Source organism: Pinus tabuliformis, chromosome X (assembly GCF_031772625.1).
Source record: "Pinus tabuliformis cultivar Carrire ecotype Pingquan chromosome X, CPIR1, whole genome shotgun sequence".
Classification (NCBI taxonomy): Eukaryota; Viridiplantae; Streptophyta; class Pinopsida; order Pinales; family Pinaceae; genus Pinus; species Pinus tabuliformis.
Window position 1 is genome coordinate 1,119,811,452 of NC_142308.1, and position 144,179 is coordinate 1,119,955,630.

Here is a 144,179-nt window from a genome sequence, read left to right on the forward strand (position 1 = left end):
GTGCTTATAAAAGCAATCCTAAACAACCTCCCCATCTATCAGTTTGTTGTGATGCTGGCTCCAGTTGGAATAATGAAGAAAATGGAGGATCATATAAGAAAATTATTTTGGAAAGGTGGGAAAGCTAATGAAAAGAAAATCCCTTTAGTAAGATGGTCTAAAATCTCACTGCCCAGATTGGAAGGTGGTCTGAATTTTAAGAATATTTGCATGCAGAACATCGCGTTGGGAGCAAAGCTGATCTGGAGGATTATTGCCCCAAATCCAGGGTGGGCTCAGATCACCTTGTGGAAAAAATACTTTCGTGGGCAGAGGAAAAGGTGTCTGGACCATCCCATATCAAACTCTGGCTCGTTAATTCAAAAGCTCTGTGCAAATCTTCCTCCTTAATTAGCCAACATGCACATTGGATCCTCGGTAATGGCAAACAAATCAGAGTTTGGGAGGATCGTATAATGGGCTGCGACCCTTTGGCTGATGATCGTTCCTTGACATTGTTGAAAGATTGGATGTACAGTGCAGGTTATATTACTCTGTGGGATATTTCCAACTCGGAGAATGGGAACTGGCACAGTTGGATCAACATTGAGGTGCCCCAGGTTTTGTCAAATGAATATGCAACCTTCATAGAACTCTTAAATGGCAAGGCTCCTTTGAACAACAAGAAGTTGGATACCCGAGGCTCGGGTTCGATCCCTGGGCGATACTCTGTCTCTTAGGGATACAGGCAGATCCTTACACATCCTCACGTTCCCCTAGACCCGAAACCATGGAAAGGGGTTTGGTCACAGTACTCGCTTCCTAAAATCGATTATTTCTGCTGGCTCCTATGCCATCAGAGAATCCTAACTGATGATAGATTACAGAAAAGAGGCTATCTTGGCCCCTCTCGATGCGCGCTGTGCGGAGATAATGCAGAAACTGCTGCTCACCTGATGCTCAATTGCAAATTCGTATCAAATCTCTGGAATGAGGCCTTAGGCCCTTGGAGTTTAGATTTCGTCCTCCCCAACAGCATCCCCGAACTGTTCTCGAACTGGTTGCGTTCGTATCCAGGAGGCCCTCCTCAGAACGCACATGTCAAAGCGGCCTGGTGCATCCTTCCTAAATTAATATGCTGGCACACCTGGCTGGAAAGAAACCAGAGGATTTTTAGAGATAAGAAGAGAGACTGCAAGTTTGTCTGGGTCAAAATCAAAAGTCAGTTAAAGGAGTGTGTCAGCGATCAGCTGGACGGGGCAGGCCTGAGAGACCACGATGTAGCCTGGAGCGACACTTTAGACCTCCGTTTCATTGAAATTGCCAGGTCTCCCGTGCCTCTAAAAGATGGGCAAATTAGACTTAATGCCTCAGATTTCTTGGCTCTTTGCACAAAGCAGGTTCACAACATTCTCTTCTTTGATGGGGCAGCTAAGGGTAATTCTGGCACTTCCGGCACTGGTGGAGTTGTTAAAAGAGCTGATGGCAGAACTGTCCTTAGATATGCCTGGGGAGTGGGCTTCAATACCAGCATCCAAGCTGAAGCCCTGGCCCTTCTCCAAGGTCTGAAGCAACTTAAATCTCTCAGTATAAATGATGCAATAGTGATGGGAGACTCTCAGTCTATCATAAAAACCATTGTAGACAGCACTTCCCCTTCAGATTTAAGACTGTCCAAATTGATCATCAGAATAAGAACCCTGTCAAATTCCTTTCAGAGCTTGAAATTCTACCATGTCAAGAGAGACAATAACAAAGACGCTGACGCTGAAGCAAATAAAGTTGTGCTCCTCCCCCTCGGAGTCATTCTCAGAGATGGAGAAGAAGGCTGGGATCCCATTCCTTAACAGGCTGGTGAACTATGTTTTACTGTCTTATACTGGAGCAGTTTGTCTGTATGTTTAAAGTGGGAAAGATAGAGGCGGTTGCCCGAAAAATAGCTTGTAGAAACCTCTGGCGTAGTAAAGAAAAAGTCACTCCAATCCTGGCCAAGGAGTTCTCTGGAATATGGTCAGCATTTTGTAATCAGTTTTGCGGCATTTTGGCCAGAAATTAATATAGCACTCTAACCGTTTCTGTTAAAAAACAAAAAAAACAAAAACAATTTATTTTTTTAATTATTTTAATTCTATATATTTTTTTTTTTTTAATTCTCATTGGTTAAAGGAGTTTAGTTCTTATTTGGTAATGACTGCTACCTAATCTTTGTAGTACAATTTGCAATCTAGTGTACCGTCATACCTGTATTAAGGGAAGCCTTATCCACTGTTATAGAGCATTTGATGTGATGGCCGTCGCATGAAAGCCATTTGATTTAAATTCATTAATCCAAACTTCTCTATAACGTCAACCATTTCAAATCTGACAGCTGCAACATTAAATGCTGCATAACATCACTGATATTAGCTGCCATGCCATGAATGTCCATGTTGGAACATCTCACTACTCCCCGAGCATAACAAACGGTGCCTTGGTTGATATTTTTCTGGTTCTTGATATCCTGTTACTTGTACGTGTAACCTTCAAAGTTTGGCTTCTTTTCTCGCTTTTGGTACATCTAATGCATTCATCCCTTCGGTCCTTTATCATGGTACTGATTAGGCTATTATGTTCGTAGAGGATTAATTATATTAAAACCTGAAATGTTTCCCATGGATAAAGTTTACGTCATACCTTCATAAACGTGAAGACGAAATAATTCTAAATCATATTTTAATTTATCTTTATTTTTTTAAATCATGTTTTTAAAAAAGTTTAAAAAGTATTTTGACTTTTTTACAATTTTATTTTTTATGTTTAAACATTATCATAAACATTTCAAGATAAGTATAATTTTGTTGATTCTTCAAAATGTATTAAAAATATTTTAGTTTTGTTAATGGTCTAAAAAATATTCAAAAATTTCCATAAACACTATAGTTTTGTTGAATTAAAAAATTAAGAAAGTTGGTAGCATGACACATATTTTAAAATTTAGATTTAATTTAACTCTAACTTGGATATTATAAGAGAAAATGTTTTTGATCTTCCATCTTTTGAGATTTACAAAAGTGACAAACATATTTTTCTCAACATGTTTTGGGAATTAATTCATACTTTAGCATGTTTAATTTCTTTTTTTTCCTCTTCAAACTAATTAAAACAAGGAGTTACTTTTGATTTTAAAAATTTGTATTGATCCCATCATTATAATATCTTAATTTTATTTTTCTTCATGGTTTTAAATCACCCTACAACTTTTCATTAAATATTTGATGTCATCTTAGCTTGAGAAAAAAAAAGCTTTGAATAAAATGAAAAACAATTTTAAGAAACCTCTTACTTTCATAATGTTTAACCTATTCATATATATAATATACATAATCATATCTATAATTTCAATCACAAAAAAAACGTGTCCAATTATATAATAAAATAAAATAAAATTTATTAAATAAAAATATTTTAAATATTAACTTTGTATATTAATTAAAAATAATTATTATATATTTTCCAACGTATGGCTTAAATATAATTTACAAAATTTGTAAATAAGTATTTTATAAAAAATTATAACTTTTATAAATATATTTTAAATTGGTAAATAGACATTTTATAGAAATTTATAACTTTTATAAATTTATTTTATTGATTAAAAAAGCACGAAATATATCTCAGGTAATAACAACATCTTTTTATTGTAATTCTTATATTTTAGTTTTTGTTATTTCAATTCTTATATTTTCGTATTTAATGTTATTAATCATTATTTATAAGTGTGATATGGCATATTTTCGAGTTTATTTATATTATACGATTGAGAAAAACCTCTCGAAGGAGCGTGGAGACCTGGAACGATGGTGCGCCCATGAAGACCTAGTCTTCTGCTTGCGCTTCGGTGCCTCTGTTCTGCGCTCTTAGTCCCCCTGTCGTGCAGCCCCGCGGCCCTAGGCCCTTTGTCTTGCTATGTTTGTTATTGAGCTTCTTAGTTGAGAGCCTGCGCTTCTGTGTGGCTCGTCTGCTGCTGGGAGGGGTTTGAGCTAGGGTTCGCCCACATGGAGGTCTCGGGCTCACCCCAAGCAAGCCCCCTCCCCGCCTTCATCTGCCAAAGCCTTCTCTCGGCTCTTGGTCAGTTTGACGCAGAAGAAAAAGAGTGAAGCAGCCAAGTTTGTCAAGAGGCTCGAGGATATTCTTGAAATCTCCCTGTCGCCAGAGACCCCAATCCAAGTCGCCTTGTCCTTGGCTGAGCGGGCAGTCTTTGGCCAGTTCACCGAACTATGGCCTTCTCCTAAGTCCACTGAGAATTGGGTCAACAAGAACTGGGCCCCATTGATCAAGAATAGCGTCACTTATTATTTCTTAGGACGAGGGTTTTTCCTCCTCGAATTCACCTCTAAGGATGTTAAGGATCTGATCTTCCAGAATGGCCCCTATTTCATGGGCCCCCAGGGCCTTTATCTCAACAAATGGACACCGCATTTCGACCCTGCAGTCAACGTTCCCACGGCCGTCCCGGTGTGGGTCAGGCTTCCAAATCTTCCAGTGCATTGCTGGAACTAGGACTCGCTGAAACACATCGGCAACACCCTCGGGAAATTCATAGATACGACAAACAACAAAGATCAATATGGCTGTGCCCGAATCTGCGTAGAAGTAGATCTAGAGGTGGGATTTCCAAAAGCCATCAAAATCAAAGTAGGAAGCTGGACCCATTTGCAGAAGCTAGATTATGAGCAGTTGCCTTTCAAATGTCGAAAATGCCATGCATACGGTCACTTCGCCAGAGGATGCCCATCCAGTGCTGAATTAGATAAGGGTAAAGAAGAAGGTTGGAACCAGGTCAAGCGAGCCAAGAAAACCCAAAAGAATGTCGGTCCAAATGGAAGAGGCCCCCAGCAGGCCCCTCCTCAGCGACCCCTGACATACTCCTCATCCAGGAGACCAAACTGGAGGACTCCGTCTTCCTTCAGGTAAGTAAGAAACTTTGGAATAAATGTGAGGCAAAAGCAATCTCAACCTAAGGGGCTTCCGGTGGGTTGGGCACTCTCTCGAATGCAAGCAAATTCTCAGTCATTTCTGAGACCCTCAATACTCACTGGTCGTTCTTAAAATTGTAGCACTTAGACTCAAAAGAGATTTTTAGTCTCTTTAATGTGTATGTCCCTGTGAATGCTGAGGAAAAGAAGGCTTGCTGGGAATTCATAAGAAATCAAGCAAACCTCGTTAATCTTAAGAATACCATCATTGCCGGAGATCTTAATCTCACTCTCCTGTCAGCTGACAAGAGAGGAGGCAGCATTGTTCGCGATCCGGCAAGGGAATGGGCAGAGGACCTTATGTAGGATTGGGATCTGCTGGACATTAAGCCAATTTCTGGCAAGTTCACTTGGACTAATAAAAGAATTGGACATGATCACATCGCTGCCAGGTTGGATAGATTCTTTCTTGAAAGCTCTTTTCTTCTGCTCGGATTAGAGGCCAGAGTCCACATTCTCCCATGCAGCACTTCTGATCATAAACCCATCAAGCTGGAACTCGTGTCTCAGCTTGATCTCAGTCCTATTCCCTTCAGATTTAGCCCGCTCTGGGCTAAGGAATCTGACTTCATGCAATTAGTTAAGGGCATCTGGTTGCAGCAGGTCAAAGGCTCCCCCTTTTTCGTCTAGGAGGAGAAGCTCAGAAGAGTGAAAAGGGCTTTGAAAAGCTGGGCCAAATCTCTGCCCAATCCAGCCAACGAAAGGAAAAAAATTCAACGCACACTGGAAATTCACCATCTCCAGGCTGAAAAAGCTGACATAACAAAAGAGATTCTAGATAAAGAAGCCCAACTCCAACAAAACTATCACAAGGCTTGTCTAGCTGAGGAAGAATACTGGAGGCTTAAGTCACGTAGCCTCTAGCTTAAAGCAGGGGACAAGAACTCTTCCTTCTTTCACAAACAAGCTCAGGCAAGGAAATGTACCAACTCCATCTCCGAAATCAAAGATGGCACTACCATCCACAAGGATAATACAAACATCAAAAAAGCAGCCTCCTTTCATTTTAAAAGTCTGTATAGTGAAGATATAAATCTGGACCAAAACTCTGATATGATGGATGTGGTCCCCTCCTTGATTACTGCTGAAATGAACCATCTCCTCGAAGCTAAAGTCACCAAGAATGAAGTCAAGGATGCCCTCTTTGCCATGGACCCAGACAAAGCCCCTGGGCCGGATGGATTCTCAGCCAGATTCCTCCAAATTTGCTGGTCGATTGTGGAAAAAGATCTTTACAAAATGGTTCTAAAGTCCCAAGTTTGCCAGAAAATCGGAGGCAGCATGAACTCCACTTTTCTTGCTCTCATCCCCAAAGAGAAAGGAGCCAACTCCTTCAACAGGTTTCGCCCAATTTCTCTTTGTAATATTGGTTACAAATTGATTACCAAAGTTATCGCTAATAGATTGAAGCTCATCCTCCCCAAAATCATTCCGGAAAGCCAAGGAGGCTTCATTCAAGGTAGACAGATTGTGGACAATTTCATTCTGGTCCAAGAGGCAATCCACTCAAGTCTGAGCCGCAATGAAAAAGGTATGGTTGTCAAACTTGATTTAGCAAATGCATTTGATCGAGTTAGGCATAGTTTTTTGCTGAAAGTCTTACATAAGCTTGGATTTGGTGAGAAATTTATAAATTGGATTTAGGCTTGCATTTCGGAGCCTTGGATTGCCCCGTTAGTAAATGGCAGAGTTGTTGATTTTTTCAAAGCCACGAGAGGGCTCAGGTAGGGGTGCCCTCTCTCACCACTTCTATTTGTTCTTCAAGCCTCAGTCCTCAGTTTTTATTTAGACAAAAAAATGATGGATCAGGAAATCGTTGGGCTCTGCATAGCAAGAGGCGTTAAAAACATAAATCATGCCCTCTTTGCGGATGACACCTTGTTATTGGGAGCTGCTTCTGTGCTCATGGCCTCCAGATTTAAAGGAGTTCTGGATGAGTTTTGTATGGTCTTGGGAAGCAGTCTAAACTATGGCAAATGTCATATCTATTGTTGGAACACCACTCCCAGCTTGCTCAACTCCATTTCTAGAACCTTTGGCTTCGCAGCTTCCTCAAATTGGACTTCCTTCAAGTACTTGGGCCTCCCTGTTTTTCTCAAAAGAGCCTACAGCAGAGATTGGCTCCCCCAATTGGAGAAATTCAAGATCAAATTGCTTGCCTGGGGCTTTTCCTGGCTTAACATTGTTGGTAAGTCTATTCTCATAAAATTTGTTCTTAACAGCCTTCCCTTATTTCAATTTTTTGTCCTTCTTGCTCCCATTGGCATTCTCAGACAAATGGAGGTGATCACTCGAAAGTTTTTTTGGAAGGTGGGTAAGCAAAATGAGAAAAAGATTCTACTAATCAACTGGGAATCCATCTCCAAACCTCTATTGGAAGGAGGCTTGAGTTTCAAAAATATTGGCATCCATAATATTGCAATGGGAGCTAAATTAATCTGGAGAATTATTGCTCCTAACGTTGGCTGGGAACAATTAGCTCTTTGGAAAAAATATTTCAAAGGCCAGCGCTCCCGCTGCTTAGATCACCCTCAGACACATCCAAATACCCCCTTTCTAAAGCTCTGTATCAAAACCTGCCCTCTCATCAATGCTCATGCCTACTGGATTCCCAGTAATGGAAAAAGGATCAACCTCTGGACAGTCAGGATAATGAATAATGAGTCACAGGGAGACTGTAGCTCACTCCAAGCGCTACGTAGATAGATGAACGAGACATGAATGCGTTCCCTGTGGGACATTTCCATCTGGTAGGATTCATGCTGGGCTAGCTGGAATCTTCAAACGCACCTAGAATTGTTTATGGAGTGTGAGATCCTATTATCCAAGCTCCACGGCTTGGCTCCAACGCTAGCACGAAATCGTGACTCAAGAGGATGGGGTGCACAGGCTGGTGGATACACAGTAGCTCATGGTTACGCCAAGCTGTGTGAGCACCCTCATGTGGCCACGAACCCAGAACTGTGGAAAGGGATATGGCATAATCCCTCCTTGCCAAAAATCGACTTCTTCAACTGGCTGCTATGCCACTCCAAAATTTTGACTGATGATAATCTTCAGAAGCGAGGTTTCCACGGCCCTTCAAGGTGCAGCCTTTGTAAGGAAAACCAGGAAAGTGTAACTCACCTGATGCTTGAATGCACTTTCACAATGCATATTTGGACCGAGCTGCTGGGATCTTTGAGCTCCAGCTTCGCTTTGCCTTCCTCCATTCCTGATCTTTTTGCTAAATGGCTGCAAAGGTATCCTGGTCCCCCTCCAAAAAATAAAACTATCAGAGCTGCTTGGTCTATTCTCCCTAAAATTATCTGTTGGCAGGTTTGGCTTGAGTGAAATAAAAGGATCTTCAGAAACCACGAACAGGATGCCAAGCTCGTGGTAGTTAAGATTAAATGCCAGTTAAAAGAGTGCCTGAGAGAGTATAAAGACGATTTAAGCCTAAGCCAACAAGATATAAATTGGGGCTCATCTCTTGATCTTCAGTTCCAAAAAATTGCAAATAGTATCTCCCTTCCCAAAGATTGGCAAATAAGAGTTACAGTAAAAGAGTTTCAGGGATGGATTACAAATCAGCCGAGACACTCTCTATTTTTTGATGGGGCTGCAAAGGGCAATCCTGGAAGAGCTGGTGTTGGAGGTGTCATATTGAATCCAGATGGCATAAGGATCTGTTATACTCCTATAGTTATAGGTGTCATATTTCATGATTGACTGGTTGAGCTCTGTAATATGTTCTTCCTTTCCTTGCTGTAAAGGTTTCCATATTATCAAAAAATCAAAAAAATTAAAAAATGTAAAGAGGGTATACCCTAAAAGAAAAATCAAAGGGTGAAAAAAATAAATGGTCAAAAGAAAAAATGAAAAGAAATGAACCCCAAATAAAAATAGACCAGGAAAGTGTGCAAGTCCAAATGCCACTACTATTTCATTTTCTGTAAATAAAGCATCATGTACAGCTTGTTGAACTTTTTGCCACAATTGATGAATGACCAAACAGCTTAATCTTGGCCAGTTCATGTTTGAATTTCTTGTTTTAGAGATAGAGAATAAAAATCTGACCAAACTGTTTAAATCTTGGCAGATAAGTAGATAGGTAGAGAAGCAAAGGAGCTCAACTGTTTAATTTGAGCCCTTGGAAGAAATAAGTGCAGACTTAGATAGGCTTATCATGCAAAGAAAAGAAAATTGATGAGGGTTTGCCAGTCTAAGTGCACCCAAGTGAAAGAAGGAAAAAAATGTTAGGCAAAGTAGGTAGGGTAGGTAGATGAAGTTGCAGAATGAGACTTGTGATAGGTTTTGTCTCTTAAAAAATGTGTTAACTTACACTTCTATCACAAACTACTATGGCAGACATTACTCTTGGAGCAGCTCAAGCGAGGCAAATTGCAAGACTAATTCCCCTTCACACTTCTCCCCAATCACTTACTAATCTCCCCCAAAAGATATTAAGATCTGCTTAATATCCCTCTTAAAACTCATTTCATTTCATAAACATCACCTAAGTAAAACCCTTTTTGCTTAGGAAATTGGCAAAAGTTCCTCATAAGAATCCTATCTTATCCAAAGCCTAAGTTTAACTGCAAAAAGACAAATTGTTTTCAAAACTTAGCGCTTGAGCTTTCTATTTTTTCAAAACCCATATTAACAATTAACATGTTATTATTTAAATCCCATATAATTGATTCCCATTCCGTATTCTACATAAATATGTTAAAAATCCCCAAAACATTATTATTCCCGCCCCTGGTTAACTATAACCGTATCACTGTTTGAAAAAGGGATTAATAAGTTCATTCGGAGCTTATTAATAACCTCCCCACGCGCGTAAATAGGATTAATTATCCCCTGGTTAATTAATAACTAAGCTCACCCTGTGAACCAATAGAAACGCTCTCGATATGATTTATTAACGTTAAATATGCATCGGGCCCGCAGCGTTAACCTCCCACCATCTCCGCTAAGCACCCACCGTCGGATCTCGACCCATCCATCCAACGGTCCGCATCCATTTCTCTAGCCCTCCGCCTCTGAACGTTAAGTCCCGGGGAAATGACAGTATTTCTCCTGTACAGGTGCCACGCGTTGCGCTCCTGGCCTGTTTGCTGCCCCTTTGCCCAAAACCGCCCAAGCACGAAAGCGGTGCGAGCAAAACCATTTACCGCCCTCCCCCCGCTGACGTCAACTGTCCTTTGTTGACGTCACTTGCCATGTCACCTGTTGACATCACTGCCACGTCACTGCCACATCATCTGTCCCATACGTCATGCTGATGTCATCTGTCCTTCGAACCAAAATTTCCCGCCAAAAATCATTTTGTCGAATAAAAAGGGAAAAGAGGTCATTTTGTCATGTTTTTGCATATAACACTCCAAGCTTAAAACCGATGCAGTTCCAGTCTCTCAACCGCCGATCGACCAGAAAGATTACAGTACAAGCTCTGCAAGACTACCATTCAACCCGCCATTTTACAGTAACACAGTTGAAGGCAAAAAGAAGGATTTCTAAGCTCGCAGAAGAGGGAAGCAGAGATAAACGGGGGTACTTGCTGCCCCAGCCAATGTGTACCGTCAGAGACATGAAAACCAGCAGAGAAAGGCAGTGTGAAGACACGTTACAGTTCTATTTTGCCAGAAAAGCGGTGAGCGGGGGTTAGATCAGCGATAAAGAGTATCAGTTCAAGCATTAAAGTGTATCAGATCACAAGTCAAAGTGTATCAGTGCAAAATTAAAGGCAAATCAAATCAGAATTAATGAATATCAAAGCTAACTAAGAGAAGCAGAATAGAAGTTAAAGAACATTTAATACAAATAGTCGACACAGAGCTACAAAGGACACCTGCAAGCCGAACCCTAAAGAGCCAGCCTCCAGCACAACATAAGTTAGTTGTTTCTACTTTGCTTGTAAATTACTTTAGGTTCAGATATAGATATTATCTCACAGCTGTGATGAGATATTCTGTTGTGCATATTTTTGTTGTATAAATACCCCCTTCATCAGAGTTTTGAAGAGGTTGGGTATGTGTAGACTTCTTAGACTTTGTTGTAAATACTGAACTTTGGAATAAAAAAGTTGTTGGTAACAAACTGTTGTCTGGTCTACTAGATGAAGAATTGATGCAGAGGACTTATCACATAATTCTTGAATCAAACTCCGGTTCAATAAGTCCCCTATATCTTATGTTTTACAGTTTTCTGAGTTTATTATGTCATCTATGTTTCATGATCTAAATGATAAAGAAAAAGATTGATTCAGAATTTGCTTGACTGCACTCTGTTTTTAGTCTTTATTATTCTCTGTGTTTTCTTTAGAATTAGTATAAACAGTGAATTCTTAATTGCTCCTGTTTCCTGATTCTCTCATATTGATTATTTGATAAAGAATTCTTAACTGCTCCTTATCACTAATCATTCACTTTCCCTCTTTCAATATGTTGAAGGATTCTTAACTGCCCTTCACCCATTTGAGCCCATTCCATCTGTTTTCAGCTCTTTAATTTGTTCCCTGTTTGACTACCTTGCTTTGTGATGCCATCTTCTGTTAGAAACAAAATCCAGAAATCCATCTTCTTTGACTCCATCATGCCCAATGGACTGAACTCTTCAGGTTTACCTCTCTGTTTTATTGAATCTCACCACCCAAACTCAAAACAAAACCCTTGAACTTCATAACTAACATAATACCTTTCAAAACAAAGCTAAATCATAAAGAGAGATCCCTCTCTGGATGTAGATTGGCTAGAATCTGTATTTAAAATATTGGTCTGTGGTTACCTTGGTCGTATTCCATTTCTTACAACTTTTGGGAACAACCTAAGTGATAACATCATTGGCGACTCCACTAGGGACCTGAATAATTGTTTGTTGCTACTGTTTTCTGTATAAGCTACAGATGGAGCCTAAAGTTAGCCAGGTAGCCTTTGTAACTGCTTTTGCTTTGCAATTGCAGAAGTAAATAAATGCTACTTCAGTCTATCTTCGATCTAGCTTATGGTTTGAATAGTTGGTTTCAAATACTTGATCACTTCCTCTTTTCAAATAAATCTTTAGGAAAGTTTCAAAACTCCCACACCTAAAACTTCCTAGAAGAGACTGTTAAAGTTGTATTGTCAAAACTATTTCAAGAAAAAACTAAAAACATATATAGAAACTGGCTTCAAAAAAGATTCGTTACACCAGATCAAATCTTGATCCTAATCCCCCACCTGTGTTTGAAAATCCTAATCTGATTCCTAGGATCCTTAGAAGATAGGAGAGCCAAGAAAATTCTGCTAATTCAGACCTTGAGAGACATTTGCAGAACTCCAATCAATCTGAGCTTACCTCTAAAAAAACACCAAACCTTTCTGTGATTACTACAGCTTCTCCAAGTTCACCATCAGCACCTCAACCTATCCTTTCCACTCCTCCATCTGCAACTCTCATTCCCACTGTTATCCCTGCTCTTCCAGCTGTCACATTTATCTCTGCAATCATGGCAAACCGATATACTCCCCTAAACTTACCTGCCAATCCAGGGGCTATGCCTCAAGATTATCAAAGTAAAATCACCTATTTTGACAGTACTGGCACTTACACAGCTCAACAACATGCCAAGAAAATGACTGACTATTTTGAAAACTAAGAGATTGATGATGATGATGTCAGAATGAAAGTATTTATTCAAAGTTTAACTGGAGATGTTAGAACCTGGTTTAGAGCCCTCCCTGCAAACAATATCAATGACCCACAAGCTCTTTACCAGACCTTCTTGAACAGATGGGAAAAGAAGAAAGATCCTCTGCACATTCTATCAGAGTATGAGAACCTAAGAAGAGGCACACAAGAAACTGTCCAAGATTACTGTACTAGATTCAACAATGTTTACAATTCTATTCCTCAGAATCTCAGACCTCCTCCAGATTTGGCCTTGATCAAATTCCCTTATGCATTTGATTTTGACATGGCATACCAACTTAGGGAAAGAGCTCCTCGAAACTTAGAAGAAATGCAGAGTATAGCTGTCAGCGTTGAAGCCAATATAATATCTAAACTGTCTAGAGCCAGAGCTGAAAGAAGGATACCTTTCAAAGAAGAACCATCTGCCTTTAAACAAAAATTAGATACAATTATCAAAGGAATGGACAGACTTGGAGATAGAGTGGAAACAATTGAGAGAAAATCCCCTTGGGATGGTCAACCAAGTAACACTGGGAGAAATCCAAATTTCAGGAAGAATCAAAATCCTAACACTGGAAAGACAGGGCCTGACCAAAATATCAGGCCCCCATTTCAAGAAAATTATGCCGAAGCCTCAATTTCCGATGAACCAGAAGAAGACACTCAAATTAATCTGATGGGACTCAACAATGAACAACAAGTTTTCTTGACCCAAGAGGATCAAGAAGCTAACATTCTTGAACAATTCCAAACTCAGTCAGGTGAATCATTTGACTTTAGGGAGGGATATGATACATCCATTTATGAAGTCCACAGACAATACAATCTGAAGAGAAGAAGAATAGATGTCCCTGAAATCAACAAACAGAAAGATACCAAACAACCTAACAAAGGTAAGATCAATAACACCCCTGTACATATTCTTTCTAAAACAGGCCCTAACCCAACTAATCCAATTGTTGAAGATATATCAGACAATCAACCACCTAACAAATGGTCTTCCACTGCTATTCCTTCTGAAGAAAAAGAAGAAAAGCCTCTAGAACATGATTTGGAAACAATTGCAGCTCATAATCCCAGTCCTGAAGAAGAGAAAAACGCAGAAAATTCAGCTGTCCGAAATACAAAGACTCAGACCGAGAAACCTTTTAATCTTGAGACAGAAGTAGGAAAACTAAAGATAGTTGTTCCATTATCAGAATTAGCTAAACATGATGTCTACAGAAGTCAAATCAGTAGATCACTCAAAATTTCTGTGAACAAGGATTCAAAAGATTCAGTAAATGTTTTTGATGACCAGCCTGAACTGATATTTGGTCCTGAAGCAAATGGAAAAACAGCAGAAGGACAAATTCCTCCTTTCTATGTGGGTTTAAATATACATGATAAGATACTCCATAACGCCATGTTTGATTCTGGTGCTTCCCATAACTTAATGCCTAAATCTGTAATGGAGAAACTTGACCTTGACATCACCAGGCCATATAAAGATCTTTTCTCTTTTGATTCAAGTCAGGTCAAGTGTTTGGGTTTAATCAAAGATTTATGTGTGTCATTTGTCCAATATCCTGCCAAAACTATCTTAATGGACATAGTAGTAGCTGATATTCCACTAAAGTATGGTATGTTATTGTCTAGATCTTGGGGTGCAAAGCTTCAAGGATCTCTACAGTTAGACATGTCTTATGCTACTATTTCAGTGTTTGGTCAACCAAAGAGACTATACAGAGAAACCTTAATGAAGTATGTAGTAAGTAGTCAAGAGAAACCTCAAAATTTACCTATCTACTCAGTACATTCAGACATGGATTCTTTTATCCTATACAATGCTGAAATTGATCCCTCGCATGAAATAAAACTCCCAGTAGATAAAATAGAATAAACAGCAAATGAAAAGTCTAGTGCCCGAATCCAAGAGATCTCTGAAAATCATGAAATGTTGGGTAAACCAGAACAAGCTGAAAAACCAAATTTCCCTGCTAAACAGATCCTTGAAACTCCAGATGCTAATCATAAACACGAAATCCTTTAGTACTTAGAATTTGATGGTTCTGTGAACAAATTAGGAGCTGGAGCAGGGGTCTAGGTGCACAACCTTGAAAACAATCATGCTGAAGGTCATGCCTATAGGTTAAACTTTAGATGCACTAATAATATGGCTGAATATGAAGCTCTACTGCTAGGTCTTAAACTGCTCAAGAAATTGGGAGCAACTAGAGTGTCAGTCCTAGGAGATTCTGATTTAATCATTCAACAGATAAAAGGGAAGTTCTTGACAAATGATCCCAGATTAAAAGAATACAGAGGAACAACCATAGAAATCCTCAACACATTTTTGGAAACTCAGCTTGCCAAAATTCCAAGAAAACACAACTTGCAAGCTCATAGCCTAGCAATGTTTGCCAGCACCTGTAAATTGCCATTTGAACCAAATCATCGATTCACAGCGGAGATTAGGCATAAGCCAGCCATACTTGATAATGTAAAAAACTGGCAGGTGTTTGAAAATGATAAACAGATCAACAATTTTTTGACCTTAGAAGAGGAATTTTCCAGCACTAACGCAGATGAAGACACAGTTAGTGAGTTTGATCCAGCCAATCAGATACAAATAAACATTTCAGCAGAAAAAAACAAGTCAAATGCTTCATCCAACAAAATTCACCAAAGAGGAAATACAAGAGCTCAAACAAACAGATGTTGATGAGATTATTGAAGGAGAAATTGAAATTATCAATCTGAAAGACACTCACTTGCCCAAAGGATTAGCTCCTTTGGAAGATCTTTTTGATTTCAACGACATTCCAAAGAAACCTCAGATGGAACCTCTAAAAATAGACATTGAAGACTACAACATAGGAACTAAACACAACCCAAAAATGATAAAACTGTCCAAATCTTTGCCCCCTGATCAAAAGCTGAAGTATGTTGAACTGATCAAAGAATTCCAAGATGTTTTTGCCTAGAGCTATGAAGACCTGAAGTCTTATGACTCCTCTGTGATTCAGCATACAATATCCCTCAAAGAAAATCAAAAACCATTCAAACAAAAGCTCAGAAGAATCAACCCTGTACTGTTTCCTTTAATTGAAAAAGAAATCAGACGAATGCATGATGCAGGGATAATTGCTCCAATCAGGTTTTCAGAGTGGGTATCTAATTTAGTGCCTACCAGGAAGAAAACAAGGGAAATCAGATTATGTGTTGACTTAAGAAATTTAAACAAGGTTTCTTTGAAGGACAACTACCCTTTACCTAAGATGGATCATATTTTACAAAGGGTAGTAGGTGCTTCTAGGATTTCACTTTTGGATGGGTTTTCAGGTTTTAATCAGATTCTAGTTCATCCTGATGACCAAGAAAAAACTGCATTTACAACACCATGGGGTACATTTAAATATGTTAAAATGCCATTTGCACTTAAGAACACAGGGGCGACCTTTCAATGAGCCATGGACATAACTTTTGCAAAAGAGATACATGATTTTCTGGTTGTATATCTAGATGACCTCACTGTGTTTTCCAAATCAAATCAGCAACATTTAGACCATTTGAGACAAGTGTTTTTAAAATGCAGAGAATATGGTATTTCATTGAATCCTAAAAAATCTTTGTTTGGTCTAGAAGAAGGCAAACTGTTAGGCCATATCATCTCCAAAGATGGCATCATAATTGATCCTGCTAGAATTGAAGCTATTCTGCAAATACCTCACCCCAGAAATGTCAAAGAGCTTCAAGCTTTCTTAGGGAAGATTAACTTTTTTAGAAGATTCATACCTAATTTGGCTGAATTAATTAGATTGCTGAACAATATGTTGAGAAAAGATTCAAAGGTTAAATGGACAGTAGAAGCCAAACAAGCATTTGAAGAAATTAAAATGGCTTTAACCAGAACACCAGTCCTTACAAGTCCAAAGTTTGACAAAGACTTCATAATTTTCTCATTTGCATCAGAACACACTATAGCAGCTGTTTTACTACAAAAAGATGACCAAGGATGTGAAAAACCCATAGCCTTTTTCAGTAAAGCACTTAGAGATGCACCTCTGAAATACAAAATCATGGAAAAACAGGCTTATGCACTTGTGAAAGCCATTCAAAGCTTCAGAGTTTACATACTGTACTCACATGTAATAGCTTATGTACCAAATGCTGTTGTAAAAGACATCTTGACTCAGGACGAAATTGAAGGCAAATGAGGTAAATGGATTGCTAAAATATTGGAGTATGACATTGAGATAAAACCTACAAAGATAATAAAAGGACAAGGATTAGCTAAACTCATGACTGAAACAAACTTTCAAGCCCTAGATATTAATGAACTGGATAACGAACAGGGGATGGCGACTCCACAAATCAGCCAGACCTTCTTAGAATCACCTTGGTATGCTGATATAATTCATATATTATTAAACCTGCAGGCTCCTATAGGGTTATCCAGAACAAAGAAAAGGTTTTTAAAAATGAAATCTTCAAAATTCTGTATTTTAGATAATGTTATTTTTTGGAAAAATCATGAATGTATTTTATTGAATTGTTTGATAAAAGAAGAAGCTGACAAAGTTCTCAAAGAATTTCATGCAGGGGACTGTGGTGGACACCTGTACTGGAAATCAACTACAGACAAAATCCTAAGGGCTAGATTTTACTGGCCAACCTTGTTCGCTGATGTAAAGAAGTTTTTCACTGCTTGCCACAATTGCCAAATTTTTGAGGGCAAGAGAAAACTACTACCCTTACCCTTGAGACCAATTTCCACTAAAAAACCATTTCAACAATGGGGTTTGGACTTCATTGGAGAAATCCATCCTTCTTCTTCTGGCCAACACAAATGGATTCTTATTGCCATAGACTATTTCACCAAGTGGATAGAAGCCATCCCTACTAGACAAGCCAATGATACAGTGATTATAGGATTCTTAGAGACCAACATCTTGTCTAGATTTGGTTGTCCTGAAAAGATCATAACCGACAATGCTGCTACCTTCAAATCCAAGAAACTGATAAATTTCTGCAGCAAATACCATATCACGTTAGGCCATTCCACAACCTATTACCCTCAAGGTAATGGTCTAGCTGAGTCCTCCAATAAAAACCTGATCAATATTATCAAGAAACTGCTGGAAGAAAACAAGAAGAACTGGCACAAGAAGCTTACAAATGCACTATGGGAAGACAGATTTACTACAAATAAGTCTATTGGAACCAGCCATTATGAGCTAGTTTATGGCATGGAGGCTGTATTTCCTTCATTTGTAGGAGTTCCTGTGATGAAATTGCTATAAGAAGCTCAGGTGGAACCAAATGAAATTCAAAGAAGAATAAATCAGACCGTCCATTTGCAGCAGACCAGAGAAGAAGTGCATCGAAGATCCCAAGTGTTACAAGAAAAAATTAAAAAGATATTTGATAAAAGGACCAAAGCAGAAGACTTCTACATTGGAGACAAAGTTCTAAAGTGGGATTCCAGGAGAGAAGACAAAGGAAAACATGGGAAGTTTGACTTCCTATGGAAAGGGCCATTCATCATCCATGCATTGCAAGGGAACAATACTTACTTTCTAAAGAGCCTGGATGGTACAGAAACAGAAGAAGGACCAGTGAATGGTCGAATGCTGAAACATTACTTTGATCCAGTTTGTTGATATATTCTGACTCTAACATGTACATAAGAAAATTCAGGTTCAAACAGCTTGAAATAAGTGATCAACTTATTCATTTCATCAGTGAGAATGAGGAGGAAAGTGCAGAAAATTCAGAAATCAATGAAGGAACTTTACCATTTTGTTTTGCCTCATTTCAGTTTATCAGAGATTGCAGAAGAAGATTTGGAAGCAGGAAACATAAGATCAAATAATCCAAGTGAAAGCTATCCAAAATAGATGTACAATTGTTTGAATCAGCTCTAGAATAGTGTATATATTTTACAACATCCTTTTGTACAGTTTCTACATTCAGCAAAGGAAGATTTCAGAGCACAGTAAAAGGTATTCATAAGGCCATCTGACCTGTTGTTCTTGACTTTCCACCAGGGAAAGCCATCCCCAAGTGGAGCCAGTGTTATACTCCTATAGTTATAGGTGTCATATTTCATGATTGACTGGTTGAGCTCTGTAATATGTTATTCCTTTCCTTGCTGTAAAGGTTTCCATATTATCAAAAAATCAAAAAATTAAAAAATGTAAAGAGGGTATACCCTAAAAGAAAAATCAAAGGGTGAAAAAAATAAATGGTCAAAAGAAAAAATGAAAAGAAATGAACCCCAAATAAAAATCGACCAGGAAAGTGTGCAAGTCCAAATGCCACTACTATTTCATTTTCTGTAAATAAAGCATCATGTACAGCTTGTTGAACTTTTTGTCACAATTGATGAATGGCCAAACAACTTAATCTTGGCCAGTTCATGTTTGAATTTCTTGTTTTAGAGATAGAGAATAAAAATCTGAACAAACTGTTTAAATCTTGGCAGATAAGTAGATAGGTAGAGAAGCAAAGGAGCTCAACTGTTTAATCTGAGCCCTTGGAAGAAATAAGTGCAGACTTAGATAGGCTTATCATACAAAGAAAATAAAATTGATGAGGGTTTGCCAGCCTAAGTGCACCCAAGTGAAAGGAGGAAAAAAATGTTAGGCAAAGTAGGCAGGATAGGTAGATGAAGTTGCAGAATGAGACTTGTGATAGGTTTTGTCTCTTAAAAAATGTGTTAACTTACACTTCTATCACAAAGTACTATGGCAGACATTACTCTTGGAGCAGCTCAAGCGAGGCAAATTGCATTACCAATTCCCCTTCACACTTCTCCCCAATCACTTACTAATCTCCCCCAAAAGATATTAAGATCTGCTTAATATCCCTCTTAAAACTCATTTCATTTCATAAACATCACCTAAGTAAAACCCTTTTTTCTTAGGAAATTGACAAAAGTTCCTCATAAGAATCCTATCTTATCCATAGCCTAAGTTTAACTGCAAAAAGGCAAATTGTTTTCAAAACTTAGCGCTTGAGCTTTCTATTTTTTCAAAACCCATATTAACAATTAACATGTTATTATTTAAATCCCATATAATTGATTCCCATCCCGTATTGTACATAAATATGTTAAAAATCCCCAAAACATTATTATTCCCGCCCCTGGTTAACTATAACCGTATCACTGTTTGAAAAAGGGATTAATAAGTTCATTCGGAGCTTATTAATAACCTCCCCGCGCGCGTAAATAGGATTAATTAACCCCTAGTTAATTAATAACTAAGCTCACCCCGCGAACCAATAGAAACGCTTCCGATATGATTTATTAACGTTAAATATGCATCGGGCCTGCAACGTTAACCTCCCACCATCTCCGCTAAGCGCCCACCGTCGGATCTCGGCCCATCCATCCAACGGTACGCATCGATTTCGCTAGCCCTCCGCCGCCGAGCGTTAAGTCCTGGGGAAACGACGGTATTTCTCCCGTACAGGTGCCACGCGTCACGCTCTCGGCGTGTTCGTTGCCCCTCTGCCCAAAACCGCCCAAGCCCGAAAGCAATGCGGGCAAAACCATTTACCGCCCTCCCCCCGCTGACGTCAGCTGTCCTTTGCTGACATCACTTGCTGACATCACTACCACGTCATAGCCACGTCATGCTGACGTCATCCGTCCTTCGAAACCAAAATTTCCTGCCAAAAATCATTCTGTCTAATAAAAAGGGAAAAGAGGTCATTTTGTTATGTTTTTGCATATAGCGCTCTGCGCGCTCCAAGCTTAAAACCGATGTAGTTCCAGTCTCTCAACCGCCGATCGACCAGAAAGATTACAGTACAAGCTTCGCAAGACTACCATTCAACCCGCCATTTTACAGTAACACAGTTGAAGGCAAAAAGAAGGATTTCTAAGCTCGCAGAAGAGGGAAACAGAGATAAACGGGGGTACTTGCTGCCCCAGCCAATGTGTACTGCCAGAGACATGAAAACCAGCAGAGAAAGGCAGTGTGAAGACACATTACAATTCTATTTTGCTAGAAATGCGGTGAGCGGGGGTCAGATCAGCGATAAAGAGTATCAGTTCAAGCATTAAAGTGTATCAGATCACAAGTCAAAGTGTATCAATGCAGAATTAAAGGCAAATGAAATCAGAATTAATGAATATCGGAGCCGACTAAGAGAAGCATATCAGAAGTTAAAGAACAGTTAATACAAACAGTCGGCACAGAGCTACAAAGGACACTTGCAAGCCGAACCCTAAAGAGCCAGCCTCCAGCACAGCATAAGTTAGCTGTTTCTACTTTGCTTGTAAATTACTTTAGGTTAAGATCTAGATATTATCTCACAGCTGTGATGAGATATTTTGTTGTACATATTTTTGTTGTATAAATACCCCCTTCATCAGAGTTTTGAAGAGGTTGGGTATGTGTAGACTTCTTAGACTTTGCTGTAAATACTGAACTTTGGAATAAAAAAGATGTTGGAAACAAACTGTTGTCTGGTCTACTGGATGAAGAATTGATGCAGAGGACTTATCACAGAATTCTTGAATCAAACTCCGGATCAGTAAGTCCCCTATATCTTATGTTTTATAGTTTTATGAGTTTATTATGTCATCTATGTTTCATGATTTGAATGATAAAGAAAAAGATTAATTCATAATTTGCTTGACTGCACTCTTTATTATTCTCTGTGTTTTCTTCAGAATTAGTATAAACAGTGAATTCTTAATTGCTCATGTTTCTTGATTCTCTCATATTGATTATTTGATAAAGAATTCTTAACTGCTCCTTATCAGTAATCATTCACTTTCCCTCTTTCAATATGTTGAAGGATTCTTAACTGCCCTTCACCCATTTGAGCCCATTCCATCTGTTTTCAACTCTTTAATTTGTTCCCTGTTTGACTACCCTGGTCTATGATGCCATCTTCTGTTAGAAACCAAATCCAGAAATCCATCTTCTTTGACTCCATCATGCCCAATGGACTGAACTCTTCAGGTTTACCTCTCTGTTCTATTGAATCTCACCACCCAAACTCAAAACAAAACCCTTGAACTTCATAACTAGCCTAATACCTTTCAAAACAAAGCTAAATCATAAAGAGAGAGCCCTCTCTGGATGCAGATTGGCTAGAATCTGTATCTAAAAGATTGTTCTGTGGTTACCTCGGCCGTATTCCCTTTCTTACAACTTTTGGGAACAACCTGAGTGACAACAGGATCCACAATTTCGCCTAGGGTCTGGGCATTGCTTCTAGCATTCAAGCTGAGGCTTTGGCTCTTTTCCAAGGGCTCAAGCTTTTGAAAGTGTTGAACATCAGGGAGGCTAATGTAATTGGGGATTCTCAGGTTATCATTAACACTATGGTGACACATGCTAAGCCAACGGACCTAAGGCTTGCAAGGCTGATTTTCAGAATAACAGATCTCGGAGACTCATTTCAGAAATTGAATTTCTATCACGTGTTGAGAGCTAATAACAAGGAGGCAGACATTGAAGCCAACAAAGCAACCCTTCTTACGGCTGGAGCTTTGCTTAGAGGTAGACAGGAAACATGGGAACCAATTCCTTAATTTAGAGAGTTGTTATGTTTTACTGCCTATTGTTAAATCAATATGTATGTATCCACAAACTTGGGAAAATCTCTGAAATAGACCACATAGTAGCAACTAAAAAGAGATATGAGCCAAGCATAAATAACATGGCCTTGCAAGGTTGTACAGTATTCGTGGAATTAGGCTCTCCTTTTGTAATCGGCTTTTTGGCATTAAGGCCAAGTATCTAATATATCCGCTATCTGTTTCTGTAAAAAAAGAGAGTGTGATATGGTATATTTTCAGTCTTATCAAATATTATGGATTTTAAATAATTCAAGTTATTTGTAACGATGATGCCAAGATTAAAGTTATTTGGATCAATTTTTCCGCTATAACCTTGGACATTGATATTCTTAGTTTTTATGTTCAAGATAAGAGATATTTTTGGAACAAAATTCCCATTATAACCTTGGGACATTAATACTATTAAATGCAATGAGAGTAAAAATAAGGTTGAGATAATTTTCATTATATATATATATATATATATATATATATTATATATTTTTTTTTTTTTTAATTTATAGTATGTTAAAGCGGTAACTAAAATTAAATGATGGTAAAACACAAAATTAAATTAGTTATTACCATTCGACATCAATAGCCTAGTGTGATTGTTGTAAAAGTTCATCTCCATCCATTCATAACCTTCCATTCACATGCATGGATGAGGCTCTTGATGAAAACCTTGAATTCTATGAAACAATTATGAGTTGCAATCTTTCTTTTATTTTATTTTAATCATGTATATAGTGCAAATTAATAATAAAAATAACATATTTAACAATAACATATATTTTAATTTAACTAGATTTAAACTAAGTTAGCGTTTTCTAGAAGACAATTATACCTTTTGTTGAAAAAAATATAAATTTTCCATACAAATCTATACAAACAATAGATTAAAATAAACAAATATGATATTAAAGTTTATAAAAAAATGTTAGAGATAATGCAATCATGAATTAGCTAGAGATAATGTAATCACGAATTATCTTGTTATTTTAATTGTAATTTTTATTAATATAAAGTTGTATGTTTTTCTTTTTATTATTATTCTAATTTAACTATATTTAAACTAAGCAAGAGTAGCTACTTTGTAGTCCTTGCTCAAATGTGGGAGCTAGTTCATACCTTTCGAAGCTTAATAATCAAACTAAGCTGCGGAATGCCAGCTACGCGGCCTTGTTATGTATATGTCATAATATATGTACATTATGAAATGTCATGAAGAAACTAAAACAAGCCAAAACTAAACAATTTGAAGGGAGTTCATCAAGCCATATTGCTAAAATGACAAAACTAATGGAATACTTTAAAAGATCTCAAGGTTTACTTTAGAGGATGAAGCCATGTAAACTGAATATTGGAAGGTTGTTGGAGAGCTCACGATAATGGATGTGATCGCAATGAGTAAAAAAAATGTCCAAGCAATGAAAACCAAGAACGTCCTTAGCAAAATTTAGAATAAGGATCCCCATTATTATGAGAAAAGAAAACCAAAATGGGGGGTTGTTATTCCAATTATCACACTCTAAATTGATAGACAGGTTATGCCAAAGCAAAGCAAAAACTACAAAATATGAATCCCCCCACGAAATTCCCAAAGCTACTGCATGTAAAAGCACACTCGGACAAGTGACTCGCCCCGTTAGCACCTCTACTAGCTACATAATGCTGGAGGGGAGAGAGAAGAGCTCGACCACTTACCTAGTACCCAGGAGGTTGAGAACCAAACCAAAATTCTTCCAACACAAGGCCATGCCACATCCTCCTACTCCACACCACACCAAACCGCTCTCTCGCACCAATTTCCTAGATCCAACAACTCCTCTGCCTAGCCGTGACCAGGCCACCTTCCCACCTTGTAGCATACACAATTCTGCTTTCAATGTACCAAAGAATATACATGCACAAGTAAACCCTCTGTGCATACTCGTCGATCATTTGACCAACTTCTATTCCTCCCATAAACAGGGAAAATATTTGTCGTATGAAATTACTTGTTCCTAATTTATGTAACACTCTCCTCCCATATCTACCCAAGTAACCGACCAACCAGGGTAAACATGTGACAAGAGGCTACTATGATATGATTCAACCTCCTAGGTATCCTTAAGGAAGTGGAATTGATGGAAACCCATCAAACATACCTTCCACATCAACAACAACACTCCCAGGAGCCATCCAAACCACACAGGGATCATGCCCGTGGGTCCCACTTCTGGACGCTCCCATGCTATGGGCATGCCAGTGTCCATAAAGCTTTGGACTCTCCCACAAGCCTGCATGCCTGCATTCAGTGACTATTTCCAGCAAACCTGTGCTAGAGTCCACGAGATTTAAGGCACTTTTCAAGCCTAGAATTCCGGCCACTGTTCAGAACTTGCTGTAACTTTCGGAATCCATTAAACACGTGATGACAAGACTAATAAACCAAAAAATAACTCTAGGACTAGGGTTGACCATCCCCAACCGACACTAACATTCTGTATTGCACAAACACTAGACCTTTGTCCACCTTTCCCTGGGATAACTCGAGGTCTGCAAGGTGTTGTTAATTAATGATTCATATTAATAATTAATATTACTAAAGTGATGTATTATTTGCTATCAATTTATGCTATTAATTGTGATTTTTTTTTTTGTATGTAAGTAGGGGACTTTATATTAGCAAAAATGATTTACATATGTTATAGGCATGAGATCGCTTGAGAACCTAGGGCCACAGTAATGCTTGTAATAGCATATTTGGGACCATCTACCCACCAAGGGGAAACTAGATGGTCCTTGCATGAAAGAATTTGTTTGAAAATACTTGGTCCATACATAGTACAAGAGAAAATAACATAAAAAATTGTTAACAAAGTTACAAAAATGCCTGTGATTATTTGCTTAATTGGTCTATAACACATGGTTGCCTTTGGAGTTTGAGGAGACTTCATGTTCCTTGTTAATTGTCGTATGAGGAACTGCATCTTCTAGATTCTCCTCCACATTGAGGCAGCCATACGAGCTTCATTCTTGCTTATCCTATTCCATCTATGCTTCCTAGCCCACCTGGCTTTGGAGTTTCACATCATCTACCATGAGAGAATAAGAATGAAATGTTAGAGAGAAGGAATGAGAGCCGGAGCCATCCCGAGAGCAGGAGGAAGAAGGCGAAAATGGGGCAGGAGGGATGGAAATGCCAAAGCATCTAGAAATCTGGTGCAAAGATTGACGAATGTTGCTCACTTGGGCATTGGCCTTCACCATCTTTTCTTTCGTCCCCTCTCTGGCTTGCTCCTGTTTCCACAGATGCCGAGCCAACATGTTTCTAACAACCAATGCCCATTGCTTATGCACCTTCTCTCATCGGCTTCCAATGAGGCTACTGTGCGACAAATATGCATAAGAATGTCGGGGTCAAAGAGCTTGACGTTTTCATTAATCCATGTATTGCGAGGGGGACGCCCTTAGCTCGACCACCAACACCATGCCTAACTCTTCCTCGCTCGCAGGCCATTGTTGCACGCTGGAGGATGAAGAGAAGGAATCCAAGGAAATATAGAACAATGTTGGAGGGACGAGAGAATGACAACATTGCTTCAAGAAAGTGTAGGGCATGGAATGAGGTAGGGGAGGGTTGTATATCCAGAGAATTCGCTAGCGCTGAGGTAGAGGCAAACGAATTGAATGGAGCATGAGAGCGAGGTATAGGGAAATCACCAGGCGGATATAGAATGAGGAATCTAGACATATCAAGAATGTTGTCTTGGCTTTTGAGCTGAGGGCATTGAAGGTGCATGGGCGCCACTTGTAACGAGCTTTCATGACGACAATTAGTGTTGACAAGATGTCGCCTCTAGAATGCCACCTGGATCTGATGTTGCCTCTAGAATGCCACTTGGATGCCAAGATGTCACATCTATAAACATTTTTATTGCACAATAAATTTATAGATATCTTAAAACATTTTGATTGCACAATAAATTTATAAATATCTTCAAACATTAACATAATTTAAGCATTTTTATATTCTAAATTATTTGAGAGAGACTAACTACAGTGCATGCAACCCTTGTTTAAAATAATTGTGGAATCATAAACGTAAGAAATAAAAAGACTAAAATAACATTCAATTTATTCAACTAAATCTCATTTGGGTTAAGTTCGTTAGGCAAGTGACAACTTTAAAAACAAAAAATATAAATGAATTTAAAAAACATATCACACTTTAAAATATAAATAAATTTAAAAGTATTTAAAAATATAAATAAATTTAAAAATATAAATAAATTTTAAAATATGATTGCACACATTGTTTTTGTTTGGTTAAGATTTATCTTTGTTTGGTTATTATCTATGTTTGGTTAAGATTTATCTTTGTTGGGTTATTATCTATGTAGGGTAAGAATAAAACCTTATCTCTTATGGATTACCAACATTATAATTTTCCTTATAAACCACTGACATATAATTAAAAATAACATAATTTTCTTTTCAAAACAATAATAAATCAACCTATATTAACGTAGCGGTAAATAATTTCTCACTATTAATTTCACAGATGCGTTAAAGAATTTCTCACTATTAATTTCACGTATGAATTATCCTGAAACCATTGTGAATCGGATACGTATGAAATAGAAATACTAAAATAATATTCAAACTGTTCCACTGAATCTCACCATTCGGAAGGCAAAACAATATTGACAACGAAAAACGACATGAAATTCATTGATAGATAGTGTCACTAACGGCCAAAAGGCTGCCATTATAGATTATAGATTAGTTCAGCTATGTGGGTAAGCAGAAAGCTGGGAGACATTAAGGTGTGGGCTGTCGCACAACAGACTGTTCTTTCTACAGAGACTGATGATGCTGGACAGGTGGAGTATATATTTGAATGACACAGCAGATGAGATGAGATTTCGCCCTTCCAGTAAAATCCTTTTTTTCAATTGATATCGGAGATCGAGGTTGATTAATGGATTCCAGAATTCTCAGTAGGTATCTGCGTCGATTCCCCGATCGAAATTGATTAATTGATATGCACATGGAAACTGAGGGTTAAGGATTGGTTTGATTGCTTGCTTCGTGCTACGTCAGGAGGTCGAAACCCAAAGGACAAGGGTTAGGGCGAGTTTATATATTGCAGGAGAACATGGTTGTGGGGGCGATTGCAGAGATTGAGGAGGAGAGGAGGAAGATGGATGAGTGGAATTGGCTGGTGATAGTGCCGCCATTCGAGTGCCAATGGCTGGTGGAGGAGGAGCTAAGGTTCAGGGAAGCAGGGCGGGGGTGTATAGCCTTCGAGGCGTACGCGGACAACGATGTGACCGTGGTGCTGAAGGAGGAGGCGGGGAGCAAGCACTGCCACTACAGGAGGGACAACGCGCCTAACTACACGATTGTGCTTGGGAGCCACCGGAACAGTCGCCTGAAGATCGAGGTGGACGGGGAAAGCGTGGTGGACGTGGCGGGGCTCGGGCTCTGCTCCTCGTCGGACTTCCAGAGCTTCTGGATCAGCATTTACGATGGCCTCATAAGCATTGGTAAGGGCGGGGACCCGGGGCACAACGTGGTGTTTCAGTGGCTTGATTCGGAGCCCAAGTGCAAGGTCCAGTACGTGGGTCTCAGCAGTTGGGATAAGCACGTGTGCTATCGGAATATAAGGGTTTTGCCCTCGCCCGCCTGCAGGCCTTCTTGTCAGGAGGGCGGCGGTGGTCTGAGTAGTTTTCTGGAGAATTGGGATTTGGCCGATTTGACTATCCTCGTGGGCTCGGAGGGCCGGGTTGTGCCTGCTCATCGGGTTGTTCTGGGTTTGTGCTGCAGTGGGGTGGTGTTGAGTGAGGAAGTGATCAGGCTTCCGTCTGTGGAGTATCCGATTCTTCGTGCTCTGCTTCAGTATTTGTACACCGGGCGAACCCAGGTATGTAGTTCTTTTGTTTTTTCTGTTTCTGCCTATGTGGTTCTCTGAATTCTTGTCCTGTGACTTCCTTCGCATCTCCCCTAAGAACCAGCGGATAACCTGTGAGATCGAAAAATCACGAGGACATACCATGATCAAGGAATTAGTAAATTGATTGGTTGTAATGGTTGCCTGAGGCAGGACAAGCCCTTCTCACGGGGCCAAGGATCATAAAGCCAGCATAGGAATGACCCGTGCAAGATCGGTTAAAGCCAGCGTTGGGTCTTGTATTAGATCCTTAAGTGAGCAGACAATGATCATGACCTTAGTGGATTGACCAGTACAAGCTCAGATAAAACATAGGATCTTGTCTTAAATCACTAGGCAGACAGTTCATGATCATGACTTTAGTTGATTGATCATTTCGCAGTGGATTTATAGGAAGACAACCTTATTTCAGAGGGTTGACTGGCGCAGGACCAGCGCTTATCATGGAGCCAGGGCTGAACAGAACCTTACTGCATTGACCGACGAAAGACCAGATAAAGCCAACTCAGGAACTTATTCCTTCCATTATCAGGAAACTGGAGAAAGCTTCCTATGGTGTAGTTTGTCGGTGCTTTCATATACTCCATTTTGGCCATGTACCACCCGGCCTAACGAAACAGCCATGGTGATGTCTTTTGCTATTCAACATGCTGTCTTTTGCTATTCAACGGCCTCCTTGTGAGAGCGTGCCTGGTGGGCCATAACACAACCCCGCTTTCATCAACATTGTTGTCCTTATGGCTAGGTGGCTAAGCCTTCCATTCTAATTGATTGATCGGATACTATTCTTTTGTTTTTGTTCTCTGCTAATCCATTTTTTAAATGTGTTTTGAATATATGCCCCCGATGGGTATGTGTCTCAAGAACGGACTTCCTCGTGGCAAGGCATAGCTGTTCCCCCAAACTTACTAGGGAGTGGCACCCGTTACCTAATCTCTTTCAGATTCATGTCACTTGGGTGGGGCAAAGGACAGCGAGAACATAACAATGGTGAATGGCTTCCGGTGACCTCACCTGCGAGCAATGGGCCCATTGACAATTATTTTAAATTTTGTCTTATACGTCACTGGGCTTCTTCACTTTCTCAACCATGGAGAAGTCCCAACTTCGTCTTTTGTATTCATGCAATTTTCTGAATGGGGATTTAATTTTTGATGTCGATATAGCTGTGGTTTTTTCCCCATCTATTTTTCTTTCATATTTGTTGCAAATGCTTTGGAAAACATGCTTCAGAAGGGCTGTGTTTCGATGATCGGACTTCCCTGGGCTTAGGTGCCAGATCTGAGGTTAGCTATTTCGCCAAAATGACGTGTGACTCGCATCCTGCCTCACATTTTTGAGGTCTATGTCATGTGATTAGTGCAACACCAGCAAGAATGGAACAGTGGTGGGCACTTAGCACTTCATATCGACCTCAGCAGTGAACTATTCATTTAATTTTTGTTTATCACATTACTGGGCTCTTCCCCCTTTACATGCCCAACAACATGGGGAACTCTCAACTTAATTCTCTGTATTCGCTGGAATCTCCCAAATTGGTATTTAGCTTTATGTTGATATGGCGTTGTGATGAACATAAAATTTGGCATGGGCTTTGAGTTTTGCTATGGACCAGTGAATCAGTGCTCCCTGGCAATTATTTTCATATTTTTCACATCATTGGGCTTCTACCCTTCCCTGCCCAACAGCATAGAAAAGTTCCAACCTTGTAATTTTGTATCCATTGTACATACTTAAATAAGAATGGCCTATTTGTTATGCAATTAAATTTCTTTGCTCTGATCTGTAAAATCTTGTTGTTTTGACTATATGAATCTTAGAGATCCATATTAATTGCCAGAAATAATAAGCTCACTGAAGGCACAGAGTAGAGGGTAAGTTGGGATTTGTCATATGATGCAACCAAAAAAATATATGTTACAAGAAATTATTATAATACCAAATGCAAATTGGTATTTAGTCCTTTTGTGTTGGTATAGCCTTGTGATGATGATAAGAATTTGTGTGGGCTTATGGGTAATAGAATAATTTTGCCCTGTTACAGTATTGTCTTTAGTGATGAAATATTGTTTTTGGTCCTCAAGGTTTCAGAGTTCCAATTGGAGGCATTGAGTAAACTGAGTGAAGAGTTTGGTGTTCAGTCCTTGGTGGGCCAGTGTGAGCAAATGAAGGATGCACTCAAGGACACGTCTCTGAGGAAGGATCATAAACTGGAATTATTGCATTCCAGTCCTGTTACCTTCTTGCGGAACTGTCCAGCTTTCTCATCCGACATGCCGATTGATGTGCAAAAGCTGGAAAAATTGCTTAAAACTGGTGAATACAGTGACATTGATATTTACATTGAGGGGCATGGTCTGGTCGTCCAAGCACACAAACTCGTTTTGAGTGTCTGGAGTGCTCCTTTTGCCAAGGTTGTATTCTTAAAATTTGCTTGCCTTGGATCCTATTTTCATTTTCCATTAGCGTATTATAAATATGAGTTTTCTCAAGTGCGTTCCTTTATGGTCGTACCAAAGTTTTGGAACATATAAGCTTGCTTTTAAATATATCATCGTTTTTGAATAATATATATGTTTGCAAATAATTTCTTTTCATATCAGGTTTGGATATTAAACTGTACGCATGTACTGTACTTGTGTCATACTTATTAGCCTAAATTTTCCTTTAGATTCAGAGACTATTAAATGAGAATGAGAAAGTAAGAAGTTGTTCCTTGGCAGATGTTTACAAATGGGATGAGTGAAAGCAATGCCTCAGAAGTCTGCTTGAGGGATGTTTCCCCTGAAGCATTTTTAGCTATGGTGCACTTCATGTACAGTGGGAAGTTGGATATGGATGAAAAACAGAACTTGGGTTCCTTGCTGCTCCCCCTTATTGTCCTAGCTGATCAGTTTGGAATTCACCTGCTTCAACAAGAATGCTGTGAATGCTTATTTGATTGTATCTCAAAGGTGTTGTACTTTCCCAACCTGTAAATTTCTTCATGTTGTAGGAGGGGTAGTTTAATTGTGTAAAAGTAGGAGTGTTATGATTGTTGCTTTTGAATATTGCATCATAAAACTCTGGCTTGGACTTTGAGGTAGTGAAAAGGTTGCAACTTGCAAGCATTGAGGAAATCTTCTATAGCCAAAACTTGCCACAGAGGATGAGGATTTTACAAGGCATACCTACCTTGAGCTTCCAAGGGTTACCTGGTGGTTGGGCATCACGAACAACAAAAAGAAAAAAGAGTTTTCCTACTTAGGTAGTTATAATTTGGACTTAGTAATTGACATAAGTTGCTCTATACATATATGCAGGGTTGGTGTGCTACTTACTGGAAGCAGCTTCTTCATCAGCCATTGTTTGCATAACACAAAACTGAGTCCAGAGATTGTGGGCACTTTCGGCAACCATTCAGATGAGCTGCTGCAAATTCATTTTGGATTTGAAGCTGACCTTTTGAGTTTTTTGCTTTGCAGGATTCAGTAGGTCCAATCCTGCAGGTGGTCACCTCAATGCCTGCATGCAGGCCGCTTGAAGAAGCTTGTGAAGAAATGTTTTCTAAGCATTTTGATTACTGCACTACGGCCAGTGCAGAATTCAAAATGTTAGAAAGGGCCTCATTCATGAAAATACTTCAGGTAGGTTATTGTTTCCCACTTATGGCAATGTCCTAGAGTGTTCTGGTATCACAGGATAGTATTTCTGACAATGCCTCTTTGCATGCTCAATATCCACCCTGATTTTGTAGCAGGCGTCCGTGAATACAGCAAGGGTGACTTGTCTGCCTTTGACAGTCTGGAATGTGGAGAGATGGATAAATGTAGTAAACATTTTGAGTTGTGATTATTATGACTTTTGCAGCACCCCCATTTGGTAGTGACCTCTGAGGAAAGAGTTCTGGATGCTATTCTAACTTGGGGAACACAAGGAGATGGCCTTCATGGTTGGGAAGCAGTAAGTCAGCAGCTAGAGGAGTGCAGTCCCGAGACACTCTTTGCAGAAAGGCTAGAACCTTTAAATGAATTGCTTGTTCTTGTTCGTTTTCCTCTAATGCCACTTCCTTCACTTCAAAAGGTATGACATATAAGTTGTTGATGTTCGTGAAAATTAATTTCAAACAGTTCTTTCTTTACTGATCCTCATACAGACATACGCATGATTATATGGAACTAGTGGCATGTACTAGCACTTGACACTTTTCAACTCTGCTGCAGCTGGAGCAGAGCAACCTAAGCAAGCAAATTCCAGTCTTTCGACAGCTGGTTTGTGAGAACACATTATTTATGTAGCTTGCCTTTTGATATAACTTCTTTGTAATCTTGCTTCATGAAATGAAAAATAGGAAGTGATGGGCAGTTTGCCATGTAAACAGATAATGGAGGTACTTCAGTATCTCGGGACAGATGCAAGCAATGCAGCAAATGAACAGAAGTAAGCCGCTATATTAAGATTCGTGTTATTCTCTGACCCTGTATTTTTGTACAAGTGAACGGTTCCTATTTATGTATTGTTTTTCAGGATTGCTGGCCTTTTTTTCTACTTAATAATACTTATCTCAAAATATATGGGTACAGGCACCTTTCGAAGTCATTTGGCATAAACACTCAAGGGCAGCTAGGTCATTGTATCAGGTTCCATCCAAGACCATCGAGCTTTAAGAAACTCTTGTACATATGTGATGGTGATCATAATGGAGTAATTCATTATGCTGGCACTTCATATGGTGAACACCCATGGATGAATCCTGTGCTGGCAAAGGTATTATGAGGAAGTCTCTCATATATGTTTATTGAATTATTCACACCATAAAGCTGTCAGCAATGCAAATGTTTAATTAATCCATCCCTAGCAACAAGAAAATGTGTGCAGTAAAAGTTTAGCAGAGGTCACATTCCTTATTTATATCTGAGTTTCCTTTCATTAAAATATATACAAGGGAGGGATGAATATGGGTGGTAAGTGAACTGTGTTTTCAAATAGTTTAAAGATGGAGAATTGACAAAAGAGATATACCTTTGTTTTTGCAGAACATTTCTGTGACTGCAAGTAGCCCACTTTCACGATACACTGATGTTAAAGCACTGGTCTCTAGGAGATACCAGGTTTGTAAACAGCTTCAATTCCAAATCAAAATATTACTTCTCTTATTGGATATTCTATTTAATATTTTGATACTTCCCTTTTGTAGGCTACCTCTTTTGCTGGACCTTGTATTGAGGATGGGAAGATATCTGCATGGTGGAAAGTTGACTTAGGGGAAGACCACCAGGTAACCGATTTACTTCTAAGTTTTCAACCACACCGCCAAACCCCATCCCCTCTGTGTCTCTCTCTAATTTTCAGTAGGCATTTAAGACAACTATCTGCTCCTATTTGTCTCTTTTACATTTTATTTAAGTTTTACACTGTATTGGTCTGAGAACTTGTGTTCTTTAATATGATCATATTATAATATTCATACTTTGTACAAGTTTGAAGCATTAGTGTATTGTCTCTTCTATTTGTGATGGGTTAAGGGTTTGTTGATAGAGAATTGTTATGCATTTTTGGATATAGTGCTTTATTTTCAGTTGGAAAGCCTGTGCTAATGAGGTAATTGGACATGGCAGAAGAGGTATTATAGTGGCAATCAACCTCTTATAGGTGTGTCTGGGATCTCTGATACCATGTTAAACTTCATCAGTGACAATCAGAATCTTTGTCTGCGGGAGTTTCATGATTACTGGATTACCATGGGTTGACGGTTTGTTGGAAAGATATTGCCCATTTGTATCTATAATGCTTTCTTTCTAGTTGGAAGCCTTTGTAAGTTTGTTGTGAGATAAATGCACATGACAAAGGTATTAGAGTGGCAATCAGGCTCTTGTATGCATGACTAGGATCTCTGATCTCATGCGAAACTTTATCAGTTTTTGGCTGTGGGATTTTCTTGATTATTGGATTATTATGGGTTGAGGGATTTATTTTTTTTGTTTTGTTTTTGTTTTATATCTTTTATTTTTTCTATGTGGTTCAGTCCCTAGAGATTGATGACTGCTATGTCCACAGAGTATTTGTACCAGGTAGATCTACCCGAAAGGATCACTTCCTGCTGGCTCAACCACGGACCTTGACCCCGAGAGCGTTGAGACAATTGAACTCATGAACTTTCAATAGCGGAGGTGCTTTAACGACGGGGACTCGACCAATTGATATAGATATTGGATATTTTTGGATAGAATAATTCATTTTTAGGGTTCCATTTATATTATTTATACAGTTTGTTTGAACCTTTTTTGTTTAATGGGAACCCATCTTTCTAAGGAGAGTAAAACCTAGAAATAAGCGCAACTCATCTTCACACATTTAATTGAAGAATAGGTTTCGCTTGCACCTTGCCAGGTTCATACAATAGTTGGCATGAAGGCCAAATTAACAATATTCACTATAATCAATAGCCAATTCCGACAAACATCGCACAAGAGAGGAGCATTGTTGCTAATGTTTGAACTTGCGACATTATCACAACAATTGCTCTCTAGCCAGATGGACTGCTCCAACTCATTTTCTCAATTACATTTACAATATAAAATGGATTAACTACTATGGCTCTATTTCTTTTGGTGTTTTCCTTGGTTGATGCTAAGATATCACAATCTTGTAGTTTGTTCATGGATTCCTCCATATTGTTTCTCTTTGTTATTATGTGAGCTATCATGTGTACTCAATTTCATCCCAACATTTTTCAATTTAATCATGTTTGTTCTTTACAAAGTGCATTTAATCTTTGTACTGATTAGGCATGATAGTTTTCATTTGGTGGCATTGGCAAGTTTGATTGTTGCATTTCCTAAGGGAAAGGACTATAGCCAAAGCCGTTCCAAACAATCTATAAAAAATACATCACATTCTTACTATTCATAAAGGGTTCAACGGTAAAATTGATGTAAAATACATCTACTCGTAAGGCTATCATTCACCTTGACAATCCTAGATCATTAAAGATGAAGATGAGGTTATGTGGGAAGTTGGAGCGATGTGACAATGCCCTAGGAGACCAAATTCTTATACTACTACTATCAATATGCATTTAAACAAAGTGATCCTTGATTTGGGGGCCTTGCTTGAATAGTGCTTATTGTTAGTGGAAATTTGTTCTAGTTTTTCTTAGGACTATTTGTTGTTTTGGTGTGTTGGGAATCTGGGATTGTTGATTATTATTGTTTGATCTTCTTCACTCATTTTGTTTTTTGAGTTGCAAGTACTTGAGCTTCCCCAATTTTCTTTATGGCATTGCTTATCAGAATAGCTCCTCATCTAGGATTTTAGAGTTAGTGGTTGCTACGAAAATGCCCATGTAACTAAATTCAACAATCACCATAACTTGACTCGAAGTGTCCTTGTGATGCCACACCTTCTAATGAATTGTTTTGGTAACAAAAAGTTGCAACAATTAGGAGTATATATAGGTCACAACATTTGATACAAGGTTCACAATGACTCAAGTGCTTATATACAAGTTGCATTTGTTAACCTCTAACCTCAAAATTCCCTACGAGGTGTGACTCTCTTGATCTCTTTCCTTGGGTTCTATCTTGACTCATCTCTGTCAAAGGGTTTTTCATGTTTAACCCCCAACCAACTCTCAAGATTCCCCAACCAACTCTCAAGATTTTTTTGGCTTACATCCAACAAATGGGTTCACTATTGTTTTTAAGGCTTATGCAAAATTGCAACTCCAAACTTCTCTCCACTTTAGGACTTTTTACTTTAAACCATTTGTTTTCACTACTAAAGGTTTACATTGGTTAATTTTAGGCAACAATGATTTGTTCTATGCTATGCTTTAGAGCAATTTTACTTCAATTTCTTTATTAGCCCAATATCGATATCCAGTTTAGCAATCACATCAACATAATAGTAAAATGCAGATAAAACATATACATAAACAGTGGAAGACAAGCCAAGACAAGAGGACATGAGATGTGGCGCCAGCCAGGGACAAACCCCAATGTGGGGAAACCCTTGATCAATTCTTCTTATAGTCTTCAATAGTTCAACAGAGAGAGATGGTACAATTTACAAATTCTGATAATTTATAACAGCAACAAAAGAGCCCTAACCAGAAAAGTCAACGCCAGTCAACATGGCAGTTTTGACCCTCAAAGATTCAGTGAACTTTAGTCAACTTCGGCCTCCAAACAACAAGATGCAACAACCCTCAAAACAGTCGAAATCAGCCCAGTCAAAGTTTGGTCAAACAATCAACTTGCAGTAAGCCCTAACCACAGTCAACGCTGGCCAAACATTCAGTGATTTGCCTCGATTTCTGTGCCCAGAAATGCGGCCTATTAGGACAAAATTCCTCCACCCAAAATCACAGCAAAACAGGTCAATGCTTGGTCAACACAGCCTAAAAAAAGCCTCTGAAAATTCAGTCAAACCTGGTCAACGCAGAAACATAAAATGCCCTTCCTTTCCTTCGCACGTGTGGAGAGAGTTGCTGCCTAGAAATCTGTACCCAACCAATGAGAGAGAGAGAAAGATGAATGTGTGTGATGTCCAAATGAGGATGAGGCATCATGTATTTATAGGCTAACGTGGAGGATGAATAGACGTGACTGTTGGGCTTCTGAGCCTAGATGACTTTGCTGGCCGACCTTGACAATTTGTCCATAACATAAATAAATTCATATCTTCATTTGTACATGTCAGAATTGGATGATCTTTAGATCAATCCTACACCTCTCGGAGAGAGGAATCCAGGAAAAATATCAACTTTCATAAATAAGATGACCCATGTGGAGTTTGGCCCTAGTTGCCAATTTTAACACTACCTCTCAACTAGGGAGAACTTCGTCTGCCAATCTGTACTATCTCTGCCATCAATGCATTGCTCTGCTGAACTATGAAGAAGAAGTGATCGAGAATGTATCATACCATTCTCTATTGACCCGAAGTCAGTCCCATTCAAAAGAGTGTTTCATGCTACTCTTACTAACCCAAAGTCAATTCCAATCAAAAGAGAGTGTCTCATACCACTCTTATTAACCCGAAGTTAGTTCCAATTGATCCCAGATCAATGTTGGTCATCTTAGCATAGGGAGTACGGTAGTACATGATGCGTCCATCGGTAGTACTATGGTCCCTATCCTTATTTCCCTACTTCGCGTGAGTCCCACACTGCATGGGTAGGATGTCTCGGCAGGAGAAGGATGCACCACTTGTCTTGATTACATGTCGCCAAGGGGTATCACAGGGGAAGGATGAACCACACACCCTGTACACAACGAACCACTAGGGAAAGGCTGAACCACTCACCCTATGGTTGCTCATCGCTCCAAGAAGTACCCCAAGCCCCCCAGAGCTCCCAGAGCTCAATGTCCATCTCATACAGGACCCTCATAAGAGGGTCTCTCCACGACTCCAAGTTGTTCTTGGAAGGCCAAGAATTTGACCTTCCCTAGGGGCTTTGTCAAAATATCGATGACCCACTCATCAGTCCCAATTTGATGGAGCCTTATTGCTCCTCGTTGTACCATATCCCAGATAAAGTGGTACTTGATATCTATATGCTTGGAGCGATCATGAAACACGAGACTCTGATAATCAGGTCCCACTTTGGTTGTCGCAGAGGATCATAGTGGTATCCAGCACATGTCCAGACAACGCACTGAGGAGCTTCCTCAACCAGACAGCTTCACAGGAGGCCATACTAGCAACTATGTATTCGGCCTCGGCGATGCTTAAGGCAACCAATTTCTGCTTCTTGCTCATCCAGGACATTGAAGCAAAACCCAAAGAAAAGCAGCATCCAGAAGTGCTCTTGCGATCCACCACACTGCCAGCCCAATCAGCATCCTGCCTGCGGACCCGTTTGTGCGCCCAATAAGTAATGAATTGACTGTCTCATGTGCTACGCCTTCCCACTCCCAAAGAAGGAAGTAAGTAGAACTACGCCTTCCCACTCCCAAAGATATCTTAGAAGATTCTTGGCGGCAATCCAATGTATATGATGAGGCTCAACCATGTATTGGATCAATGTGTTAACTGCAAAACATATGTTCGGACAAAAGTTCACCAAGAACGTAGTGCTCTTATGAGTTGATGATACTCAGAAGCATTTCCCAATTCTGGTCTAGCAACACTACCACATAACTTCTTAAAATTAAGTTTCGTCGGAGTAGTCACAGGCTTGCACAGTCCACCATCCCAAATCTTTCCAATATATTCACAACATATTTTCCTTGAGAGAGGAAAATTTCACTGGCTTTTGCTAGATCTCCAACCCTAGGAAATAGTGCATTAGTCCTAGGTCCTTCATCTCAAATTCAGAAGCCAACTTCCACTTACATTTGTGAATGAGAGGGTCTGCACCTGTCAGAAATAGGTCGTCCACAAAAAGTACTAGAATGAGAGGTTTATCATTTTCTACCTTAAAGTAAAGGTTTGGATCGGCTTCACTTCTAGTGAATCCCAACTTCATCAGATAGCTATCGATCCTGTCATATCAAGCCCATGGTACTTGCTTCAATCCATAGAGAGCTTTCTTCAACCTGCATACATGATATTCCCGATCATGAACTTCAAACCCCTTGGGTTGTTCCACATAGACTCCCTCTTTGATTGAACCATGCAAGAAGGCGGTCTTGACATCCATTTGATGTAGGTTCCATCCTTGCGAGGCAACAAGGGCTATGATTGAGCAGATGGTGGTGTATTGGGCAACATATGCATATATCTCATCGTAATCTACACCTTCATTTTGAGAGAAGCCTCGAGCAACAAAGCGAGCCTTGAATTTTTCTGCACTTCCATCAACCCCATGCTTGGTTTCGTAGAGCCACTTAGAGGTGACAACTGATTTGTCCTGGGGTCTAGGGACCACATCCCAGACATCATTCTTCATAATTGACTTGTATTCTTCACTCATAGCATCCTTCCATACTTGTTGCTTCACAACATCTTCAAAGGATGAAGGCTCATTTTGAATGATAGTGCTCATAGCGGTCAAATATCCTTGATAGTTGTTTGGCTTCTTGCTTTCATGGAAAATCCCCCTTGGTGCAATGTGCCTCTCAGCATCTTCGAGAGTTTCCCTAAGCCATGAGGGTCTCCTTTTGGAGGAGTAGTGCTCATGAGGAGGAGGATCCATAGGTTCATTAACATCAGGCATCGTTTCGTCTTATTTTTCACCTTGATTTCCTGTGTCAGCTTCTTTGTCCTTCCTTAGGATAGGAAGGTTGTTGATCTTCCTAAGGGCCATATCTTCGTCGAAGGTGACATCATGACTTATCTCAACTTCTTTTTGACCAGCCACATAAATTCTATATCCCTTAGATTTTTCACGGTAGCCCACAAAGATTCCTTTCTTCCCAAATGCACCCAATTTGCTTCTTTTCTCTTCCAGCACATGAAAATATACGAGGCTTCCAAAAGTTCTAAAATGAGAGACATCGGGTTTCTTACCAGTGAACATTTCTTCGGGAGTCTTAGAGTTCAATGGTTGATGAGGGCATCGGTTTTGAACATACACGACAATATTTGCAGCTTCAGCCCATAGAAACTTCGGAAGGCCTTGATCATGAAGCATGGCACAGACAACTTCTACAATAGAGCGATTCTTCCTTTCAGCGACACCATTCTGCTCGGGAGTGTATGGCGTTGTAGTCTCCCTCTTAATGCCAACTTCTTTGCAATAATCTTGGAATTCATTGGATTCGTACTCGGTTCCATTATGAGTCCTCAATATCTTGATTTTCTTCTCGAATTGGTTTTCGATCAAGGCTTTGAAATGTTGGAACCAGGTGAACACTTCATCCTTATTCTTCAAGAAGTAGATCCAGGTCTTGCGAGAATAGTCATCCACAAAGGTGAGATAATATAAGTATCCTCCCAAGGAGTTTACTGGCATCATACCAGATATGTCAGAGTGGATCAATTGCAATATGTCTGTGGTCTTGCTATTACATGAAGGGTATGGTCCCCTTGTAAGTTTTCCTTTGACACATCTTGGACATACACCTTCATGCTCTACTTTGAACTCGGGCATACTTGTCACCATTTGTCTCACATCGGGTAGGGCCTTATAATGAAGATGGGCAAACCTCCGGTGCCATAGTTCAGATTGTAGAGATGTGTCGCAAGACATGGCTCCCAATGGACTTCCTCCAACTTGTTGCAAAGTGTCAACCCTGAACCCAAGAGTAAAAGCATCTTTAAATTTATTTTCCAAACACGTACCTTTCCATCGATAAAAGCCACCTTGAATTCTTTATCTTCCATTACCGAAATGGACAACAGGTTCTTCTTGAGATCGGGTACATACAGTACTTCTTGCAAATGAATAATGTTACCTTGATTCAATTGAAGGGTAACATTCACTACTCCCTTCACGGGATAGGTGGCATCGTATCCAAGGATGATCTCCAAGTTTGTCTCCTTTTCTATCATATTAGGGAGGGCTTCCTTGTATCCGGTGAAGTGCCTTGAGGCACCACTATCAATCAGCCAATTTCCCAAAGTGTCCAGAGGAGAGGCAGTGGAGAGGAGGGCCGATATAAGATAGTACTCTTTTTGCTTATTGTTAACAACATTGGATTCTTCATACCTGGACTTCCTTGATTTCTTGGAGGGTCTACTATTTCCTTGATGTCCCACATTCCTTTTTCCTTTGCCATTGGACCTGCCATTCCTTTGATAGTTGTTGTTGAAGTTGCCCTTGGAGTTGTTATGATAGTCATCATCTCGAGGTGTATCCCTCAAAGATAAGTCAACGCTGGTTAACAGGGCAGATTTGACCCTCAAAGATTCGGTCAACTTCAGTCAACTTCGGCCTCTAAATAGCAAGATGAAACAACCCTTAAAACAGTCAAAATCAACCCAGTCAAAGTTTGGTCAAACACTAAACCTGCGGTCATCCCTAACCACAATCAATGTTGGCCAAACAATCAACAAATTGCCTCGATTTCTATGCCCAAAAATGCTGCCTGCTAGGACAAAATTCCTCCACCCAAAATTGCAACAAAACAGGTCAACACAGCCCAAAAACAACCTCTGAAAATTCGGTCAAACCTGGTCAACGCAGAAACATAAAATGGCCTTCCTTTCCTTCACACGCGTGGAGAGAGTTGCTGCCCAGAAATCCGTACCCAACCAATGAGAGAGAGAGAAAGATGAATGTGTGTGATGTCCAAATGAGGACGAGGCATCATGTATTTATAGGCTAATGTGGAGGATGAATAGACATGACTGTTGGGCTTCTGAGCCTACATGAGTTTGTTGGCCGACCTTGACAATTTGTCCATAACATAAATAAATTCATATCTTCATTTGTACATGTCAGAATTAGATGATCTTTAGATCAATCCTTCACCTCTCGGAGATAGGAATCTAAGAAAAATATCAGCTGTCATAAATAAGATGACCCATGTTGAGTTTGGCCCTAGTTTCCAATTTTAACAACATTACATCCATTGTTTTATATGATGAATGCTATCATTATTACATTATCTTGCTCAGACACTTTTACAAGGAAATATCTTAGTAGAGGGTAAGATAAAAGAACTTCTAGTATGAGAGAGATGGAGAGAGATGTAAGGATAATGTCTCCATCCCCTGAAATAAGTCTCCATTGTCTTTGGCATCCCTAATAGATGTTCACTAGTTGTCAAACTCATGTGTTACAAGATTCTTCTACAATCTTTGGCGAGGGCTTTGTCAATTTTCCTCAAGTTATAATTATCTTTAAGTCACACAACATTATATATAATAACACAACCGCAATAAAACATAGACAAACATTTACATAATGACTTTATGACACAAACATCAATATTACATGTGATATGGATAAGTCTTTAACTTGATCAACAAACTTTACTTCCTTGAAATGAAAGATGTGGTCTTCCTTTAATGATGATAAATTCTTGATATATGAAGACCTTGTTCTATTTTATGTTTTACAAAAAGTAATACATTTGGCTTAATTATAATCAATATTATATTTATCATTATTAGGAATTTATCACTGAAGTTTGAAATATGAATCATTGACAGTGTTAGGGAAAATATTGAAAATTATTAGGAAACTTAAAAAAATAATAAAATAGTCATTTTTTCAATTTTTGAGATTTCTATAGAAGCATCAACATCAAACAAACACATTGTCACATAAGTGTGAAAGTAAAACTACAATATAAGATGTATAAGATGCCAAGTATTATATCAGATATCGATACTAAAATATGATATATGTCTTGCATGATAAGTCCTGAGAGGATAATACAAAATCTCACCAAAACGAAATAAGTGCATCTCATTTGATGATCATCATGACGCATCCAGAGACTACAAGGATAATAATAATGCACTAAGATATCAATGATTCCCTCCATCCTTTTTATGGGGAAGGGTCACCATTGGTGCTTTTTCTCTAGAAGTGGTAGGTGGATGTGTTGATTCTAAGTTTGAGGTGGAAGGTGCAACTCCTAGAGATAAGGTGGAAGCTAAAGTGGGTTGTCGTTGGCCCGTTAGCCTCTTCCTCTAGTTGTTTGTCTTTGTGGAGGTGGCAGGATTGGTTACAAGACACTTTCAGGGACCTCCTTTGCTTTGAATTTGTCTCACCTGGAAGTGGAACATCCTTTGGTATCTCCTCTTCCTCCACCAACTCATGGAAGTGGAATGTCTTTTCGTACCTCCTCTTCCTCCACCAACTCATTAACATTATGTTGCAACCACTTAAGTGCCTCCTCCATGACAAGCCTTTTGTTCTCCATCCTTTACAAACTTGTGGTGTCAATCTCATCCAATGAAATGGCATCCATGTGGGATAGTTTGTTTATCTATCTCCCCCACAATGTAAGGTTGTAGTAGACATAGATCATGTCATTGACACAGTGGACATGTAACTTGCATTAGGGCCATTTTATAGTTTGGGAATAGATTAAAATTAATGAAATTATAAAAAATTAAATTTTAATTTGAACATTTCTAACCTATTACACTTCTTGGAGTGTATTGTTTCAAAGACACTCTAGCTGCGGTCACACCCTGAAGAGTTACAAATTTAACTAAACACCCAAATGGTAAGTATTTGCAATTTTGGAACTCTTCTGTCATAGTTTTCCCAACAAACATTTACAACAAATTAACTTAAAGGAAAGACAGTGAAATTTGAAAGTTTGAAACAAATTTTGACATCCTGGTGGTCTTGTCTTGGATAGTCATATGACATATCTAAACGATGTCCCAACACTTAGTTTATATATATATATATATATATATATTTAATGTGTTCAATGGATGGTGTTGACTCTCGTTGAATGCTTAGTGGTTGGAGATAGATTATATATATATAATCTATCTCCAACCACTAAGCATTCAACGAGAGTCAACACCATCCATTGAACACATTGGAAAAATCCATCCATAACCTCTGCATCAAATCTAAATCCACATGCATAAAGTATGTGGGGTCGAGGTAGAGCCTTGTTGCATGAATTGGATGATGGAGAGTGTTATTCCATCGCTCATCAATCATACTCCATATCTCGTCTCGTCTAGTGAATCCCTTCTCTTCCTTATCCATCATAGTACCGAGGGATGGCTTCCTTGGCCCTAACCAAGGGCTCTTACAAGTATCCCATTGTGGGCTTGTCGCCATCAACCAAGCAAATAACCTTTACCAAAGATTCACCAATAGCACACAACTCTTGCACTCCCGTCCAAAAACTCTTATTGTGTCTTACAAGTTGGGATATGACTTATCTATCCATTTTAATACTACAGACACAAGCATTCCACTCTTTACAAAGAAACATCCATTGCAACTTCAATGCAACATGCCAACAACAACATAATTAGCAACATTGTTTGTAATGACTTGGACAACACATTACCAACCTATCTCTTAGACTAAGCCATCCAACAACTCACATAGTAACTACATATCTTTAACAGATGTAGGTGCATCAATAGATATGATAAACATTGACCCCCTAGGGCAATTAACTAAGAAATTGAGAACGGACCTGCCCTTCCCATCTATCCAATTATCTAACATAATGGTGCATCTTGTGATCTCCCATGAGCTCGCACAATCTCTTTGTGCAATCAACCATTTCCTCTTGATGAGGCGATCCTCTCAAGTCATTAGAGGAAGTGTCCTGTTACCCCAAACCAACAAGAGCAATGATTTCAAACATGGAATGGCAGAATGGGTTGTTCTTGGCACTGTTGAATGGTATGTCATCATTCCATAGAAAACATCTTGCCACATTCTTGTTGGTCTCCTCCTTTGTTTTAACTATCGACTAAATAGAAAGTTGTCCTCTAGGCACTGGCCTCGACACAAAGAAAGGTGAGGATGCTAAGGGGTCGAGCATTGTGGAATGTGAGCCTAAGGATTGGCTTCTCACCACTCGTAAGATGCTTGTAGTTTTATTTGCGAGTTTAATCTTCATTTCTTCCTTTTGATCTCTCTTCATATTCATATAAAAAATTAATTGATTTGCAATGTGGACAATTCTTGGGGTAGATGTTGGGTAAATCGCCATTTCATTCCTTGAGATTTTGTCAAGGTGGTATTTCAAGTAGTTGTGGAATGCGAGCCCAAGGATTGGCTTCTCGCCACTCATAAGATGCTTGCAGTTTTATTTGCAAGTTCAATCATCATATCTTCCCTTTGATCTCTCTTCATATTCACATAAAAAATTAATTGATTTGCAATGTGGACAATTGTTGGGGTAGATGCTAGGTAAATCCCCACTTCATTCCTTGAGATTTTGGCAAGGTGGTATTTCAAGTGGTTGATTTCGCCAAACATTTACGTTGTGCATAGCTTGTAATTCAAAGTCATTCTGTTATGACTATCAGATGGTAGAGCGTACTCCCACATTGGGTCCGATGTTTTTGGCATTTTGAAATGTGTAGAGCACAAATTGTTTGTAAACCTATGGGACAAAACAATTGGGGAAATTAGAATCCAAATTCACAAAACATTTCAAGAATGTCACAATTGAAATATCATAGCTAAAGTGTTAAATGCCCAATTAAAAAGCGATAATAAGAGATATATTTAATGAACATTGCAAACCCTATTTTAAATCTTGTAAAACAAAGAAAATGAAGGCATAATATATATATATATATATATGGCAGATTGGAGCAATTTCTCTCTCCACAAATGCTTAGTTGATGGCAATGAAAACTATAGATTTCCCCTTGTTTGCTTGACATAAAGTGGTCACAATATTCTTAGAGCTCAATCCCTATTCGCAACTTTTGCGAAATGAGGTTTGAAATCCCAAAATTGTGTCTTAATGCACGTGGAGATGAGTGAGGTGATAATTTCATTTATCTCGCGATAATTAAGTAAAGTTTCATAATAAATACAATTAATCATGATAATTTCAAAATGTGAATTTGTTGTGATAAATACTAGCATTATGATTGTCGAGTATGGTTTTGGTGATAATATCGCGATAATTTTGATATTATCGTAGTAAGTGTAACAATGATTAACAAATTAAAGCCTTCGTATCCATGAAGATTGATAGCTTGATATGTAACAAGTATATTTTTAAACGACAATTTTGTTAGCAAAATTTTAAACCATTGTTACCTCAAGGATGCATCCTCTAGTGTTTTCTTCTCCTCATCGAACAAAGATATGAAAGGGGACATTCCCTTTTTCTTGGTGGATGCAACTATGCTTGTGCAAGTGGGGGTTTGTTAACTCAATCCATAAATCGTTTCTTGGGAAAATAGGGAGGTTGGAGGATGTCTCCACCATCAGACATCCCTCAATTGCCTTGGGGAAATTTTGATACCCTTGTCCGACACCCATTTAAAAGTACAAAGATAGGTCAAGATAGAGGTTTTCACATATGGTTGAGTAGGTTGAGTGCTGGAGAGAGAGAGAGAGAGAGGCGAATATGGGAAGCAAACTGTAGTTTTGTATAATTTTTTATAGATGTATTAGATAGTTTTGTACAACCATATGAAAGTCAATATAGTTGTATGAAGAGGTTCGTACAATTGTATTGATATGCGATACAACTTACAAGCTATTCAATAAGATCTACAACAATTTTTTGGTTTTTTCAACACTCATCTCACAAGGTGGTTTTGATAATTGTGTCGTGTTATTTTTTTTGCAGCTTGTGGAGGTTTTCTTCTAGGTTTTTCAAAGGTTTTAGTTTTTAAAACCCAACAACTAATTTAATGAAATTTCAGAAATGAAAGAGTTGAACCTGAACTTTCAAAAGCATTCATCAAATACACTGAATTTCCTAACTGAATATTGCACTGGGAAAACAAACTTGAAGACATGAGCACACCATAAAAACAATACACCATAAATTTTTCTAGGAAACCCCAATTGGGGAAAACCTGCCAACTTGTGTGTTCTTATTATGCTTCAGTGAAATCTTCAGAAAAATGATTACAAAGAGGAGGGAAAAATTCTTTTCACTTAGCAAATCCCTCAACATACACTGATCTGTGCCCTTCTCTTCTACTTGGCTTGCTTGCCTGCGTACTGTACGGAATTGTACAAGTATGTATGGCTCAAGTACAACCCCTCTGCGCAACTGAATTCGGCCTAACTGAAGATGAATGTTGGTTGGAAAATTCTGAGGTTGTTTGACCTCTCTTTCTTGCCCTAGAAGCGCTGATTTGAAAACTCTAGGCACTGAACTGAACACCCTTTTCTCTGTTAAGTTGAACACATAGGTCGTCAGGTCCTATTTCCTAGCACACTTTAGGTCCTATTTTCTAGCGCGCTTGTGCCGTATTTCTTAGCACACTTTCTTAGGACCCAACTCTTATTCACTGCGCACAACCGACCTCCTAAGTTCTAGCGCACTTGTGATCTCCTAAAACTTAAGAAACAAACTCTGTGCTCTCCACAATTAAGGCTCCTCTCACAAACTCGTGCGCTGTCTTGTCACAGAAACCTTGTGCATAAAACTTATTAATTCCTTGTGCCTTTGTCCTCCTCTTTAGAGGCCCAATCTGAACATGCAAGGAGGCCTAGTTCAAATTTAGAACTCGAGTTCTAATTGACAAGTTAACTGAGAGTGTCAATCTTGCTCTCACTAATCAACACTTGGAGTCTTAACTTGTCCTTCCTTCAATCAAGACTGAAGTCTAACTAGCTCTAACTGAACTTGTAAATGCCACCTCGTTCTGTAGTCAAACTGATGAAGGCTTCACTTATAGAAGCTCCAACTCTACGCATGCTAACTCGATGATTATTCTAGTAAACTGGAAATAACTCATCCTAACTTAAGTCTAACTCATTAGGATAATTTGAGGTCTTCACTGGCTAAGGCACAAGCCATAAGACCTTTACTCGCTACATTTTCAACACTCTTCATCGTTGTTTGATCTTAGCACCTTGATCTTTTTACTTGTCTGGTTCTCCACTAAGGCTTTAAATTCCACGAGCTTCGACAAGACTTCATTTTTCTTCTTCATGAAGAAAATCCGTCTTTCTCGAGTGGTCATCAATGAAGGTGGCATAATATTTATATCCCATAAGGGATGGGGAGGGGAATGGTCCATAGACATCCGAATGCACCAAATCCAAGATGCTCTTGGCCTTGTTATCTCTGTTGGGGAAGGATGTCTTGGCATACTTGCCAAGTGTGCAACCCTTGCACACGTTATGCTGCTCAACACTGCACTGTGGCAGTCCTGTAGCAATCTATCTGATAATCTTCGACACTCCATGGTGTAAGTGATCCATATGCCTATGCCAAAGCTCCCCAAGGTCTCAAATTTGCTCACTAACTCCTCTGCAGCTCAAGGTTGTGACTTTCTCAAACTAAAGTTTGTAGAAGTTCTTCACTCTAACTCCAATTTGCTTAGCTTCTCCGGAGTTTAAAGGATTGATAAAGGCCTTTCCTTTGCTGAAGATAACCTCATAACCCTGTTCTCCAAAGTTGAGATTGAACCGAGGTTTTTCTTTAACCTAAGGACGTAGAGAACATATCTGAGGTAGAGAGGATTCATAGACTCCCTCTCAAACTTGACAGTACCCACGCCCTTGGCTAGGTACCTTCCATCATCTCCCACATTTGTGTGAAACTGCATGCCCTTTTTAGTCAACTTGCTGAAATACTCCTTGTTCTCGGTCATGTGACAGGAAGCTCCATTGTCAACATACCACACGCTGCTAGCCAATGAGCTTGCTGTGCAAGCTATGAGCGTGAACTCCCTCTCAAAGTAAGAAGTGAATTCCACCTCTGTTGATGCTGCCACTTGATCTTTCTTGGACCCTTTCTTCCTGTTTGGACACCTGGTAGAATAGTGCCCAAACTGATGGTAAGAGAAGCATTTTATCTTGTTGCTGAGATCCTTCTTCATCTCGCCTCTAGAGCTGGACTTGGCCCCTCCTGCACCTTTCTTGCCCTTGGCCTTGCCCCCTTTGCCAACTAGGGAAAATTCTCTTCTTCCTCGGTCTTCACGTGAGACCCAACATTGGCCTGCTTCCCAATCTCCTCTCGGATGCAATTGCTCCACAACCTCTCCCATCCTGGTAGGTTTTCTCTGCCACTGATAACATCAATAATGTTTTCCCATGACTTGGGAAAACCCAATAACACAAAACTGGCTAGGTCTCTATCCGAGACTGTTTTCCCAACTTCACAAGCTCGTCCCTCACTTGGTTGAACTTGGTGAGATTTGAGACCACAAACTCAAACTTCACCATCTTGATGTTTATGAGTTTGTCTCTGAGTACCAACTTCCTGGGCTCACTGGAATGCTGGTACAACCCTATAATGATTGACCACATATCCTTAGCTGTATTTTTTTTGGGTAGGTGAGTTTTGATGTGATCCTTGAGTCCTTTAAAGATAATTCTTCTGGCCTTTGCATCCTTATTGTGCTGGGCCAACTACTAAGGGTTCACAGGTTGGGCTGGTGGACTGTCCACAAACTCCCAAACTCCTTGCTCCTCCAGCATTACACCAATCCTCTCCCTCCAAGAACAAAAGTTTGAGGCCCCATCAAGACAGTCCTCAAATCTCAGCCCCAAATACGCCATATTGTAGTTCGATCTACTTAGAAACCCTTGCGCAGATCAGCTTCAAGAGAACCCTAGTGCATCCCCTGAACTGAATTACACCTTTTTCTGCACCTTCTAACTTGCTCACGGAGAAGTAAACACGCTGTTTGGTCTTCAATCAGAGGTTGAGCTCTGATACCATGTTAGTTTTTAGAACCCAACAACTAATTTAATGAAATTTGAGAAATGAAAGAGTTGAACTTGAACTTTCAAAAGCATTCATCAAATATACTGAGTTTCCTAACTTAATATTGCAGCAGAAAAACAATATTGAAGACACATGCACACTATAAAAACAATACACCAGAAATTTACCCAGGAAACACCCATTGGGGAAAACCTACCAACTTGTGTGTTCTTATTATGCTTCAGTGAAATCTTAAGAAAAATGATTACAAAGAGGAGGGGAAACTTCCCTTTACTCAATAAATCCCTCAGCACAAACTGATCTACACCCTTCTCTTCTACTCGGCCTGCCTGCCTGCACACTGTAAGGAATACGACTTGAGTACGACCCCTCTGCGCAACTAAAATTGGCCTCGTTGAATATGAATGTTCGCTGGAAAATTTTTAGGCTGTTTGACCTCTCTTTTTTGCCCTAGAGGCGTTGATATGAAAACCCTAGGCATTGAACCGAACACCCTTTTCTCTGCTGAGCTCAACACTCAAGTCGTCTGGTGCATAATGAGCCTAGTCTGCACCCTTTTTCCTCCTTTGGAATCAACTTGGGCCCACCATCTCCACAAATGGCTGAGATTAGATCTTAATAGATGGCTGAGAACACTTCATTTTTTTGACTATAGGAAAGTTAAAATTTTCCTAAGTGAAAACAATGAGATAAAGTGTAAACTGCGCCTTTGGCCCACCTGTGGGCCCCCCTGCTAAATTTAGTGTACCCCTAACTCCATTTAACAAAAGGAACGAAATGCTGATTTTGAAGGAGTAATTGCTTGCAGATGTGTGAAATTGATTTTATGCTTATGCTATTTAATATCTAGCTATTGTGGGATTGATGCTACGGTTTGAATTTAATTTTAGCATTAATTGAATTCAGCAACTTACTTGTTTCATTGAGATCATAAGGACATCAATGATTGAGGATTGGGAATTTTCACATGGTATCAGAGCTAACTTCTTTCTTTGAGATTCTCAAGGATTTTTAGTAGTAAATCAATTGTTAAAAAGGACCAGCAATTATAGGATTTCAAAGTTCTATTTTCAGATTTGGGAGTTTGTGCATAGATGGCAACAACTAGTCTTAGGTTTGAGGATAGATTGGATGGTGCCTCAATTTTTTTTTCATGGAAGATGAGGGTTACACTCTTACTAGAAGAGAATGATCTCTGGGATATTGTTTAAGGATGTGGTGACTTTGCATATAGATTCACAACAATTGGCAGCTCATAACAAGAGGAAAGTGAAGGCCAAGCGAATAATCTTTGACACTATAAAGGAGATTCTAACCCCTCACCCTCATACATTTGAGAAGAAAATAGTGAAGGAGATGTTTAACGGCTTGGTTAGTCTTTTATTGGAGTGAGAACATAAACAAGAAGATGATTTTGTAGAACAATCAAAGATCAATAGATATGAGTGAATCAACACAATCATCAATTTCCTTATGAAGGTCACACGAAATTGTGATCAACTTGTAGTAGTTGGGGAGAAGGTTGCAGATGGAGAGGTAGTGAACATGGCATTTGAATGGATTCCCTGCTTCACGGGAACCATTTGTCAAAGTTCAAAGGTCGACAAGAAGAGAGGTTTTCTTGTAGCTTTTCCATAGGAATGAAAAACTGATTTTGAAGGAGTGATTATTTGTGTATGTGTGAAATTGATTTTTATGCTTCCGCTATTTAATTTCGACTATTGTGGGATTGATGCCATAGTTTGAATTTAATTTTAGCATTAATTAAATTCAACGTTTTACATGTTTCATTGAGATCCTAAGGATGTTAGTCATCTAGGGTTGGAAAATGTCACTTGACATCAAAGAAAATTTCTCTGATGGAGATTCTCAAGGATTTGTAGCAATAAATCAACCATTAAAAAGGACTAGTAGTTAGAGGCTTTTAAAGTTTTATTTTTAGATTTGGGGGTTTGTGTGGTAGATGGTAGCAGCTAGCCTCAAGGTTGAGGACATATTGGATGGTGCCTCATTATTTTTTAATATGAAAGGTGAGTGTTACACTCTTACTAGAAGAGAATGATCTTTGGGATATTGTTAAGGATGTTGTGACTTCACTTGTAGATTTGCAATTGTTGGAAAATCATAAATAGAACAAAGTGGAGGCGAAGCAAACAATATTGGATGCTATAAAGAATCATTTGATCCATCATTTGTTTGAGAAAATGGCAAAGGAGATCTTTAATGTCTTGTTTTTTTTTTACGACAGTGAGAACTTAAACAAGAAGATGATATTGTGGAACAAACATAGATCCATATAAATGATCAAATTAGACACAACAACTAGTTTTTTTATGAAGGTCACATAGATTCGTGATCAACTGGTAGTATGTTGGAGAAGGTTGTAGATGCAAAGCTAGTGAACATGATATTGAATGGTTTCCTAACTTCATAGGAACCATTTTTCAAAGGTATTCGTTGAGAGAACCTTCATAACTTTGAGAGGCTTGGGGTTGACTGTATGCAACTTTGCAGGAGGAGGCTCAGATGGAGTCAAAGGTCAAGAAGAAGGGAGGTGATGAAAACATAACTTTACTGGGTCATTCAAATAAGGGTAAAGGTAAGGGACTCAACAAGGGTAAAGGAAAGAGTAAGGAGTCAATCTCACAGCTACGAAAGGAGGACTATAGCAAAATCAAGTACTTCATTTGTCATTAGCATGATCATTATGAATCACAATGTCTAGATAAGAAGGGGGGTAAAGGGAAGCAACAACATAAGTAGGTAGCACTCCCGACAAAAACTCAGATAAATGAGTTTGTTCCCAAGTTTGAGAAGGATTTCTCGATAGTATATTGCTTTTCTACCAACATGATTTCTATAGATGTGTGGTATGTGGATAGTGTGGCATCTCGACAAATGGCATTAGTCAGAAAATTATTTTCTAGTTTGAAGAAGCGAGACTTAGGAGTGTAGGTTGAGCTTGGTGATGGTGCCAATTACCCAATAGTAGGGAGTTGGTCCTCCCTTTTGTTGAAATTTGGTACCGGAAGACAGGTGGTTCCCTTAAGCTTTGATCTTTGGCCTAGGGAAAAATGTCCAAAAGAATTTAATTTTTCTCCTAAAGTGACTTTATAATTTTATAAAGTTAAATCTAATTTAAAAGTGACTTTAAGTGATAAAGTTATTAAGTCTAATTTTAAAGTGACTTTTATAAAGTCAATGAAAAATTAGAAAGGAAAAGTGACTTTGGAAATAAATGACTAAGTGGGTCTTTATTAAAGTGGGGTGAATTAAAAAATAGAAAGTGAGATTTAAATGAGCATTTAATCTCAACCATTGATCTAAATCTATTTCAGCCATTGGATTTAGAGATCACCCAAAAGTCACTTGGATCACCCAAAAGTCACTTGGAGTTATATTAAAGGAGGAAAAGGAGGAAAAGGTCATTCATTCTTTTCATGAGCAGATTGGGAGAAGGAGAGCAAGAGAGCAAGAGAGATTTCTGAGCAGGAAGGAGAAGGAGACAGCAGCTTGGCACACATTCCAAGGCAGCAGTTGAGCAGATTTGTACAGCTGATTCAGCACATAGTGAAAGGCAGATTTTTGCACAAAAATCGAGGAGCAGTTTGCTGATTTTTCTGCACACAAAACGGAGGTCGTACAGCATTTATTGCTGTCCTGTTTGCTGTAATTTCCAGATTGCTGTGAGGCACGGGAAATGAGATAAGTTGTAAATTTGCTTGCTGATTTTTTGCTGAATAATTCTCACTGTAAAAAGACAATTTTCAGAAATAAAGAAGAGCTCTCAAACTGGTTTTCCCCAAGAGTTGTAGGGGGTTTTTCCAGGGTCAAGTTGACCAAAAATATCAGTGTTTTAATGGCTGTTTTTAATTGCTGATTTTTAATTCTGCAATTTCCAGCATTCTGAAAAATTTCCAGAATTTGTGTTTTCAGCAATATTTATTTTTTTCAGTCTGTTAAATGTATGGTTATGGGAATGGGCATTTAACTACATGGGAGAAATAAGGAGAAACTGAAAACCGGGGTGGGAAAACAGAAATTTTTACATGGTATCAGAGCTTGAGTGCTGAAGGGCAGTTTGGGATAGCAAAAGGAAAAATTACAGTTGCTGATTTTTCACTCAGAAAATTCCAGCAAGCTGATTTTTTCATAAACAGCAGTTTTATCTTTACTACAGCAGTGCTATTTTTCAGTTTTAGGACAGCAGGATGTCATTGGGATTGAGGGTGGAGGATAGGCTGGATGGGCATATAAATTACAGCGTTTGGAAGGAGAGAATGCAGAGTATCTTTGAGGAGGCAGAAGTCTGGGATATCATGGTGCATACCGCACAGAACCCTGTTGTTGTGCCCACTGATGTTACTCAGTTGGCTGAGTATAAAAAGAAGAACAATAAGGGTAAGATGCTGATTCTAGATGGAATCAAAGACCATTGCATTCCTCATGTGAGAGGAAAGAGCAATGCCCATGAGATGTGGACAGCATTGTCCAATCTCTACCAGAGTACCAATGAGAACCGGAAGATGGTCCTGAAGGAGAAGCTGAAGAACATTAAGATGGGTAATGATAGTGCAGCTGGATATCTCACAAAGATTACCAATGTGAGAGATGAGTTGGCAGCGATTGGAGAGGCCATTCCATCCACTGAGTTGGTGCGTATTGCAGTGAATGGCCTCCCCCGTTCATGGTTGAACTTTGCTGATGGGGTTTGTGCACGTGAGACCCTTCCCACATGGGAGAGGTTTTGGGATGATTGCATTCAGACAGAGATCAGGAAAGGACAGCTTGGGGCAGCCAAGCCAGTTGAGCAGGATGAGGATGTAGCACTGGTGGCAGGAGGCAAGAAAGGCAAAGGGAAGAAGCAGGCTTCCACAAGCAGTGGTGGGGGCAAAGGCAAAGGTAAAGGTAAACCGGGGAACACACAGAAGGACTATTCCAAGGTGAAGTGTTGGAATTGTCAAAAGATGGGACACTATGCAGTTGTGTGTCCGGAGAAGAAGAAGAAGAAGGGAAAGAACCAGGACGTGGCAGCTTCAGCTGAGATTGAGGACTTTGCAGGTCGTTTTGATCGGGAGTTTGCGTTCACTACATGTGAGTCCTCTAGTGCAGGATCACCTGCCACACAGGTTCAGAAGGAGCATGCTTTTCCCTCGATTAGCGGAGCATCTACAGGTATTTGGTATGTGGACAGTGGGGCTTCACGTCACATGACAGGAGTCCGTGAGTACTTCTCAGAGCTTTCAGAGAGTGGCACTGATATTGAGGTAGTACTCGGTGATGACAGAGTTGTTAGAGCAGTCGGGGTGGGGACAGTGACATTTCAGAGGGAGTCCAAACCTCCCTTGAAGGTGTCAGAGGTTCTTTATGTGCCAGGGATGAGGAAGAACCTCATATCCGTCTCAGCTTTGGAGGACAGAGGATATGACGTACTGTTCAGGGGAGGACAGGTGTTGATGTATCCCAGGGACACTCCAGCTGATTCAGCTAGAGTGATAGGTGTACGCCATGCAAAGGTGTACAAGTTTGCATTTCAGCCCCTTTTGGCATTGAGCAGTAGTACCGACAGCAGAGCTAGCAGTTCTGAACTGTGTGAGATTTGGCACCGCAGGATGGGACATATGTATCATGGAGCCTTGAGGACATTGCGGGAGATCACTATAGGTGTGCCAGATTTCAGTACTGATCACTTTGATACTTGCAGAGGTTGTGCGATGGGCAAATTTGCCAAATCCCCTTTTCCCAGCAGTGACAGCAGAGCGACGGGGATACTTGATTTGATTCATTCCGATGTGAGCGGTCGGATGTCTCATGTTTCCTTGAGTGGGTATAAGTACTATGTTTTATTCATTGATGATCACTCCAGGAGGACCTGGATTTATTTCTTGAAGACCAAGAGTGAGGTCTTCAAGCGGTTTCAGGAGTTTAGAGCTCTTGTGGAGACACAGACAGGCCGAAAGATCAAGTCCTTGAGGTCGGACAATGGAGGAGAGTACACCCTTGGAGAGTTTGTTGACTATTGTGCGGAGGCAGGCATTAGGAGGGAGTTCACTGTTCCTTACAACCCCCAGCAGAACGGGGTTGCGGAGAGGAAGAACAGATCCATCATAGAGGCTGCCAAAGCTATGTTACATGATCAGGGGTTGCCATTGTTCTTGTGGGCAGAGGCCTGCAATACAGCTGTTTACTTGCAGAACAGGAGTCCGCATCGTGCCTTGGGGCACATGACTCCGGAGGAGGCTTTCTCTGGGAAGAAGCCTGATCTTGGTCATCTTCATATCTTTGGATGCATTACATACTCCTATATACCCAAGGAGAAGAGGACCAAACTAGAGCCCACCGCAGAGAAGGGTATCTTTGTGGGCTACAGTGAGACCTCAAAGGCCTTTCGGATTTACATTCCTGCACAGAGGAGAGTTGTTGTCAGACGGGATGTGAAGTTCGAGGAGGACAGGGCCTTTAGGAGGTCACGGGAGTTAGAGTATCTGGATCAGCCAGACCCTCAGCAACAGTTGAGTCAGTCGCAGGGATCCAGTGGGCAGGGATCAGGAGGATCCGGAGGTACATCTATGAGGATGTCAGGTCCGTCAGTGAGCAGTGGCTCATCGAGCCAGAGGGGTGGTGCTCCGGGCAGCATGCAGAGCAGTTCACAGAGCAGTTCACTAGGGAGTCCACTGATGGACAGTTCACACGGTACCTCAGCTTCTACAGGTTCAGGTGCAGGCAGGAGGACAGCAGACAGACAGTCAGGAGTTCAGGCTACTGATGATGATGAGGAGGAGGAGTTTCATTCTCCGGTGGAAGAAGTGCGCTCAGGGAAGAGGAAGCCCAAGTGGCTTCAGGACACCTTGAGAGATGCCACATCTGTTGCTGAGCCGAAGAGGCCGGTCAGAGAGAGTAGACCACCTGAGAGGTTTTGTAGTTATATGGCGATGGTTACCAGCATCCTTGACTCTGAGCCTTCTAGCTATGAGGAGGCAGCTAGCCAGCAGGTCTGGAGAGAGGCCATGCAGGAGGAGTATTCTTCTATCATGAAGAATGATGTTTGGGAGGTGGTGCCGAGGCCTGAGGGCAAATCCGTGGTTACTTCCAGATGGCTTTACAAGGTAAAGCATGCTGCAGATGGCAGCATTGAGAAATTCAAAGCGAGGTTTGTGGCTAGAGGGTTCTCCCAGGTAGAGGGAGTTGATTATGAGGAGACCTTCGCTCCCGTGGCTCGATATACTTCGATCCGCTCCATTATATCGATAACAGCAGAGATGGATTGGAAGATCCACCAGATGGATGTGAAGACCGCATTTCTCAATGGCTTCATACAGGAGGAGGTGTACATTGAGCAGCCACAGGGCTTTGAGGTGCATGGGAAGGAGTCCCATGTGTGCAGATTGAAGAAGGCCCTTTATGGCCTGAAGCAAGCTCCCAGAGCTTGGTACTCCAGGATAGATGCATACTTGCAGGGGATGGGTTTCACAAAGAGTGAGGCAGATCCGAACCTTTACTTTATTGTGATTGGTGAGGAGCCTCTCATTCTGGTGCTGTATGTGGATGACTTGATCATTACAGGTGCAGAGAGACTCATAGAGCACTGCAAGAGAGATCTTGCGGCGGAGTTTGAGATGAAGGACATCGGCTTGATGCATTACTTTTTGGGTTTGGAGGTGTGGCAGGAGGAGGGGCATTTCTTCCTGGGGCAGGGGAAGTATATTGTGGACATCCTTAGCAGATTCCACATGGAGGATTGTAGACCCATGTCGACACCGATGATCACCAACTGGAAGAAGCTTCATGCTTCGGATTCCGAGTTGGTGGATCCCACATTGTACAGGCAGCTGATTGGTTCCTTGATGTATTTGGTCAACACTAGACCAGATATTTGTTTTGCAGTCAACACGATGAGTCAGTTTATGTGTGAGCCTAGGAAGGTTCACTGGGTGGCTGCAAAACACATTTTGCGGTACTTGCAGGGGACAATGGATTATGGTCTGGACTACAGGCAGGGAGATGGAGTGAGATTGGCAGGATACACTGATTCTGATTGGGCAGGTTGTGCTTCTGATAGGAAGAGCACTTCAGGGTGTTGTTTTGGGTTGGGTTCAGCAGTAGTGTCATGGTTCAGCCGGAAGCAGCAGTCAGTAGCACTGAGTTCAGCGGAAGCAGAGTATATGGCAGCCAGTCTAGCTAGTTGTGAGGCCATCTGGCTTCGCAAGATGTTGTTTGGCTTATTTGGTCAGCCGTTGAGACCTTCAGTGATTTACTGTGATAATCAGAGTTGCATTAAACTCAGGGAGAATCCAGTATTTCATGACAGGTCAAAGCATATCGGGATCAGATATCATTTCATCAGAGACTATGTTCAGAAGGGAGCTGTGAAGCTTGAGTATATTTCCACTGATGAGCAGGTTGCAGATATCCTTACCAAAGCCTTACCACGGGGCAAGCATGTCTACTTCAGAGACAAGATGGGTGTGGTGAGGAACACCTTCCTCGGTAAGAGGGAGTGTTGAAATTTGGTACCGGAAGACAGGTGGTTCCCTTAAGCTTTGATCTTTGGCCTAGGGAAAAGTGTCCAAAAGAATTTAATTTTTCTCCTAAAGTGACTTTATAATTTTATAAAGTTAAATCTAATTTAAAAGTGACTTTAAGTGATAAAGTTATTAAGTCTAATTTTAAAGTGACTTTTATAAAGTCAATGAAAAATTAGAAAGGAAAAGTGACTTTGGAAATAAATGACTAAGTGGGTCTTTATTAAAGTGGGGTGAATTAAAAAATAGAAAGTGAGATTTAAATGAGCATTTAATCTCAACCATTGATCTAAATCTATTTCAGCCATTGGATTTAGAGATCACCCAAAAGTCACTTGGATCACCCAAAAGTCACTTGGAGTTATATTAAAGGAGGAAAATGAGGAAAAGGTCATTCATTCTTTTCATGAGCAGATTGGGAGAAGGAGAGCAAGAGAGCAAGAGAGATTTCTGAGCAGGAAGGAGAAGGAGACAGCAGCTTGGCACACATTCCAAGGCAGCAGTTGAGCAGATTTGTACAGCTGATTCAGCACATAGTGAAAGGCAGATTTTTGCACAAAAATCGAGGAGCAGTTTGCTGATTTTTCTGCACACAAAACGGAGGTCGTACAACATTTATTGTTGTCCTGTTTGCTGTAATTTCCAGATTGCTGTGAGGCACGGGAAAGGAGATAAGTTGTAAATTTGCTTGCTGATTTTTTGCTGAATAATTCTCACTGTAAAAAGACAATTTTCAGAAATAAAGAAGAGCTCTCAAACTGGTTTTCCCCAAGAGTTGTAGGGGGTTTTTCCAGGGTCAAGTTGACCAAAAATATCAGTGTTTTAATGTGTTTTAATGGCTGTTTTTAATTGCTGATTTTTAATTCTGCAATTTCCAGCATTCTGAAAAATTTCCAGAATTTGTGTTTTCAGCAATATTTATTTTTTTCAGTCTGTTAAATGTATGGTTATGGGAATGGGCATTTAACTACATGAGAGAAATAAGGAGAAACTGAAAACCGGGGTGGGAAAACAGAAATTTTTACACCTTCTAGCTCAAGTTAGATAATTCTTTAGATTTTGATGATGTTCTGTTTGTTCTGGGTCTTGCTTTTAGTCTCGGTCATGAAGGATAAGGGCTTTGTAGTTGAATTAAAGAACCAACATGTCCTCACTAGGTTGAAGGATTTTAGCCCAGGTACAACTAAGGTAATATTGGGTAGAGAAGGTAATTTATACAAGTTTTAGGGTGAACCTATTTGAGCCTTAGTGTATAATAATGACAACTTGTGAGAGTTGCGACACAACAGGATGGGGACTTGCATCATAGGCATCACCTATTATGAGGGAGATAGTCATAGGTCTTCTAGAGTTCTGTATTGAGAGACATGGTGTATGCATAGGGTGCATGCTTAGCAAACATGCCAATGCTGCTTTCTTATGTAATGAGCATAGGTCTAAAGGGATTCTAAGCCCACTACCTAGTATGTTTGAATGTTTATGGCTCGATGTTAATGGCATCAATAACAAGAGCATGTACTATGTTTTCTTTATTGATGATTTCTCTCGCAAGACTTGGATCTACTGCTTAAAAGACTAAGGTTGAGGTCTTTAGTAGGTTTTAAGAATTCAAAGCTCTAGTTTAAAACTAGATAGGAAAGAAGCTCAAAGTCGTTAGATTGGGTGACAGGGCAGTGTATACCTTGAATGTCAAGGGTTTCTACAATGAGGCAGGAATTAAGAGGGAGTTGATAGTTCTGTATAACCTACAACATAATGGGGTTGCAAAGGGGAAGAATCAATCCTTCATAGGGGTTGCTAAGGCTGTGATACATGACTAGGACTTGTTGATGTTTCTTTGGGTATAGGCATGTAACACAACAATATACATCCAAAATTGATGTCCTCACAATATCTTAGAGGACAAGACAATAAACAAGGCATTCATTAGTGTGAGGCCAATGGTGAGTCATTTTTGCATCTTTCGCTATCCAAACTATATCCATTTATCGGTAGAGAAGAGAACCAAGTTGGAGCCTTCTAGTAGGAAGGGCTTATTTGTGGGCTATAGTGAGACTTCAAAGGCTAACAAGGTCCACATTCCAAAGGAGAGGAAGATAGTAGTAAGCAGGGATGCACAATTTGGGGAAGAGTTTGCAACCAAGTAGTTCCATGAGCCTATTCCAATGATAAAGGATGAAGAGTAGGAAGCTTCGAAGGTTGAGCCAAGTTCATTAGTGATTTTCAGAGCGATACAACAACTTTTAGGTCAAGAGGGGGAGACATTAGTCCCTTTTACTTTTGTTGGGAGACCTCAATGATTCAATTGGACATTTCGGGATGCTCAAGAACATGTTGAGGTTCCTAGGATCACATTTAGAGAGAGTAGGCCTCTAAAGGACTTTGTATGCTATATGCCATTGCTGAGCAACATTATAGATTTTGAATGTTCCAACCTTCCGGGTGTAACAAGAATGGTGGGATGGCATGGTGGAGTTCACCTCCATCATGAAGAATGATGTTTGGGACATATTGCTAAGACTCGAGGGGAAGTTAGTTGTGAGTTCTAGGTGGCTTTACAAGATCAAGCATTCTACAAATGTAAATATTAAGTAGTTCAAAGCGAGGTTTGTGGTGAGAGGGTTCTCTTAGAGAAAGGGAGTGGACTACGAGGAGGCATTTGATCTAGTTGCCAGGTATACTTCCATTGGAGCAATTTGTCCTTCATTTCATTTATGGGGTGGAAAGGATACATTAGATGGATGTGAAGACAACTTTCCTTATTCAGATCATTGACAAAACTATATATAGAGTAGCCTCAGGACTTTGAGGTAAGTAGGAAGGAGTCCTATGTATTTAGGCACAAGACAACCTTGTATGGAATCAAGTAGGAATTGACATCATGATATTCCAAGATCGATGGATATCTTTTGATTATGGGATTCAACAAAATTGGAGCAAATTCTAGCTTATATTACATATATTTTGATATTGATCTACTCATTTTGGTGTAGAGAAGCTCAATGCAGGGCATAAAGTAGACATGGCAGTTGAGTTCAAGATGAAGTACATCTGTAAGATGCATTACTTGGGGTTGGGGGCTTGGCAGAGACTAGGGATCTTGAAGAGGTTTCAGACGGAATATTGCCAACCTATGGCCACATCCATGATCATTAATATGAAAAAGGTGTCAACTTCATGTTCAAAGTTAGTGGGTCGCTGATATTTTAAGTAAGCTCTTGGCAAAAAGGAAGTTTAGGCATTTGGAGACAAACTTCTTGTATTGGGGCAAAAATTAAAATTCCTTCCTTGCTAAGAGAGTGTTGATAATCATAGCTCTAATAGGAACTTCGTCAAGGTTCATTGTGTATGCGTGAGTAGTAATTAGATATTTTTGAAAAGTCATTCTATTTTGTAATTCACTTTAGTAGAAAAAAGTGAGTGTCTTGTATTTAGGTGTTAAGTCTAAAAGGTGTATCTGATGCATACATGACTTAGACTAGGAGTCAACTCAAAAATAATTTAGGGTTGTGGTCTTAGAATCTTAACTAAAAGTATTAATACAGGTCGATATAGAGGTTTTCACAAATAGATGAGTAGTTGAGTAGGTTGATGGGGGGGGGGGATTTAGATAGAGATGGATTCAAATAGTAGGTAACAGTGCCAAAAAAATCATATGTATATATTTGTATTGTTGTATAGACAGACCATGCAATTTGTGAAATAGGTGTACAACAATAAGTTTTTGGTTTTTCAGTAGGCTATACCTCTCAAGCAAATTGTAGAAGCCTAGTTCATGGTGTTTCGGTAACCATACAGTGTTGGTTTTCTTTAGTAGCTGTGGAGGTTTCCTTGTAATTTTTTCAAAGAAATGAAAAACTGATTTTGAAGGAGTAATTACATCTATATGTGAGAAATTGATTTTATTCTTCTGTTATTTAATTTCCAGCTATCATGTGATTGATGCTATGATTTGAATTTAATTTTAACATTAATTAAATTCAACAATTTACTTGTTTAATTGAGATCATAAGGACATCACTATAGTCTCGGGAATTTTCACATTATTGCATGCATATTTTATAGCATAAGTATCAACTGCCCTAGTGTAATGCTTCGAGCTGGAAAGCATTGTGGACATTAGATTCATCATAATGGGCCCCTAGCTAGTCATATGGATGTCTTGTTAGTAGAAGTTAATGGCTACTTGTTTATATGCTTAACGCTTCCACTATGATTGGATAAGTCTATGATTGTCTTTCTTGTTAGATTACCAGGCTTGCTACATAGAGTAACACAATATTCCTACCACATTGGGGAAGGAATCATATATTAGTCCACAACCCTACTTGCTTTTATTATATATTATGGTAATAGGCTATGAGGTGCTTATGATAGCCATAATGTGGCTATGGCTATATGGTGGGGGTGGTGGTATTACAAAAATGAAACTCAAGAATAATTTGGTGAGGGTCAAAAAATTAGACTAGAGGAAAAATATAAGAAAATTTTGAATGACTTGAAAAAATAACCAAACATCAAATAATGCAAAATAATATTCTTGCATTTAAATTAAACTACAAACGCACATGCAATTTGTTTTTTTTGGTTTTATAAGAGAAATTCCATGTTGCAGATTTATCTTTTCACAATTGCATTTTCTTAGAATAAGCCACAATATTTTCAATTTTTTGTTTCTTATATTTCAATTGGGGATTAAGTTTGGGAAAAATTTAAAAACTTCACAATAATTAAGTGTTTCTTGCAATGGTGTGATATTAGCACAAAGCAACATAGATGGTATTCACACATAAGGGAACACAAGAAAGCAATAATGCACCAATGTTACCAGAACCGAACTAGTCAACCCCAAAATCGGGAACTAGAAAAATACCGAACAAAAAATGGGTCGACCAAAGAATACATAAAATATTCGAATTTAAAAGAAACACGCACACACACACACACACATTCCAGTGCATCCATATGTGTTAAAATTGGCAACTAGGGCCAAACTCCATGTGGGCCATCTTATTTATGGCAGCTGATATTTTTCGTGGATTCCTCTCTTCGAGAGGTGTAGGATTGATCTAAAGATCATCCGATTCCGACACGTATTTATGGAGATATGAATTTATTTGTATTGTTTGACAATTTGTCAAGGTTGGCCAACCACCAAATTACCCCAACTTATTGTCAACGTTGCATTATAAATAGAAGAGGTCTTCAAGTCATTTTTGACACACACACTTCTCCTAAGATCTCTCTCCACTCGTTTGGGTTTGGTGGCTAGAGAGATCAAGAGGGAGAAGCCCTAGACGCAGTGAAGAAAGGGTTCTATACGCAGCAAGTCAAGGTGCCCTAGATGCAGTTGAAGGGAGAGACACCTAGCCACAGTTGAAGGGGATCTAGCCATGCCCTAGCCGCAGCAAAAGAAGGTCTAATGCAGCCCTATATTTGCAGTTGAAGGAGGCTCCTATACGCTGTATAGAGGAGGCCTATCTGAGATCTTAAGAAGCCCTAGCCGCAGACAAGAGGGAGGCTCCTATACACAGTAAGCCGCAGTCAAGGGGAGGCTACATACGCTGTATAAAGGAGTCCCAACCAAGATCTAGAAGAAGGCCCTAATCCGCAGTTAGGAAAGGTCCTAATCTGCTGTCCAAGAGGCACTTATACGCAGTCCAGAAGGAGCCTTAATATGCTGTTAATGAAGGCCCTAATACGCTGCCTAAAGTAGCCCTTATCCGCAGTCCTAAAGGAGCACTCATCCACTTTCAATGAAGTCCTAATTCATAGCTAAGTAAAGACCCTAAATCACAGCAAAGGTAGCCTTATAGCGCAACAAGGAAATGTCTTATCACAACATTAAGATGCATGGATAGGCAGCGTGTTTCCTGTAGGTGACTGTGTAATAAAGGAAGCTGATATAGGCACGACTTAAGGACTGTTTGCTAGGTTGATAAGCCACAATTATACCTTGAAGGAATGCGTTGAAGTCTGCTCCTTAGATCAACATATGTACACAGTTAGATGCTTGAAAGTGGTGCTGCGTTGATGATGTTTATGTAACTGTTTTGAGAAAATTTACTTCAGTGTTGTTATGTGCTAGGCCATAGGCCATAGCATCATAGCAAGGGTTTCTTTGTGCTGCTCTCCTAGGGCTGTTTGGAGATTATGAAGGAAGTTTACGTCTGCCTCAGGTGCCCTCATCATATCAGCAATTTTTCACAGTTAAGGGAGTTTAGGGCTGCATATTGTGCCCTAACCAGAATTGCTGGAGCAACTAGCAATTGGAGGAATGTTGCACCAGGACATGCTACAACATTCTTCATGATTGAAGACTGTCATAATAATGTACTTTCTACCGTTGTCATAAAATCCTCAGATTTCTGTATTTGTACTATATCTCTGTCTGCTGAACTATTGAAGAATATAAGAAGAATTGATCGAGGGTTTCCCAACATTGGGGTTTGTCCCTGGCTGGTGCCACATCTTGTGTCCTCTTGTCTTGGCTTGTCTTCTGCTGTTTATGTTTAATGTTTATGTTCTGTCTGCATTTTACTATCATGCTAATGTGATTGCTAATTTGGATATTGATGTTGAGCTAATAAGAAAATTGAAGTAAATTGCTCTAAGCATAGAACACACTTAAAATTAACAATATGAATCCAAACCATTTATACAAAAATATGCAAAAGTTCTCCTTTATATAACAAGAGTGCATATAACCAAAATAACACTTATGCAATGCATTTCTGAACCAAAAATACATTAACAAAGAGGCTCTAGATGGCCTTTAGTGTAAAAAAATTCATGCTACAACAAATATCTACATATTATCAAAATCATTGCCTATATTGGGATCCTCATAATCAATATCTCCCTCTAGGCATTAAATAAGATAGAAAAAGCTTGACATGTCAAATCGAGGTTTTGTTTGAGTGATGGGTACATTTTTACGATGGCCATGATAGAAGAGTTGAACAATCAATGGTACTAACATCAAAGTACATAGAAGGCTTGGTGCTCTTGGTTAAACATTGTTTCCATGCCTTGGTATACGATAGAATCCAATGGAAATGTCGCAATCCCTCCAATCTTGAAATCATAAATATTGTTAAAGTTTGCTAGATTTTGAATGGGATCTAAAGTTCTGCTTTCTCCATATGAAATCCAATGAGGTCAGAACCCAATGTTGCACGAAGCAAGGATGTTTTTTGGAAGTGAAGCGTTAGAAGTGTCATTTTCCAAAAATCTAGGAAGTGAAGCATCTATCATATATATATATATCATATTTTTTTGCATTTATATTAAAAAACATCCAAAATACCAAATTACCCTTAGAAGATATGAAAACATGCATATTTGTACATAAATCAAGATAGATATGGCATCCATTGTACATCAATGATTAATTATTCGAGCATCAACCATCTAGAATCTAGATTCCTCTCCTCTTGTCTAGCCTTTGCCTCTACTTTGATTTTCTAGGGATACTAGTCAGCGTTGCCCAATTTTGATCAAACCACCTAATCCAAGCCTTATAATATGGTAGAGAAAGCTTAACAACCCTGATCAATGATTTTGACTTGAGTGAAGGGTACATTTTTGCCAAGGCCATGACAAAGGAGTTCAACAATCAACACCACTAACAGTGGGATATGTATAGGGCTTGGTGCTCTTGATTAAATGCCAATCACATACCCTCAGACATGATATAATCTAATAAAATGCCACAATCCCATTGATCCTAAAATCCTGAAAACTATTAAGTCTACTGAATTTTGAATGGGATATAAAATTCTATTTCCTCCATATGAAGTCTAATGAGGTTGGAACCACTCTCAAACATCTTGAGTTATTTCATTGTAATGTTAAGAATTTAAGTAAAAGGATGAAAATGAAAGATAAAGGAGAATGTCACTTTTATTTTAGGAATTTAACATTACCATTAGGGAGCATCTAGGAAGCGTTTAGGGAGTATCGAGGTGGCACCATGGCAGTGTTCAGGAAGCATAATTCCTCACATAACAGTTCGAAAACCCAAGTCAAGTCCCAAAAAAAATTCCAAGTTTGTGGAATCGTCCACCTTTCTCTCGGATCTGTTTTGGAACTGACCTCCCGAACTGCAGATTGGGCTGCTGCGGTTTGATTTTTCTAGGAACTGCGAAAAAAAGGCGGAACCTCAGATCTGCGGTTCCGCCCGATGATCGGCGGCGGATCTGTGCGGGACATGAATTCACCTCTAGATCTGGGGGATCTTGTAACATTGTCAGAACCACTCTCAAATAGCGTGAGTCAATTAATGGTGATGTTAAAAATCTTTTACTTCAAGAATTTAACATTACCATTAATTACGTATCATTAAGAGGGCCCTAGGGTTAAATATTAGGGTGTCCCACTCGTAAAGTATTGTTTTCTTTAAAAAATTTGCATTTGGAGGGTCCTCAGTTGCATTGTATAGAATTGAATGGTTTTGTAGAAAACTAGTGGATTTGGTGAAAAAGGGCTAGTTTATCAAATCACCCATTTTTGTTTCATTCCACTGCTCAGATTAGTTTGGGGCGAAAAATGGGTTTGCTACAACCTTTTTTTTGTGTAATGTGCATCATTAATGATGCCCTCTTTGCGACATCTTCTAGCTCATTGTCCCACAACATTGTGAATCACATCCTTCCTTTTCTGACACTAATCCCTTCTCAATGTTGTTATAAATGGTATAGTTGAGAAGTGTTGTTTGGTTTCTACCTTCTCAAAGTTGTATACTTGATTTTTGTTTGTTTGTTTGTTTTCTTTTTAAATTTTATTTTGCCATTCCTCATTGAGCTCCTTCCATTTCCCAATCTGACATATTAACTTGTGTGAGCTTGTCCTGAGTTGAGCCATGATAATTTTTTCTCTCGAAAGCACATTAAACTTATTGTATTCTTGTAATTTGACCTCTACTGTTGGGTTAATAAGTCCAATATAAAAATGTTGCTTCTTCTATGTTGTTGTCTGTTTCCTCCTATAGTAGTCCATGTATGTGGTAGTCCAATGCTTTCCTATCCTGAGGGTGGTTCTCTTCGTTTATGTTCCAACATTCAAACCATTTTTGTAGTGAAGCTCCCATGCATTCTTCCTTATCTACAAAGTTTCCTTATTGATTTGGGTCGATTATCTCATGATGCCCATATCTGGTTCAGTCTCTTTCTCTATCTTTGTATAAAAATACCTCTGTATTACCTACAAGTTAGAACTCAAGTGGGTATAGTGGTAGGTATAGTCATGTTTCAACTAACAAAGTTTTCTATCTTGTCGAGTTTATTATTTGTATAAATAAGGTCATTCATGTGTTTGTGCACTCTTTAAATTTGACTCCTTTTTTTCTTTTTTTGAATTCTTAGGCCTATCACCCACCTCTGTAGAGTATCACTAGACTAGGGTGACTATGTAAATGTTAGTCTGCAATGTGCCACAATGATTACCATAAGAAGAGAAGTTTGCCTCTCTAATGAGTGTGAAGCGCACTAAAGTATTTGGAACACAATGCGAAATAAACTTGTACAACATCTTAATGTATAATTTCGATTTACTATTGTATGTTGTTTTAAAGAGGTGAAAATTAGCCCAAAGTGTGGATTTAAAGAATAAAGAGACTTCTTATATTCATATACAACAAATATGAGATTCAAAATATGTAAAACCTTGAAACAAGGTCTACTCAACATATCAATTTTTTTTTTGGAAATCCCTTCTTTGTATTTAATAATGAGTTGAAATTGTTGAAGATAAAGGCCCATTTAAGGTGCCTTTGTCTCTAAATTTGAGCTTGTGATTACAAAAAGTAAGGGGTTTGATGATTTATACGAAGGACAATTTCATTACGAAGGATGTAATGCCTCCATTATTGTGGGATTGAACCAATGCATAGAATTCTTTATCATGCATTGCAATTTTTTTTATCCTAGGAAAAATCGTAATTTTATTCATAATGAGCAAAACTACATGTTGTAGATGCTAATAAGCATATGCATAATATCAGGTCCCGATTTCTCAGAATCCATAAAAAACTGATCTATTCTTTCCTACCTTTCTTCTTTTCCACTTTTCGCCAACCACCAGTGTTGGGAGTGGATGTTATAATAAACATTTGATTCTCATTTGTATTTGTTGGATATTCTTTGTCAGAATCAGATCCCTCTGATCCATGAATTTGTTTGCTGCCACTTACTTCCTTTCCTGATGTGTGCGTCTCATGCTGCTGCAAAGGGTTGTTGGGCCTCTGAGTTAATGTGGTGCTGTGCTCTATCTCGTCCTTCTGTGAGTTGTTCTGAACAATCTGTACATTATTGTCTGCAATGTTTTATGTTGTCTCTTCTTCTTCTGCTGCTTCTTCTCGGGGCTCAGTGTGTTGCCAACCTTTTGGCTTTTGGTATTGTTTCTTATTTCTTTTGGGGTCTTTTTTAGCTTGTGGGCATGCACTGTGAAGGTGACCTGTTTGTAGACATCCACGGCAACAGAATGCTGTATTTTCGTAATCTAGTGGTTGAGTCCATTGTATATTGTTATGGACCAATATAATGCAATTAGGTAAACCTTGACTAAGATCTACTTTGATGCATATTCTGGCAAAAGTAAATATGCCTCTTGAAACTCTATCTGCATCAATCTTGAGAAATTTGCCCAACGAATTCCCTATTCCTTCTAATACTTTGTGATGCCAAAAATGTAGTGGAAGATTGTGTATCCTGACCCATACAGGCATTTTAGATACCACCATAGTGGTGGCATCAAAACCTGGGAACCAAGGGATCATGAAGAGTCCTGCATTGCCCCAGAACCATGGTCCCTCATTGAGGGCATATTCCTTATCTTTAACTGTGTCGAATTTGACAATAAAAAACCCCTTGGAGCATAAATGAATATCACAATTCAATGTCCATGTAGAAAATATCCAATGGTGTAGAGCATCTGATTTAGGCCAAAAACCATTAAATCTACATATGACTGCTTTAGTATGGAAGTCTGCATAAAGCTCATTTACCTCAGGCAGAGAGACTGTCAAGGCTGGTATCTGGGATTTTTGCTCCACGATATAGGGTCTAGGTAGTTCTGGAGGTGGTGTTGGTTTGGTTTGGGCTTCATCCTTCCCTTTGATCGCGTCTTTAAATGAGCCTGTGCCCTTTGAGCTGGTTCCGGAGCATCCACCACGCAATCACAAATTGAGGATGATGGTCGAATCTAAGGCAATGCTATAATGTTGTAGTGTGTGAATATCATGCAAAAATTGTCTTGAATAATTCAAGCTTTGCATACTTGCTAATATGCCTAGATGAGTTTGGATTTCACACTTTAATTCTTGAATCCGCCTCCCCTTCCAGATCCGCTTGCAAATAGCTCTTCCTTGCAATGTTCTGATAAAAAATTGTATCAGTTTCGGAGCTGTGGTGAGTGGATCTGTTCATGACAGAGGTCGACTTGCTATAAGAGACTCTGGATCTGATAGATCTAGTCGAAACGGATCCCAATCCATTGCTTGAATTGCCCGATCTGGGCCGGCATAGTCTTGCATCCTGGATTGTGAATGTACTCCGTTGCATGCTTGTTTTCGGCCAGGAGGGGAGGCAGTGGAGATTTCTTATCACCCGATCCAGAAAGACCATCATCAAATCCAGTCACAACGCTTTCTGCTGTTGCTTTATGCTTCCACTTGTTTTTGGCTTGGTGGGGACGTGGAGAAAATTTCCTATTGCCAGATCCAGAGCAGCTATCATCAAATCTAGTTGCATAGACTTGTGGATTAGGGATCAGATTCACGAAACGCGTGGGCAAGCCATTGGAAACAAAGACAACGGAGGCAAGTTCCTCCTCAATGGAGCTCTTACCTTCTTCGGCCGATCTGTGCCAGATGATAGATCCAATGAAGGTGGCGGTAAAAGGGCTCAATTTCGAGTAGGAGCCGAGAGGTAAGCAGACCTCCAGATTTGGCTGGAGCGAGTGCCGATCTGCTTTCTGTGAGAGCGGATCCGTTAGATCTTTGTCGAATCTGTAAAGGAGTGTGCGTTTCGGAGGGGGATAGATTTCTCGGATCCAAATAGAAACCGTGCAATTGCCGGGAGCTTGTACACTGGTTCATGAGAAGAAAGCACGAGAAATAGTTCGACTGAGATCACAACGCTGATGGCAGGTCTGTTGTGTAAACAATTGGATCCTAAGTTTTGTGCGTCGATGTTGCTCAGGAGGCTGGACTGGGTAGTTGCGTGCGAGACTCTTGCAAAAACCCTCTTTTCCGCCATCGAGATCAAAATCTTCACCTCATGCGTTGCAAGTTTGTTTGCCTACAAAAAATGGTTCTTGAATGATACAATTCAGTGGCATTGTTGCTTAAGAATTGGACTTATGGCATATTCTAGTGCATCCATTTCTATCTCAAAGGGTTGGTTCAAATCACGAAGAACAAGTATGAGAGAGGAACAAAGTATTGACTGTGTTGTATTTTGTAGATATATTGTTCATTTAGAGGGAATGGGTTACTTTTAAGTCCATATTTGGTGTGGTTTATGCTTTTCTTCACTAATGGTTTCATCTTAGTTAAAGAATTATTGTTGTAATCTAATCTAGGTTAGTGGATTAGGGTTAATTGATGCTACAAAATATCTTAATATTGTATTATGAGCAATTTAGTTGACACAATCATGGGGGAGAGATGTAGCTTTGTGTTTGTTGGATTTGTTGGTGAAAGGTTTCTAGGGTAAATATCTTGTGACTATGTATGTGCCATTGTTTTCCTATTTTTTAAGATTATGTTTGCATTTCTTCTCGTGCACAAGTTTATCAAACTATTTACAAATGTCATGCTTGAGTTGTTCTAATGCCATAGTTGTAGCAACATTCAATGAGAAATGCTTCTTAATTAAAAGTTGATGAAATAACTTTGAAATGTATTGTATTATGAGCAATTTAGTTGACACAATCATGGGAGAGAGATGTAGCTTTGTGTTTGTTGGATTTGTTGGTGAAAGGTTTCTAGGGTAAATATCTTGTGACTATGTATGTGCCATTGTTTTCTTATTTTTTAAGATTATGTTTGCATTTCTTCTCGTGCACAAGTTTATCAAACTATTTACAAATGTCATGCTTGAGTTGTTCTAATGCCATAGTTGTAGCAACATTCAATGAGAAATGCTTCTTAATTAAAAGTTGATGAAATAACTTGGAAATATGATATAAATGTTGGATGAATTTTCTATAGAAATTCATACCACCAATAAATCTTTTGAAATATATAGTATTAAATGGAGTGGGCCAATCTCGAAGGCATTTGACTTTCTTTGGATCCACATGTACACCATTGTGATCAATAGCAAAACCTACATAATGAATGGGAGTTTGTGAAATAATGATTGTCATAGAAGATCAAATTCAATCTGAATATGTTGAATATGGTCCTCCTAGTTGCTATCATATGCCAATGTCATCCAAATTTACCATAATAAAATTTCCCAATTGTCGATGAAATATGTCATTGACTAATCTCACGAATGTAGTTGGAACTTGGAGCAATGGTAAGACCAAAAGGCATGATTAGCTTGTTGATGTTTGTAGCTTGAGCAGGTACTTCTACACATGATTAAGTGTTTGGTCATGATAGAAGTTGCCTAATAACATTTGAACCTTAGCAAATTACTTTAGTGATTAAAGTGATTTTTTTAAAGAAAAAATTGAATTGATCTAATGGAACGCAAATATTATTTGCATTAACGAATTAGATGAATCTCAACCATAAATCTCAAGTGAGGTGAGATCTAACCTTAGTCATTAATCACTTTGGAGATTAGGGTTGTGGATTTGGTCATAACTCAAGCTTATAAAAGAAGGGCTAGGCCAAGGGAGAAGACACAACACACAGGGGCACAAGGCATTGAGAGAGGCATTTTAGTAGTCGGTGGAGAAGGATTTCTCCAGTTCTGAAGAAGGTGCAAAGGGGGCAACAAGGAGATCCAGATCAACTAGGTCATGGGCTTGATTAGCTGGGTTAGATCTAGATCGTTGCATGTATTTTCCTCCGTTTGGGCCATTTTCCCAGTAAGGGAGCCCAAGTAGGTTTTGATTAATTAAATGAAGAATTGTTGATTGGGAATAAATTTGTGCATGCCTATGTGAGAGATTGGTTGATTTTTAATGCTTCACCCAAATAATTTGTTTAAGTTAAAATTCTAGCCGTGCTTTTATTCAATAGATCTAAATTTGCTAGGAACTAATTGCTAGGATTGCTAGGGCTAGAAATTTAACATACCCAATCATAAAGACTATATTTTGTTTTGAAAATTACTTTTTGAGCCTTTGAAGGGCTCACTGCACGCTTGACAATAGTCAAAATTGAGAACAATTCTACTAAAATATTTGGCCTCCCTCTAAGTGGTTTGACCCTCTAAGTGGTTTGAGATCATTGATCCTAGGTAGTGGGTACCATTTTTTCATGATTATCTTGTTCAATACTTAGTAATATGCACAAAATATTTGGTCATCTTGTTCTTTCTTGGATACAATTAGGACTAAAGAACCACAATAAGTGCTAGGATGGATATTACCATCTTCAAGGAGTTCTTGCAATTGCTTCTCTATGTCATCACTCTCAATAGACATGGTGTGATAGGTAAGAAAATTAGGGAGTGAAAATCCTAGATCCGAATCATTGTTGTGTTGGATAGTTTGGACAAGAGGTGATCTTGTAGGATCATAAAAGATATTTGACTATGCATCTACAATAACTTAAATACATGTAGGAAGGATATTTCTTATGTTATCATCTTTTACTTGTTGGACAGCACCAAGTGCTAAGCACTTATGAACTTTAACATGTTTCATTGCTTGCTTTTCAAAAAGTGAAGGAGAGGTGGACAAATAAGTAGTGGTGAGTTTGTACACTCTACCATATTTATGAAGTGTGCAAGTGTTAGTGCTGCCCATCATGAATTGGAGATCAAAGGATGCCCAAGGATTTGCATGGAACAATCAAGTGGAGTGTCATCACAATGAATTTATCTTAAAAGCATCCAATAGAAAAGGTGACTGTACATTGCCTTGCTACCAATGTTGTATCCCCAACATCTTTAACCCAACCAAAATGATAGAAAGTAGGATGCACTATATTAGGAAACTATACAATTTGAAACAAGCTTTGTGAGAAACTAGGTTCTTTTGACTACCATTATCAATGATAATAGAAAGCAATTATGTTTTACTTAGTAGTGCTATGCAATGAGGGCTTGTCTTGGCATAGCTATAATGTCTAGTCATCAAGGTAAGTCATGTATTTGGAGCAACTAGATTGTCCCAAACAATCTGATCTGCATCTTTAGGGTGTAGCTCTATGAGGAGAGTATGTGTCTTTAGATTGTTCCTTTGTGTTGGATTTTTAGCCTATTTATCAGTAGTTGGTTCTCCTTTTATATGGCCCAACATTGCCAACAAAGCTGCCTTGATTCATGTTTAGTGAGTATGATAATGCAACAAATCAATATGATGGTGCAACATTGATTCATTCTTAGTGAGTATGAGGATGCAACAAATCAATATGCTGGTGTAACATTGTTGTTCTTGGGAGCAATGCCAATATTGGAGTTATGTGGGAGAGAGAGGGTGAGAGTGTTGATTTTCTAGGAGAAATCTGATCTTCTAAACTGATAATTACTTTCCAATGATTTTTTTTAGCCAAGTTCACTTATGTCACATTTATCATTAAGCAATTATACATAGAAATTCTCAACAATAATGCAATAATGCAATAATGAGAGTAGGATCATAAAGAGACAACCAAGCACACAACGAGCCACAAATTTTTCACCTGCGAAGCCCAAACTCAGGAGAAAACCCAACAACCTTGTTCAATTAAGCACAAGTACAATCTGATATTTCCAGTCAAAGTTGGTCAAACATACCACATAAATCATATAGGTTAACCTGGTCAAACAGACCAAAAATTTGGCCTTCCTGCTGCTGCATAGAATTCGGTCAACTTCAGTCAACAGAGCCAAAATTTGGCTTCCTGTAGCTGCCTCAGAATCTCGGTCAAACTTGCCTGATAACAGCTTGGTCAAGTGCCTCAGAATTCAGTCAACCTGACTTCAAAACAGCTCGGTCAGGTCAGCACTGGTCAACTCCCTTCTTCTCCTTCGCATGTGTGAAGATAAAACAAATGTTTGCCTGAGATCCAAGTTTATGTACAAATGAGGGAGACCGAGTTTGTATTTATTGTGTTCTAGTGGTGCCCAAGGGGCACGTCTCCTTGTGCTGGGCTGACCTGGACTTTGAGGCCAACCTGACCTTTTTGGAGCAAATTTTAAATTTCTTTCTTTTGATTTCCTTTAAGAGCCGACTTGAATACCGACTGCAACCACCAAAAATCAACAGAGGGCACATGCATGCCTCTATCAGGCAATTTCCAAGGTATTTGTTTTCTTGTTTTATACCATTAATCCACTTTAGTTAGCTTTGCTATTTTCTAGTTTATTATTGTTAGAGTGGGGCACAAATCCCTAGGACTGCTAAGATGCTTGCAAGAGGAGTTGAAAGGTGTAGATCCCAAGTAGGAGTATGCATGCCACACTTACCCTCTAGTTGAGGAGCACTATCATTGGCACTTCTGTCCATGTAAGGGACTGCATTATTGAGTAGCTCACGGTTAGGGTTTGACTGAGTTGCCTTGGGCGCTTTATGTACATGACCAATGCCAATATATCTTCCCTCTATCTCTTGTTCTAGAAAAGAGACCTAGGGCACACCACTATGTTGATTGTTGAGTTTGAAATTTGAGTTACAGTATTGTATTTCTCCTTCTTTTAGAAAATAGAAGATATATGCAGTGTTGAGAATTGCACTCTGTGTTTTTATTGTTCATGTTCTCCAACAATATGTTTGTAGATTAACATACTTGGAGATTGTTGCTTTGATTGAGGTTTTTAGTTTTAAGCTACCTAAGTTTAGGTTAATTTATTTGTGCAAAATCTGCTTATGATGGTATGAAAACTAATATGGTATGAAGCACATTCATTTCGATCCTTGAGATCCATATATTTCGACTGGTGTCATTCTTGAGCTTCAGTGGGTGAAACAAATCCAAGCTTATTGTAGGTTGTTGTGTGAGATGCTTAGGATCTTCTAGTGATTGCAATTTTGTTTATTAGCCTAAGATATGACATTTGCACTTGGGATAGGTTGTAGATATTATTTTTTTAGTTTGATCTATTTGTTCAAGTGCACTTTTAGGGTTTCTAGCAATGGATAGTGTTGATCTCTGAGAGTGTCTCATGTTGGAAGGCACTTACAAATTTGTATCAAGGAAGTGGAAGATGCAGAATCTCGCGGTGGAAGTTGAACTCTGGTATGTTGTGGATAAGTAGGATACATACTAAGGACTTGGTAGAAGATATTAAGAAATTGGCCAAGGTAAAGCAAATCGTCTTTGATTCACTAAAGGATCAATTGATGCTCAAGACCTCGTCATCATTGTGAAGGGTGAGGAAAGGAGTCAAGAAAGGAGGATCCAAGGAGAGGTCAAAGGATTGTGAAAGAGTTTGACCACCCTAATTTGATCTGCCATGGATTTGAGTGGCAACGACTTCTATTTTGAGATTGAATTCTATCTGAATTGGTATTCTTTGAAATGTAGTTTGAATATTTTCTTTGTTATGAGCAATGTTGATGTGTGGATCGGTTAAAGTAGCAACTCTGTGATTTGGATTCCTTGTGACGTGATGTTCCCTTATGACACTTGTAGTGCTTTACTGATTCACTTTTGGCATTATGTCTTCTTCATATACCTGTGTTGCTCAGTTGATCATTGAATAAATATTGGTAAGGATACCTGGACTTTCCATTGTTTATACTTCGACATCTGAAGATATACATACTTCAATTGGATTTGCATATTTCAGACTTGTGATGCTGATTGGATTGGCATTGGTTCTCTTCTCCACAACTTGGATTTTTATGTCTAAAAACTTCTCTAGTTCAATGGGATTGGTCATTGTGTTTTTATTGATCAATGCTTCCTTGTTGGTAAGTTGCTGTAAGTTTCCCTATAGCAGCTTCTTATCATTCTTTAGCATCTTAATTTGCATAAGTAAGCTTTGATTACAGTCCTTAAATGTGAAAGTTCTTCATCGTTCTTTGGCTTGTCGACTTAATACTTGAATGTCTTAATTTTCTAGCTGCTCCTTTTTTAAAATTTTGATCTTTTAAGCAACCTTTTATTAAGGTTCCGTGCGTTGGAATTTTCCTCTTCTTTTTTTGATAATTTCTTCGAGATCTTGATCTCTTGTTCCAACTTCCGAACACACTGCCTTTTATCCTTTGACTTGACTTGACTTGGTTCATCCTCTAGTTTCTTAAATTGCAATTTAAATTCATGCATTTGCACATTGCATGCATATTATCTTGCAGTGTATAAATTATAATCTTTAACAGTTGTGGCAAAGGATATTTTTATTTTTAAAGATCATCAGATGCTTGAATGCCATTGTGCAAACACTTCTCTAGTTCAACAGGATTAGTCATTGTGTATTTATTGATCAATGCTTCTTCGTTGGTAAGTTGCCCCAGTTTTCCCTATAGCGACAGGGTTAGTCATTGTGTATTTATTGATCAATGCTTCTTCGTTGGTAAGTTACCCCGGCTTTCCCTATAGCGACTTATCATTCTGTGGCTTTTTAATTTGCAAAAGTTTGCTTTGATCACAATCCCTTAATTTTGAAATTTCTTCATTGTTTTTTTGCTTGTAGACTTTATACTTAAAGATCTTGATTTTCTGGTTGCTCATCCTTTAACATTTCGATTTGTTCAAGAAACCTTTTATTATGGTTTTTTATGCAGGGACTTTCATTGTCCTTTTCTAATAATTTCTTTTCAAGATCTCGATTCTCTTGTTCCAACTTCTGAACAGATTCTTTTTATCTTTTGACTTCTTGACTTGTGCAAGCAGTGTTTGACTAAAATATATGATCTTTTAGGCAATTAATTTCATCTTTTTGTAGCAATTTCTTGTCAAATTTATTATTGAGATCTTGAATTTGTTGTGCTGATATTCTCATTTTGTTGACATTTTGCTGGTTCATCCTCTAGTTTCTTAAATTGTGACTTGAATTAATGCATTTTCATGTTGCGTGCATATTCTCTTGCAATGTATAGTCTTTGACAATTGTGGCAAAGGATATTTTTATTTTCAAGATCAACCGATACTTGAACACCATTGTACAAAAAGAATATTTAGTCCAAAATATTAGATCATTTGAAGAGTTCATAATAAATATCAGATTATAAATACTTCCACAATTTATAACACCACCCTCCGGGCACCCAAAAAAAGTATTTTAATATTTACCTTCTTTTGTACTTTATGACTATATATTTTAACTCTACACATTTTTATAATGTTTTTAAAGATTGGAGTAAATGTACCCACATGAATGTTTTAATCAAAATAATTAAATTGATGGATCTTAAAAGGGCAACACTTTTCCAATTGGCACTTTCTTGTGTTATAACCATAAACTATCAATACCCTCAACTTAACCTTAAAATATGATGTGAAAATTACGGATATGGGTTAATTCTTCCACCTGAAATGATATGGCCTTTATTAATTCTTAAGTTGTTAATTGTCTTCACCAGTAGCTGTTGTTATGAAGAATCACATGGGCAGTATATAGACCTTCAGTAGCCTCATGATAACCGTAGGTGAATTTCCATGGGTTATTTCAGCATGCACAATTGTAATGGTGGCTGTATGGTACAGACGAGAGGCTGGCAGCTTGTTTTATCACCTAATGACAGAATCTGTTAGTGGTTCGCTTTGACATTGATTTAACAATGGAATGCATAGATAGAGTCAATGCCAAGAATTCGTTTAGATATCCTCTTGAATTGCTCTGGTAGTGTGTTGATGCGGTTAATTCTCCCCAATGACTATTGTTGCATATTAGATGAATCTCCATTGTCTGCCATGGTTTCTGAGGGTTTTTTTTATAACAGAATTGTTTTAGTCAATTTCTTCAATTGACAGAACCTGACATAAGTGTAGATGTGATGTGACAACACACAAAATTGTATGACTGGGCGACAGTGGATTTGTCACCATTTTCCTGATTTTGAAAGTGGCTCGACCCTGTATGGACATCGTAGATCAGTGTATATACAATATAGATGAATTAATGCTATGTATATCAGATTGCTAAGTATATAATTGTATGTCTATTTGTGTTCTTAAATTCAGTTTTCTGGTTCTGATGTTCTTTGAAATTCCCTTCAATTTTTTTTGCAGTAGATAAATTCTTATTTAAATTTTTTTATGAAGTTTTTAGTGGCCAAAACCATGAATGTGGCCGAGGACCTGCAGATCAGAGATCTTAAAAAAATTTGGTTGTGGGCCATGGCCAATAGCTAGCAGATCTGTTGCAAAGGGAAATGGAATTTTGATTAAAGTTCCAGTAGAAAGTGTCTCACAGGGTTGGGATTATAATGTAGCGTTGATACCAAATGAAATTAACAAAGTTCATTTATTGAATATCCAATGTAAAAAGGACAATAGGTTGAAATCCATATAGGATAAGTAGTAAATATATTCTAATAATGAATAAGTTTTATGATAATGCCATGTGATGGTGTACTCATGGAATGCCCCTTTATTAGGCTATGTATTTACTATGCAATGTGTTTTGTCATTTATTATTAATTATTAATGTAGTTATGATTATTTACTGAAGTTTATATACTTATGTTCATTATAAAGAACAAGAAGGAAGTCTTCAATTCTTCAAACTAAGTTAAGAAAGTTATGAACCATGTGAAGTGCTTCGAGTTCAACAAGTTTGGTTACTACACATTTCAATGCTTTAAAAATAAGGTAATGGTAATCAACACCAACTATAAAAGAGAAACAATTTAGAGGGAGTGTAAAAGTTTTCACGAGAGTTGAGCTTGCATCTAGATTGGAGACAATGTTATCCATGGCATTGTGCCTTTCCGCTAACATCGTGATCCAGGTGGATATTGGTGGCCACCCGCTAATTCCACTTGGATCCCCTCTAGTGCTTCTTACAGTTTTTTTCAGTTTTCTTAATTATAGCACAGTTTACTATTTTTAGCAGTTTTTCGGGTCCTAACCTTTCGGAGCCGTTTTGAGGCCCTAAACGACGTTTTTTGGGAAATCCACCGCCAACGATTTTTTTGATAAAAATCGTCTTTTCCGTCGTAGTCCTCGGAGAGATCTTTCCAACGGGCTATCATGCACGTCAAACGGAGATAGTACGACCAATTCGCGACCCCGGGAAGTTGATGTACCAACTTACCCAAAAACGGGGCCCATAATTTGGCGTTTCATCTTCTAGGGTTAGGTTTTGGAATGTGAAGGGTTTTCCATTGTTTCTCAACAATAAATTGGCCTTCGAGCCTCATTGTAAGCTACCATCGCCCTAGCTGGTTTATTTCCATTTCTGTTTGTAAGCATATTTCAGTATTTTACAGTAATGTTTTGAGGTATTATTTCCGCTGCATATCTGTCTTTATGGTTATCTCTGTATTTTATTGTGTTCCTGTTTAAATCCGGATCAGTGGTATCAGAGCGGTCTGCTTTTCTTCTCTGTTTTTCTTTGCATGTCCCCAACGAGGTCAGGATATAAGGAGTTAGGGCTTGAACTGGTCGAACCTTTGCAAGACCAGCCTCGCAAATCCCGACGGCCTCCCATGGCGGATGAAAAGAAAGACGAGGGGGCAGGAGATCCTATCAAAATCTTGCTCGAAGAAGCCCTCGAGCGACAAAGGAACGCGATGATGGACAACTTTGCCCAAATCCTTCAGCGGCTCCCTAGGGGCGACGCATCGGCTTCCAACAGCAACTCTGGGAACGCCACACCATTTAAGGTACAAGTTAATTTTGAAATCCCCATATTCGAGGGTCAGATAGATGCAGATGCTGTCGATAAATGGTTAAATGTGCTAGAGGGTTATTTTTCTGTTCATGATTTTTCCAGTCGGGAAAAGATTATTTTCGCTCTTCTCAAAGCAGCCCCCCACGTCAAGGATTGGTGGGAAACCTACTGCGAGGAGAAGGATGAAAGTACAGGCTCACTATTTTCAGTCGCACCGACTTGGGATTCATTCCGAGATGCCATCAAGGAGCAGTACTACCCTGTCGGAAGCTATGAGGATCAATACATAAAGTGGACCACGCTACGGCAGGGAAGGGACCAAGACGTACCAGAGTTTACCAATATTTTCCATACCCTTCGCACAAAGTTGGGTATCAAGGATACAGAGCAGCATTTGGTACTAAAATACCGTGGCTGCCTGCACAAGTACATCCAAGAAGAAATAGAATTCTTGAACATCTCCTCGCTCGGCATGGCATACCGATATGCTGTCAAGGTCGAGCAAAAGTTTAAACAGAAGAAGCGAGACTTTGGGTCTGCGAATCTGAAACAAGGGAAAGGTGCCCCCAAACCGCAGAACAAAGGACAAAGCCAAGGCGGGGCGGCCCAAGACAACCCACCAAAGCTGCAAGCAAAAAACAACGCCGCGAAGCCGAAAAAGGACACCGGAAAGTGAGTGTCGGGCCAAGCAGTCACTGGTGGCCGAGCTAAAGGTTTCAGAATCAGATGCGTGTTCTGACTCTGAGTCAGAACTCGATAAGGGGAATGACAAAGGGAAGCAGATTATTGATGCGGAGCCCAACGCCACTGTTGCCACCACGAAGATCCAAAAGGAGGAACCTGAAGATCCAGAGGAGGAGGAGCGTCTCTTCCACTCCTAGATGTGGGTAAAGGGCTCCCCGCTACAGTTCATTGTCGACAGCGGGAGCCAAAAGAACCTCATTTCGGCAGAGGTCGTGAAACGGCTGGGCTTACCGACCACAGCACATCCACTACCATACACCATTGGGTGGCTGCACCAAGGACGGGATCTTCGCATGAGCCAACAATGTCGCCTTCCATACAACATCAAGCCCTTCACGGATGAGGTATTGTGTGACATTGCACCCCTCGAAGTTTGTGATGTGTTATTAGGACAACCATACTTGTGGAAGCGACATGCTGTGTATGAGTCAAGGCCCCGTGCTGTTATTGTTACTTTGGGAAATAAGTTGTACAGGATACCAGAGGTAGCACCGCCTACCGCCATCTCTTTGGTTACTGCAAAACAATGCAGTAAGCTCATTTCCAAAACCAGGAAGTTTGTTTTCCTGATGATACGCCCTCAAGAAAAGAAGAAGACGGTGGCCACGACCTCCAGACAGGGCCCCTCCGCACGACAACTACAGATGGAAAAGGTCGTGGAGGAGTATGAGGACATCTTCACCTCCCCCGCAGGGGTTCCTCTGCACTGTCAGGTCAAGCACTCCATTGATCTAACCCCAGGTTCGCCGCTGCCCAATGGACCAATCTATCGGCGCTCTGTTCTGGAGAACGATGAAATCAAGAGGCAGATTCAGGAGCTGCTGCAAAAAGGTCACATCCGTCCGAGTTCATCGCCCTGTGGGAGCCCGATCGTGCTGGTACAAAAGAAGGATGGGACTTGGAGACTCTGTATTGACTATCGGGCACTGAACAAGATCACTGTCCGTAATAGGTACCCAATCCCACGGATTGATGACCTCCTGGACCAACTAAAGGGGGCAAAATATTTCAGCAAGATTGATTTGAAGTCAGGATATCACCAGGTACCAATCGAACCCTCCGATGTGTGGAAGACTGCCTTCAAAGCCAAGGAGGGCCTTTTCGAATGGTTGGTTATGCTCGGATTGACGAATGCTCCTGCAACCTTCATGAGGCTAATGGACGACATATTGCGGCCCTTCACCAACTCATTTGTAGTGGTATACTTGGATGACATCTTGATCTTTAGCAAGACTTGGGAAGAGCACCTCCACCACATCCGACAGGTTCTCCAAACACTGCGACAACACAAGTTATGTGCCAATTTGGAGAAATGCACTTTTGGCATGACCCAGGTTCAGTATCTAGGATACATTATTGATGAACGGGGGGTGCATGTGGATCCAGCCAAGATCCAAGTCATTCGGGATTGGCCATCTCCAACCACTCTGACAGAGCTTCGCAGCTTTCTAGGCCTTGCCAACTTCTACCGCAGGTTCGTGTTGGGATTTTCTCATATCACTTGGCCCTTGAGTCAGGTCACCAAGGGAGGAGCGAAAGCAAAATTTTTTTGGTCCGAATCTCAACAGAAGGCATTCACAGAGTTGAAAGATCGACTCTGCACAACACCAGTTCTTGCATTACCAGACTTGCAACAACCATTTGAGGTCGAGACAGATGCCTCTGACTATGCTATTGGGGCAGTCCTTACTTAACACGGGCATCCAGTGGCATATCACAGTGAGACACTTTCAGACACAGTCCGGAAGTATCCCACTTATGACAAAGAGATGTATTCCATTGTGCAGGCCTGTCGACAATGGAAGCATTACATCTTGGGGAAGGAAACGGTCATCCACACAGACCACCGAGCCTTGCAGTTCATACAGACCCAAGGGAAATTGCAGAATGATCGCCATCAGAAGTGGTCCACATACCTGCAACAGTTCCATTTGAATATCAAGTATAAGAAGGGCAGCACCAATAATGTCGCAGATTGCCTCAGTCGACCACCGATCATGGCATTAACCACCGTGCTCAACTCTTGTGGGCACGAGACTTCTGATTGGCCACTACTCTACAAAAGCGACCCGGAATTCGGCCACACATACCAGACACTCTTGGAGGACCAACATGTTCCAGATTTTCACCTCCAGGACGACTTGTTATGCCACCTGGGTCACCTTTGTGTTCCTTCAAGCGAGCGTGCCAAGATGATCTGGGAAGCACACTACAGTCGGGCCGTTGGGCATTTTGGGGTTGAAAAAATGGTGGCAATACTGCAGAAATATTTCTATTGGCCGAATCTTCGACAGGATGTCGGGAAGTACATCAGATCATGCACTGCTTGCGCCATTGCCAAACCGACCATCAAGAAGCAAGGCCTCTATACCCCGCTGCCTACCCCTAGTCGACCTTGGGAATCCATCTCCATGGATTACATGTCAGGCCTCCCTTCCACTAGGCATGGAAATGACTGTGTTTTTGTGGTCGTCGACAGGTTCTCGAAGATGGCCATTATGGCGGCCTGCAAGAAGAATATCACAGCAGAAGCCACTGCTAAACTCTTCTTTGAACGAGTATGGGTACACTTTGGGATCCCACAGTCTATCATTTCGGATCGGGACAGCAGGTTCCTCAGTACATTTTGGTCTAGCCTCTGGTCGATGCTGGACACCAAACTCACTAAGTCCACAACCTTCCATCCTCAAACTGATGGCCAGACTGAGGTCGTCAACAGGATGATCGTACACATTCTACGCATGTACAACTCAAAGCATCCACGCACATGGGACGAGAGCCTCCCCTATGTTCAACACAACTACAACCGGGCTCTCCACAGCTCGATTGGCCACAACCCTTTTCAGGTGGGATTGGGATTCCAGCCACTATGTCCCATCGATGTGGCCATGCCATTTGCAGCTACTCACGCAGATTCTGCTCATGTCCGGTTTGAAACAGATAAGGCAAACAGCTTCATTGAGCACATCCAACATATTCGCCAGCAGGTCCATGACATTCTGGAGAAATCAAATGCCAAGTACAAGCAGCGACATGATCAACATCGGGTGCTACACAAGTTTCAAGTGGGCGACAAAGTCTGGTTGCATTTGCAAAAGGAACGCCTTACCGGAGCCTATCGGAAACTCAGACCACTCCGATATGGCCCTTACACCATTACCAAGGCTGTGGGAGACAATGCATTTGAGCTCAGCATTCCCCCATTCCTTGGCCTGCACCCGGTGTTCAATGTCGACCGCCTTCGGCCATACTTTCCACCATTACTAGACACGTCCGACATTGCAGAACAACTCACACCCACAGAGTTAAATCCAGCTTGCATGGAACAAGCTGCAACTGATCGGATCATGGACACACAAATCAAGCACACTCGCCGGCAGAATATCCAACTGTATCGAGTTGTCAAAGCAGGACAACTCCTTCACCAGGGCAAGTGGCTCACCAAGGACCAAGTGCAGCAGAAGTTCCCTCATCTCATGGAGGAACTCAACGCAATGGGGACCATTGCTTCCTAAGGGGGGAGGAATGATCCAGGTGGATATTGGTGGCCACCAGCTAATTCCACTTGGATCCCCTCTAGTGCTTCTTACAGTTTTTTTCAGTTTACTTAATTATAGCACAGTTTACTATTTTTAGCAGTTTTTCGGGTCCTAACCTTTCGGAGCCGTTTTGAGGCCCTAAACGACGTTTTTTGGGAAATCCACCGCCAGCGATTTTTCTGATAAAAATCGTCTTTTTCGTCGTAGTCCTCGGAGAGATCTTTCCAACGGGCTATCATGCACGTCAAACGGAGATAGTACGACCAATTCGCGACCCCGGGAAGTTGATGTACCATAATTTGGCGTTTCATCTTCTAGGGTTAGGTTTTGGAATGTGAAGGGTTTTCCATTGTTTCTCAACAATAAATTGGCCTTCGAGCCTCATTGTAAGACAGTTCAGAGGCATGTAGCCACCACATCTCTTCTCAGAGATAAGCTACCATCGCCCTAGCTGGTTTATTTCCATTTCTGTTTGTAAGCATATTTCAGTATTTTACAGTAATGAATTGAGGTGTTATTTCCGCTGCATATCTGTCTTTATGGTTATCTCTGTATTTTATTGCGTTCCTGTTTAAATCCGGATCACATCGTTTTTAATGTTCGGTGGTATGTGGACAATAGGGCTTCTAGATACATGACAACCAACAGATCAACATTCTAGAAGAATGAGATTTTGGCATGTAGGCGAAGCTTGGTGGTGATCCAAGCATTCAATGATCAGGATGGGTCCTATCTCATTCTACGTGCTAGTATGAGGGATTATTGGGCTACATTACTGTATGCTTCTTGTTTAACTAAGAGTTTTCTTTTGGTTTTTGTTTAATTGATCTAAAATGAATGGTCAAGTTTAATGATCAACGAGTGATCATTAAAAAAATACAACAATGATCCTAGTCGAGTTTTGGCTAAAGGAGTGCATGAGGGTATTCTTTATAGGTTGCTAGTAGATCCTCTGAAGCAATGGAGCTTTGGTGCATAACAACGACAATTTGTGTGAGCTTTGGCATAAACGATTTGGTCACTTGCATTATGATGCTTTGTCACTTTTGAAGGACATGTTGGTGGATTTCCTAATTTCTAGGTGGAGAGGATTGGAGCATGCAAGTGATGTGCACTCAACAAGTATGCCAACATTGATTTCCAAGTGGAAAGTACAAACCAAGAGGCATTATGGATCTAGTACATTTAGATGTGGACCCATGTCATTAACTTTGTTGGTAAGTAATAATTGATGATTCTTCTAAGAAAACTTGGATTTATTTTATGACAACAAAGGATAACGTCTTTAGTAGGTTCCAAGAGTTAAAACTCTTGTGGAGAACTAAACAAGTAAGAAGCATGCCAACACTACTTTCCCAAGCAATGAGTACAAACTAAGAGGGATTCTTGGTTTGGTAAATTCATGTGTGTGGACCCATGTTATAAAGTTATAACTGTCATGATACGTAACATCTCTTTTGTTTCTTTCATTATTGATTCTTCCAGGAAAACTTGGATTTATTTTATGAAGACCAAGGGTAAGGTCTTTAATAGGCTCCAAGAGTTGAAGATCTTGTGGCGACCTAGACAAGAAGCATGTCAATACTGCTTTCCCAAGCAATGAGTACAAACTGAGAGGGATTCTTGATATGGTAAATTCAGATTTATTTGGACCAATGTTGCAAAAATCATGATCGGGATAAAATCAGCAAGGGTCCAAAAAAGGAAAAAAATCGTAAAAATCGGGAAAATATCAATAAAAACTGGCAAAACATTGACAACATTAAAAAATATAAAAAATGATTTGTTTTTTCAAAATTTTAAGTATCTAAAGAATCCACGATTTTTTTGATAATTTTTATGATTTTTTTGGCAATTTTTATGATTTTTATTGTGATTTTTGTTGCAATTTTTTCATTTTGGAAAAGTTCTTGGCTATTTTCATGATTTTTGGTGATTTTACGATTTTATCGCGATTTTTTCATTTTGGAAAAAAATCACTGATTAAATCGCCATGATGAAAAAATCATGATTTAATCGCGATTTTCACAACACTGATTTGGACCCATGTCATCATTATTGTGGATAAGTAACAACCATTATGTTTCTTTCGTTGATGATTCTTCTAGGAAATCTTGAATTTATTTTTGAAGACTAAGAATGAGGTCTTTAACAAGCTTTAAGAGTTAAAACTCTTGTGGAGAACCAAACAATTAAGGAATCTGCTAATGGAGGAGTGTAAAGCTTTAAGGAAAACTTTCCCTTTTACAAGGAAGGTGGGATCAATAGGGATTCAATAGTGCCTTACAACTCATAGCAAAATGTGTTGTTGAAAGGAAGAACATGTGCAAAGGTTATGGTCCATGATTTAGATTTAGATTTGGATAGAGGCATGCAATACCACAATCTACATCCTTAATAGGTGTTTTCATAGGGTATTGAAGGAAAAAACTCTAGAAGAAACTTTCACTGGTGAGAAACCCTAGGGATCACACTTTTGTGTTTTTGGTTGTCTTGTATATCTTCATATTGCTAAGGAGACGATAACTAAATTGGAGTCCCCTAGTTTAAAGGGTGTTTTTGTTGACTACTTTCAAGGCTTATAGAGTCTACATTCCTTCATAGCGAAATATAGTAGTGAGCCTAAATGTTAAGTTTGAGGAGTATGCACAATCCTCAAGGTCTTGGGACCCTTCAGTAGAGGTTGTGGAGGGAGAAACACAAGGCTTCCCAAATGGTGATTTGATAGATCAAAGATTTGAAAATCAAATCAATAAGGTTCTGCAAGTGTAATTGACGCTTTATTACCTTTTGGTTAAGCCAAGAAACTAGATGGCTTACCTAAACATCATAGGATGCATAAGAGAAATTGGATCTCCAAAGACATCCTTTTGAGTGAATCATTCTCCTCACAAACAAGTTTTTGTATTATGTTGTGTTGATTTTTTCCATCATTGATGCCAAGTTTTCTAGTTATGAGAAGGCAACATGTGAGCAGGGATGGGAGAATGCCATGGTGAAGTATAGCTTCTTCATGAATAATGATGTTTGGGGGATTGTGGTGAGATTGGTTGGGAAGTTAGTGTTTGATTCTAGGTGATTGTACAAGGTGAAGCATGCAATGGATTGTAAAGGGAGGGAGTTGACTATGAGGAAATCTTTGCCCATGTTGCTAGATGTACTTTGTTTAAGTCCATATGTCCTTAGGATCATTTTTTTTGGGATGAAAGATGATATTCCTTAATGGTCTAATTGAAGAGGAAGTATACATCAATTAACCCATGCATGTGGAGTGAAGAAAGCCTTCTACACATTAAAATAAGCACCTCATCCTTGGTATTCAGGTATTGATGACTACTTGTTTTGTTTGGGCTTCACTAAAACTATTGCAGATTCGAATCTTTGTTATCTATATGATAGACTTAATTTGCTTATTTTAGTCCTACATGTAGATGATCTTATACTTACAAGTAGTTTTGAGAAGCTTATAGCATGGTGCAAAACAAGTTGATGCATGAGTTTGATACAAATGACATTGACATTATCCACTATTTCTTGGGTCTAGAGGCTTGATAGAGTCTAGGCAAGGTCTTTGTTGGATAGGGTAAGCATGTGGTTGAGATATGAAAATATTTCAAAGGATGGATTGTAAGCTCATGGCTACTCCAAAGACACAAGATTTGAAGTGTTATAAGTAGACTTAGATTCAACTTTGGTAGATCCATTTGTGTACAAGCAATTGATTGTTTCTCTTGTTTAGCTAAGTAAATAAAAGACTTGATATTTATTTTGCAATGAACACTTTGAGCCAATGCATGGTAGAGTCTAGCCCAATTCATTGGATTATTGCAAAGCTTGTTCTCTAATACTTGAAGGGTAGAATGTGTTGTGATTTGAGGAATGCAGGAGATCGTGAGTTGACGCTAGATGGCTTTGTGGATTATGACTATGCTAGAGATGTAGATGGTAAGAAGCATACTTAAGGGTTTTGTTTTAGTTTGGATTTAGTTATGATATCCTGGTTCCATAGGAGGCAAGTAATAGTAGAACTTAGTTTGGTGAAGACAAAGAACATGGCAACCAATTTCCCTTGGTTGTGAGGCCATCTAACTTCACAAATTGATAGTAGAGTTCACTGATTAGATGTTGGAGCCTATTGTGGTTTATTGTGACAATACAAGTTGTTTTAGACTCTTTGAGAATCATGTGGTTCATGATCAATCCAATCATACAGACATCTAATACTATTTGATCTAGGATAGAGTTTAGAAGGGGGCAAGTGTGCAATGGTTCTTGGGTATGTTCCTTCATATTGATAGGTTGCATATTTTTTTCATGAATCCCCTTGCTAAAAGTAAGTTTGTGATGCTGAGGGAGATGTTGAGGGAGAGACTAGGCTTTGTGGAGAATACCTTCCTTACACACAGGGAGTGTTAGATATTTACCTTGTTCCTCATTTGTCGATTCTTCTTCTGTATGGTGCACTAGTTCTAGTAGAGGCTACCTTGGTTCATGTGCAGTGAATATGAGCATGCAATCAATTAGTATAATGGCACAAGACTACCTTTGTTAGTAGCATTGGAGTTATCTAAGAGAGTGAGGGTGCGGGTGCATGCATGCATTTGATGTGCATGTGCCAACATCTAGTTCTTATTTTAGACTATTGATCCACTTCAATTAGATTTTCTATTTCAAGGTTTGTTTCTGTAGACATTATCTATTGTTATAGTAGGATTTAGATCTTTGGATTGCTAGGGCAATTGCATGAGAAGGGAGAAGGGTGCTGATCCCAAAGGAGGAGTGTGCCATGCATGCATGCCTCGATTATCCTCTAGTGTGGGTCATTATCTCTATCACTTCTATACATGCATGAGGGCACATTTGTTGAGTAGATTAGGATTAGGGTTTCATTGATTCGTGCATGTGACGAAATGAATTATATCTTTGCTATATTTCTTGTTATATAAAAGAGACCTAGAGCCAACATTGTGTTAGGTTGCCAGTTCAAGTTTTGAGCTAGAGTATTCATCTTTTGTATTTTTGTGAATAGAGGATAGTCATAATTGTGATAATTTTGCATTATGTGTTTGTTGTTCATAATTTCTTCTAGTATGTGTTTGTAGATTAACATATTTAGAGATTATCTTTTTGTTTGAGGCTTTTAGTTTTTAAGTTAGGCTTAGTTTAATTTATCTGGCGTAGAATTTGCTTATGGTTTGAAGATTAACACCTTAATTGTGTTCTTGGCCTAAAGAGTATTGCATTCATAATTGGAATGATATTTATCATACTTACTTTACCGAAAGATGGAGAAGGATAGCCTAAACCCTTGGATTTCCCTACAAGATCTGAGGAAGTCTTGGAGGCAAAAGTACTAAAATTGGTGGAACTTGATCTCAAAAGCTTAGGTCAAAGCTTTTTTCCAATAGAGATGGCTAGTTTATATGCTTTTCCCAAATAATCTACATCGACATAACAAGTTCAATCGTATTACTAGGAAGTAAACTAGAAAGGAATTTGTTTGTGATTACTTCTTGTGGATCTAAATCTCCCAATGTGATTTAAAGCCTAAGTTGCATTGAAATGGATATGATAAATTTAAAAAAAATCTGGATACGATATGGCAGGAAACACGACACACACGCACAGACACACATATATAAGAATTTCATATGACCATTCATATTTTAGAATCTAGATTATATCTAAAAACTAAAAATACACAATCAATTATCATCAATTTAGCATAAACATTGTCATCATCATTAATGATTGTTATAACATTCATGATTCAAGTTTCAACATATCATCAAGTTTCTGTTTTAAATTTCAATCATCAACATGACAAGTTACAACATCATCACCACAATTAATAATGCATACTACATAGTACAAATTACAAAATGAACTATCTGGCAGTGTATTTAGTATTATCATTATTGATAATTCATATGGTTGTTCAAAAGTTTAAAAGTTAAAACACCATCATAAGTTACATTTACATATCATCAAATATGTCTTCATTCCTGTTACATTTACATATCATCAAATATGTCTTCATTCCTGTCACTAGGAAGTTCCACATCCTCTCCAAAAGTGGGAGCATTGCTGCCATGTCCACTTGAAGATCCACCTATTGGTGACTCCGCATCAAACAAAGTCATATGTGACATGGCATTCAACGTCATATCCAAGTCAGGCAACTCTGGTTCCACGTCCCATAATTTAGTGGCCCCAAATCTGTATTCCTCTCTCTTGTGTGACAGAAGGTGAAGGTTTGAATGAGCATAGACTAGTTCCTCAACGTTCTTAGAGCCCAATCTGTTTCGCTTCACCAAATGGATGAAGCCATATGTACTCCGGTTCCTTTCTGCTGAAGAGGAACTAGCAACTTGTGACAAGATCCTGATGGCCAATTTTTGGATATGTGGAAGTACCCCACCATAGTAGTTTCACGAATCAATTGGACTTAATCTAGTCTTGTTCCGCATACAATCAATATCAGAACTCCAACCCTCTGATCCCACAAAATGAGCAAACTTTGCACGAATTCTAAGCCTAATTTTAGGATCTACAAAAAGCTTTCTAAAAGTATTTTTAAATCCTTCTACGACTTCTTGGTCTTTGTTTGGTGCAGTTCTTTTTGGATCACTTAGCAACTTTGTAACATAATATTTTGGATTCACTACATAGGCCAAAAGGTGCAATAGGGTGGTCATATTGTTCCACATTTTGGTCAATATATCTTTTACTTCTCTGTAAAAGAATTCATTTGGGTCATTCTCCTTGGCATTTATAACCACCCTTATCTTTATCATAAAATCAATGCCCTCATACACCTCTCCCAAATTAGGCATATCTGTGTCAAACATACAGATCAAATCCACAATTGGCTTGGTAAATGCCAAGAGGTACTCCACCTTATCCCACCATTTATCATCAACAACCAACTTTTTCATTTCTTGTGCTCTATCAGATTGAGATTGCCTCCATTGATTCCAAAGAAAACTCCATACCATTGATTGTAATGCATCTTTCACCTGCATAAGCCTTGTTAAAACTATGATGTGAGAAGCAAATTGAGTCTCTGCAACCTACAGGTGCCAAATTGCCAATGTTTCAACATACAGATCAAATCCACAATTGGCTTGGTAAATGCCAAGAGGTACTCCACCTTATCCCACCATTTATCATCAACAACCAACTTTTTCATTTCTTGTGCTCTATCAGATTGAGATTGCCTCCATTGATTCCAAAGAAAACTCCATACCATTGATTGTAATGCATCTTTCACCTACATAAGCCTTGTTAAAACTATGATGTGAGAAGCAAATTGAGTCTCTGCAACCTACAAGTGCCAAATTGCCAATGTTTCAAATTTCAACAAATTAAAAATCATAATTTGATTGAATAACTATTATGATTCACGAATCATGACATTTGAGAATCCAATTTACATATTTGAATTTAGAGTCATAGAAATTAGAATTTATGAAATAAACTTTAAAGTTTAGGTACATTAAGGAGCTCCAACTTCGCAAATTCCTTGTAGATGCCTTGTGACATGTGGTGGTTTGTGATAAAGGCTTGAATTTCTTTTGCCTTTTCAAAAATAACTCGAATCCACTCAATTTGCTTCCCCATCTTGCTCAACATGAGGTTCAATGAATGTACAACACAACGGGTCCAAAAGATGTGCTGATATTTGCCTTAGCCCTGCTGCTCTACACACTGTTGCATTGTCAGTTGTTACTTGGACAACATTTTCTGGCCCCACCAATTCAATTGCTTCAATCAAGATGTCAGCGATGAATTGAGAATCTTTCATTTGCCCCTCACAATCCACTGCCTTCAAAAACATTGCCCCCTTTGGGCTCTGAGCAATCACATTGATCAAAGGCTTATTTCTTTGATCTTTCCATCCATCAGAATTATGGACACCCCTGAAATGCGGCATGAATTACGAATGGGGCTTAATTTATCTTCCAAATCTAACTTTTCAGCACTCAACATTGTGGTGCGTTTCTTCTCATATCCAGGGCTCTTGAACCCTCCCGGGGCTTCATTTGTTGCTTTTATCATCTTTGCCTAGTAAGGAGATCGCACAAGATTAAAGGGAAAGCCATTTGAATAAATGCATCGACCTATAGCTGTATTTGTTGTCTCTCGAGCATCATTATTAAAATTCCTTTCAAGTGGTCCCAAATTAGACCGCTTTGAACAAACAATTCCATGAGAATGAAGTGGAGGCTTTGATGAAGATGCTCCCAACCTTGTTGGGTGTATTAATTAAGAGGCAATTAAGAGGCAAGATTTGCCTCATTTGCTTTATCATATGCCTCGTCTTGTTCTTTTTGATATTTTGCAAGTTTTGCCTTGCTTAAACCATTTACATCTGTCCTATTCTCTTTAGGTGGGCCATTTGCATATTTGAATCCCATTGCCGTTTAACCCAAGTAAACGTGTTTTAACCCGGGTGTATGATCCCTTATACTCCTTTTTACACTCACTGCAAACCCATGCTAATGATCCCCCTCCTTGGATCTTCCCAACAATAGTTACATATTTCCAAAGTGGTGACTTTGGATCAACTTTAGGGGCAGATTCAATTTCATGTTCAACTGTCTCTGCCTCACGAATGGCTGAACTTGAAGTTGCCATGAATGATGATGTAAATTAATCTGCAAAATAAAATTGATGGGTCACAATGCAATCTCAACAAAGAAAAGCATGTTTTCCTTCAACTAAATATATGGAAAATGGAATGTGCATAGGGAGTTTCCAAATAGAATACATATGCTATCTCACATGGTTTCCAAAAACCCTCATAGTAGAATCATTGGGAAAAGACAAATTGGTATAGCTTCAAATTAATACTATAAATAACATTGTATCTTCATATTAACAAAACAGGCAAAGAATAGTGTGAACATATGTCATAAAGGATTATTTAGCTAAAACATTCAGCTAAATGATTAATTTCCAAATATTAGAGCTGTTTGCTTCCAAATATTAATTCCTCCATAAATGTGACACATGACCATCCCTCCTACTGGCCTAAATATGTTTTCAAGCTATATCCTAGCATTTGAATTTAAGTGATTCTTGGTGAGGCCAATGAATGGCAACAACACAACATTGTTTCCTTGAAAGAACAAAGAGAAGCAAGGTACATTTTGCAACCTGGATGAGGGTGGGTGTGATCTATCAACTCTAGGACCTAGGTGTGTTGGCTATAGATCTAACGAATATGGACATTAGTGCAGACCTATCTAAACATTACTGTCACTTATTATGGACATTAGTGCAGATCTTTATAAATAGGACTTTACTGTAGCTTGTTATGTGGGCTCTGTCGACACCCAGATTCGCATCATGTGTATATATCCAGGCAATAATTTCAGATTTTATGATCTCTCCAAGTAAAGTAACAAAAACTGTTTAAAAGTTGCCATGGATATGATTGGAAAGCAAGACAATAATGCTAGTTAGCTGGGTTATTTCAATTTGCATGGTGTCGAGTTTGTGACAAAATATTTTCAAGTTACAGTACTTAAGCATCATAACCAACAAACCCCTGTCAAATGGTGCATTCTATATCACTGTTTCAATCGTGGAATACAAAGAACTAGCGCCTTAAAGAAAAAAATGATCTTGCAAACTGAACAATTGTTTAAAGAGAAATCCATTGGTATCGACATCACCAAACAAGGTCAAGTAGCCTGTGATAGGAAATTGGAAGATAATTCTTGTTTTATCCATATGTTACAGGGAGAAGATTCTGTTATGGCAATTAAAGTTATGGTCATGAAGGAGCCCCCATATTCCAGTAAAGGCAATGGAACCTCCCTCTAATTTCATAATAAATGGAACATACAAAGATGATGTGCCATAAAAGGAAAACCCTCTCCAACTGCAAAATTCAAAGATTTATTTCCATCCGAAGATGGTAAGACCATACTTTAAAGTGGCAAAGAGGGATCCTCCGAACATATTATTTACTATTGATTTATATAGGCAAGTATGAATACAACGTGTCGTTTTCACATTTAGATATTATACATAGTAAGCAAGATGGTCAATGCTTGAGAGACAACAAGTAGTTAAGAGGACTATCTTTGGTCTAGGACTGTATTTGAAGTCACTAGGAAGCGAGAACTGTCGTTGAAGAAGCGTCGAAGAAGCTTCAGATTGGAGGATAGTAGGATACCTGGTCAATCACTGCTCCACTGCTTGTCGGGCCTCGGCTCACGCACAATGGTGACTGCAGGCTAGCTCCAGTGCTCCACTACTCGTCGGCTCCAAGTCCACTATCCAACAAAACTCCACTGCTCGAGAGTCACACGACGACAGCTGAGCTCAGTGTTATGGTGAGCACATAAACGCGGAAGGTTAGGTTAAATAACATAGACGTCCAAAGTTGAAACCTTCTAAAATGAGCTCGTTCTCGACATTGTTGATCACAAACAACCTAAAATGTTTCTGGAAAATCGTGATCCGTGCCATGATTTTTGGATCTGTATCATGATTTCCGTGATACATATCCGATTTTCGCCAATACGTTTCCAAAAAACCCTGAAACAGCATGGATCCGACCAAAAAAATGAAAAATGCGTTTCCATTTTTTTGATACGAGACATATACGGATCCTGTCCGTTTCCATGGCCTATCGTATTGGTTTCCGTATCTGAAACGTGGATCTCCATTTCCGAGGGTTAGGGCTGGTGTTTCCGACAACTTAGTTTAAAGCTTGTTGAATAGTTCAATCTATTGTTGGATGGATTAGCTTGGAAGTTGCTTGAGTTGAAACCAATGTATCAACAAATTCCATTGATAACCAAGACGGTAGAACCTCATCTATATGGCGTATGTGAAATCAGCCCATCATATCATTTGTCTTTCTTTGATAGATAAGAAACTTTGGTGATTTTTCCACTAAAGTTTTGATGGACAACAAACTATGGAAATATCTTTTAAGGACAACAAACTATGGAAAGATCGACTTGGGATCTTTTATGCATATGTCATTGCAAGCTGAGTCTTGAAATATCTGTCTAGACCCTGCATCTAGGAGTCAAGATTTTCATCTTTGTTGTTGCCATCGAGCTTGAGGAGACCTTTGCTTCTAGCTAAAAAGAAATTGGTGGTATTTGGTACTTCCAAGGATGGTTTTATAGGAGAATATCATGGAAGGGTTACATCAACCTAGTTTGGTTTTAGCTTGACTAACAATTCTCTACTAGTGGGAACTATTATTGGTTTAGTCAACATCTTGTGGACCTCTTGCATTCATTCTATAGCAGATGAATGATCGAAGGAAAAAAATGTTAATTTGAAGTCAATTAGTGTTAGTTTTGGACTAGATTCAACTTATCACAAATTTGGTAGTTTTGAGTCAAAAAATGAAAACTTTGATTTTCAGTGTTTTCGAGGGATTGTTGGACCTGAAATTGACCAAGCTATGCTCAACACCTCATCATGTTGTAGAGCTTACCCCAAGCTTTTAGCTGCACTTTACAATTCATGATTTCTAGCTATAATCGATGAGATATGGACTTAAGAAGTTAGGGTGCCCTTAAACTCTATAGCAAGCAGGAGAGAGTGTTAATTGCATTTTCTCCAAATGTGTAATTTCAAAAAGATGAAACTTGTTGAAGAAAATAGATCCAATATAGGGTAAGAGGTGGAAACCATATTTAACAAAGTCCTAATCCGAATTTGGTATGACTACGAAAAAATTTGGATGAAAGAGATCTAGCATGGAAATTGTTCAATTTTGTATATTTCATTATTACTAACAAAAATCTGCATTTTTTTTCTTCGAAATCTAGGTCTTTTAACAGCATAATATGGATGCCATAACTTAATCGTAGAGTTGAAGCTTCTTATATTACAGATTACACCATGACCATAGGAAAAAAGCAACATGCATATTGCCTTAATGACCACACAAATTGTTTTAAAAGCAATAATTTTCGATATTTCCATTTGCTTTTAAGGAGAAAACTGAAAATGATGGCCATAAATGTACAGAGAAAACTGAAAATGATGGCCATAAATGTCTTCTCTTAGTTGTCTGCCAAAGTTGCAGCAAAACAGCCATGGATAAACTCGCCTTCAATGCTTTTATGAGAATGGGTGTTGTAATAGAGGGGCAAAATACCAAGAGGCCTTCGATTCTTAATCATCTCTGAGAAAATTTCAAGGGAAGTGGTATACCTTCAGCCAAATTGGTGTCGTATTAGATTTGTCAACATTGAACATGATTCAATGCAAGTAGTTTCATTGGACAATTATTAATATTCGAAATATTTGTCTTCAGTCAGCTAACCATGGTATGGTGGAAGCCCTCAAGGAGGCTATAGATCTAGGGTCTTGTTTGTTCGAAGCCGAATGGTGTTTAGATCTAGCAAGGTGACAAGTTGTAAAGGTGATGATTGCTAGCCCTCAGTACAAACTGACATGAGCAAAACAACAATGTGAATACTCACACATGAAAACACAAGAGAGCAAGTGTACAAGCATGAGAAGAGAGGAGATTGTCGTAATGTTCACATCCTGTACACCCATCTGTGTTACTATACACACAATATAAAATTGTAGCAGAGTGAACAAGTTTGACCATGTCTTCAATAAAATACATCGTAGGAAGCTTATAGGAGGAGAAGAAATATACAAGTTTTTAGGAAGAGTACATAGATATGTGCAACAGTGCAATACATATTCTATACAATTACGTACATTAGCTCATGTGACTTTGTCTCATTTACTTGGAACCATATGGAGCTACCTATCTATTTTGATGGAGTAGTGATGATTTAATGGTGTTGCTCTTTGAAGGAAGGCCTTCATTGGGATCTTTGTAAGCTAGCCATATAGGTTTCCATAAAGATATGGAAGCAGCCATTATGCAAACAATGCATGACTTGAGAACTGCATTCTTCTAATTGGTTGGTAAAGCATACATAATTACTCCCATAACTTTCCCTTTCTTCTCTATACTTGTGTTTTAAGGTTTTAGGTGTGAAGATTTGAGCTATACCAAGCTCTTGATAGTTAAAGAGGTAAGAATGAAGTTCTGGCCATGCGATACATTTTCCTCATTATTCATTTTATGGGTGCAACATCAAGCAAGAGCGGATTTATGCAAGGAAAATGGCTTGCTTGTTGATATTGGGAGCTAAACAACAAAGAGAGGTCTAAACCCACAGATAAAGGGATGCTTAGAACAATGTGTGTGGTACATAGGCGGAGACAATATTTTCTTGGAAGCAACTATTTGAGGAATAGTTTTAGTTGCAGAACTCATTGAGATGACAATATTCAATAATGCTAATGCAATATTATTAAAATAATTTTGGACTAAGGCAGTTCAAACAGCAAGCCAAGCTGCCAGGGACCACAAATGGACTGAATCTACCATGATGACTCATAAAGGCCTATTTGAGTATGAGGAGGAAATCATCAGGGACAAAGGAACTTAACCTAGAGATTTCAAAATATAGGTATGTAACTTAATGATGGAACATGCAAGAGCCATCATTAGACATGCCACATTTTCAAGAGCTATGCAAAAGCTCATATTATCCTTCTCATTGAGAGGGTTGGGTGTGGAAATCATTAAAAATGCGGTAGCCTATAAAGTCTGCTGACCTAACAAGCTTAAGGAATACACTTTCTCCCAGTGTACTTGCAGTGTTCCTGATCGTGCTATAGAAAGTCAAAATATTATAAATCTATCATGGATTCTATTGTTGGCTCCCCATATGAAAAAACAGTGTTTAAAATATCGGTATTGGCAAAATATCGGCAAACATAAAAAAACAATTTTTTTCTTCAGATTTTTAAACATATAAAACAATAATGATATTTAGCCGATATGCCCTAAAACTGCTTCTGCTTGGCTAATAGCTTGTATTTCTCGGACATAAGTAAACAGGTTAATGACCCAAGACCCAGTGGTATCTTCACTCCTGCCACCATATGAACCACCAGCAGGTTATTCTAGGTGACGTGGTTTTTCTTGAATAATAGTGATGAGTCAGCCTGCATTTGCGGTTAGCAACTAGAGATGGCTGTCCTCATTGTTGGTTTGACAACTGAGTTATGATAGGTTTTCCCACTTGTGAAAACAAATTGATATTTTAGCCGATATTTACCTGCCAAAATATCGTTTGCCTGAAAATATTGCGATATTCACGATATTTCGTGAAATATCGCTCATATTATCAACACTGAAAAAGTAATATATCTTTACATTGTACAATAATATATTGGTGGAAAACAATCTATCTTCTTAGCATGAAAGTTACTCGTAAGATTTATTTATGTTACATGATCCCTCTGCCACTGCATTGGACATGCAAATTGTATCTTAAGCTCTTGAACACTTTTAGAGAATACGAGCTGCTATAGCCTACGGGATGGCTAGTTCATACCGGGGACTTGCAGTGCATATAATTATTTCCAAGATAAGCATCGACAATGGATGCAGATTTATTTGCCTTTAGATTTATGTTTTGATTGTTCCTAGGCTTAGTGGGAATTCAATTTGCAAGAAGTCTGTTATTCCCATTCATTTTAATTTTTCTTTATTCTCTGTAAAAATCCACTTATTAAATATATATGGATTTCATTGCACTTGTTTATCGATCTCATGGCTAGATACTGCCTATCATGAATGTCTTTCACAACTATATGAGCGTAAATGCCATGTTGTACGTTGCATTGTTTCCATATCCTGTGTTGGAAAACAGAGATATTACAGAAGTAAATATCTGGGAATCTGAGAATATTCAATCACATTTTCTGTTGTAACTTGTAACCATGTTTAGGATAACAGCGTGTTGCTTGTTCAAAAGTTTTATGTTTGCTGGTTAATGAAGCTAGGTGCCACTAGAGTCTACTCATTTGAGTATGTGTTGTCTTTTTATAGTATGGTCCATGGAAGAGTTACTACTTACATCCAATGTTTTAAAACGCCGTAGTCTAACTAGCCGGAGGAATTGCCCGGAAAGTTATGGAAATTCCGGTCATATTTAGAGAAAATCTGGCGAGGATTTTTGTAAATCCAAGTTATAGTTGTTAAATTTCAAAATTTTAGGTGTCTTAGACATTTTTGGTGGTGCTGAATCCATTTCCACCATCAAAAACACGATTAAAACAGTCTCTACAAGATTTTTTGAAATTGTTTTGCCCGGATTCCGGCCACTTTTGGCTGTCCGGGCAATTCCTTTGCATTGGTAGACGACTCCTTTTAAAACTCGGAACCGGTCAAAGGTCAACTCGGACTTGGACTCTGACTCAGTATCAACTCGGACTAGTTGATTCCAATGACTCGGACTTTGTAAAAAGTATATTAAATATTTAATTTTAATGAGAAATCATATTTTTAAAGATTTTCATTCATATTTCCAAACTCAAAGCATTAGAATAATAGAGAGAAGACAACGCTTGATCAAAACATGCACATGAATATATCTATTATATCAAAATGGCACCGAGTGCACTGTCCAATACATGTAATATATAAAGATTAGAACAAAAACACATAACCAATGCTGCTCCAAAAACCAACTCCTCAATGCTGCTCCAAAGATCGCCCAAGAACCTCCTCAATGCTGCTCCAAAGATCGCCCAAGAACCTCCTCAATGCTGCTCTTAAAACCAATTCCAACTGCTCACAAATGCTCACATAATGCAATGAGATAGTTGTGAGGAAATATGAGGGGGTTGGGTCACCTTTATAGGCATGGGAGAAGGGTAGAGGTGCTGGGAAATAGTTTAAACGAAAAAAAAATTCTCTGTGCCCATAGAGTCCGTACTGTCTCCTCACTTGTAATCAGCCTTGAATAGTGGCCTCTGGAGCAGCATTACTATTATTATTTCAGTACACTGTATCTGCTGCATATTTTTCAGACCATGAGACTTGAGATAGAATGAAATGCAATTCCATTTCTAGAGTCCGTTATGAAAATGATTTTCTTTATGCTCCAGTAGAGACAAAATTCCAACTTAATAGGATTCTTGAATTTGTACTTGGTATACAGGATGGGATTTTTGAATTGTGAGTTTAATACCATTGTTTATGCAAGCATTCAATGTTTTTGAACGGGAGTTCTCCAAATCTTGTTTCTTAGTTCCTTTGTGTTCTTTGGTGTCACAATGCTTTTACTGGTTTATGGTTCTATTAACATACTACTGCGCAATCTTCCAAGGTGGTGCTTTTGAGGAAAGGAATGGAATATTTAACATCAGTATATATGGTAAAATATCTTATAAAAAATAATTACGTCATACAATAATTATCATCTATATCACCGTTGATTCTTGTGAAATTGGATAAATGCAAACTAGATAGAATTCTAATAAGTTTTAGTGAAATTTTATAGACAAGAAAATATTATCTCTATGAAATTTTGGGAAAGGAGGCAATTTGGTGGAGATTGGCCCAAATCCCCGACACCTGTGATATTCTCATAATTTAGAGAATTTAGCTCCTTTTAAAGTTATGATCTGATGTGAAGCATTACCTTAAAGAGCATTCTAATCAGAATTTTAAAAGTAAATAGATCACAAAATCCGTAGTCCCAAATAATGCAAATAATTCCCGAACATCTAATTTACTATTTTATCTCATTATATGTCAAATTACACAAATAAATATACGGTCAATTTTTAGTAGCTTAAACCCCAGCTAGTCACATTCTTGAAAGTGATTAACTACTGTCAATGGGGTCTACTCTGGGTGGTTAACACGGGGTGTTGTTATCAATCCTACTCAGGTTTGATTTCTGCATGCGACATGCCCCATCCCATGGATGGGGCTGGATGTGATCCGTGGGCAAATTTAGTTAGATTTTCTCTCACGAGTCCATGGGTACAATTCTTGCTGTTGATTGGAAGCTTTTCAAAATTATGATAATTTATTAACTATAACCTTCTTATCTCCTCATTATGTCAACTTTAGATACATGAAATGTATCTAAATATTCCTATGATATATGCTTAAGATATACATACCGGGCTACCTCCAAACATGTCTCTTCGGATTCCTGAAAACTGCCTTTTCCCCTAATATGCAAACTTACCCTAAAAAGTTGACCAAATTGCCAATATTATATGACTTGTAGTAACATACTTCTTCTCTATGATCAGATGTCTCCTAGACACCATGAATATTTGTCATATTCTTATATGTGAATGATAAAAATATTATGTATAACCTTCTTATTTCCCTCATTATGTCAATTATACATGAAACTCACCTAGGCTTGCCTTGTTGCATGCTAAATTTACCGGCCAGACTTTAGGTATTTGTAATAATATCTAACGTATATGTATTGCTAATTACTCTTGTAATTTGATGTTCTAGTTCATGGGTTTTAACTTTTATTAAATGTCTCTTGTTTTTCTTGCATGGAAGAGGAAGGAACTAACGTATCGAAGCACTAGTTGAGTTGGATTTTCTTGTATATGGTTCTTTCGGATCAGTAAGGATGAAAAGGGGATTCTTGTAACATCTGTTTCTTGAGCAAGGAAGCATTCTTATAATCGTTTTCATATTTCGTTATATGGTGCTGTTGTCACTCAGACTTCAATTTAGGGGAGGTGATATAAAGTGCCTTGTATGTGGTGTTAGTGTCTAAACATTACGCTTTCCCTGCCACTTAAGACTACTGTTACACAGTCATCTTATATCCTTCACCTCCTGGATTTCTCCTGTATTCATCTATGAACTAATATTACTAAGTGCGTCAAATTAAAGGTACTGATAACTAAAAGATAGTTTACTACTAATTGCTCAGTATATTTACCAAGTCGGAATGAAACACAACTTATTTTTTCGGTTGTATGGCATATGGGTATCCATTGCATGTTCTTTTTCTTCCCTTGTCAACACGAATGCTTGTCAACATGAATGCTTTCGTGCTTTATCATTACTATTTTGATAAAATAACAGTTGTGTGTACATTGTGAATCATTTTGACATATCTATACATCCTGCACCTCCTGTATCTTTGTCTTCATCCATACATATACATCCTGCACCAACTGTATTTCTTTCTTCATCCATATATTAATATATTAAACGATTCAAATTGAAAATACAGATAAAATAACAGTTGTGTGTACATTGTGAATCATTTTGAGCGTTGACATATCTATACATATCTATACATCCTGCACCTCCTGTATTACTGTCTTCATCCATATATATACATCTTGCACCTCCTGTATTTCTGTCTTCTTCCATATATTAATATATCAAGCGATTCAGATTGAAAATACTTACAACTAAAAGATGTCTTACTACTGTTGCTCAATATATTTATCAAGACTGAATGCAACATAACCTATTTTATTGTTGTGCTGGCACATGGGCATTGCATATTCTTATGCTTTCCTTGTCAACATGAATGCTTTCGTGCTTATCACTATTGTCTCTTGTTAACATAAGAGTTATGTCGATTGTGTTATTTCTTTCAATTTGTTAGGTTTTGTTTGAATATCATCTCTTTCTTAAGAAATGTATGCGGTCGATGTTTCTTACTTGTATCTTGTTTCCATACAGCTTATGTGTAATTACTATACATTAAGACAGGATACCTCTATGGGTTACATGCGGTCATGGAGTTTGCAGGTACTGGAGCTACATCTGACACGGCATAAATTTTTGAATCTGATATTTCTTGAAATGGTTCCAATTTGTATGGTTCCAACTTCCAAGATCTTGAATGTTTATCTGTTCTGCAGGGATCATTGGATGGGGAACATTGGACAGACTTGAGAATACATAAGAATGATCAGAGTATTTGCAGGCCTGGGCAGTTTGCATCCTGGCCTATACACGGTGCCACTGCTTATCTTCCTTTCCAGTGTTTCAGAGTTGTACTGACAGGGCCCACTACGTGTCAGTCAAATCCATGGAATCTCTGCATTTGCTACATAGAATTATATGGCTATTTTAAGTGATTGTTGGGTTGCATCCCGCTCATAATAACGTCAAGTCTTTTTGCGTTTGTACAGCCTTTCGTAGACAATAATGTGTTGGGCACTTATGCACGTGAATCCCATGCCATGTGTATTGAAGTAGTTGGGTTTTGTAGAAATTTGGTATATGTTCTAATCCGGAAACGTGCTGGAGCACACATGTGACGAAGCATTGCATTTTCTTCCGTGAAGTCTAATAAGGCCAACTTGATGGTCATAATTTAGACACACGCATCGTGTTATTTCTGAATGTTGCCATAAATTATTGAAATCAAGTTATTGTTTTGCTGGCTATCAGTTGCTTGTCTAAGATGATCATTAACAATACTTCATCCCCTATTACACACATTTTTTTGTTTCTAGGCCAAGGGGTCTGTATTGGCACTCTGCTGCATGTTTGAACTTTGAATTACTTGCTGTTCTTTCACTGGCCTTATAAGCAATTATTCCACATTCTTTGGATAAATTTTGGGAAGATAGCTCTTTAACGTACTTACTCCATATTTTATGGCAAGCTTGGGGATACACCTACTAATGGTTAAATTGCTTTCTGTTAAGTGTTTTCCCACTGCCCCTACAAGTCATTGCTCTGCATTCTTTGTCAAGCCTTGGGTAATAGCTCTGTGAGGTGTATGACAACGAGAGCTCCTCAGGCAAGCTCGCAACAATACCTTGGTGATTTATAGAAATGCGTATCTCTATTGTCACAATTATATCCAAGCAAACTTCGTGGAGAAGTTCAAGGGAGGTTTCTCCACATTTGTGGATGGCATACTTAGTAAATTCGTGGTTGTAGACGGTTGGTGACAAAACTAGCCAAATGCCCCGCAACATTGATGACGACCTGTTGAGCTAAATTCAGCTATCGTCATCTAAACAGTTATCAACCAATGCCTGTATTCAGTGTAGAAACATAGACACTCAGATATAAGACTTGAGAGGTCAACAGTTGTGCTAGCTTCCAAAAGAGTCTCAATGTGCTAGCTTCCAAAAGAGTCTCAATTCACCCGCTTGATTGATGTATTGCTTGTGTATTAATGGAAGTATGATTTTTGCCAGGGATCCAAGATTTCCATTATTTTTTTCCCAAGTAATATGGTTATATACATGTTTATTTGATTCGTTCTAGAATGCAGAGTTGTAATTAAGAAGAATTCTAATGAAACATTAATTCTAAATATCATAACATTACTTTTGATAGTTTTGGGCGATACATATCTTTGTGCAGAGCTTTTTGAATAGTTTTGGACAATACATATCTTTGTGAAAAGCTTTTGAATGTGATAGACAATTTACTATGTTTTGAGATTAATATGAGCCATTTAATTTCTTGTGCCTATGCACAGGGACCCACCCAATATATTATATTTATTATAGACCAATAATGTATGTTATTATAACATATTATATGGAACGATGCAAGCTTCTTTGAGATTCTAGCATGCTTCTGTTCTTGTTTTGTCTTATATTGTATTTGTATGCCTGGCTACCATGGATCTTCTAAACCCTCATTATTCTATAATTTTGTTTATATTAAAATTGAGATTTAGTAAAAAAACACTATTTGACAAAACATAATACAAAAGGTACTTTGAGTTAAGGTTTTTGGAGAAACTTCTAAGGTTTACGGATTATGGCTGCCATGGGAGATCACAGCATGGAATGAAATTGTTAATACCACCGGTAAATATTTGTGACTCATTCGCTCGCCTATATTCATTGTACCCAATCCGCTTGCACCCGCAGCTTGTGCTATACTCGTTTGCTCGTTTGATAATACCCAACTAGATAGTACCAATTTATATTGGCATACCTAGAGCTGCATTATCTTTTCCTGCAAAGTCTTTCTCTCATTTGGCAAAGGTGTTTTCCATTACAACGGAACATGCATAGCGACTTTTTCTTATCGACGCAATATGAACTTCTACCATAATACGCTTGTGAAGGCCACATCTTAGTACGTGCACAATGGGCCATCTTTATCCCTAAACCTAAGCCACCACGATCTTTTTAGGAAGAAGTGACCTTTTCGGTAAGAAAGGTATGGAGGACTTGGAACATGCCCGTACAACACGCTTTTGAAACGCCAGCGGGTATGGATGGATGAGACCAACTCAAGCATGGGTTGATCATCGCGCAAATCCTCCAATACAAGTAAGATAGACGGTAAAAGTCCAACCAGTGATCCTCAACACAACCAAATGGATCCAACATCATCTTGCAACAACAATGCAATCGCCATAGCAGGAACAGGAAAGAGGCAACAACAATGCAATCCCCATAGCCCCATAGCAGGAACAGGAAAGAGGCAACAACAATGCAATCCCCATAGCAGGAACAGGAAATGGCACATTGAAAGAAGCAGGGGTCTTAGTATCCCACAATGAAAGGAGACAGGGTCCCCAAATATAAAATCACTTCCACAAGAATAGTGGAGACAGTGTCCCCAAATATGAAATCACTTCCACAAGATAGTGGAGAAGATATGCAATCCCCATAGCAGGAACAGGAAATAAGCAGGGGTCTTAGTATCCCACAATGAAAGGAGACAGGGTCCCCAAATATAAAATCACTTCCACAAGAATAGTGGAGACAGGGTCCCCAAATATGAAATCACTTCCAAAAGATAGTGGAGAAGATACAATATATGCACGATCATGTATAACTCACAAGTTTATGGGTCTCTAGCCTCCTAATGAACTATCCACTAGCAATAAAAAGGAGATGTAGAGCTCAAACCAGGGTCACAAGGTTTTCGCATGGTCGGTTTTCCGATGGTTGTCTTCAACAACTCTTTAAGGATAGGAATAGGGGTGTTCAAAATGGAAACTATATTTTCCAATTTTGTAGGGTTCTATATGTGAATTTGGACATGATGATTCAGCATAGATAAAGATGATTCACTGCAACTTTGGATTAGATTATACTCACTACCTTGGGAGTTTTGGGACCAAGAGATACCGAAAGGAATAAAAAATGCACTGGAAACATTTGTAATAATTTTAGAAACTACAAAACAAGTAATATACACTTCTGCACTGATATATGCGTATATGAATGTCTCCAAGTTGTTGGCAAATATTTCCCTCAACTTTCTTTTGAATTAGGCAAAATATTATGAGCATATACCATTTCGACGTAAAACAATGCCATGAACATCATTTATTCAAAAAATGGCCTTTAAATATGCCTTAACAACCCTCGAAGTGTCAAACAAGAAAGGACCAAGATGGTTTCTAGTGGGTTGCAAATATAAGATGATCCACTAAAAAATCATCATGAGTATCAATATAAAGCATTAGAAATAATAACAACTACACAATCATATTAAATTGAGAAAGACTACAAAGAATGGATTGGATAGTGGGGAAGGATCAAAGACCTAGGATCATACATCTAAAAGGAAAATGAAGGACTTAACCAATAGAAGAAACATGCACAATTGAAACAAAATCACATAATCAAAGGATGTGGAAATGACCCGTCAACAAGAGAATGTACTAATAGCAAAAGAAGTAGAAGACATGGACCTAGAAGAACTAGATTTATAGTCCATTGAAACATGGAAAAGCCAAGACCCAAATTTGATTCTAGAGAAAGAGATACAACTCATTTCTAGAGCATACATCAATTCACAAGAGATTTTTCATAAACATTTTGAAGTAATGTCAAATCTTGTTACATCATCTCTAGGTGTTAAAAAATTACCCCAAAAGAAAATGGAAAACTTGCAAAAGAAGATTTAAAAAAGAGGGAGAAAAAGTAATAGGTAATTAATTCAAGAATTGGGTGAAATGTTGGTAAACAAATGAAGGGTGGCTCCATTGATGGAATCCTTCCAACCTACTCCCCCTAATTATCAATGAAAGTTATTTCATGGAACATGAGAGGTTTGAATGACAAAGCAAAACAAAGACTTCTCAAAAACAAAATTTCTTAGGAAAATCTAGCAATAGTCATGATTTAGGAAACATAAATGGTCAGACAAACATATTTCCAAAATAGCAAACCTAATTTGGAGAGGATGTCAATCAATAACATTTGAGGCCCAAGGAGCCTGTTATTACTCATTGCATTATGAGTTTTTAGTTGATCAAAGTTGCCAAAGAGTAGTGAAGTTTGAAGCCATCTTCCAGACCACAGAAGCACTCAAAGCCAAATCAGACCCTCTCCATTGCATAGTGCTCAGAACGAGCTTTCCAACGGTATATGGAAATCTGAAAATGGACTTTTGGATCAAAAGATATGGCTTGTTAAAGTTTAGACGTTTTGTTGCCTTTAAAGGAAAGGAGAAAAACATATCAGAGGTTCTGTTGCCTTTAAAGGAAAGGAGAAAAGCATATCGGAGGTCCGGGAACTCATCGTAATCGCAAATCAATGTTTTTCTCAAGTGGCAACACGAAAGAGCAGTGAAATTTGCGATCGGCCGATCATCGATATCGTAAATCGCAAATCCGCTGGGCCCCGGGCATAGTCCATCGACTTATCGACGATGGGTAGCTCTTACATCCCGTGATATCGCAGTGCCACAGCCTTGCGATCCCGCACATCAGACCTCGCAATATCGGCAAATCGGTGATCAGCGGGCCCTAAGGACCATTCTTAAGGAATTGCAGGGGGTGGGGAGGACGGAGGGGATACGTTGATAGCGCAAAATCGTTGATAATTGGGCTTTAGTGTTGAAGTGTTGGGAGGGGCCGATTTCATTTTACAAAGGAAATCCGCTACAAAACCAGAGGTAGGTGGGCCTTTTCTCTCTCCTCCTGTGGGCCACGTGGCAGAGCACCATTGGTCTAGATGAATCCACATGGCAGTTGATGTCAGCATAATGTGGTAGTATGGAGAACATGTGGCACGCAGATTCGACATTTTTTAGGGGTCTTACGGGGGCATTTTCAGGTGACACGTGTCACCACACAAGAGGTTCCATGTGGCATTGACGACGTCATCAATCCCACAATCGGCGATTGCACAAAGCAAGGTTCCTCCTCCACCGAAGTCCCTTCCGACCTGCGATTGCGATATGTGATTGACCCTCCCGGATGCGATATTTTATGTGCCATATTCTATGAAAGTTCGCATTTGGACAATCAACAAGTGCTATGAAAGGAGGTAAAGAGGCTCCCTCTCCCGTGTTGCGATTGCGATACCCCGGGTGGGCTCGATCCCGCAGATCGATGATTGCAAGGTTTAAGAGGAGATATCAAAGACAAACACCAGAAATCGCTGAAATACGAGATTTCATGTATTAAAGGAAAAAGGTCCCCGGATAGGGTTTTAAAGGCTCTAGCGCCTTCGGGCTAAGCCGCTGGCTCAAGACCCTAGTCATATGAAGAATATTACAGAAAGGGGCCGAAGCAAAGGGGCCTAAGGGTGATCGGGACTCGCATGTTTCGAATGTTTTAGTGATACAAGCGAACACCAGAAAGTCCTCCATATTACACCATAAGCACATCACTAGGCATATCAGGGCGTCAATAGTGCAGTGCAGGACTTTAAAGGCGTGATGGGTCGACAATTGTGGCTTTTAAGAAAAAAGGTGGTGCATTCAAACCCGACATGGGCTAATATAGAAAGACCCATTGTGACACAGAACCAGGGTTGGCATTGACAGGAGTAAGAAAGGACTTAGTAACTCGGGACGATTTAATCATCCTGCATGGTCCCCCATACAGAGGGGAAACGAGGTACCGCCTAGGGGTCCTTTGCTCCAGTAATGTGGCATGACACTGATGGTGCCCACTCCCAAATTTAAAGGATAAATGGTTCAAGCAGTGAACGCTGAAATGACGAGAGTCAACTGAGCAACACAAGAGGCCAGACAAAGAGCGAACTGTAACCTGAAGCAGAGGCGATCACAGGGATAGGCACATAGATACTTCATTTACGTTTCCGTCTGATTGTTTACTTATTTGCTGTCCTGTAATGTGCCTTCCTTCAATGAAGCAATTAATTCTGTAATGTTTTTTGGGCCACAGAGCCATCCCTGGCTGAGACAGCTGGTCGACCTGATAGCTGAGACTCAGCTAAAGATATTTTGTTGTCCATGCTCCCCTCTCCAGACAGATAGGGGAAAGCCGCACTTAACAAAGGTTCACAAATTTGTAAGAAAAAGCTACATGTATTTAAGACTGTATAACTTAATAATACAGATCTTCCAGAATATAAAGTAAATGGTGGTGATTCCCCCTTCGAGTATTATAGTATGTTATCCTCTTGTTGAAATTCATTATGTTTATGTTTCTTCTCTGAATTCATGCAATAATAACTACTAGAAATATTTCATACTTCCTTACAGATTCATTTGTATTGATTTGTTAATGCATATGCCTGTATGAAGGGATGAAATTATATCTTTAAAACTGCGCTACATGAATCATAGCACCCAACCTCTCTTTTGTCCATTATATCTACTTGTAACTCAAATAAGTGTAGAAATCCTTATTGTTTCAAGCTCTATGTGTTAAATATAGAATTCTTGATGAATTGGGTTCTGTGTGATGAGCTATTCTTTCTCCTTATCCTCTCTCACTTACTCTACAAAACTTATTAAACTATAAGTCCTTGTACCACTCGGCATCCACTATTTTATTCACATATTTTTGTGACCTGCATATGTGAAGAAGCAATTGAAATACATGACTTATACCTTTGGATGAATGAGCCAATCCATTCCTTTATATATATATATATAAAATACATGTGATGTCTCTAGTTTCCCGAGAATTATTTGAGACACACAAAATCTAGATGTGCCCAGGCACTAGTCTTGTAAGCAATCCAACGCTGTCTTTGAAGCTACAATAGAGCCTTAGGAGGAATAGGTCTATTGTGGAACTCTATAGAGATCCTTTTATTAGATTTCTTATCAACTCAGATGACTAATAATGAAATTCCAGTTGATTAGATCAACAAACGATGGGTTTATTACCAATGTGTGTGTATAGTCCCAATTGCAAAGGCTACAAAATGTTCATCAACTAATAGAAGATAACTGTTGGATACTAGGAGATTTCAATATCATCAAATCCTTAAGTGAAGAGAAAGGGGTAATCAAAAGATTGGATAAGAACTCTTCTTGTTTCAATGATATTATAAAACTCTATAAAACTTGTAGATTAGGAAATAATTAATGGATCTATACTTGGAACGACAGAAGAGGGAGAACAACCCAAGTACCTTCTAGTCTTTAACCATTTCCTACTCTTAAAATTCATGATGCTAATAGGCTTGGTGGCACAAGTCTTTATATTATTAAGTTATGGCTCATATAATTCGCCACCAAGATTAATCATTGATTAGAAAGGAAGCCCAAAAAATCACCCTTTCTGGTTTGAATCATTTTGGATAAGATGGTCCTCATTTAAAGAAAGTATAAGGAAATGGTGGAAACAATCCCCAATAGATAATGGATCGATCATCCATTGTTTCCACTGATGCTTAATATATTTCAAAATGAGACTAAAGCTTTGGAATAAAACATAATTGGGTAATATTCATGAAGCACAAAAAGAGCTTGGTATAGAGATGGAGAAAATACAAAAAATAATATTTCTAATAGGGAAACTAAAGGACTATATGTTTTAACCCTATATAATGAATTGTTGCAAATAGATTCTTAATAATACAAAAAATATGCAATAGCGAACACAAATATTACATAGAATTTTTACTCTGGAAATACAAACAAGAAAGATTTTTTAGTATATATATATATATACTTTTGTAAAATATTACAATATATATATTTTGTGGCATCCATAAACTGGCAACACATTTACTATAGATTATAATACATCTGTAGTTTTTTAACCAAAATTACAAAACCATGAGCGAAACCATGTGCCATAGAACTGCCAAAGGCACAAATTGTATGCCAAAAGTCGTAAAAAACAGATGAAAAAGTCGTCCTCGGATAAGGGGGCTACAAACCTCCCCCCCGTGATCCCCCCTTGTTGCACCCAACACAACATACAACTCATGGAGGTAGTCCTTCAAATAATATAACACAACCAATATTTTCCCACTTGTATTCTTTGCACACATTGAGTTGCAAGAGTACACGATCAACAATCTAGGGCGACAATGCCCATTATTTCTTTACACCAAGAGAACTTCTCAATGCTCACCAATTTTGTTAACGAATATACAACATTCTTCAAAGTGTCCACCTTCACTGGAGACACTTCCTTTTCTTCAACGATATATTTCACAAAGTGATGTCGAATATCAATTTGTTCTCTTAAAATAATATGCTCGGTTCTCTGCTTGGAAGATTGCGCTTTGATATTCACAATCTATCCTCACAACTCGTTGTATCAACAAAATACCTTAACACAATCACTACAACCATATTGATTTCTTGCTTGCATGGGTGGCTGCCATGTATTCAACATTTGCAGTTGAGAGTTCTACTAGAGATTGTCTTTTCTCATCCAATTGATTGCTCCTCAAAATAGGTTAAACACATATCCACTTGTATATCTTCTACAATCTATATCTTCAACCTAGTTTGCATTAACAAAGCCATGTGTGTCCAACATTTTGTCTATTTCCAGTCTTACTTAGTAGCACAATCCATAACTAGTAGTGCCACATAATTCCTGAAAGTCTTCTTTATTGTTGTCCAATGCTCCTTCCCTATTTTGACATATACCTACTTAACGCTCCCACTGCATGTGCAATGTTTGGTCTAGTACAAACCATTGCATACATCAAATTTCAAACTACACTAATATATGGGGCACAAGATATGTCTTCTTCCTCTTCTTGTGTTTTAAGACATTGTTTTGCAGATAACTTTACACCTATAGGGATATGGATTGGTTTACATTCTTGCATATTAAACCTCTCCAAATTGTCTCAATATATTTCTTGTGATTTAACAAAGTTTCTTGTTTTCCCGTTCTCTTCAAATTTCCATGCCCAAAATGAAATTTGTAGCACCTAGATCTTTCATATCAAATTTAGAGGACAATTGAATTTTCACTTCTTGGATGCTTTCCCTGCCATTTCCAATCAATAACATATTATCCACTTACATTACCAAATAATAAGGAAACCACCAATTAACTTGAAATACACAATAGTGATATGCTTTGCTCCTTGTGAAGCCGAGTCTCAATATGTAAGTATCAAATTCTTGGCACCACATCCTTGATGATATCTTTAACTCATATAGGGAATTTTTCAACTTGCATACTAGTTTTTTCTTTTCTTTAACAACAAAACTTTTTGGTTGCTTTATGTAGATTTTTTCTATTAAATCTCCATGTAGGAATGTTGTCTTCACATTCATATGTTCTACTTCAAAATCAAAGGCAACACCAATAGATAAAATAAATTTAATAGAAAAATCAATTACAACAAGAGGAAAAATCTCACCAAAATCAATTTCGTCTATCTGGAAATAACCTTTTGCTACTAACCAAGCTTTGTATTTCTTCACTCTACCTTTTGCATTCAATTTTTTTAAACACCCTTTTGTTGCTAATGGAATTTCTTCCAGCTGGCAACTACACTAGATTTCAAGCCTCGTTCTTGTCCAAGAATGCCATTTCTTCAACTATGTCATTATTTTTAGAGTTTTCAATCCTCTAAATCCACTGCCTCCCTAATAGTTCTAGGATCATCATCAGTAATAAATAAAACAAAATTTGAACAAAAATCAGGCATAGTATACCTTTTTGGTTGCCTTATTTTCTAGATCGATCTCCTCAATATTGAAGTTTTTTTTTTTTTTTTTTGGTTTCATCATTTTTTAATTCAAACTCCATCTCTTCTAGTGCTTTTTCCGTTGGTAAGACTTCATGTTTGACAACATATTTTATTTATGTAAATACCACATCTTTACAACTTTCTTAGTTTCTTGGTTCCGAAGCTTATAATTTTCTTGACCATCCTTATATCCAATAAATATGCACTTTTTAGTTTTCTTATCTAGCTTACTCCTATTCTCCTTTGGAATGTATACATAAGCATCACAATCAAATATCTTGAGATGTTTAAGAGATATTTTCTTATCATTCCATAGCTCATGTGGAGTCTTGTCATCTAACACTGATGAGGGTGATGTATTTACCAGGTAACACATGGTGTCCGTTGGCTTTGTTCATTTTTTTTCCTAACTCGGCTCCACTAAGCATGTTTCTTTCTCTTTCCATCAATATCCCATTCATCATTTTTGCAACTTCTTTTTGCTAAGGTGTGTATGGAGTAGTATTCTACCTTGCTATACCACACTTCTTACATAATTATTTGAATTCATTCCCGCGAAATTCTCCCCCATTAGATGTCCTCAACAACTTAATTTTCTTGTTTATTTGAGTTTCCATGAGATGCTTATACTGTTTGTATTTCTCAAATACTTTAGATTTTGTCGTGAGGAAATAAATCCATGTATTGCTCGAGAAGTCATATATAAATGAGACATAGTACATAAATTTACCCTATGATGTAACCAACACAGGTCCAAACACATCACTGTGCACCAAGTATAATATTCCCTATGAACTCGTAGAATTAGAGAAAACACTATCCGATTATGCTTCCCATATATACAATGTTCACAAAAATCAAAACCCGGAGTGTAATTAGACATGCCTTTTACCATACTATTAGCGTGTAGTACTCGAAGGCCCTTCTATCTATGATATGCTAGCCATTGATGCAACAATATAGCCTTTTCTCCAAAGGTTGTTGGAGTTTTTCCTTCTTCCACTCCACTATTAATAACTACGAGATTGTTGCACCCATCACTAACAATGTTTCACAACAACTTATATAAAGTTCTAATTTGAGCTACCCTCAATAATACCATTGCTCCTTGAACCATCCCATAGTTATCATTTTAAAATACTATTTTTACACTTGCATTGCTCATCTTGCTAATAAAATTGAATTTATGGATGGAATGTGCATAACACTAGGAGGCGTTATAATCCTTCCACCCATGAGGTTCAACTTGACTTTTCTTCGTCTTATGATTCTGGTTGTCGAGTAATCTTCTAAAGAAAATGTCACCACCATCATGGCTTTCATACTCGCATAACCACTCCTTGTGAGGAATCATATGAAATGATGTCCCTAAGTTGACTAACCATGCCTCGTAATTTACATGTGTACTTGAAAAATCCAAATACAAATCTCCTCCATCTGGGGAGGTTTTTTCTTTTATAGAAGGAGCATCATCATATCCCTCTCCTTTCTCAACAATTATGGATTTGCAATATTTCTTGTATATATATATATATTATTTTCGCATCTCCAAAATACCCTTCCAAATTTTCCTGAAGATTTAGATCTCCCACTTGATGATCTATATATATATATATATATATATTTTTTTTTTTTTTTCTATTTTGGAGTGTCCTCTTACTAACAAGGCATATGTGGTCTAATTTTCCATTTTTTTTGGTCTCATCTCCTATGATAATGAAGATGTGATTATATTGTCAAAACAAAGTAGTTTCATTACTAACTATGACAACAACCAAACTATCCCATGAGTTTGGTAAAGATCACAACAAATTGAGAATTTTAATATCAACATATAATCGCTGACTTACCATAGTATTGAAGGTGCTTAGATGATTTGTCACCGAGTCTCCATCCTTCATCCTTAGGGTATATAACTTTTGCGTAAGAACAATTTGTGTTGAATTTCCGCGACCTTGAGTCTAGGTTAGAGTCTTAAAATCACTGACGCTACCAATCCAAGAATCTCAACCATAAACTACTTTTCACAGCGGAAATATAAAGCAGTAAATCACACATGCACAAATATACACAATTTTTAACAAATTGTACAATATGTACAACCCCAATCTTCGTTATATTAAACCAATCTGAATAATACAACAATCTATGGTATACAAGATACAATGACAAACATCGCTGCAACTTCTATGCCGTATCTTGTCCTGTTGTTCCTTCACACCCGTACTGCTCACTAGTAGTGCCTTAGTCCATCAAGGCCACTACACATCGAGACTCTAGGAGGGCTGCCTTCTAACACTACTGCAAGTCACTTCTGTAGAGTGTACACGGGCTGATCCAATCTTCTCTCTGGGTAGGCCTAATTCCCAAGCTCCAACTTCCAGGCTAGCAAGTACCTTTGTCCATCAAGGTGTTGCACTTCGGCACCAATTTTCACCCAACCTTCAGCTGCTCTTTGTTGCTTCAAGATAGCTCATCTAGGGCTACTTTGGGCTATCAACTTGCTACCCTCCAACAGACCAATGATTCCCAATACTACATTGTCGGTTCTTCTCCTAGAAAGACTCTTCACGTCCTCGGAAGATCATCCACATGGCACCAACAGGCTGCAATGTCACGATCCAATTCTAATCAACACTTTGACCCAAAAATCCTCCACAAAAACACTACTGTCACCATTGTTTGCACTTTTGTCCTTGCAATTCTGGTTAGGTCATGTACAACAACCCTTAACCCACCACACAGTCAGCAATCTAAGCCCTCAAGGACCGCGTCCACCTTGGAAAGGATCCTCCTATGTTACATTTCCCTCCTAAGGTCCTTTCCACCTTAACACAACCCTTAAACCACCTCCAATTGCTTGCTATGGCTTGCGGCCTAGCACAACAACTTGCTGTAGCTACGACCTCCTCCAAAATGTACCCAAACAAGCTCCCTTACAACACTGTAATGTCCCTCCTACTCCTCGGCCTGTCTGCCCAACACCTCGGCGCTTGAAACAACCTTCACGAATCTGTTTTGACCATAAAACAATCCCTCAACCAAATCCGCACTATCACACAACTCTCAACCTCCAATATAGACTTGTCCCACACTATTCCTTGACCCTTTCTTGCTGCGGCTAGGGCATCCGATTTCAGAGCTATCTCTTGGAGGAATGTCACTCACTTGGATGATATAAAATAATTCATCTCACCCTTTATTTATACCAAACAAAGGGGCTCCAACGAATAGATGAAGACACATCTATTGGAGTAATTTACGTCAAGCCTACATGACTTGAAAACCAATAAATAATTGTCAACTTCAAAAAATCATTTCTCCACTTCTACAACTCAAAATTCGATGATTCTCGAAGCGTTGGATTCTTCTTTCCACCCTATATTGTCTCATGCCATCACATGTAGAAATGTGCCTCCAGAATTGCCCCAAAATGATTGGGCTCAAAACCCCATCCTTGGGTTCCAAGCCCACAAGTGACCATTCTGGCGTTTTTCCCTCCAAACCTCGAACCCTTGGGCTTGGAGTACCTCCCAAGCTACACAAATCAACAATTTGTTCTCAAGGGACTTATACTAGTACAATGTCTCTAACTTGTTCCAAAATGCCTTCACTATAGTTTCTTCTAAAATATTTAGTAACAATGAATTTGAAAGACAATTGTATTTTGCTCTTTGCCTTTTGATCCAACTTGGTCTAGTATTTTTTTGAAATCCCTGTTGGTGTAGTACCCAAAACCATAATGATCCACTGATATTTGTTCACCAACATATCTTCCATTTTGATCTTCCACATCTCAAAGCTTTGCCCATTGAATTTCTCCATCTTTATCTTTGAACTACTCACCATTTATTTTCACCACAAGAACCAACTTCGCATATCTCCCACTATAATAGGGTCTACCACATGCCCGATCCAAAGCCCTTAGCCACAAAAAGCATCCCCTTGAAGCCAAAACTGCTCTTGATACCAAATGTAGGTTTTAACCCTACACAATGGTTTTTGCAACATATATTTAATTAAACATAAAATATGCAATGAAAAATACACACATCAACATAGAGATTTTACCCTGCAAACCTAAACTGGGAAAATCAGAAGTATTTTTCAATACATATATATATTCTTCTGTACAATATTACAATGCAATCAATATATATATATTGCCAATCCATTCACCATGGATTAGAATACAACTATAGTTCCTTAACCGAAACTACAAAACCATGGGGAAAATCACCATATGCCACAAAACTGCTAAAGGTGAAAACTATGTGCTGAAAACCCTCTAAGCAAGAGGAGCTTCACCCCCCTTGCAATCCCCCCCAAACAAGGGGTTTTTTTCCCTCCCCGATGACCCCCTCATTGTGCTTGAAGCAATTTACAATATGTGGAGGTAATCATGCAAATAATATAACACATAACCAACAATGACTTATCACAAAAGGAAATGGCCATACAAGTAAAATTGGAGGAACATAACAACTAGGAAGAAATTTTATGGAGGCAAAAATCTAGGGTTCAATGGCTCAAGGAAGGAGATGGAACTCAATGTTTTTTCATTAGCACAATTGAATTTCTTACATTAAAGACCAACGAGGCAATAAATTGGAAGATCACCAAGATATTTAAAAGGAGTTTATATCCTTCTAGCAATAGTTTCTCATTGAATCCTATCTAGATAGACGTCATCCATCAAGAAAATGACTTAAAACATTCCCTCTCTAGTTACAACTGAACAAAATGCTACTGTTGTTTGTGAAATTACTCCAATGGGAGTTGAACAAGTTATCATGGAGATGCGTAGGGAAGATCACAAGGACTAGATGTATTTACCTCTAATTTCTTCCATGTATGTTGGTTGATCATCCACAAGGATGCATGGTAGCTGGTAGAAGAATCTAACTTCTATCCTCTCAACGTTGGATGCTACCTTCCTTACTTGCATTCCCAAACAAATAAAATATAACAATCCCTCAAGCGATTTGTGATGTCATATACAAAATTATTTCTAAATAATATGGATGTGGAAGGTAAAAAATTCTGGACGATATTATTTTCACTCATGAACTAATCCACTCTCTTAAGTCCTCAAAAAAATGTGGTATGTTTATAGAATTGGACATGTCTAAAGCCTTTGATTGTGTGTGTTAGGAACATATCTATCACATCCTCTCAATTTTTGGATTTGTAGGAAAATGGATTCATTTGATCCTTTCCTTGATCTCAAAATATTTCTTCTCTATCTTCATTAATTGCTTGTCTTCCTCCACTTTCATCCCCTCTAGAGGATTTTGACAAGGATAAGTATTGAATTTTGTAGTTATGGTCGGTCTTCATAATTATATATTATACCTTGTATTGAATAAAGAATTTGTAAGATATGTTCTTCATGTCAATTTGATTATTTAGCCCTTGAAAGAATTATTATAAGACACGTTCTTCATGTCATTACAACTATAAGTATCACTGTTGATTCTATCAGAGATCATTTGATTCCATATATTGCAAATCTTGACTCTTCAAAGAAAATCTATGTTGCCCTAATTGGATTATACACTATCAACAATATTGATCATGAATAATGAGCTTCATGATGTTAGAATGACAAAAAATGATACTATAGCCTCATATTTCATGAGTATTTCTCAATTGAGAGATCAATTTCAAGCAATTAATGAAATCATTCCTGAAAATGAATTAGTAACTAGAACACTTAATGGTTTACCTGAAGAATGGAACTCATTTGCAACAAGAATATTTGCTATAAGAGTAGCTCCAAAGTTCGATGAACAATGGATTGCATGTATCATTTAGAAGAATCAAGGCTCATGTCAACAGGGAAGATTCAAAGATCCAAAGAAGTTGACTCTCAAGCATATGCAACACGATTCAGGAAGGGTGGAGAAAGAAAGTTTGGTTTCCAAAGAAGACATGGAGGAAGAAGAAATGAAGGAAGAATACTCAAAGAAAGAAGATATGCCCCTCAAGGAAAGAGAGATATGTCAAATGAGTCCAATGCTATTGTTGTCACAAATTTGGTCTATAGACATGATTACCTTGAAAGATTGAATGTTAGAAAGAGAAAGGGAAAGTAGCATGCCACCACAGTGGAGATCTATGAACTTCCAAAGAGACCTAAGAATGAAGATTCGGGTGATAAAGACTCTTAATTTTATGCTCTTACATGTTCTATTTCAGAGAGCGATGATTTATGGCTAGTAGACAGTGGTGCCTTAAGGCACATGACGAGAGATCGTGACAACCTCACAAGCTTAATGGAAGGAAGATTATCTCAAAAGGTAGAGCTTGGAGACAACAATAAGTATGCAATTAAAGGCATTGGGAAGACTTATATTGAGCTGGAATTAGGTGAAAGCACTCATCTAAGCAACATACTATATGTACCAAGTTTGAAAAATAATTTGGTTTCTATTTCATGTTTGGAAGATAAGGGAGATAGAGTAGCATTTGTTGATGGAAAAATTATTATATGGCCAAAGGGCTCTAGTATAGATTATCCTAGAGTAATTGGAATTTGTGAAGGAAGGTTGTATAGTCTTTTGAAACAACCTACTCAAGCATTTGTACATAATGATATTAATCCATGTGAGTTGACATAGAATATACACTCACCTTCACTGTAGAGATTTTCCTGCTTTAAAAACAAATGGTTTTAGGTGTTCCAAAATTGCAGGTGGAGCATGAAGAAGTATGTAAAGGTTGTGCACTTGGAAAGAATGTTAAGAAGCCTTTTCCGAGCAGCAAAAGTAGATCCAAGGAAATTTTGGGACTAGTCCATTCTAATGTATGTGGTCCAATGCTAGTGAAATTTCTTGGAGGATCTTTGTACTATGTAACATTCATTGATGATTTCTTTTGCAAGACTTGGATTTACTTCATGAAGATGAAAGATGAAGTCTTTGACAAGTTTCAAGGATTCAAGGTTGAAGTCAAAAAATTGAAGGGAAGAAGATCAAGATCTTGAGATCTGATAATGGAGTAGAATATACCTCCAAGGAGCTTGTTACCTTTTGCAAACAAGTTGGGATTAAGAGGGAGTTTATAGTCCCTTATAATCCACAACAAAACAGAGTTGTTGAAAAAAAGAATAGAACCATCAAAGAATCTATCAAGGTAATGATGCACAACCAAGACTTGCCTATGTTTCTATGGAGTTAAGCATCTATGACAACTATCTACATTCAAAATAGAAGTACTCATCGAATTGTTAATTTTTATGGTATGTTCTATGCTTGCAACAATTACTTCAATCTCTTATCATCATTGTTAGTAATTGTAGATAGAACATCAACAATACGTACAAGAACATACAAGATGATTCGATTACAACTGAGGTCCCCAATTATATAACTAGGTAGGTACTCATTCACGAATGGTCATGTCCTTGGAGACATGACTCTTCAACGCAAATTATTAGTTAATTATCATTATTTATGATTGTTAATATATATATATATATATATATATATATATATATATATATATATTATTCAAAACAGACTTCTAGGAAGGGGAATCAACCCCTAGTTGCACTCTTTAACACTCCCTCCCAACTAGGGAGGACTTCCACCGATCAACATCCATCCAATACTATGCTATCATGTCCATTATGTGACATCTTTGAAACTTGCCCCATATTTGCTGAAGATTGATATCATAGTCCACTAAGAAAGGATTGAAAGAGGGTGGGTCACAAGATCCTGTCATCCTTTCCAAAATGACAGAGGCAAGTCCTCATGTATAGGGATAGAATACCTACTAGAATTGATCCTTTAGTGGTAAAGCTATTGAGCATCATGCATCCTAGTCATAGGGAATATAATAGTACCTGACATGTCCGTCGGTAGTACTAATTAACCCTAACCATTTTTCCCAACTCATTGGACAAATGAGAGGTACTTCCCAAGAGTCCCACACTGCAAGGGTAGGATGTATGCTAGGGTATCCACATGGGAAGGTGAACCACTCATCCTTTTCTCATATAGTTTACTCCATAGGGAAAGGTGAACCACTGACCCTATGTTCACATACTAGATATGTACTCCACAAGGGAAGGTGAATCACTCACCTTGTTCTCATATAGCATACTCCATAGGGGAATGTGAACCACTCAACCTATGTTCACATACTATATCCACAAGGGAAGATGAGTCCATCACCTTGTTCTCATATAAATCTAATAAGTACCTTAGGCCCCCAGGAGTTCCCAAAGCTCAAATGTTCAACCCAATCAAGATTCCTCTATATAGGGAATGTTGCTTTTTGAAGGCTAAGAATTTTGCCTTCCCAAAGAATTTGCGAGGATATCAGCAACCTAAACATCCGTCCATGGGAGCCTCATTGCTCCTCCCAATAGCATATAGATGATGGAACACAAAGCACTATAGAGCTTCTTCAAAACACACTGTCTTACAACTAACCATTCTAGCATCAGTGATTTTAGAAATCTTATGTTTCTTTTACATCTAGGACACAAAATAAAAAATCATATTAAAGAAAATATTTAACTAACCCTACTCCCTCTCACTCAGGGAGACCACAAGCCTAATCTTGTCTAATTCATGAAGGCACCCTAATCCTTGTTCTGCATAATTTTATTTCATACGAATAGACTTTCTCTGGTTTTAGGTGCATGCTGTAATACAAAGGATCCACCTTGAAACCAGCTCATCATGGGATCCAATAACCTGAATAATTACAAACCAACATGCCATGCTTCTGACATTTCATTCCATAGGGAAATCCTTTGTTGTAATTATTGGGAGGGTTCAACAGAAAACTCCTTCTGATACTGATGAGATAAAACATTCTTCAATTTGTAGCCATGAGTCATATTCATCTTCTTCAAGAATCGAAGGTAGCTTCACAATATGTGCTTCTTAATTATAAACATCAAAAATTCATGCAAGGATCTTATATTCCCTCTAAATCATCTTCATCAATAAGGGGGACTTCAAATACATCCTTCTTAATGAAAATTTGAACGAGTTCATCTCTCTTGTGTACTTGTTGTTCCAATCAATGCAAGATCACACTGCATACACTATCTCAGTTCATTAGCCAATGACAACATAGTGATCCAGCCAACTATCCAAGCCATACTGTAACTTTTGAGCATGTTAATGACTATAAGTTTTTTGGTGTAAGGAGGTCTACAAAGTCTGTAGACTATAATAATCCAGACATCCTCGGTCCTTACAACAACCACATTCTTCTTTTCCATATTACACAATCCACTCATACAAAGGTTTGGATAACAATATGAGTTACACAATATGCTTATACTTCTGATATTTTTTGTATAACTAAATACAATTTTTAGATCATTTACACAATCCTCTAATGTATTTTCATTTTTCAAGTATTTGACATAGACCTTTGGTATATCAGAATATTATGATGCAAGTCTTCAAACTTCTAATAAGGCTTCTCTTATGATGATAAGATATTATCTAAGAATACTTCAAACAAGATTGTAGTGATGATGCATAGCTCTCATTCCAATGATTCGAGAAGTCATCAATATTTAAACTTAGTTCTCACATTATAGTATGTTATGCATGGAAACCTTTATCAAGCTAGGAACCAAGCAATATGTCAAGTTGAAAGCTCTTCAATCTTGTCACCTCTTTATTTCCAATGCCACTTAAGGTTTATGAAAGTGGGACATGACCAATTTTATTTGAGAGAAATGACTTTAAAAGACATATGCTTGAATCATAGACTTTCAATTATGCCTTATTCCATATTGACAAATATAGTCTTCAAGAGCATTCAAATAAAAATTACTATTAGCAGATACATACTTTATATTTCAGTAATTAGACATATTTACCAGTAGTTACTGCCCACCATAAATATTGTAACAACCCCAAAAATTTATAACTTTGTTGATTCTTTTCTCCACCAAGGCTCTTCTGATACCATGCTAATTTTTATGGTATGTTCTATGCTTGCAAAAATTACTTCAATGTTTTATCATCATTGACAGTAATCATAGATTGAACATCAACAATACATACAAGAATATATGAGATGATTTGATTACAACTGAGGGTCCCAATTATATACCTAGGTAGGTACCCATTCACGAATGGTTATGTCCTTGGAGACATGACTCTTCAACACTAATTATTAGTTAATTATTCATTATTTATGATTGTTATTTTTTATAGTTATTTATATTATTTACATATATATTTTATTCATAATAGGCTTCTAGGAAAGGGAATTAGCCCCTAGTTTTGGAAAACAAGACTCTTGAAGAAGCATTCGCTAGACAAAAACCTCAGGTTGGTCATTTGAGAATATTTGGTTGTCCTGTTTATATCCATGTACCAAAAGATAAAAGAAGCAAACTAGATCCTTCAAGAAAGAAAGTAATATTCATTGGATATAATAAATGATCACAGGCCTATAGAATCTATGTTCTAGGTCAAAGATATGTTGAAGTTAGCATAGATGTGACCTTTGATGAAAATGTTTCCTATTGGAAATATAAAGAAGTATGCATGGACTCTGACAATCGAAGAATGTGAAGATCCCAAGGAAGAAGTTTTAGGGCCATTCAATCTTGCAGAACATCCCTTATATCATCAAGAATAGCCAAAAGGGCCTAACGAACCCGTGGATTTGATTATTGTTCCTGAAATCAAGAAGAGGCCAGCTTGGCTTAGATCTACCTTACAGGAAGTAGAAGGACATGCAACACCACGTGGAACCTTTGGGGAAAAAAATAGACCTAAGGGGTATTCTGGATATGTATCTTTAATGACAAATCTTATTGATTCTGAACGTTCAACATTTGAAGAAGTAACTATCCAACAAGTCTGGAAGGATGTTATGTTAGAAGAATATTAATCAATTATGAAGAATGATGTATGGGAGATTGTGCCTAGACCTGAAGGGAAATCACTGGTGATCTCCAAATTGGTATCCAAGATCAAACATGCAATGGATGGTAGTATCGACAAATACTGTTGAAAATGGCAACAAGAAATGCTATAAATAGAATTTCTATAAATAGCATCTCAGGTACTAGTGTTGGATATAGCAACAAGGAATGAAAAATGGAAATACTAAAAATAGCATTGCTATAAATAGTATTTCGGGATAGATTCCAATTTTAATTAGTCCCTGAATTAAAACTGAGAATTAAAATTCGAATTTGATCGTAGCAACTGTTTGTAAAATAATTAATGAATTCATCTTGAGTTAATTAGTTGGAGAAAATAAAACATGAAGTCTATGTGAATACATGCAATAGTTATCCTTTGATTGAGGAAGTTATCCCTTGATTAAAGGAGATTAGGATGACTTGTAATTAGTTAGCTCAGTGTTGTGGCCACAACTACCACCCTATCAAAAACTGCCTTGGTAGCAATTTTGAATGGGTCCCCTAAAGTTGATCTTCCACCTCTCCGAATGATCTGTTTTATTCCAGAGACTTTAACTCGTTGCCGAGCCAAATCTCCAATTCCTAATGGTTAAGCTCCTCTTTAAACATCTGTCGCATGATCCATTTATAATCCTTTCTAGTCCTTCATTCATATCCTCCTTCGGCACCCTTTCAACCCTCAAAAACCTTCCATCGCACCTTCATCTCCATTATAACTCTTTATAATGGAAATACTCAAAAAAACACATAAATCACCCCTTTTGGCCTATTGCAATTAACATTGTGCATTGCTCTCTTCCGGACCTGATGACATTATTAACCCAAATACATATATTTCGGGTCCGAGACCATATCGCATATCGCAATCAGCGTGAGTCAGAGCCAAGCCATAAGGCCGATGGGATTTAGCGGACCCAACAGGGTTATAAGCTACAATATATATATGATCGGGTCCGCCCCCCAATCACTTATCGCTATCGACGGAACCAAAGGTTATATATATGGCGCATCGTTATCACCCAAACCTGCCGATGATTATAGGGCATGGCATATAATATTTCAAGTCCGGCCATGGTTTTCCCGTGTATTTCTTTTTTTTCGAAAGATATTGAGGGCGGGGTTTTTTCAAAGGGAGTCTAACATTGCGGACCCACCGGTGGTATTAACACACACACACACATACACACACACACACACACACACACACACATATATGTGTGTGTCGGGTCCAAAGCCCCATCGCACATTGCAATCGGCGGGTTCCTGGGGTTATATATAAGGCACACCACTCCATAGCGGACTCGCCGATAATTATCAATTCAGATGCATAAATTTTGAAGTTCGACTGTACGGCCTGGCCGCAGGTTTTCCCATGTATTCCTTTGTATTTTCGTTAAAACACTCTGGACCCGATTTTTAAAGGATAGTGTTATACTGCGGACTTGCTGTGATTATAGGCTCCGGTACATAAATTTTGAAGTCCGGCTGTACGGTTGGGCTGCAGGTTTTTACGTATACTCTTGTGTATTCGATAAAACGCCATGGACGCGATTTTTAACTAAAAACCCATATGGTGGACCCGATAGGGTATAGGCACCCATCTATAATATTTCGAGTCCGGCTATATGGCCTGGACATGGGGTTTTCTATGTTTTCCTGTGTTAAGTCCCTCCACCGTTGATCTATCCTCGTGGATCCAATGGTCCACACAGATTTCAGGTGAACGAGTTGCTCGAGGAATACCAACCCAAAAAGTAGTATCCTCTTTCCTCATAGCTACTACGTGTCGCTTGAAGAGTGGAATCGGAGGCCTTCCCCGCAATATCGGTTACCTCTCAGACCCCTTTCGAAATACCACTTCGGGTACGGGAAACCACTTCCTCCCTACGTTCTTGATCTATTGCCTTTCGATGGGTTTACTCTTAAACGCTAGTCTCTCTACCCTTCGCTGAAGCAATGTGTCGCCTTTTGATGTTATAAACGCTTAATGAAGGCAAGATTTGTGTTTTTTAAGCATTTTTATCATATTTGCATAATCATAGCTGATATGAATTATTTCTGCAGGAAAATTCGAACAAACCTGGTAACGGATAAAGGTAAATTATATCAAGATGACACCTTTGCACCACCGGTGTCGATATTGCAAAACACACTCTGCAAAAGGGAATACAGACCGCCATAGTGCATAATGGAGGCACCCCCTCAGTTCAGTTGAAGCACTCATGACAACGCTGTTCCATTAAGATGTCATCACTGCCAAATACATCACAAAGCATGCCAGATGTGGGATGATGAGCGCAGCATCTTCAGTTTCCTTTAGGAAATCACAGAGAATGATAGCCACTCCACACAGGTGCAAAGAAATGATACACAATCCTTCTATTTTCCAAGGGCATCCATTCATTCCCCCAGGAAGTAGAGCGCTCCACCAAAGGTGACCTCGGCGTGTCAGCAGTGTCACTCACTGTTCTCATCTCTATACGCTGATTTGTGTAATGAAAAGAGGGGAAACGAAAGGTCATGGAAGACCGAGGGTCATTCAAGACTGCATAAGTATTACCTCCGGATAGGAGAGAAGGGCTTTTTGTTTGGAGAAAAACAACTTTGATTTATGGTGAATAAAGAGGACTGTTTGGTTCAAGAAGGAGTCTGTTGTTTCAAATTTGTTTCCCTTTTTTCTCATATGTTTAGGATCAGTGTGTTATTGTTGGCACGAAGATAAATTTGATTTTCTTTGTGCATATTGTTAACCACTAGTTCATGGTTGTCCTGGTTATTTTAATGTAATTCAATAGCATTGATAATTCATGAAAGGTTGCTGATTCCAGACTTTGTTAAACAAAAGTTGCAAGTGTTATTTGTATGGAAAGGAATGTATATTCCTGTATAAGTAATTGCATTGTGATTAGGATTTAATACAACCTTGTTCTTATGTGGACCAATAATTGATTCATTTAGACTTGGGATCTATATATGATGTTTAACCTCCTTTTGTTTTGCTCCTGCAGGATAGATTAGGATAGTTAAGACTAGATTAGAGTAGCTTAAGTAGTTTAGACAGGATTTGATACATATAGGTTAGCTGTTTTATTTTGTTGATTTAATTGAAGTCTTCTTTAACAATTTACGGGGTCTCTTAAAACCCGTTGGAACTAGCCATTCCAAAAGAAGGAAGGTCTAATTGGGGTCTGTGATTGGGTTAGTTCCCCTTGGTATAGCGAAAATTGGCCATATCAACACTCAGTTAACTGAGTTAAGTCCAGTTAGATTAGTTCAAATAGTTTGTTGAACTAATTATGAGTTCAGTTAGTTAATGCATGCATGCATGTAACTGCTGCACTTCAGATAACTGAATATTCTCTCATAAATAACTCATGCATGTCAGTTTAGTCAGAGACCCAGTTGAGATCAGAGGAAGGGACAATGTACTATATGTTGGAGGATTTTTCCTATATAGGAAACTCATCCATGCAGAAGGAATCATCTCCTTCAGGATTGCGTAGTTATTTCTGAGTTTGGTGAGTTGTGTGAGAGGCCAATTCACACATGTGGCAGCATTGGATCCCAAGGAAAACTGCGCAAGGAAATAGGAGGCTTGGAGGGCTGAGGGAAGCCATATCTTGTGTCTATTCAGTCTGTGAGCTGTATTGTTGGATTGTACCGAGAGTAGGATAGCTTGTGAGTTGATGCTTTGTGTAATATGAACATATTTCCACTTGTATGATAATACAAAGATCAAGGTTTTTAGCTGAGGCTTTCCCCAGAGTATTCCTCTGTGTTCATGTGTGATTGATTTCTCTTCATCTGTTATATGTGTTCTATTTGATCTTGCTCAAATTCGATTAAGTTTCCACAAGTTTGTTGTAGAAGTAGATCTTGTATTTTTCTTTAGTATATTGCATAATCTGTTGATCTACAGTGGGAATTTCTACATGGTATTAGAGAAAAGGTGATCAAAGCGAAGAACATTATACAAAAAAGGGAGAAGTTCAAAGTTTCAAGTTCTTGATTATAGAATTCAAATTTTTATCACATCTCAAATTTCCCCAATGGCATTCAACGGTTTAAGACTCGAGTATGCTCTTGATGGCAACTCGAATTATATAGCCTGGAAGGATCGCATGGAAGCAGTATTAGAGGACAACGGTCTAAAGGACTTCATTGATCAAGAAGTCCCCGAGCCGGCAGTAGCTAATGCTACAAAATTGGCGGAATGGAAGAAATGTGTGGCTAGAGTGAGGAGAATCCTCTTGGAGGGAGTTCGAGACCACATTGTCTCGAGGACACCGTTTTCTATGTGGAAAACATTGAAAGATCTATATCAGAACAACAACGATCAGAGGAAGTTGGCGCTAAAAGACATGCTTCAGAAAATCAAGTGTGAAAAGGGCGACATGATCTCTACATATCTGAACAAGCTCACCACCTGCAGGGATGAGATTGGAAATGTAGGGATCACGACATCCAATGATGACATGGTGAGTCTTGCTCTCCTCGGTCTTCCTAAAAGTTGGCATAGCTACCAAGACTTGGTTAATGGAAGAGAGAAACTGCCAGATTGGGAACAAATTTGGTTAGATCTGATGCAGGAGGAGATAAGAAGAAGCACCAGAGATGGATCTTCATCAAAACAAGATGATGAAGAAAATCTAGCCTTAGCGAGTAAGGTGAGGAAAGGGAAAGGGAAGGTGTCCCATCCCAAATCCAGTTCTTCCCATGGTGGGAAGAAGTTTGACAAATTGAAAGTGTGATGATTTCCTTGTCATGAGGTGGGCCATTATGCTACGAATTGTCCACAGAAGAAATCTAAGAAGGGATCCTCGAAGGGATCAGACGATGAGGCACTGGCCTCACAGTTCGATTTGGATTTCTCTCTCATCGCATGCATGGTTTCATCCATGGTGGGATGTGTTTGGTACTTGGACAGTGGAGCCTCTTTCCACATGTCCGACGACAAGAATATTTTCAGTACCCTAGAGGAGAAGGATATCCAGATGAGGATCGAGATGGGCGATGTTGGAAAGTACTGTGTTTCAGGTGAAGGTACGGTTGTGCTTTAGAGGGAGCATGGAGCTCCTCTCACCCTGATTGATGTAAAGTATGTACCGCTTCTGAAGAAGAATCCTGTGTCTGTCGCAATGCTGGAAGACAAAGGCTATGATGTAGTCTTTAGTAAGGGAAAGGATTTCCTTAGACACGTCACCACGAGACAGGTGAACCAGATCTATTCACGAGTCAAGAACCTGTACGCTCTTGAGGTTCAAGATGCATGCAAAGCCTTGAGGAGCAAGGCAACTGTTGGAGACTTGGTGGTTGAGAGGGAGAGTACATTACCTCTCAACATGAAACGCCAGAAGAACTCTCAGACAATTGTGGAGGAGCCACAATTGGTGAAGCAACTTCAGGAGGTTGTGGAGCAACCACAACTAGAGAAGCCGAGAGGAGACTGAGTGGAGGCATCCACTCATGTAGAGACCTCCAGTAGGGGGAAATTTCGATCCAAGTTGGCAGAGGGATCACATGCATCCATACCTCCAAGTCGGAGGTGGGGCAATGTGGAATGAAAATCCCAAGAAGGTTGGAATAGGGGCAGGATCATTGAGGTACCCAAACTTTTTGATTAGACCTTACTATGGGAGCCTTGATGAGGAGTAGCAGGACTGGATGAGTGGGTAGAGATAGATGTGGATGGAGCGACAGAGAGAGCTACAGTGCAGGAATCCCAAGACAGCGCAGAGCTAACAGGCTGCAACAATGCGAGAGGCATAGGAGTGTTGCACCAGTGCAGGATGGCACAGAGAGGTGTGCAACGGTGCGAGATGCATGGAGTGTTGCAGCAGCTTAGAGGTCACAAAGGGAGCACTTGTCAGCAGCAGAGGAAGCTTCAACATTAAAGGATGTTTCTAGCCCAACAGGGAGTGGGAGATTTTTTTGTTTCTAGAGTTGCTGGAGCAACAACACTTGGGATAAGTGTTGCATGTAGAACATTTCAAAGGTTCAGGATCAGGTTCGAGTTGAATGCCTTTCTTGTTGAGAGGGAGTGTTGAAAATGGCAACAAGAAATGCTAAAAATAGAAATGCTAAAAGTAACATTGCTATAAATAGCATCTCAGGTACCAGTGTTGGATATAGCAACAAGGAATGAAAAATGGAAATGCTAAAAATAACATTGCTATAAATAGTATTTCGGGATAGATTCCAATTTTAATTAGTCCCTGAAATAAAATTGAGAATTAAAATTCGGATTTGATCTTAGCAGCTGTTTGTAAAGTAATTAATTAATTAATCTTGAGTTAATTAGTTGGAGAAAATCAAACATGAAGTCTATGTGAAGACATGCAACAATTATCCCTTTGATTGAGGAAGTTATCCCTTCATTAAAGGAGATCAGGATGAGTTGTACTTTGAGTTGTAATTAGTTAGCTAAGTTAATTGAGTTAAGTCCAATTAGATTAGTTCACATAGTTTGTTGAACTAATTGTGAGTTCAGTTAGTTAAAGCATGCATGCATGTAATTGCTGCACTTCAGATAATTGAATATTCTCTCATAAATAACTCATGCATGTCAGTTCAGTCAAAGACCCAGTTGAGATTAGAGGAAGGGACAATGTACTATCAGTTGGAGGATTTTTCCTATATAGGAAACTCATCCATGCAGAAGGAATCATCTCCTTCAGGATTGCACAGTTATTTCTGAGTTTGGTGAGTTGTGTGAGAGGCCAATTCACATAGGTGGCAGCATTGGACCCCAAGGAAAACTGCACAAGGAAATAGGAGGCTTGGAGGGATGAGGGAAGGCATATCTTGTGTCTATTCAGTCTATGAGCTGTATTGTTGGATTGTATTGAGATCGGGATAGCTTGTGAGCTGATGCTTTGTGTAATCTGAACATATTTCCACTTGTATGATAATACAAAGATCGAGGTTTTTAGCTGAGGCTTTCCCCAAAGTATTCTTATATGTTCATGTGTGATTGATTTCTCTTCATCTGTTATATATGTTCTATTTGATCTTGCTCAAATTCAATTAAGCTTCCACAAGTTTATTGTAGAAGTAGAACTTGTATTTTGCTTTAGTATATTGCATAATCTGTTGATTTACAGTGGGAATTTCTACAAATACAAGGCAATATTTGTGGCTAGAGGATTCTCCCAGAAAGAGGGAGAGGATTATGATGATACTTTTCTCCGGTTACTAGGTATGATACCATCAAATTTATTATTTCTAATGTCTCTTCTATGAGTTGGAATTTACATAAGATAGATCTAAAGACTACTTTTCTTAATGGCATGATTGAGGAAGAAATATACATAGAGAAACCTCAAGGTTTTGAGGTCCATGGAAGAGAGTCTCACATTTAAAGATTGAAGAAATCCTTGTATGGAATTAAGGAAGCATCGAGAGCATGGTATACACGAATTGACAATTATCTGATAAGAATTGGTTTCTCCAAAAGTGATGTTGTTCCTAACCTGTATTTTTCGAGAAGAATGAACCTATGATTCTATTATTATAGGTTGATGATTTATTTTTGACAGAGGTGGAGCATCTCATTATTAAAATTAAGAGGGGGTTGGCCTTTGAATTTGATATGAAGGATCTTGGGTTGATGCACTACTATTTGGGACTAGACGTATCACAGAAGCTTGTCGAAAACTTTATTGATCAAGGAAAATATATTATCAAGATAGTTTGGAATGATGGAATGTAAATAAATGATGACGCCCATGAAAAATTTGAGAAAGTTGAGAGACTCTAAGTCAAATTTGATAGATCCATCCATGTATTGAAAGCTGATTGGATCACTAATGTATTTGGTTAATACTAGGTCATACATTTGCTTTGCAATGAACACTTTGAGCTAATTCTAGATGGAACCGAGACATGATCATTTGATTGCCGTAAAGCATATATTGAGATATTTTCATGGTACAGTTGACCATGGTTTGAGATATGTCTCAAACGGTGATATACAACTGCAGGGCTATATAGATGTAGATTGGGCAGAAAGTGTTGAACAAAGAAAGAGTACATTCAAAGGTTGCTTCAGTTTGGGCTCCACTATGATTTCGTGGATGATTAGGAAGCAAACATTTGTTTCACTTAGTACTTCCAAGGCAGCATATATTGTAGCTAGCTTAGCAAATTGTGAAGCAATGTGGTTTCACAAGTTACTCGTGGGACTATTTGATCATGTGCTAGAGTCGACTGTGATATTTTGTGATAATCAAAGCTGTTTGAAGATGATAGAGAATCATATTTTCCATGATAGGTTGAAGCAAATTGAGATAAAGTACCACATCATTTGTGACATGGTGCATAAGGGAACAATGAAGCTCCAGTATGTCTCCGTTGATGAGTAGATTATTGATATTATTACAAAGCCTCTGTTTAGACTAAAGTTTGTATACTTCAGGGACAAGCTTGTACTTGTAGAGAATGCCTCTCTTAGAGAGAGGGAGTGCTGATGAGATAGAATCAAGTAATTACATGTTAAAAAATAATTAATGGAGCAATGAAACACATACAATATTGTGGAAACAGAAACACATAAAACAAGAGAGACACATTTATATGTGGTTCACCCAATTTGGGCTACATCCACGGAGAAAAAACCGGACCTTCCTTTTGTATTATCCAACAAAATGAAGAGATACAACCTACAACAAATTCGTTGTAGTTTCCTCTTCTCTCTCACACAATTTTCTCTCTCTTTCTCACTCAGAATAATCATACACAACCACGATACAATTCCATAATATAAACCGAGGGTTGCCTTATAGGGTAAAAAACCCTGAATTAACATAACTTTTATTATCATATCATCCACCTAATGAGCGACCTAGATTGACTACAAAATTACAATATTTTATAAGGCAAATTTTCATCTATTTTTAGCTTTGGGGGTGTTGCCCTCGAACCCTTGCTGGGTGCCCGCTAGCCCCCAGACCCCCGCGGGGGCAACAAGTCCCCCCCGTAACCCCTGTGTGGAGGGGTGGATAATATTCTTGGGGTATACACTCGTTTGAAACAAGACCTCTAAATCAGAAAGATAATCAGGCTCCACACCCAACATTACATTCTCCATGTGTCATGTACATTGCCATGAATTAGGGAGAATGGTTCGACAGAGGATAATTATTTTTCCCATGTCTAGTATATTGACCCGAATAGGGAAGAATGGTCCTATAACATCAGGTTCATTTAAAATCGGGCCTTTTATTGTGTAGTGATATTTTGTACTTTAGTGATTCACCATTTGTGTTATTGACCTGAATGATGGTGAACCAAGACTAGTCGGGATGCCATATGTCAGGTACCGACCTGAATAATGGTGACTAGTTGATAATAAATGATATTCCATGTGTTTGAAGTCATGGAAAATTTTAGGGGCTAATATTCACAGGTGAGCTAATTTTCCATGATTTTTCCAAAAAAAAGATTCGTTAATTTCCATTTTTTCTAAAAACGATTCCGCCAAATTTATAATATAAAATTATTGTACCTTAAAAATTGCCAACATTATATATAGAATATACATAAATCATTATAAGTTTGAATAATTTTACAAATATATCAATAAACATTTTATAGTTTGCATATTATGGACTAGTGAGATTCACCAATGTTTTTAAACTTCAAGATAATTTTCTATCCTTAAAATTTTCCTTGTTTGAAGTACTGACCCAAATTATGGTAAGGATATACCATAGGTTTGAAGTACTGACCCAAATTATGGTAAGGATATACCATAGGTTTGAAGTACTAAACCAAATGATCGTGATTAGTTGATGCAGTTGATTTACCGTGTGTCTGTAGCATTGGCCCGAATTTTAGTGAGGATATACCATAGGTATGAAGTGTTGACCTGAATTATAGTAAATGGTTGATACTATTGGATTACCATGTGTTGGAATTATGAATCGATTATGATCGATTATGATGATGATTTGTTATAAACTTTTCATAGAGAAATTTGTTCAACTAAAAGAACATATTTGTAGTCACTATGAACATCTCCCTAGCTAAGAGGGAGTGTTGAATTTTGTATCTATGGTCAATGTTTATAGTTTATATATTAACCCTTGTAATGAATAAAGAATTTGTAAGACATGTTCTTAATGTCATTTTGATTATTTAGCCCTTGAAAGAATCATTATAAGACATGTTCTTCATGTTGGGTTTAAAAGTTAAAATTTCAAATTTCAAATTTTGAATTTTTAGCTCCAAAAAGTCAGCCCTCCCTCAAGTCAAGTCATCCCAGTGAAGAGACACACCCATTCAGGATAGGAAGATCACTATATAAAGGCATTCAACCTCCTCCACAAAGGAACCATTCGACCCCACACAAGTAAGACAATTTTTGGGCATCCAAGCGAAGGACAAGAAGGATTGAATATAATCTCTCTCTCTCTCTCTCTCTATATATATATATATATATCTCACTCTCCCTAACTTGCATCTCTCTCTCCTAGCTTGCACATGTGTTTCTGGGTAGTTTTATGGGAAGCTGCATATTCTGGACAAGATGAGATTCTGGGTAGGCTGAAATTTTGGAAAGGCCGAGTTTTTTGGCATATTCCAGAGGTCGAAATTTGGCCTAGGGTAGATAATATCAGAGAAAGTTGCTGAGAAAATTAGGAGGCTTGACATGAGGTTCGTTGACTAGGTTTGAGCATAAGCATTGTTGATATGTTTGACCTCATAATTAACTTGCTGCATTAAATGCATCTCTTGTTGAACTGAAGAATTTCTCTAAGGAAAAGATTACTAGGATTTTCTCCCAAGTGGGTTTTCCAGGGTAAATCTTGTTTTCTCTATGTGCATTGTGATCTCTACTATCCTTATGGTTTTATGGTTGAATTTATGAAGTGCAATTTCTTAATGATAAATTGGAATTGTTAAAATAAGATCTATATCATTTGAAGTAATTATCAATATTTCAAAATTTAGTGCTAGTATCTATTGCACTTGAAAACTCAACAAGATTTTCCCTCTCACCCTTCCTTTTTATCTTATGGCTAAAGGACTAGGGCGTGCTATAAAACTTGCAATAGTTGTTAGGAAAATTAGAGGCATTAAAATTCTTGGAAGTGATTTAACTTCCTCACATCAACAATTTGTTGACGATACCCTTCTAATAGGAACACCCTCTGTCAAATAGGATATGACTATCAAGCATACCTTGGAAGATTTCATGTTTGCTTTAGGAACTACTATCAACTTTGAAAAATTTCATATCATCTTCTTCAACACTCCACCAGCTGACTAGATTCATATAACCTGAATTATGGGATTTTAGAGGAGTTCCCTTTTGTCCAAATACTTAGGTGCCAACCTTATGGAAAATTCTCTTAGATATGTTGATTGGAAAGATCTCTTATTAAAATTTGAGGAAAATCTCTCTAACTATACTTTTAGGACTCTAAACTTATGTAGAAGACACACCATTCTCAAATTAGTTTTGCAAAAAAAGCCTCTTTAATTGTTTTTAGCTTTAGCTACCCTTGAGGAAATAATTAATATCCTTAAATATTCAAAGATAATTTTTATGGGGAAGAGCTAAGTAGGAAAAGAAACGGGCTCTTGTTGCATGGGACAAGATATGTTGTCTCAAACTTAAAGGAGGATTAGGCCTTTGAGATCTAGCCATACTCAGTGAAATCCTAGGAGCCAAAACATAGCGGAGATGGGTTCAAACACCAAATGAGTTATGGAGTAAATTATGGAGGAAAAAAATACACACCCAATATAAAGGAACACAACTTAACCAAATTGGAAGGTGAAATTAAAGGTATGCACATTTGAAATGTAACATGTCATTATCGTCCCCTAATATAGAATCACAACATCTAGGAAGTCTGAGATGGTAATTTAGCCTTCTTTTGGGAGGATTCATGAAATCAACTACCTAAACCATAAGATCTAGCAAATATACAATGTTACAAGATAGTATGAATTTAGAAGGACATTCCAAGGTGGCTCACTATTAGTTTCCTTGCACAAAGCATTCAAGATGGTAGTGTTGGCTCCCAAAAGAAAATGGGAATCACATGATCAATAATATAACTTGGGAAAAATTTAGGATAAAGCTTATGAATAAAAGAATAAAAAATTAAGAAGGATCAGACAAACTCAAGTGGGTCACAAGTCCACTGGAAAATATAACTTAAAATAAGCATATAATATTGATCTGGAATTTATCTAGGACAAAGAATTAAAGGTATTATAGACTCATGTGCATGGATGTGCTTATGTTACTTATGCAACGGATCGATAAGATTGCTAGAATACATAGACACTGAGGCAAACAGAGAAAACATAAGAGTCAAACATGTAAACAAAACAAGTTTAATAAGGAGTTCACCCAATGCTCCCGGGCTACGTCTCCTAGTCCAGCCTTTCAGTGGTGGCCTCTCTATTATGTTTTCAAGTAGAGTTTTACAACAGTGAGATCGATTCGAGACTCACTAAATAGAATGGAGTCAGTAGGAATGGAGTGCACAGACTCTCCTTACTGAAACTCGACCTCTGAGGGTCACAGTAGTATGACAGGCCTATGCCGAGGAGTTTGCTTGAACCTCTCAAGCCTTCAATGGAGTACACAAACTCTCTGACTCTCTTTGGCTTTGTCTGGCTCGATGTTGCCTTCAGGTCAACTTGGCTTCTACTCTCTGTTCTTTGCTATTAGCTTTCTGCGTCTCTGTGTTGCCTCTCTGTATGCTGCTCTCTCTACTTCTGTCAGTTTATGGTTTTAAAGCCATTCTATTGTTTTGACTGTTCATTTCCACTTCTTGGCCTTCTGGTTTCCTTTCCTCTATCTGTTCGAATTCCTCTACTCTGCGTCATCATCATTGGTAACGCCTCGTAGGGAGGTGGCCACCTGTTTGCTAACGAACTGGGTGTTAGATTCCCTAAATCATATTCGAATGGCCGTTAAATCTGTTTGCTTCAAGATCGCCTGCAAACACGAATCGTTTACCAACTCATCATCCATGTCGGACTTCAAATCCCTGTCATCTTGCTTTTTGACCCGTCAAATCCAGTCAGCCATCGGGACGTATCTCCACCATCGATCTTGGCCCCCTAAATCCTACGGTCGTCCTTCATATCAGGCGGACAAGTCGCACGGTGTTTACCCATCCGATGCGGGTGGTTTTCTCTCTCATCCGCTGGATGCGTGTCGCTCGATGTGTGGCATCAGGTGGGACTCAGTCAAAACTGCTTACCGCCTCGAAGCCTTCCGATATCCTGCTAGTTTGGGGAATCTCGCGCTACAGAATCGAAATAGTTACTTTTCTGAATTTTATATCGATTTTGGGTCCAAGCACTTCGGGGCTTTCCTTCACTGAAGGGGATGCCCTGCAATACACGATTAGCGCTTAGCACTAATCGCGTATCAGAATCCACCTCTGTTTCCTAAATTAGCCTCCGGTTTTGCCAGTTTTGTGCCATTACGCTTTACCATGGGCCAACGATCTGCGCACTTGACCGAGGGTCCTCGTTGCTCCACTCTGGCCACAACTGCAATTTTTATGAGGATTCCTTCTGATAGCTTTGATCTTTTATAGGACTTGAATCTTTTAGCATAATTTGAAACAATCATGAAAACTTAGAGAGTTTTAGGATCCAATTTGGATCACGGCCTTCCCACTGAAAAAGCTTTTGGACCACCAAAAGTTGGTTTTCTTTCAAGCATCAATCAAGTGAGGGTATTGCTTCCTCACTTGCTCAATTTCTATCCATTTCGCACTACTTGGCTTTGAACCTTTGAGTCCGATCCTGAGGTACTCAACATCCCCTCTGCGTGTAGTTCTTACCTTCCTGTCCAGAACTGTATCTTCCTGCAACTCATTAAGATTTTCAGGTAACAGATCACCAATAGAAGGTAATTGACTCTGCTCTTCGGGATCTTCAATTAATGAAGGTTCAAATAGTCTCAAGCTGTCTGCATTAACAACTGAGTAGATGTGCATGTAAGCTGGTAGATCAAGGCGAAAAGCATTCTCACCAATTTTCTCAAGTATCTTGAAAGGTCCATAACTTATTGGCTTCAAATTCTTACATTCTCTTTGCATTCGGTCTTTGTTGATATACAACCAGACTTGATCACCAACTTGGAAACTATGCTCCATTCGATGCTTGTCATGCCTTGCCTTGTACTTGGCTTGGCTCTTTTCCAGCTGTTCCCGTACTGCCTGGTGAATCTCTTGGATTTGTTCAATGAACTTGGTTGCCTTGTGCACATCATTGTGTCCATCAACTGCTATGTCTTTACCAAATACAATAAGGGAGACCTTGGTGTGAAACCAAAATATGTCTCAAAAGGAGATCTCTGTGTAGAAGAATGTTTAGCTCGGTTGTAAGCATGTGGCACATAACATAAATGTTCATCCGAAAGTTTGGGATGCTTGCTGCAATAGCCTCTGATAATTGGATCACTATCCTGTTGACCACTTCTGTTTGACCATCTGTTTGTGGATGAAAAGCTGTGCTTTTCTTCAACTTGGTGTCCATCAATTCCCACAAACTTTACCAAAATTTCCCAACAAATCGGGTAGCTCGATCAGATATTATGGAAGTGGGTAATCCAAAATGAACCCACACATGCTGAAAGAACAAATTTGCAGTTTGTTCAGCTGTAATCTGTTTGTTACAAGGTATTAAAATACACATTTCGCTGAACCTATCCACAACAACATATAAATAGTCATGAACTTTCCTAGATTTAGGCAGTCCTCCAACAAAGTCCATGGAAACACTTTCCCAAGGATGAGAAGGAACTAGTAGTGGAGTGTACAAGCCTAGTTTTCTATTGCTGGGCTTGCTTTTAGCACACATGGTACACACTCTTACATATCTAGAAACTGTCTCATTCATTTTTGGCCAATAACAAAATCTTTGCAGCTGTGCAACCGTTTTACTTACACCAAAGTTACTTGATATTAGAGAAGTGTGTGCTTCTCGAATTATCTTTACTCTTTCAATTTGTGGAATGCATAGCTTCCCACAATGATACAAGAGTTGGTCCTTAAAATGATAATCCAATTCTTCTACCCGTTTGCCTTGACCCAAGGTTGCATATACATCTTTAAAATCTATATCTTGAGCATATTGTTCAATGTAGATTTCATGCAATACTGAATTATGCTTAAGTATAGTAGATGCATTTATAATTGGTCTAGATAACATATCCGCAACTTTATTGTGTGCCCTTTTTATATCTAATGACTAAATGAAATTGTTGTAGAAAACCCATCCATCTATAGTGTCTTGATTGCTGCAAATTAGTTTGGGAGTGTAGATATTGAAGTGGTTGATGATCAATATGTATAACTGTCTCTTTGTCCATTAAGTAATGTTTCCACTTTTTCACACTCTGTACTAATGCATACAATTATTTATCATATGTGGGATAGTTAACTACTGCAGAATTAAATGTCTTAGAATGATAACATATGGGTTTACTGTGCTGCATCAGCACTGCTCCCATGGCATAGTCACTGGCATTTGTTTCAATCTCAAATGGTCTTTGAAGATCAGACAGTGCTAGTATTTGTGCTGTACTAATCTTTTCTTTCAAGGTGTTGAAGGCTTTTTGTTGTTTGCCTCCCCACTGAAACACCTTGTTCAATCTTGTTAAAGCATGTAAGGGAGCTGCAATTAAGGAAAAGTTAGAAATAAACTTTCTCCAATATTGTGCTGCTCCTAAGAAGCTTCTAACTTCTGTAGCAGATTTGGGTTTAGGCCAGTTTACAATGACTGCAACCTTAGAGGGATCTATCTTCAATTCACCACCCCCTACTATATGTCCCAAATAATTCAAAGATGTTTTGCCAAATTCACATTTTGAGAGTTTAACATAAAGTTTTTCTCTTTTCAAAACATCCAGTGTCTGCTTAACATGCTTTAAATGTTCTTCCCACATTTTGATAAATATAAGAATGTCATCCAGATATACAATAACAAAATCATCAAGAAAAGGTCTGAGTACATCATTCATTACTCTCATGAAAGTAGCAGGAGCATTAGTTAAGCCAAAAGGCATAACCAGCCACTCATACAATCCCTGCTTTGTTTTGAAAGCAGTCTTCCATGCATCTTGCTCTGCAACTCTGACCTGATGATAGCCACTATGCAAGTCTAACTTGGAAAAATAAACAACCTCTTTCAACTGATCTAATAGATCATCTATGCGAGGAAGGGGATAATGATTTTTGATCGTTATCTTATTTAGTGCTCGGTAATCAATGCACATTCTCCACGAGCCATCTTTCTTCTTCACCAAAACAATTGGAGACCCACATGGTGATGTGCTAGGTCTGATGAACCCTTTCTCGAGTAGCTCCTGTACCTGCTTCTTGATTTCTGCATTCTCTAAAGCGGACAACCTGTACATTTCGATGTTAGGCAATAGAGCATCTTGCTGCAAATTAATATCATGCACTATTTCCTTTTTGGGTGGCAGACCTTTAGGTTCTTGAATAGTATTCTGAAACAACTTTTTCTAAATTAGCTTGTTGTTTAGCATCACAACCCTCAAATATATTGGTTTTATCAGGTTTCTTTTCCTTTACAACCATCAGTAAAAATTGTTTGCATGAATTTACAATTCATTTCATCTGCCATGAGTTTATGAGAGTATAATTATTCTTGAGCTTATGAGCTCTTACAATATATTCGATTCCACCTTTAACAAGTAGATACTTGTTCTCAGCTCTATAGAAAATAGCTTTTCTATCATACAAGCAAGGGCTTCCTAAAACAATTCCACATATATCCAAAGGAACTATATCTAACTCAATCTCATCTACAAATGTTGACCCAAAAGAAAACTTAAGTTTACATTATCTAGTCACTTGTAGCTTTGCTTTATCACATAGCCAACCTAATGGATATGGTTTCTTGTGAGGTGTGGTTAGTAATCCCAACTTCTTTACAATTTCTCCAGAAATTAAATTTACTTGTGAGCCACTATCAAAAAAAGTATCAATCTTTTGATGATTGGAAACAACTCGAATATGAAAAAGCTCACATCTTTTTCTCTCATTTTCTTCATTATCAGTAGATTGTACAGAATTACTAGTAGATGCTTTAAAATTTTTACCTTTTATACCTGTGGCTACGATTGTTGCTTCATTTCCTGAGTCTGACCCCAAATCCTTTTGAATAACTGCAACAGTCTTCTTCTTCTTGCCCTCGAACTTCTTAGGTTTTAGCTTTGGATGCAGAATGCAACAGTGTTCATCATCATGACCATCCTTCTTACAGTGAGTGCATGAAGACTTGTTTTTCTGTACAGTGTTTGTCTTCCTCTCTTTCCATTTCTGTTTTCTTTTCTCCTTATTTTTGCTTGCAGTGGGTTTGGATGATCCCCCAACTTCTGGGTTCCCATTCTTACCTATAGCTAGATGCGTAGCCTGAACGGTTACTTCATCTATACTAGTGGGATTAAACATGAGGATAGTGTGCCTCATGTAGCTGTGTAGACCACCTATATACTTCAATAGAGTCTCAGGTGAGTCTAAAGAAATCCCTAGAATCAAAGCTCTTTTCCTAAATTCTTGGGTGTAACCTTGTACACTTTGCCCTTTTGGTTGTTGAAGAGTTTGCCAGCTCGTCATGGCTTGTTGCATGTAGGCTAGTGGATAGAATTACTTTTTTATTTGCAGAAACAAATTCACTCCAGACAGAAAGAATCTTACCATGTTTCTTCATGTCAGCTTGTGTCTTGCCTTCCCACCATACCAAGGCAGTGCCTCCAAGGCGTAGGCTGGCCAACTGAATCTTATTCTTGTCTGAGTCAATGCTCTGCACTCTACAATAAACATCAATCTGTCTGATCCAATTATCCAGCTTCTCTGCATTCAACTCTCCATCATATATTGGTAATTAAATTTTAACATCTGATTTAATCAAAGATGTCTTCTTTTTATTTTCAGGGCTATTAGGAGGCGTGAGGAATTTTTCTTCTTTCCCTTTGCCTTTTGAGTGGTCATGGAGGAGAGATTCTTCTACTCCTTTGTCTTGATTTGAGCTTGATGAATCTTCATCTCTATGTTTCTTATAGTCCCTATACATTTCCTCCACCATGGATTTCAGGGTCATAAAACTATCCATGAACTGGGGGTTTGATTCCAAGGGATTTTCTCCTGATATTTTCCTCTTAGAATAGACTCTTCCAATTTCCGGGTTAGTTTCAACCGATTCTCCTTCTCTTAATTTAAGCTTTGATCTAGTTAGCATTCAACAACAAGATCCAACACAAGCTTGTTTAACCTGAGTAACCTAGAGCTCTGATACCACTTGATCTGGAATTTATCCAGGACAAAGAATTAAAGGTATTACAGACTCATGTTCATGGATGTGCCTATGTTACTTATGCAACAGATCGATAAGATTGCTAGAATACATAGACACTGAGGCAAACAGAGAAAACGTAAGAGTCAAACATGTAAACAAAACAAGTTTAATAAGGAGTTCACCCAATGCTCTTGGGCTACGTCCCTTGGTCCAGCCTTTCAGTGGTGGCCTCTCTATTATGTTTTCAAGTAGAGTTTTACAACAGTGAGCTCGATTCGAGACTCACTAAATACAATGGAGTCAGTAGGAATGGAGTGCACATAATCTCCTTACTGAGACTCGACCTCTGAGGGTCATAGTAGTATGACAGGCCTATACCGAGGAGTTTGCTTGAACCTCTCAAGCCTTCAATGGAGTACACAAACTCTATGACTCTCTTTGGCTCTGTCTGGCTCGATGTTGCCTTCAGGTCAGCTCGACTTCTACTCTCTGTTCTCTGCTATTAGCTTTCTGCGTCTCTGTGTTGCCTCTCTTTATGCTGCTCTGTCTACTTTTGTCAGTTTATGGCTTTAAAGTCAGTTTGTTATTTTGACTGTTCGTTTCCACTTCCTGATCTTCTGGTTTCCTTTCCTCTGTCCATTCGAATTCCTCTGCTCTGCGTCATCATCATCAGGTAACGCCTTGCAGGGAGGTGGCCACCTGTTTGCTAACGAACTGGGTGTCAGATTTCCTGAATCATATTCAAATGGCCGTTAAATATGTTTGCTTCAAGATCGCCTGCGAACACGAATTGTTTACCAACTCATCATCCACGTCGGACTTCAAACCCCTGTCGTCTTGCTTTTTGACCTGTCAAATCCGGTCAGCCGTTGGGATGTATCTCCGCCGTCGATCTGGGCCCCCCCATCCTACGATCGTCCTTCATATCGGGCGGCCAAGTCACACGGTGTTTACCCATCTGATGCGGGTGGTTTTCTCTCTCATCCGTCAGACACGTGTCGTTCAATGTGTGGCATCGGGCGGGACTCATTCGAAACTTCTTACCCCCTCGAAGCCTTCCGATATCCTGCCGGTTTGGGGAATCCCGTGCTATGGAACCGAAACAGTTACTTTGCCGAATTTTATAGCAATTTCGAGTCCGGGCGCTTCGGGGCTTTCCTTCACTGAGGAGGACACCTTGTTAGCGCTAATTTCATATCAGAATCCACCTCTGTTTCCCGAATTAGCCTCTGGTTTTGCCAGTTTTGTGCCATTGCACTTTGTCATGGGCCAACGGTTTGCGCGCTTGACCGAGGGTCCTCATTGCTCTGCTCTGGCCACAACTGCAATTGTTATGAGGATTCCTTCTGATAGATTTGATATTTTCTATGACTTGAATCTTTTAGCATAATTTGAAACAATCATGAAAAATTAGAGAGTTTTAGGATCCAATTCGGATCAAATATAACGATAGATGTTGCGTCCATGTTAGCTAATAATGTATGGAAGAAATTATGGAAAATATAATTATGGTCGAAAGTCGTCCTCTTCCTCCAACTCCTTATGCATGGGAAAACTCTCACATTGGATAAATTGTAACGAAAAGGATTCCAGAGGCCCTTGTTTGCTCCTCCAACGCTGAGATGAATGAACATATTCATAATAAATTTCCATTCTCCTCAATTATTTGAGACAAAGGAGCTACGAAATTTCAACCGATATATATATCAAGGGAAAGCATAAGCATTACCTTAGCAGAATGGAGAGTTACAACCTTCACTCAACCCATTGTTAACAAATCCTGGAAACTTCTTCCTAGATTTATTTTATGGGAAACTTGTAAGGAAATAAATAGAAGGGTATTTAAAAATATCTCAACTTAGGAAGACTTTGTGTGGGAAAGGATCATCAACTATATCAAAGAAATAATTTTGGTCTCAAATTTGTCTCCACAACACTAGGTTTGTAAGTCTCAAGAAGCCTCAATTCTAAATTCCTTTGGAATCTCACATTCTTCTCTCATACCTCCTATCACTATATTTTCCCCTAAATGAAATAGTCCTAATTGTTGGAGTCCAACCCCTCCAGATTTCAACAAGTTCAATTTTGATGGAGCCTTAAAGGGTAATCCAATCCCTACAAGTTTCATAGGAGTGTTCAGAGATGACAATGGAACTATTCCCAACATATATGTTGGATGAACTGGAATATACAATACAATATTTATGGAGTTATTTTATTTGGAGTA

At 38.6% G+C, this 144,179-nt stretch overlaps 1 protein-coding gene across 1 annotated transcript; it reads left to right on the forward strand.

The window, feature by feature from the left end:
• The first annotated feature begins 26,891 nt into the window (after nucleotides 1–26,891).
• On the forward strand, nucleotides 26,892–103,308 carry LOC149143758 (BTB/POZ domain-containing protein). Its single transcript, XM_089453154.1, has 12 exons — nucleotides 26,892–28,129; nucleotides 30,241–30,570; nucleotides 30,880–31,110; nucleotides 31,621–31,782; nucleotides 32,006–32,218; nucleotides 32,359–32,406; nucleotides 32,517–32,575; nucleotides 32,719–32,902; nucleotides 33,172–33,246; nucleotides 33,333–33,413; nucleotides 102,593–102,661; nucleotides 102,775–103,308. Exons 1-12 carry the CDS (start codon nucleotides 27,362–27,364, stop codon nucleotides 102,991–102,993), a joined length of 2,439 nt encoding a protein of 812 aa, XP_089309280.1. The 5' UTR covers nucleotides 26,892–27,361; the 3' UTR covers nucleotides 102,994–103,308.
• Nucleotides 103,309–144,179: the final 40,871 nt, after the last annotated feature.

Excerpts from the sequence above, each read along its gene's own strand:
- LOC149143758 (XM_089453154.1), top strand. The coding sequence starts at position 27,362 with ATGGTTGTGGGGGCGATTGCAGAGATTGAGGAGGAGAGGAGGAAGATG. Across the intron at positions 31,783-32,005 it reads CATTCATGAAAATACTTCAG|CACCCCCATTTGGTAGTGAC; the intron begins GTAGGTTATTGT and ends TGACTTTTGCAG. Across the intron at positions 32,407-32,516 it reads TTCCAGTCTTTCGACAGCTG|ATAATGGAGGTACTTCAGTA; the intron begins GTTTGTGAGAAC and ends CCATGTAAACAG.